Genomic DNA, 144,179 nt, shown 5'->3' with positions numbered 1-144,179 from the left:
GACATCCAGCAAGGAGATAGGCTTTGGGAGAGGAGCAGCTTTATGTAACCCCAATCAGGATTGGAGAAAGCAGTTCCTGTGTGTGCCCCACTGAGGGATAACTGATGCCACAGAGGGATCAGGCATTAAAATCTCCCAGTTATCGAGTGCCAGCTCCCCTCCTTGAGCAGCATGCTCTCATTAGACCCAGCTGTTGTCTACAGCAGAAGAGTCTGCTGATCTATAGCTTTTGCAGGGCAGTTGTTTTGGAAGTGGCCATCATTGGTGGTGTGGTTTATGCCAGATTTACTGGAACCATAATTACACCTTCCCCTGACCAGAGGTACTGAAACAAATCTGTTGGCTTGTTGAGCTCCACAGGAGTGGTTTTGCTGGCAGAGAGCATGAGTTTTGGTTTGTACACATCCTGCCAATACAGTTACAGCAGCAGCGAGCCTGGCAGAGTTTACTGAAGCAGATACGCTGTGTTTCCAAGCTTTGCATGGGACTGGGACCTGTGACATGCTGAAATGAGATGATGGGCTTTGTGCCCTTGTGGTGTACTGTGCCTCTGAGCTATTTAAGATATGATAGATGAGCTAGAGCAGCTGATCTGAAGGTGTAATGTGATGGGGGTCTGTTTTGAGGCAAACATCTCACTTGCTAGGGGTGAATTTATTCATTGTTGCGACCAGATATTTCTTCTCTCTGGGTCTTGTGGGTACAAACAGCTTTCAGGAAGGGAAGAAGCTGACTGGGGGACCTCTCCTGAAGAATACCATGATCCAGGGAGAGCATACTCAGTTCTGCATGCTACTGAAATTCAGTGCCTGTCCATGTGCCTCCACAGGGAGAGGTCTTCTATAATCTGAAAGAAATTCCTGGCATGCAGACTGACAGATCCTGGAAAGCACAATGTGATCCCAATAGCTGTATTGAGCTGATGCTATTGTACCATTGTATAGTGAAAGAAGCTGAGCAGCAGCCTCTTGCAGAGTGCATAAGAAGGCAGCACAAGAATGGCTTCCGCTGCAGATCTCCCTTCACCATCAGTTAGACTGAAAGAATGAGGAAAAGGCAGCAGTGTCCACAAAGCAGCCTGCAGAGTCGTTATCTGACTGTGCTGAGGGCTGCTGCAGCTCCATTGTGTGCGGAGCACTTGATTTCCAGCCAGACTTATGGACTTGGGCATACCTTTTGGATAAAATATGTCTATTGTGCTCCATCCCCTTCTTGCTTGCAGCATGAGGAGGGCAGTGGTGGAGCAAAGACATTCTGGTGCTGTAGGATCCAGGAGGCTGAGCTTCTTGTCAAGACCAGCACTGCCAGCACACGTTACTGCATGGGGACATGTGGTCACCTCCAGTTCTGTCTCCTCTGGATATGCAGGACCTTCGGGATTCATCTGAAATCCTGGTGCAACATCTATACAAACGTTTCTCTCAGATGTTCAACCTCTCCTTTCTGATATGTTTTTCATGTCTTTCATTTTAGATAAAAGATAAATCCATCCCTTTCCATTCCAAGTGTTGCATTAGCTGTTGTTCTCCCCTATAGCCCCATCTGTAACCAGCTGGCTTTGGTTGCCTGGCAGGATTCAGCAGTAACCCTCCTTGAACTTATATTCGTCCTGCACTCTAGCTGCTCCTCCCACGTGCCTCAAGCTCCCAAGTGACTGTGGAGAAGGTTAGTGCCATTTAGATGGCTTTCTGCATGCAGCCTCAGTGACAGGCAGTGAGTGTTGCTGGTGGTGGGCAGCCTGGGTGCCAGGCAGTCTTGGGAAGAGCCCGCAGCCCCTGAGTGCAATGTGGTCTTCATGAACCTGCCAGGTCCATTACCCATGGGGCCTGTGGCCCAGATGACTCATTCACAAGTGCTACAAGATTCTTCTTTTTTTCTTGAGAGGAGTGGAAGAAAACAATTTATTCCACAATTAGTTTTTATAAGAAATTCCTTGGGAAAAAATGGGCAATTTTACATGCAGCTCTTTCTCCCCCAAAGCATTTTGCAGAAGGCACTTTCATAATGGAGTCTTACATCAACCCAGCAGGATCACATCACCAAGGAACTGTGGCTTTAACTAATTAAAACTGTGAAGCTACATTTGGAGGGGTCTAGTGCTTGAAGGAGTGTTCCCCACTAAGGTGGCAAAATGCTGTTTACCGAATCACTAAAAAGCACTTAAAAGCTATTCCCGTGACTGCTAAAAACATTTGAAGGGCCAGTGTTGCAAAGGGTAAGATAATGAATGGTGTATTAGCTGAAATGGGTGGGACAGGGTTTGAAAAGTTCATGTATGCCTGCTCAGAGCTAAAGGAAATGAGCAGAACTGAAAGAAATCTCAAGTGTCAACTCACTGATGTCCCAAGGCACACCCATATGTGAAAATATCTTCCCCCCCTTGAACCCACAATGACTGGTGAGTGGTAGGATAATGGATATAAAACTATTGCAAGAGTACTTCACACAAAAGGGGAACAGAAATTACTGAGACTGTCATTAGGAAAATTGGGACAAAAATAAGTGATGGAAAATTTAGCCTGATGCTTAAGAAACTCTGAGCCTCTGACATTAATCCATGGCCAGTCTGACTGTCAGTGATGGGAAGCAGAAAGAGGTGTCTGATTGTCAGCCTCCTACAGACTCCTGCCCTTCGGTTTACAAAGTGCTGTGGATGGCTGAGGGCAGAAAATACTGTAAGCAGTGCACTCTGGGGATTAATGCTTCTTAATGACCCCAGAGCTGTTCCAAATACACTTTTGACCTCAATGCTATGAATAATATTTGGCCAATACTCCAGCCTGCAAAGGATGACTGCTTGTCTGGATTCTGTTTAACTGAACACGTATATGACATTGGAAATGAGATCAATAGATGGTTTTTGTAGTACTTCACATACTGGGAATCAGGAGGGACTATGCTACTCACAGAGCCCATCTCAGAAGTGTGCTGGTAGATATTTACAGCTAAAAGCTTGTTCCTGTATATGAGGTTTTAGATTCCTCTCTTTTAAACTGCTTATATACATACGGGGCCACATTAATAATAATAAGGAATAAACCTATTTTTAAAGGTAGATTTGTCATGTTAAATCCGAGGGGGTTTTTGCCAGTTTGAACGGTGTAAAATTGCTCTGTTAGAATGAGTCATGATGCTTAGCTTTTCTGCAGCATATAATCTCACATGCTCTAATGTTAATTAAATTCCAAAGAAACAGTTTTCTGATCTCTCTACAGGGAGCTTGTTTGCCTTAAAATGAAACTACTGGGCTGAGATAGTCTCCACTATACTAGCATTACGTTCACTACATTAACTCAGTAAAGACTTTGGCATAAGACATGTAGCTGAACCTCAGTAATCCCCTTTGCTTATCTGGAAACCCGGGGCTCCTGCTCGGTGTCTCATTTGCAGCGGGGTCTCATTGCGATATTAACCTTTCCATTTGTTATAACACCCTGAAGCGTTATCACATCATTCAAATGAGCCACGCAAGCAAATGAGCAACGTACACAGAGCTGGGAGGTGACGGTGGCCAGGCTTTGTTTGCAAAGCCTTCCCCAGGCTGAATGAGAACTGTTGCACTGCATCTGTCAGCGCTTGATTTTACTTCTCCATGGCCCTTTTGAAAGGGGCTGGAGGAGTGTTGTCCATCCAGAAGCAGCTTCCCCTCCCAGTCCCAAATGTATTCCGACTTAGCACATGGTTCAGATAGCAGAATGAGCAGAAGCTTTTGCCGCAGAGCTGCAGAGCTTTGCAGCAGCCAAGCCCTCCACATTTGCTTGCATCCCTGGCTTCTGGGTGCAAATGCACATCAAGTTTTGGGAGAGAAAAGGCATTGAGATTACAAGTTCCCTAAGGAGGAAGGGGTAACATTTCCCCCATTTGCAGTGCATGCCTGCTCCTTCTAAGCTATTGCTGGTTGCTCAGGTTTGGGGAAGAAGTGGAAGAAGAGGGGCAAGTGAAGTCTTTCTACCCAGAGAATGATTTGGGGTAGGGGAGAAGGGTGGAGAAATATCTGGTTAGCTCACGAGTGAACGAAGGCTGGTCCTGCTCTTTGGTGAAAAATTTGCCCATCAAACGTGTTTTCTGGCTGTTTGACTTCATCCATGCTAAAAAAAGAGGATAAACAGAGATTAATACCTAAGCCTTGGTTGATCCTGGGGCATACGAAGAGTGTTTGCCTTTCGTAACTGAAATGATGGGACCACTTGCTTGGCTTTGGTGTGAACAAAGAATGAAATAGGAAATGCTCCTATTCAGGGTGAGAGGCTTGGACATCTTTGAATCCACTTGGCATTATACGCAGTGTCAGGATGCTAGTCCTGAGTGCTCTCAAATATTCCCAGAGGTTACAAGCTCAAGCACTTGACTCAAGCGAAAGCTGATGGATACAAAGGAAGCTAAACCTTCTCCTGTGGTATGCAATGGGCCCTACACAGCCAATTAGTGCATTTCTCTCTCCATCCCAGCAGTGTGATGTGTAAGTGGACAGTGGGGAGAACAGGAGGTACCAGGGGAACTCATAATCCAGAGGAATATGGTTGGGGTAAGGAGGAGAAAAATAATTGCAAGGTGCCTTAAAAGCACATGTCACTCATCTAGTGAGACAGATATGCTCTGCACAAATATCATATGTCTGCGTTAGGGCTGGGCTTGGGCCAGAACTGCTCCTGGGCCCCACTGCGGGCTGAAATCCCACAGGGACAGGTTTCAAGAGCCTGAGGGATGGGGTAAGCACAGTGGGTGGGAGGTGGAAAGAGACCTCTGAAAGTGTTCACAGACACTACTACTGAAACCTCGCTGACAACCACCATGCCTTCGTCACCATGTGGGGTGTCTTTATGTCTGGGGATCAAATTTGATGTTTACACAGCCTTGAAACTGCTTTCTTAGTACAACTCCTGCTGCTCCGTGTTTCCTGTTGATTTGGGGTGGGTTTGTCTGCTTGGGGTTGATACCTCATTCATACAGAAACACTCATTTTCTTGGGGAGCTCAGGTATATTAGTGCATTGTGGAAATACTTTCTGCAGTCATATGCTAGAGCAATAGATTAAATCCTTCATGATCCTTGTTAACATTAAATCTTGAACGGAATGTTTCTAATTCTCATTGTCATGAAGAACAACCAGGCGGAGGTCTTAGACCTTTATCAAATAATATTTCCATCACAGTCAATGACAGATGCAACAAAAGCAAACTATTTAGTCTCTTGCCATTGTTTTTAATAAGGCACTTGTCATCCTTCAACTCACTTTGGTTGAAGCAGGTATTTGCCAGTGCAGTATGTTGAATCCAATGTGTTTCATAGAAGAGAGGCAAACACAGCAGGTCTTTGACATGGTAGATGACTTGATGCAGGAAGAGTTTCATGATTCTTGGAAAATCATCTCACTGCCCAAACAGTGAACTTCTTGGTTTAACCATTGTAATCCAGGAACATCAGGTACTATAGGAATTCTAACATCGAATCTCAGACCTGTTTGGGTTGGAAAGGACCTTAAGGTCATCTGGTTCCAACCCCCCTGCCACGGGCAGGAATGCCTTACATTAGAACATGTCAGCCAAGGCTCTGTCCAACCCTTGTAGCTATGGTCACAAACCTTCCTTTCAAGCAGCACCTCCAGAGCACTCACATTTGCCCCTGTCAAAGAAATGGAAATTAGGAAAAGTGCAGGCTTGCTGTCCATTAACATGACCAGAAAATGCATATTGCAAAAATCTTGCTCAATACAAGTACCAGTAACACAATTTGGAATAACTTGTGGTTAGTGGGATTTGCTTTTAAGCAACTGAATTCAAATATGTAATACAGCAATAGTGGGAAAGGGTTTAGATTAAGCAAATAATGTAAAAATCATTTCTGAGTACAGGGTTATCAAATTGTCTCACTGTCACAAACTCAGAGCCTGATGTTGCAAATGACTGAGAAGCTCCTGGGACCTGCTAAATACTTTGCAGTCCAAACATGTATAGGAGGAGGCTGAGAAGATTTTAAAGCACTTTGGAGGAAAGAGGTTTGTACCTGAGATGTAGATGAAAAAAATCCACAGGACAAATTGTGTCAGAATTACCCTAGTGGGCAATGAGAGCCTTTTGCAGAAGAACATAAATGTGAATATTAAGCCTCAGACCTAGGGCCCATTTGGCCCAGTACCCTGTTTCACTTTTCCAGCTGCAAACTATCTTCAGTTCAGCTGAACCCCTTGTGGTTTGTAGTCAGTATTAACGATTGTTCTTCTAAACATCTCTGCATCCTCTTCCTTAATGTACGTAAACCCAACATTCTTTGGCAGAGAATTGTCCAGCTATGTGAGAAAACAGCCCATTTTATTTGTTTTAAAGCAGGTTTCTACTTGCTTTATATGGTGGTCCCGAATTCTGGTCCCAGAAGAGTCTACAAACCTGCTCTCTCTAGGTCACCCATATATTTAAAGGCTGCTGTTATATATTGCATCACTTACTGCTTTATTTCCCCTAGCGAAAGGCACTACTCAGTCATTCCTTGTCTGAAAGCTGTCCATACTTTCAGTCATCCTTGTTGCTGTTTGAAACTTCCCCAGTTTTAATATGTGTTATCTGAGAGCAGGGTACAGGAACCACATTGGAGTGTCTACAACCTCCAGGTATGTGGACACTTTGAAGATTCAGCAGGACAGGGAGCTGGGAAATCTAGTCTAGGTTGTGCTTTGCTTAGAAAGGCTGGACCAGATGATCCTTGAGGTCCCTTCCAACCTGGGATTCCATGATTCTATGAAAACTCTCCAAATGAAGCTAGTGTCTGTGCTTCTAGCATGGAGCACTCCACTGCCTACTGCTCTTCCAGCTGCCCCTTTGACTTCTCTGTGTCCCCTGATCCTCTGTTAAGGACACCAAACCTAAGTACAACCTTTTAGGATGTTCTATTGCTTTTGATTAATTATGAGAACTGGCAATTTTTCAGGTCAATAGGAAAAATAAAAAAGAGCTTGGCTGCAATAAGAGGATTTATAAATCTGTTGTCAAAAAACAAGACTGAGTCAATGAGGCAGATAACCAGAACAGTACAAGCACACAGGCTTATTTTTGTCTTAGCCCTGATGAAAGCCTCTTTTCTATAGTGGAGGTTTCCATACTGATGAGCATATTATATCTTGTGATCCAATTTGCTGAGAGTTTGACCTAGAAGAAATCACTGTAAGCGTGTAGGATTTCTTTGCAGTATGGACATGTTGCTTGTATACAGCTCAGTAGGTCTTGGCTGCACAAGGCTGCTTCAATTTTTAATGAAAGACTCCTAGAGATGAAATATTTAACACCTCTTTCTGTAAAGTCCAACTCCCCTTACTACTACTACTACCATTATAAAGGGCAGTGATACTGCTTATTGCTCTAAGTGTTTTAGAGTGATGGATGGAAAGAACTGAACTGAATCCTGCAGTTCTTTCTTACTGAGGTCAGTGAGAGTTTCAATTAATAGGAAGATTTTAATCAAGTGAGAACTGGGAAAGACCTTATTGATCCTTTTTTTTTCTGGAGAAAAATCCTTCAAAAATCAAGAAAACCCTCCCACAAAGATGATGTATGGAGAGAGATTCTTTAAGCCATCTGAAAGAGAAATGAATTATTCTACGGTTTGCCCAGATGATGATAGCTAAATTTAAGCGACAACCACTAGTGCCAACCCCTTCTTTTGATTAATTTTAGCTTCTCTGTTTATTTGTGGGATAAATCTTTAAAGAAATCCATCCATTACAACGCACATTTTCCCTCCTGGCAGTTGGGAATGTTTCTGCTGTATCAATGGGAAACTATAGTTCAGAACAAGAAGCTTTAACCATGAGTTGGCTCCAATGGAAACCCACAGAAGCTGGTAATCTGTGTGCATTATAACACTGGCTGATCAATAGTAATTCAGGGATAGAGTGGAGTGAGAAATATTTCAAAGCTTGATTAGTTGTGCTCCTTTTCCATTGGGAATGTAGTGTAATCTTCACTTATAAAGACATGTGATCTGAAAGCCCGAGGCAGAGCAATCCTTGTTTCCACAGGAGAAGCTTTTCAAGGATGCAAAAGCTTTCACATCCTTATCTTTGCTTCTAAAAGCTGTGACTTCTCCACAGAATTAAAAGAGAGGAAAAAGCAAAAGCAATGGCATCAACATCTCAGCCTCTACGAGGTAAAAGGGCATGTAAAAAAATCTTCTGGGCAGTGTTTCCTCATGCCTGCTTCATTCTGTCTCTTGTGATCTATGCTTTCCTGGGGGCTGTCATGTTTTCCCACATTGAAGGTAACCGGAAGGTCAATTTAAGTGAAGAATATAGAAAATTCATGCAGAATTTGTGGTACATCTCCAGAAATTTATCAGGTATGTACTGGGATTTCAAATTGACTTGGCTGTACAGGGAGATACTCAATCTCTTGCCTTTTCAATGGGATTTTTGGCTTTTGAAAACATTCTTCAAAATACTATCAGCTGAACCTGCAAACAGGATTTTCCCTCTGCCTAGCTAATGACTGCTGCTGTTTGCTTGTCTTCTTTAGCTGTGATTTTTGTCTGCAAGCTTCCCTGGTCCCTGCATTCCTACCTGAAAGCGCTTTTCCTGGGGTGCCTGTGTTCTCCCTTTTGCTCAAGTTCCTGAAAGAGCAGCTGAGATTCCCAAAGCATTTCCCTCTGATTGCTGGGACTGAATCCTCTGTCTCAGAAAGTCTCTTCCAGCTCCCTCTTCACAGCTCTGGGCTTCCCTACCAACCCTATAGTGATGGGATGGAGAGGGTAGATGAGATGAGAAGGGATAGAAATCCTCCTGTATCTGTGTTGGGACTCATACACAGACTCGGACTTTCAGTCAGGTAGCTGTGTCTTTAAGTAAAAAGAATACAGATCCTTTGGGGAGACCAAAATGAAACAGGACATTCGGAGTTGAATATTCAATCTTCCTGCCCTGCTTCTTTATGCTTATTTTTGTGTCATATTTTGAATTTGTTGGGGCATAGTCTATTTTATTTGCTTATTTTTTTCTTGTTGCTTTATTCACTGAAGCCACCTGATTTTTTTCTGGAGGTAAAGGGGAGGGTGAATGTCTTTATCTCCTAAAAGAGTACAAGCAAGTCTCAGATGGAGAAAACATTACTGGAATAACAGGCTGGCTGCTTCCTCAGTGGTGGTGTGCAAACACTCATTGTCTCTCCTGTTGTTACTGTAACAGATAATATGACAGAAAATGAGGAGATATTTAAGGAAGAAATCCATGCACTGCTCAATACAGCTGAACGAGACTGGTTTGTCAACCCAAAAGACAAATGGACTTTCTTTGGGTCTCTCTTTTTCTGCTGCACAGTATTCACAACTGTGGGTAAGTTCAGAGTTAAAGCAACCCCCAGCGAATCAGTTGGTATTGCTGCTTTGTCTAATGTATTTCTTCCATGGAATTAGAACAAACAACCAAACCTAAAACCCAAATCCCCTTCTATGTTCTTCCTGAGTAGTGATGATGAGTCTGCTAGGGGCTCTGCAAACGCCGACTGCAGAGATGTAGTTGAGTCACAGAAGCAAGTTGGAATTTAGTAAGTAGTGATGATACACACTAATTAGCTGCATCACTACATGCATACTATAACATGTACTTATATATGACAGGTACCCAAAACTAGTATATTAAAGTAAAAAGAAAGCTCAATTTTACTGTCAAACCTTATCCTTCCCATTATTGTGCGTTATGGTGGGTAATGTTCTCCTCACTGGAAGAGGTAATTCATTATGCATATATTGTCTTTCAATTTCTTCCCTATTATTTATGTCTAACCCAGCTTTGTAAATCTATGGCTCTATAATTAACCATGCTATAGTTGTTCACACTTCTCTGTGTTAACAGCATGTGGTGATGTTTAGGTCACACCTCTGAAACCTTTCATTCTGACTTCATGCTTCAAAGGAGGACTTAGATCAAGTATTTGTTGCTAATAGGTGTCTATTTCCATTGCAGTATTAGGAACTGATATGCAGTATTAGGAACTGATATACAGTATATGCAGTATTAGGAACTAATAAATAACTTCAGGTTGGAGTCAATTTAGCTATCTTTAATTACCTAGGAGGACAGAGGCATCTAGTCTGAAGATCAGTGGTTTGAGCTGCCTCTCCCCACTGCCCTAGGAGCTTGTTTACTGGCTCAGCTAAGCAAGATTTCTGGATAGCTGAATATAAGCTCAAGATAAGTTTTAACCCCTGTAATTGCACCTCAGTCTTTTAATGCATAAAAATTGAGAAAAGGCAAAAAGAAAATCACTCTGTACAATAACTACAATAATGAATCTCACAACAATAAATCTCACAATTGCTTCATCAGTAAGGATTAGCAGTCCTGGTTAGCCAATGCGAAAGAGAATGACAGAGATTAAATAGTTTTTCAGTGCCTTACAGCAAAGGAGGGACCAGGTTTGGATTCAGACCAAAGGCTATGGCAGCCTTTAGTGAAAAGAAACATGAATGGATGAAGAAAATGAAGGAAAACTTGCCTCAGCATATGAGCTAATAAACTTAGAGGCTAAGCAACTGGCCTGGAAAACCATCTAGAAAAGAGCAATGTTTTTGAAGTGAGAGAAGAAATTATTGATGTCATTTTGGGGGATGAGAAGAAAAATGTTTTTTAAAATTAAATACAATTGATATAATGCTGATGTTTTCTCCCACGGTAATGGAAAAGCACTAATTTACAATTGAAGTTTCATATCCAATATGTTAGAGGAAGGAAATACAAATACCCAGATTGAATTTAGGGAAAGGGCATATCTTCTGCTACCATGTTAAGTATCATAAAGGCCATGCGTCTGGTAGTACTTCACTGTTTGTAATCTTTAGTGCTTGAGAATAAATCTGCATTTCCTCATGTGAGAAACATGTGCTTCCTCACTTGATGTTTTGTTTTTTTAGTGTTTAAGAGACTCTGAAAACATGAAATACATACAAACACCATGTTAGTACAATATATGCCATTAGAGCTAGGTCTGATGAATAAGGGACAATTTCAAATGCTGTTATTAGCTTACCGTTGATCACAAGTATTTTTGGTGGAGAAATGATGTGTAAAGTATACATCTCATTGTCCCAGTTTGATCTAAACTACTGTCCCAGTTTCAGAATTCAATCATCTAGACCTGAATCTCCTCAAAGCTCAGGGAGTTTCATCCCTAGGGATCATTCAGTCATACTGTGAGGCCCTGGAGGCTGGCCAGGAAATGATCCCCCAGCTCCTCATGCACAGTCCATTAGCTTTCCCAACATAAGCCCTCAGCTCGACTTCCCTGCAGAGGGATCCATGGGCTCAAGACCTCTCCCTTTTGGATCCTTCTTGACTCAGCTTCCCAGGTCAGGAAATCTGCCCAGTAACAGTCTCTAGCAGGACAGAGGCTGCACGCTAGCCTTGGGCTGGACCAAACCTTTTGTTTCCCCTCCCTAAATGGCCTCTTGTTGTCAACAGGTTAAGTCAAAGAGCTGATGAGGTGCACATAATATAGGAAGAGTTAATTCATCAAAACTGACAAACTCCAAACCTCCAAGTGCTTGAAGAAGAAGGATGCTCAGATTAGTGGTTTCTGAGACTCAGATATTTTAATAGCTTCAAAGCAAAGCAAAAGAACAGTATTCTCTGTGCTAAAAGTTGATTTTTAAAGTGAACAGCAATAAAAAACTCAGAGGATGTGAATAGCTAATACATCATAATGTTATGTCTCCCTTCTCTTCCTCTTTTTGTTCAAGGTTATGGCAATACCTATCCTGTGACACGGGCTGGAAAGTATCTCTGTATGTTGTATGCTTTATGTGGCATCCCTCTGATGTTCTTGGTCCTGACAGACATGGGAGACATCCTTGCGACTGTCTTATCCAAGTGTTACAATGAATTCAGAAAGCTCCAGTCAAAACTTCTAGCCTCTAAACTCTGTTCTGGACGCACATGCAACAAAGGGGACAAACTGAAATCCAGAGCGCAGTCCAACATAGTCATCAATGAGCCCTTGAGTATTATGGAAGTGCTGAAAAGTCAACCGGGCGTTAAAAGGAAGCTGGTCAAATGCCGCAACGCTGAGATATTTGAGATGTTAATTGCCAGAGAGAATGAATGTACAGGCCCAGTGAGAAACAAGAGCATTGAGAGGTGGAGCTCATGTCCTGAACTAGCCAGGGGAAAGACAATGTCAAGAGTCATGGAGAATTTTGACAAAATTGGGAAGCAGTTAGAAAAGTTAGATGTGCCCATCGTGTTAATGGTGTTAGTTATCTTTGTGTACATCTCCTGTGCGGCTGCTATTCTTCCAAACTGGGAAACAAGGTTGGATTTTCAGGAAGCCTTTTATTTCTGCTTTATCACCTTGACAACTATTGGATTTGGAGATACACAACTGGAACACCCCAAGTTTTTCTTGTTTTTTTCCCTCTATATTATTATTGGCATGGAAATAGTTTTCATTGCTTTTAAGCTGGGCCAAGACCGCTTAATTGGTTTGTATAAAAAGGTGATCTCATTTTGTGGGGAGAAAAAGATGCCGTCAATGAAGATATATCCAAAATAAGTAATTCCTCCTTCACTTGTAAGCATTGGCCACTACAATGAGATGAAACTTTCTTTGCATTTCTGCCTAGGGGTGGCAGGAGGTATACCTTATTCTGATTTCTTCTGAGAATCTAATTGAAAATGGATGAATACCTCAGGACACACTTGGAGAAGGCATCTCCAGGAAGTACTTTCCAGCAGGATCCCACCTCCTGAATAATGATGATGCATGATGAAAAAGGAGAGGGCTCTCCCTGCCAGTGCTCCCTAGCACCTTTAGCAAAGCCTTTCGCTCCTCTCTCCCATCACAAGCCAGTATAGGGTATCTTTTTCAGCACTTGTCCAAGCAAGTCCTAGATCACAATGTCATCATGCCACCTTGTCTGCAGCTAGGGACAGCTTAGTTGTGGCTGTCAATACTGAACTGTGTCAGAATGCCATTGCAATATGATTTATCATCAGAGAGAACTGGGGAGAAGGACTGTGAACCCAGCTGCTATTCTGTCATGACTGCATGTATTGCAAATATTGCACCTTTATGTAGGCCAGAGGAATTCTAAAATTAAAAGGAGGACACCAAATTTCCACCTCTTTCTCTGTCCCCTGTCCAGAAATCGATCAGAAAACTGTTCATCAATTCATGGTTGAAACCACTTCTTTTCCATCATGGTTTATCATATCTTTGCTCATCCCAGAGTCAGTATGTCTTGTGGTATCCAGCTATAGAAGTGCTTGTGACAAGGTCTGCCCTTGTGATGGTAAGGGGAAAACACGGAACAAACTTCAAGGTGAGTACAGCTGTGGAATGAACCTCCAACTCTTTGCTGACGGTCTGGGAACACCGACCCCAGAAGTCCTCACTCCTCATCCAGGTTTTACTCTGCACAGACTGCTTGACTTCTGGGAGTTCCTTGACCCATAGACAGAAAAGTGTGCCTATTTCAATGTGATGTGGTGAGGATCCTGTAGTTATATATCTGTAGAGTGCATTAATACATGAATAATGCTGTATCTTCAAGATTTTGCTTATATTATTCATAATCTGGATCAAGCTGTCAATGATAGATTTTTTTTCTCCCTGACAAACCAAAAACCACCAAAACACTCTATGAAAGAAATCACTGACTTTAATTAACCTGTTAACCTGTAAATTGTATACATGCTCACTGACTGTGAATGACATCTCTAGGTATTAAAGCATGTTTGATTATGCTTTATGTACATTATTCTCCATAGCAAATATGCCATTTGAAGCTGAGACCTTTAGGGTATTTACATGGCATCTTACCTCTGTTATACTCCATCTACATGGTAATGTGTATTCAGTCTTTATCAATAATTATTTATGATTAATCACTGATGATATGCAAAATATATAATGAATGATATTATACAGAAAAGTTCTTTATAAAAATACCAATAAAGAATACAGCAGCTGGAAGGAACTCCTGTTAACTTTTTCATTTTTGCCATGACTTTGGCTTCACGTACAAAGTCCCTCTGTTCAGCCTGCTCTCATACTACTCTATTTTATGTCTTTGGATTAAAATCAGTGTAGGACCTTGGACCCATGCCAGTGTTTTCAGAAATCAATGAAGAGACTGGTATGATTTAACGGGCTTTGAAACAGAGAACTGTACTTCCTGCTCCTCAGGGCTTTTTCTTGTGATATACCTAACATAGCCAGCATTAGTTGGAATTGGCCTTTATAACATGATTAGTTTCTCTCATATCAATGAGATCTCATTTATGGAGAGGGATTACCTCTGAATTCATGCCCTATAGATTTTTCACTGGTGTGATATCTTGATACCTTCACATTTACTTTACAGACTTAGGGAATTTTGGCTGGACTTGCAATAAGGATTATACACCAAATCGTTCTAGTTATGGCAAAGGGATGGTGGTAAACAGCTTTCCTTCCTATAGAACCCACCAGTTATGGCAGATTAAAATGTATTCTACAGAAGAAGAGAGAATAAATCATATTGCCATGACCCTCTATAAAATGACAGTGAACCTGCCTCTTGAATATAATGTGCAGCTCTGATCCTTCACTTCCCAAAGGATATGCAAAATTGGAAAAAGCTGATAGGACAGGTAAAGGATGACCAAAGACAGAGAATGGCTTACATATGAGAGACATGGAGTAGCTCTCCAGTCTGGAAAGAGGTGAGAGACTGAAGGAGAGATGTGTAACATCACGAGGGCACAGAGGATGGAATGACGGAATGATTGCTAAACATCCTTCATTATGAGAGCTAAGGCTTTCATGTGGCAGGTTAGAGAAAAGAAACAGAAAGAAGAGAAAATGGTACTTCACACAGCATGTAATTAAGCTGTAGATACTCCTTGGCATGGGAGGATGTGGCAATTAAAAGTTCACATTAGATCAGTGGGAGATGGAGCAAAATCATGAAAGAAAAACTTGAAAACCAGTTAAACACAAGCATAAGACTTCTGGCTCAATAATCACTGAGTCCCAAACTGGCAGATGAGGAGGAAGCAACTCTACAGACTTCTCTGTCCTTGTGTTCTTTCTTTGTAACCTGCTGTCTCTCAGAGACAGAATACTGGTCTGCATAGTATTCTGACGCGATTTAAGGGCTTGTAATGCATTGAAACAGATTATTATATAGCTAACAAAATATTCAGTAAACCTAATTTCTGCAGAGATACTCGGTTTCACATTGCATGCAAGGCAGACAAACCAGCACATTCTGATTCTGCAAAACAGATCACGAAAGAATGTGATTTGGGCTACACAACACAACCAGCCTGCAGCAAATAGAACACGGTCGTTCATGTTGTGTTGTGAACCTGAAGGATAGTGGAGAGCTGGGCACACACCAGTGTCAGGGATAGAAAGGTATTTATGTCCTCTGCTCAGGTGCACTGATACAATTAACCCCACATAGACAGGGATATCTGGCCCTGATTTTCTTACTGTGAAAGTTGGAAGCCAGTTTGCCAGATGACAGCACAATATGCGGCAGCCTTGCACTGACAGCGACAGCAGTGGTGTGGTCAGTATAATAGGATCTGAATGCAGCTCAGTAGATACAGCAACAGACTTAATGAACATGAAACAAAGTAGTGAGTAGTGACTCATTTAGTGAGGCTTAGGCATAAATATTTATGAGTTGACTGCTCTTATCATGATCTAAATCCTAGCAGAATTCGCAGTGACTGCCCTCGGAAGTTTTTATTCAACAAAACTGACATGGAAATCAGCTTTGTTTGCATCAAAGCCATATAAAATACTGCTTTTCATAACTTTTTTTCCATCATGTGCTGCACGAGATGGTGGCTTAGCCATGAAGGGTGTCATGGAAGAGCTTTTCTATCAGGAAAGACGTGACTGATGGGGAAAGAGTTGCTTGATGTGTAACCCACAAAGGATATGAGTTATTACAGACCCAGCTGGAGAGCTTTACAGATCAAATGCATTTGGCGCTGAAGGATGCTGGATCAATCACTCCTGATTGGGCCAAGATGGCAGCTGTCACGAGCACTTAGGAGCAGTGAGGAGGGCATTCCTGGTGTGGGAATTGCAGAGGGAGGGATGGAGGAATGAGCAGAAGGGTGGAAAATAATCTTTGGGCAGAAAGGTTAGAGGGGGAAAATGACAGCAACAGCGGAGGAAGGAGCTGCTTTCTGTATAGACAAAAGTATGTTGAAGAGATGCTTGAGAGACTGAAAATATGGTGAGGGCTGGTGCCTGTGGCCTGGGGAAGGCTAGTGCAGCCAGCCCATGGTTGGACAGCCCTTCTTCAATCAGCACAGTGGTCATGGTTGTTGGGCTCCAGCACAGGTGTCACCATCAGCAGCCACAGGGAGAGCAGAAGAATCTGCAAGGAAGCCTCCTGAGGGATAAAACAGTGGCAGAAAGAACATACGGACACTGGACTGAAAAGCCATTAATGAAACCACCAGAAATATCCTTCTTATTCTCTGCTTTGTCATTCAATGAGCAGCAACCCGTTCAGCAGCATCTTTTACATGAGCAGGACATCTGAGGACTCAGGAAATTCCTAATGGGATGTAGGACTTGTCATCTGTATGCCAGTAGTTCAGATGCAGTCCAGATTTTAGTGGGCTCAATGTTAATAACATCTGATAGCACTTTGATGGCCTTTATGCTTTTTCAACTTGTTCCAGGTGCAGATGCACCCACATCACAAAAAGGCTCTCACATAATGAATGCTAATAGCAAGCATGGTGGCAGGCTCAGCAGGGGCAAAGTGTAAGACTCCAGCTGAAAGGAGTCCCTGCAGTCCCTTTTGCTTCCAGGTTCCCAGTACACCTTGTGATCCTCATTTTCAGACCACAGGATGCATCAAATGTAGCATGTGTGGCTGTTGCATGCAATATGAGTGGTTTGCGATCCCAGAATGATGGCTCTTATTATTTTCCTTGGATTTCACAAATGGAATATTTTTTTAATGTATTAGTCTTATTTATAATTATAAATATATAATTATTATTATTATCCAAAAGCTGTACTCAGCTGTTCTGCCAGGACATGCTATATTCTAATAACAATTTGAAGCATTTAGTTAGGCTACCTTTCCCTTTCTTCCTTACCTTATGTACCACATACACGGTAGAAAACACATTTCTCAAGCCATTCAAAATGATAGCCTGGCTTACACAGAGCAAGGGAGATCAAGTTGCTCAGGATAAATTTCAACTCTCTTTGTTAAAGTACATAGCACAGACGGTGACAGAAATACTAGGAATTTGCTCCATCACTCACAGCAAGTAATAGTTCTGTGAAGACAACACATGCATATATAAGATCTCATATATGAGGCCAATATTTTTAGGATGGCGGCCTGAGGTCTAAGTGCAAACTGTCAATGGACAAGGAAGTCCATAAATGCATTACTTGTGCGTGCCAATAGCTAGTTGTCTGCACGTGGTACTCATTAGAGTGTTATAGGAAGTGCTTGAACAAATGCTGGCGTGTGTGCTCATGGGTTTGCATGTGAATGTGAGCTTTTTCTCCTTCCTTTTTCTTTGAATTAAAAATTTGGTCTCTTGGTAGATAAAATCTAGTTCGTTTTGAGGTCATTTCAGACTTTTTCAAGCTTATGAAGTTCTCAGTGTTTGGGCACAGCCAGAATCCTCCTGACACTGAACTTGTACGTAAAACCGTATTTCTGTGCATTTTCAGGATTTACTGAAGTCTAAAGGAAATGGAAAGAAATAGGCAAGAAGGGAAAGGAAAGCAAAGCAGGCAAAGAGTGACAGTGGAAAATGAATTGCTGTGTTAAACATCTACTGATGAGAAATCGGGGTAATGATGCTGTCTAACAGCACTGACGCATTACATTATCTGCTTCCACAAAATCCTGTGTGAACAGGAAATCTGAGAGAGAAGACACCACAAAATCAGCATATAAAATTGCCAGTGTACTTGATGCACTGCTGGAAGACAGTTATTGAATCTGCCATGCGATGCCGACTGTCATCATACTCTCTGATCAGTGCCCCATAGGGGAAAGCCACCCGCTTGCTGTCTTTTGTCACAGATGACAGAAAGATTTGAGAAGCAGTCACAAGAGGTGAAGGCTGGGGATTTGTGGGTATAACACTCACATTCTACAGTTTCCCCACTTTATACTTCTCTTGTGACAAGTAATAGAAGTTGTTGTTCATGAAGGAATTTGGGAGTTCAGTTGGGAATTTGGGAATTTGAAGAATTCAGTGTATGTACGCAGCCTTCTGCCAGCCAGATTGGTATTACAGTTGGTTTTAGGCTGTTTTTCACTCACACAGCCATCCAAAGTCTCAGGAGAGCATTGACTGCTTAGATTTCACTGATGCATAATGGATAGTTTTCCAAATACACTTGCAAGCCAGAAGCACAGGGTTGCTGTGCTTCGTGCACAATAGAACTGGCTGATGCCTGGAAGAAAACAGAAGTTTTGAATATAGCATAGCAGCATTTTCATTCAATGTTTTCAAAGCAAATTTGAATTTGTAGGAGGTTCTTGGCTGAACTGCAAAATGCTGATGGTCAAAAGAGGGCTTTTGAAAAGGTTTTAGCAATTTCATGTTCGAATGACTTCCTGACATGAGCCATTCGTGTAAGAAGGAAGGGACCTGAAAGGTAAAGCTCTTTGTGATCCCCCCATGTTGTTCATTGTATCTCCAGCTTCTCACACAGAGACAGCGATGTGTCACATCCCTCTGCTGATGAAAGAGGACTGGCTTTCTCCAGGGTCGATTCCAAGTCTTTCCATATTTCCCATGCAGAAGACCAGACTCTGCTATGATCTACTTCAGGCAAAGCAATACGTGGCATTCTTGCTAAAAGATGTTTCTTAAACAGTATTAATAGTTTCATCTTAAGACAGCTTCATAGTTACTGGGAAGAGAATACGAGCAAATGAGGGATCATGAACTTTCCTTGGGATTTAAAAGCAGGACGTGATTTGCAGTACTAGGAAGTTTGATGTACTGTCTGGGTCTATAAAAAGTGCATGCTTTGGCTGACATTTGACAGCCAACAGCACTTCTTTTCTATCTGCTCTTCAAGAAACACTGCCAAACGGTTTTAGAGCAATTTGCTATGCTGATGAAACCAATATATTTTATACTCAGAGAGATTAAGGACTGACATGTGTACTTATTTTTACTTTATATAAAATTCACTTATAAATGCTAGCTAGCAGAAGCAGAGGGCTGAGTTCTGATCTTGAAATTCATGGCAAAGCTCATCATGCCTTTAGCAAAATCAGGTTTGGAAACAAGTGACAGACAGAATATGTTTTGCCATCAATTCTTTCTATCCTGGTTTTAGAAGAGCTGTTTCATGCCTGAACTGCCATCTCATGGAAAGGTTTTTCTGCATACAAACTGGCTAAATTCCTGATGGCTGTTGCTTGTCTTGTCCTCCTGAAAGGGCTGGCTCTTTTCCTTCGCTGTCAGCAGTGACCTGCAATCAGGAGGTGATCAAAGACTGGAGATGGAAAATTCTCCATAAAAAAAAAACAGTTCTTTTTGGTTAAAAATAGGCAAATACTAAGATGTGTTTTATACCTACATTAAGCACTCTTGTGGTTGTTAATTCTTTTTTCTGTGGCGATGTTTATTCATTGTTTTTGGGCACAGCTTCCCATCTCAGTTGCTGTTGCTGACCCACTGATGTGTTCCATGAGACATCAAGGCTCCCCCCATGATGAGCCAGAGGTTCATTTCTTCCTTGGCGAAGCGTGGAGATTCCTTCTGTTGGCTTTGTTTTCCATTAAAAGAGAATAGGGAAACAGAAGCATTGGTATTAACAATGCCATAAACACAGCAACTAAGGAAGTAATTTAACTCAGTCTCCAGGACATTCTAAAATAGGTTTTAGGGGTGCTGCTCAAATAAACACTTTGACCAACTTTTTGAGCTTAATTGAAGTCCAGTGATTCTAAAATGAGGCATTTTTATTTTTTTCATTTATAAGCTTTTACTGGTTGGAACAGGAAACCGTGTTAGAAACTGTTCTCAGTACTTCTACTGTTTGGGAGAAGATGTCATAAAACACTTTAGGGAATCTGTTCCTGTAAAATTCTCCAGCCTTCCGCTTCAGACAGGATTTGAAGTGGTTGACTTTGGCAATGCTTTTTTGATCTAAACCCCTCACCTGCTTTTTAATCTGAATAGCATCACCAAGGAGCTTTAGAGCTTTTCAGAACAGCCCAATTATAAATAAGGGGGGCAAAAGATTTGGGCCCTGATTTTACTTTCAGCAGTTCCGGAGGGAAGCAGCCTTGTCAAAGTCAGCACAATCATTAAATTATAAACCCAGCATGGGAGTAGGGTCAGACTCCTTGAATTCTGTTCATAATTATTATTGCTGGTGTTTCTTATTTTCATTACGGCAGTCCCTTGAAGCATCTTAGATAAGGACCTTAAGCAACCATCCTTTATCTAAGTGTTTCTAGCTACATGCCTGCCGCAGCATGCATCTCTGTAACTAAAGCAGACCTTATCACTTCCTGCCTGCGCTGGCTAAGCAAGAAAGCAAAAATCTTTATGGCAAGTGTACAAATATGTGTCATTGGGTGACTGAGTAGATCTGTGAAGCAGCTGCTGTGTATTTCAAAAAGGAAGAAACCTAAGTGAAATAGGAGCTGCGAACGCAGAAGCCTCATGCAACACAATGGCATTTCATAGCAAGGGAAGCTTGTGCATTGCCTGGTTGTCCTGTTCCAGCTGTGTCACTTCATTCTACCAGCTGTGGTCCAGCTCATGGGCACTTGATCTGACCCATCAGTCAGTCAATGCCTCACCGATGCGTTTGGGTGTTTGCATTTATACGTGATTTCTACATATACCTCCTGGATGATTCCTCTGAATACTGGGAAAAGCATGAGTTTGTCAGTCTCTAGTCTTAATTTGTCATTCAGTGTGGTCTGGATGCTCTCATCCAAGGTGCTGGCATCTACCTGTGAATCTGGAAGAGCAAGGTAATTCAACCAGCAAGAATTTGACAAGCACAGAGCATATAAAACACTTTTCCGCCTTCCGGAATGGAGGAACAGAAACGTGATAAAGTTGCAAAATTGCAAATCACTGAACACATTTAATGAAACTGACTAGGAGGCATGTATGTATTATACAGAAATGTTTATGGTCATATTATTATGGTCATAGATATTATTTATGGTCATATTATTGTTATGGTCAAGAGTATATGATTTACAGTAAGAGAACCTGTTATTCTGAGTCCATGACCATCATTTGTTCACATATGAGAATTGCCTTCAAACCAAGCTGGAACAGGCACAGAAGAAAGATCAGGCTGGAGAGCAACCACACTTGTATTCCTATTTGGTGAGAAGAGACCGAGGGAGACTGACAGATCCTCAAAGAAGCAGCAATGTTTCAATTCGGAGCCTGCCCAGCTTACTCTCTGGAACTTCAGTTGAAATTGAGCAGTAATATGCTAAGCTGAGAAACATCTTTATAGCAAGAAGGGTTTGAAGCATCAGGATTTCAAGAAAAGAAAAGGAAAGCAAAGCAGATTATGGTGTCTGAAAGAATCTGGCAACACACAAATGGTTTGATAAGTTGTAACTCAAATCTGGCAGGGAGTCAAACTCCTGGACCTAGGATGGCCCTTTCTTCACTGCTGGAATCCTATATGGATGTCTGTAATTAGCAAAGCAAGAAGTATCCTTGGAGTCTGTTAGCACTATAGAGGCCTCTAGGTTCTTGCAGTCAGGAGAATATACCCCCTACCCCTTCCTGCAAGGTGAACATAGAGATAACTTCTCTGGACTATTTTAATTTACTTTTTAGCCCCAAAAAGCAGTGAGTGAAAGGAAGTTAAATTTGTATTGCAACTGGAAAGTGATATACACAAAATACTGTCCATGTGAGCTGAAGTTCTCTTAAAGTCCCAGAGTCTTTTAAACTAAACAGGTTCCTTGCTGCCTCCTACTTATGTAAGGTAAAGAGAAGCCAAAATAGCAACAGAAAAGCAAAGCAGGGAAAGCACGCTACCGGGGACCAGCCCATGGCCATCAGTCCTTGCCCCAGTGACAGTATAGAGTGATGATCTCCAGCTCCCCATAGCCCTGCTCTGCCCAACCATGGATCACTGGAGCCACCACAGACTGATGTCCTAGCTTGGCCTCTAGTGCTCACAATCTCATCAATGTCTGTATCTTCATATTAAACGTAAGTTCTACACTCTTGTGGAGTTGTGGTCACTATTATATTGGGGTGTCTTCTAATTATTTATCAGCACACTGCTCTCATGGGTGCAGGAACTCCTGTCTCTGTTCCACAGAGAGGAAACTGGGGAGTGGAGAGATGAAATTATCTTGTTTAGGGTTTGAACCTAAGTGGTGAGTGTCTATGCAGGCTTTTTCATTGTGATGTCCTCATCCTGAGAGGAGGAGCCTACATATATGAGTAAGCCATAAAAGTGTCTGCTTCTGGAGCTGGGGTCTTTGACTCTCATCTTTATATACTCTGTGATTCCACTTGCTTCTGGACATGCAGAGTTTAACTGCTCTTCCCATGGCAATAAAAGCTGAGGTGTCATAATGTACTATTGAGCTATCAAAACATTTTAGCACTCTCAGATTCATTATTCTTCCAGCTGAGAGTTCATTAGAGTACATGCAGTCTGTTGTCTCTGCTAGGTGTAGGGCAATCTTCAGGGCAGTCAAAGTAAACACGTTATTGCAACTAGTAAGCACTTAAATTCCTAGAAAGGCTTTCCAAGTCATTGTGTACTTGATGCTCTGACATGACTCAAAGGCTATTCTGAGTGAAGGATATAATTTACAAGGAATTCAGTCCAGGTGGTTTAGCAGGTCATGTGCTTATCTTGTAAAATAAATGGAGTCAGAAATATGAATAAGTATCCTTAGTCTTTACCTAAAACCACTGTGCTAGGAATGATTTTTCTGACTTCAGCTTTCCTTTTTGTTCTGGAGCCAGAAGCCTTTGGTGGAGGCAATCAGCTAGGTAGGCTTGTTGGGGTACCAGGGACCCCGACACAGTGGTAGTATGCTTGTGTTCACTGGTAGTACTTCCAGTTTGATGGCTGGCTCTTTGAAACTCATCTACTTGTAGTCATCATCAAGATGAAAATCTCAGTTAATATATCTCCTCCTCTTCTCACCCCTCAAGTTTTACATTTCTAATTGTCCTGAGGGACATATGCTGTTTCCTAGCATGTGAAGCTCTACTTTCTACAGGTAACATACTATATTGACAAATGAGTTATTTGTATTTGAGAAAGTCTATAGGCATCTATTAAATATAACCTAGAACTTCACAGCCAAGTGCCTCTCTTAATGCTTCCTTGACGCTTTCCATCCTCTGCCATGATTCAGATGGATCTCCATGGTGAAAGGACAAGGTGCTACTTGCACAGCTGAGGTAAACTCCCAAACTTGGAGTAACTGACACCAACTGGAAAACTCTTGTTTTCTTTAAAGGAAAAACAAAGACTTTAAATGTGACCCTATCCTTGAATGATGCATCTCCTGCCATTTCAGTTGTATGCTAAAATCCTGGGAGATGCCTCAGTGCACTTCAAAGACAATACAGTCATTCAAGCCAAGGGAACTATTGACTCAGTAGGGTCTGTGGAGCCAAGGTCTTTAATTGCCCTCTTCTCTGTAATTGTGCATGCAGAAGATTCTTAGTGATTCCCAGCTGTGGGTACTCCCCTTATCTGCCACATTAATAAGGAAAGTAATTCACTGGAAAATATATTTCATACAGAGTATAGAAATAATGCTTTATATTTCACATTTCTAAACCTTTCTCAAAGCTAAATGGTTATAGCTATTTTATAAAGTGGGGTGACAAGGGATGTAGAAAAGGGAAGAAGTATGCCTGAGGTCACCCACTGTATTGTCCCATAAGCTGCCAGCTCTGGCCTTCCAGTCCTTGACCAGAGATACTTAATCTTTGGAAATGTATGGTTTAGTCCTGCCTAGTGCTGGAATCAAGGGCTCTCAGTTAACATTTACATTCCCTACCTTCAGCAAGGCTGGAGGAAAGAAAGGAAGGGAAAGAGAAGTCACCTTTCATTGAGCTGATTTAAGAGAAATGCAGAGGATGCTGTGAATTAAGCTGTTGTCCTGAGACCACTTGTGCATGAGTCTGGGTGTCATGGAGCTACCCACCATGAGTACAGAATCTCTGCTCCTGGACAGGCATCTTGCTGTCTGCCTTGTCTTTCCTGGGCAACAGGGATGAATCCAAGGGAAGGTGAGAAGAGAAACAGGGCATAATTCTTCGCGCTAAAGCTTGCTCTATCACTTTGGTTCAGAGATCAAGTTGTTTCCTGGTGCTGAAGACCATCTTTAATATTTTTGTTTTGGCCATCTGAACCTCTCAGGGCTTGTGCCACTATCAAACCTATATCTTTGCTGTTCCTTTTTGATGCACTGGCATGAGCAAGGTGTGAAGCAAGCACTGATGGCAGTAAACACAGAAATTTTCGTACTGTAATAGCACACTTAGGATGGGCAAATGCCCCAGATTTGTGCCAGACACTTGGCTTTTACATGGCCTTACAAGGCAAGCTGTGCTTGTGGGATGGTATCTCCCATCACAGAAGCAGACTTTGAAGGAGCAGAGGTGGGAATATCCAAAATGGCTCAAGGAGTCCAATGGAACGAGCTCAGCCAGCCAGAGCACCTCTCCTAATGCTCAGATTTTCAGACAACTTCATGGTGGGAGTTAACCACTAAAGTGATGCATGGGTTGTTGCTTCCTACCACTCAAAACCCCATCTCCTTGGCGTAGCACTGGTCCATACAGCACCAGTGGTCATACTGATGCCAGGACCTGCTGAGTATTGCTGTACTGCTATGGTTTGCCAGGGCATACTCTCCCTGTCTGAATACAGCTGAAGATTTAGACCTTGGCCTATGAAGCTGCAGAATTAAGAGTGAAAGGCTCAGAGGTATTTACTTCTGGGAATACTTAGGGAAAAAACCCCACAAGTTATTTGATCTAAACACAAGACATCCTGGGTTTGGGTTACAGTTTTCATTATTAAGGTTGCCACTAAAAAAACAGTAAAAATATATTTATAGAAAATTATCTTTTCTGTTATATTTCTTCCTAGAAATGTCCCTTTCTTCCCATTTTTTACTCAGACAGAGCAATGAGATATGCTCTGTGTAGCATCACTTTCACAGTTCTACTTCTCTCTGGGGGAAAGTAAAGCTGTTCTTAAGCAACTGCAAAATGAAGGATGTGCGATAACAGTTGTGGACTGACCTCCTTAATCTCAGCCCTTGGAAGTGACGTTGGACTGATGCCTTTTTTTGGTTTTACTGTGGGAGAACCTTCCTTCTCATTTTCATTCTTATGAGTTCTGATGGTAGTGTTTTTAACTGTGATAATATGAAATTAAAATGAATATATGATCATATTGTGGGCTGTGAGCAGAAAATCCCTTTAGCTCGGTTATTTTAAGCCACTAGATGGTGCAACTAGACCTCGTTCCTTCGAGAAGCCAACTACCACCAGATGGCACGGCGGAGAGCTCAAGAGGCGCGGGGAGATGGCTTGAGTCAATCTTTCCATTTCATCTAACACTGACAGCCATTTGACACCGCCTCGGGATCTGGTCCTGCACCGCTGACGGTCGCCTGCTTTGGTAACCAGAGAAATTTTATGCAACATTAAGGGCAAGTTTCTTTGCATAGGAATAGTGGCATTTGTAAGGGGGGACTTCAGGAGATGCAGATGAATAGAGTTTAGGAAGGAAAGAATAACAAAGTACTTAAACTTTACATAGAAAAATCCATCTGTTATTAGTTTTGAAGCAAGAAAGGGCCACAGAGATTTAGTGCGATGCCTTACATTTATAGACATAGAGCATAGATTTTAGGATTCTTTTACCCTTTCTCTTAGACAAAAATACATAGGATGCATTGAAATATCTCAGCCTTCCTAACTATGGCAATAGAGAGTTTTCTCTAGTGAAACATGAAGATTACTGCCCAAAGCAGGGACAGAGGAGGTGACAAAATGCCAATTCCTAATCCAGACCTACGCAAACCCGTATGGGAGACAGCCACTGAAAATGGAGGCCTTTGCAAGCATTGTTCATGTAGGAGGAAGGCCAAGAGGGGTACAATCACTGCCCACGTAGCGTTGCACCTCACTACTGAGAAGCTAATGGCAAGTGAAGATGTCAAATTGGGCATGTTCTGCTCTGGTTTTGGCTTTGGGTGAATGACCTAAAGCAATTACAGTCTTCCCTGGCTTCATTTCCCCTCATCCATTGAAGTCTGGTAATAGTGCCTTTGAGGACTGTGGCAAAGCCTAATATGCTCTCTGTTCAGCATAGGATAAAAGATTTAATTAATACCAGAGGAGGGACTAGATTCTAATTCTTTGTTTTCAGAGTTGATCTCTTCAGGCCTTTCTAGCATAAGAAACTCAACATATATGCCCGCATGCTCGCCAGGAACGTGACTGAATCACTTCCATTGCTGGTGGCTGCTGGGTTGACAGCAACAAACCAGACCTAATCCAAAGTAAACCCCCTGAAACACAGGCAGTGTGGGCAGGAGTCCCCACTGCCAGCTTTGCACCCTGCAGGTCTGCTCCTATTATGCTGGTTTAGTTGCTAGCATAGATATGCAGTAGCCAATGCTGAATCCTGTTGGAGGTGAGGTCCAGGAAACTATCCCCGAAGGTGATCACTGCCTAACTGGAGTGACTGGAAACAGACAGAGGATACAGTCTGAGTGATGTCACATCCTGCTCTGTGGTCAGAGGAGAGAAAATGGCATTTCCAACACACCTCTCAGTACGGATGAGGGTGAGAATCCAGGCATCTTCCTTCTTGATGACGAAACCACATGAGACACTTCCGTGCACACATTTTAGCAACCAGCTATGCTAAGGCTGTGATTTGATGTTGTGAAGTGGTGAGCATTAGTACCATGGCACGCACAGTCTTGCCCTCGTCTTCCGTGCTTTTTCCCTCCTTCCTTCTATCCCAGGGTCCTCCCAGCCCATCAATCTATGCTACCCCACACTGCTTATGGCACTTCTGCTTGTGTGGCCAAGCCAGAATGGGATGAGAGAATGGATCCATTTGAGCAATAACCTGAATGCACAAGTCTTCTTTTCAGGCAGATCAGTTTCCCCATCCATTTCACACCAAGCCCATGAAAACAGACCGGGGGAATGATGTTCTCACAACCACTCTTTAAAGCTGGTGTCACAACTGAGCACTTCCAAATGTCACATAGTAGCCTGGGGTGAAATATATATCTCCACTCAGATTTCACACTGAAATAAGACCCTTGAGATAGCCCCTCAATGCACACAGTACCTTTCTCCTGCTTTGGAGTCCTGGCCTTTGTTAGAATCCTCCAAACATCATTTTCCCTTCATGGGCTATCTCTGAAGCAAACTCAGCCATCTCCATCCTCCTGCAAGCAGTGATTTTCCTGTTCTGTAGCCAGTCAATATTTGGATTGGCAAGAAGGTGGGTGTTTGAAAGGACAGATAATCTTTTGCTTGTTCTCTTCCAACCTTGCTCATACTCAGCGCAGACTTCTGCTTAAATGTCGCCAGTTTCTCTTCTTATTGCTATTTTTAGAGGAATTTAAGTTGCAATGGTAGAGGCCATGGGGCTTGAATATTTCCAGCCTATAGTCTTGGCAGCACGGCTGATTATAACTGCATGAGGCAGATCTGATGTAAATACACAAAATGTCAGCTCCTGCACCACAGCCCCATCCTGGAATAACACTGACCTCATCACCCCTTTAAATGCTGCTCCAGCCACTGAACTCTCCCTACCCTGAATCCGGGAGGAAATAAGATTAATGAGGAAATATAATGGCTGCCAGCAATGGCAATAAATATGTTGTGGATGACTCTGTTGAAATTGAGAAGGAAAAGGAGATATTAACCAGAGGTAACATGCTCCTAAGCATCATTCCCGGGCCATGGAGTACAGTGTGCAACCTTGGGGTACCTTTCTGTGAGGAGGGGGAGAAAAGGGCACAGATCTTTGCTGATGGCCTCGTGCTGCCTCTTTCATCTTCCCCGCAGCCTGCCAGTGCTGCATGGAACAGGGGTTTCTCAGTGTTTGCTTTGGAAGGAGGGGACAGGGCAGATGCTGAGCGTGCACAGCAAACACCATGGTCACCATCCATCTATCTTCTTCCCTCTCCCCCCGCCTCCCCCAGGGCAAGTCTCACATCGGTTCAGACAGAAACCTGGGCAGGAATTAATGTTGCTTAGAGCAGCATGAGCTTGCCAGTGAAGGCTTCAGAGAGAGGGAAAGGGCAGCAGAGACCAGGGCACTGTGAGCACTCTGCTGATCGGACTGCTGTGCAGATCCAGAGCTACACAGAAGGGTGAAAACTGACCCAAATTCACCTCCCTGACACATATTTATCACTCTGGGCTTTGTCAATGTCCTCACCGATGCTTGCGCATCTGTGACTCCGTGACTTGGAACAGCAACAGGCCATATTTTCCCAGGCAGTGGTTATTGTCAGATAAGAGTAAGAGAACACAGAAGTGAGCTCATCCACTGAGGGAGATGGTGGCTGTACGCGTACAGAAAATGAGTATTAATTTTGCCATCTGCCCCATGACTGTTGCTTCTTTTATTAGAAAGGAATTACTGGAAATCAAGAACAAAACGCTCAAGAGTTTTACTGGAGCAAGGAAATGATTTTGGGTGAGTATTTGTCAACTTTTGTTAATGACGTTCTTCTGGACAAACACAGATTTTATGAAGAGCAGGATCTCTTCCCCAAAGGTACCATTTGAGCACCTATCATCAAAGCATCGTGCTTTAAATAGCATCATATATCCATAGTCAATTCCTGGCAGGGCTTATATGACCCAGAAAGGAAATGCTTAATATTGAAAAGATTTCTTTGTTTCCATTTATTAATCTCCTCTCTATCTTTCAGCCCCCGTCCTACAAGTTCTGTACATAGAACTGACAAATAGAAACAGAAGCACGTTATCTGTGTAATCAAATAGAACTAAATCACATAGGAAAGCGTTTCTAATATTATCAGCCATTTGCGCTGAATGGCTTGTTGTCTCATAAAGAAATTCAAATTAATTGCAATATTTAATAAATGCCAAGGTGTGCTCTGCTTGGGCAATACCCACATGGAGAAGTTCCAGATACAGAATGATTGCTTCTGCTTTGTAACCATTTTAAATACAGCACTGCTAAATGGTTAACAGAAATGCTGTTTGGTAGTTGTGTTCAGTCTGCAGTGGAACAAACTGCTCAGCTCAGTTTTAATAGAGGGTGTTAATAAATCCCTATTGATGTATTAGTATCTGTATGGAGGTAGCTTGTAGTTCCAGTCCAGCATGACAAGCCCTTTATTCTATGCCTGCATAATTAAATAACATAAAGGTAATGCTTGCAAGTAGCATATAACCTATATCAAACAGAAGAGGGGCAGGGAGAGCTGCTTTAAGCAGCACAAGCAGGAAAATGGCATCATTTTATGATCAAGCAGGCAGCAATTTCTACCTGCTTGCCAAGATTTTGGTTCTCATCATGGCCTGAAGGAGGACAACAAAGTTTATTTAATTCTCCTTTGGGGGATGCTTTTGGTGTCAAGAATAACAGCAGGAAAGAGCAAGGTATTTCTTACAAACATAAAGTAAGCAACATCAGCAGAGTGGAAGCATCCTGGTAGCACAAAAGCACCCAAAGACACACCTTCAGACACACTCTGTGTTTGTCTGTAGCAGTGTTTGGTATTCATGACCACTGCACTTTCCATCAGGTGCAGTAAATGCAATTAGTTGCTATGGACATTGATTCTGCCTTTAGAGCCAAACTTTGAAGTTGGTTTGGGTCATCTGAAAAACAAAGCTGTAGTATGATGCTTTGCCTTAACTAGGATTGCAAATTACTTCTTTTATCCTTGATTTCCCCCTTTATTACTCCGCTTTCTTTCTTTTATTTATTGTTGTGAAGAGAGAGCCCATGCAAATACCGTGATTTGAAAACACAGGAGATGGAAGCAGCCCATTGAAAGTGCCTTTCATGTAGATGCAGGCTTCAGCAGAACTAAATTAGAGGTCGTCTTTTGCAGAAAGTGAACATTGGAGTACCTGATTATTTTGGCAAAGAGAAAGCAGAAGGGAAGCAAAACAGGGTGTTTAACTACAAGTGATGTTAGAGAGATGTTCGATCTAGTCTGTATTCAGAGACTGGGAACAGTCCAGAATTCACCAAAGGCTATTTACAAATAACTAGATATGAGTTTTGAATTTCCAGAACTCCTGAAGTTTGTAGGAGCTTGATTCTCACAATCTTGGCTTCGGTCTCCTCTCTCTGGAAGTATTTGGGATCTACCACAGCACACTTACATGACAATCGAAGAAAATACCAACAGAACGTAAAGTTTCTAGAGTAACAGAGGTGTATGCATGAGGTTAATGAAAGAGAAGATGCACTGCTCCAAGAGATAACTTTTCATCCGAAAGACTGCATTGAACTACCAGGCTTGCAACCGAATAAGGGCAATCCAAACAAATATAATCTCACTGTAGCCAGATGGTTGACAGTGTGTTGTTTAATATTTAACACAAAATATAGCAGAAGGATGCGAGGCCTCTTGCAGCTACAAGGAGGGAAGGAAATTCTGGTGTTCACCCAGGCCTGATTTATGGTCCTTTAGAAAAAGAGGAAAGACTCTTCAGAAATCAGGCTACTTCAGGTTTCGTCTGCTCTAGATCTGTAGTAGACAATCAGAGGTGTCCAGCAGATAGAAAAGTGAATAGGGGAATTTATATATAGAGAGATATATATAAATAGATATAGATAGATAGATATAGATATAGATATCAGATAGAAAAGTGGATAGGGGAATTTATATATAGAGAGATATATATAAATAGATATAGATATAGATAGATAGATACAGATATAGATATAAACACAGATGTGGGCAAAATTCAAGCTCCATTTTACAAATCAATATTTAACTTTAGAAATCTACCAGTTATAAACACACAATGTTGAACAACTGTGTTCCATTTGTGTTTTTCATCAGAAGCTTTTTCTGACAGTGTTTATTCACAATGTACTATTTTGAGCATCCTTCATTTCCCCAAAAAGGATTTTTAATGAGACTAGCAGGAAAAGTTATTGGCAAACACATCATTACACAGAAGTCAATTAACACCTTCATCAGTTCTTCACCTCCTTTACTGTGAGCAATCTGGATAGTTCATTATAATTATAATTACAATTGCAGATACAGTTTGCAGCTTTCAGTGGATGTATTTAACCTGGATTCTTCATGAAAAAGAGAAGAAAAAGAAGGAAAAACATGACTGAAGATATGGCACCCTGTTAAAATCCAGAACCTTTCTTCCCCTCATGTTAGGGACTTAAATAATGAACTAGACCAGTCTGGCAAAGATAAACAGTCATCTTTAGTACAAATCAGTGTGCTGCTCTGTGCACTTCTGTTTAAATCCAGAGTATACCTTCAAAATGGACAAAAATCACCAAATCATAGAATAGTTAGGGTTGGAAAGGACCTTAAGATCATCCAGTTCCAGCGCCTCATGAGATTTATGTTTTAAATCTGCATATAAATGCTTGTGTGAAGCACCTGAAGTACCTGGATTTCATCCCACTAACTGTAGTCATGTCTGAAATTAATAGCCTGCTTTCTTTATGTAACAATTTCCTTTGATAAAAACCAAGTAAATGTAGCCTGTAAACCTGAAAGTGCTTATCCATAAAGCTATTCCTGTTCATAACTTCACATATATGGTGGGACCCCCTAGAAGCTAAAAATCAAGTAAGTGGGTGCAAATATTGACCAGCATAGAGCCATTAAGCTCAGTAAAGGAGCTTAAAGTTGAAGGGGAGAGGTTATGAAAATGCCTCTCCCTTAATTTAACTGAATGAAGCAAACAAACCTTTGGAAAATGAAAATTGGGAAATCAGATAATGAATAACTATAAAGGCTCATTAGAACTTAGACGTGCTCCCCTCAAATGTAATTATGCTTAATATGATTTCATCAAATGTCACTGAAGAGCTGGACACTTGCAATGACGAAACACTTCGTTCCTTCTGCCCTTCAGTGAGAAGGTCTCATCAGGCTTTATAAATATTGACAATGACTGACTCTTCCTGCAGGGAAAATCTGGTGACTGGAAAACGTGGATGCTTAATCTAATACACAACCTGGCCAGCGTCACATGCCGTGTGTGAGATCAAGCCTCTTGACCCCACGCCACACTGCTTTGATGTGATACCCACGTCCCACACATCTGCTGCTGCCTGGCTCTTGCTCCAGCACCATGTCAGCTACAGATGGCTTGCAGGTTGACCCTGGCACATCAGATCCTAGGGTAGAAGAGGGAGAGGGATGCTGCCCCATGCCTCTAGTAACCTGCTGCTGGCAGGCTTTTAAGCAGGTGGGACATCCAGTGATGCTGAGGTGGAAACGTATGTGATATCCACTCACATCTCATGTATCAGGATGCTAAACTTTCATTACATATGAATATCTAACTGTGGAACTTCCCTCCTCTAAAACATTTAAACTTTTCAGTGATTACCTAACCTTCATTGGATCCAAAGTTCAATTGCAATGAGCTGCCATGGAAAGTAGAGGAATAAGATTGATCTATGACCATGGAAGAGCTGGGCCCAGGTATTTCATATGTGATTAGTTTTGTTCACACAGACTGTAAGATAGTGCAGTGCAATCCAGCACAGTCTAAGTTTGCTGGTGATGGTTCTCATAGAGCATGGAGCTAATTAGCCTCTCTGAAATTCCAGCTCTATCCCTTGTGGATTTCCTTCTTTAAAAACTCAGAAAATCAATATACAAATTACAATTAATGCTTCACGTCTCTAGTTCACTCTTCATTTTTTTGGTGTGAGCCAGTCTTGTAGATTATTGGCAGCTCATTACACTTGTATACATATATGGTATTCTGATCTTTAGTATTGCTGCCATTAATAAGAAAAGAGTTTGTCCTGCTTTGTTATTCTGTTGCTAAAGTCAATGCTGAAGAAAAGAGGATGTGTAAGAACCCCAGTATTTGTACCAGGTCCTGACTGTAAGCACCACCAAGAACATTAACCTGGTGATGTGGATTTCAGTGGATCTTCAGGGAGCCCAACAGTTCTACTTACAAAAGAGCTAATGGTTGTAAACCAGAGTCTTGTTTTCTGTTGTTTCCTTCTCTTACTGCTTCTTCCTTTCTCCCTATTCACCTCCTATCCCACACAGCTTGCAGTGCCTATTCTTTACTTCTGCTAACCATAAAGGCTTTCTATGAATAACCATGACAAAGTTGCCCTCTGCCAATTGCAGCCCAGACTTCGGATCACACCTTATACCCATGTTATATACTCAGACTCTCAGGATGATTTCCTTAGCTGACTCACACGTTTTCTCTTGGGCTGAGCAGCACCATCAAGCAGCTGCTACAAATTACAGGCTGTGAAAACTCTGTATTGTTCCCTCTAAGGGTAAGGATCTGTTGGAGCTGAGCTCCCTTCCAAATGTGTAAACTGTGCTCCCCAGGAATACGCCAGCTAACTCTGCTCTAACCAGCCACCACTGGATTATTTCTAGGCATTAAAAAGATTTTCTGCAAACAAACACATTTAGGATTTTCTAATAGCAATTCAAACCTAATCTGAGAATGTCTGGAAGTGGAAAATGACTTCTACATGCTGAGAACAGTGTTCCATTACCAGTAATTTATTGTCTTTAAGAGCATCACTGGAACATTTATTGACACAACAAAACACAGACATTTCTGGTTTATTGTAAAATCTCATTGCACTCAGCCATTTGTGACTAAGCACAGCGGTGCAATTTATATTCCCAGGCAGTGCTTCCTATTTTTCCAAGTACATTTAGACTCATGTGAAGATTGTATGATCCAAGGGACAAAAAATATCCTGTTGAAAACAAACGCAAACACAAAAACACTCTTGGTGGAACAAGATCAAATAAGATTTTAATAAGAAATTTGGCTGAAGTAATTCACATCAGCATTTCCAGTAGTATATGCAGGTATCTAAGAGAGTATGACAGATTTAATGAAGCAAAGGATTTCAATCATTCTAGATCATAAATGAAGTTTCTCTGTGTTAAGAAATATAATTCAAGAAGCTCGTATAAGATATAAGCTTAGTTTGTTACTATTTACTTGATTATAGAACAGATGTTCCAGAGAAATATAATTTCTCTTAAAAGGTTCCAAAAAAACCCCACTGCTTAGAATTCAGGGATTATACATGTGAGTAACTGCTAGGGATGTCACAGTATTAGAGTAGAAATCTTCTTTGAATCTCATCCATTAGCAATGGGTGAGGGAATAAGCCCATGGATGTGCTTAAGATACTTTAGGTGCTCTACAACAGCCAAGTTTTTGTTCCAGGTGTTTAAGGAGATACTGAGTTACACGTGTAGCTGAAAGGCAATGCTTATGCACCCCACATTTCACTGGTATTTTACTGCATTATCCAGAACAAACTCAGAACCAAACCTTGCATGAACTTGGAGCTGTTAAATGCCGATTTTTAACCTTCAGAGCTTTCAGAGACAGCTGTGTGTATTTAATTTGAATGTATTTGTTTCTTCATACCTTTGCTCAATGTATCCTTCAACCTGACCTCTGTGAGCTCTCAAAAGGGAAACCCATCAACTCTGTAGGTTTGTCTGGGAGAGCCATGTTGCTCCTACTTGCAAAGTTGCATCTCCCTTGTTTTTTAATTATTTATTAGAAACCTTTTGTTGTGTTTGTGGCCAGATAGTTTCAAATAAAAGGAAATTTCCTTTTTTATTCAGTGATATAGAATCCCAGACTGGTTTGGGTTGGAAGGGAGGTTGGAAGGGACCTTAAAGCTCATCCAGTTCCAACCCCTGCCACGGGCAGGGACACCTTCCACTAGAGCAGGTTGCTCCAAGCACCTGTGTCCAACCTGGCCTTGAACACTGCCAGGGATGGGGCAGCCACAGCTTCTCTGGGCACCCTGTGCCAGCACCTCAGCACCCTCACAGGGAAGAGCTTGTTCCTTCATGGAAGATTTTCAGACATATATGTTAACTAAAAATGCTGTGTGAGCTTCTGGAGGATAGGTAAAGAGCATTTACACACATTATACTGTTTATGTTGTGGTTTTATGACTTGTTCCAAGTTATATGAGTTAGTGTGGAGACAGGCAGTCACAGGGGGCAGTTCAGACTGCAGCAAGGGCATACCCCCTATGAAAGTGCCCTTTGCACTTCCTCGAGCTCTCAGAGAGCTCAGAAAGGAAGGTGCCACAAACCTCTCTGCCATATTGCCTTTATCATATGACCAGGATATTTTACTGTGATTCTCCTTCTACAAAGCTATAACAGCTCCCTCCAGATGAGGCACTTCACGTTTCTCATTGACTGCATTTCTATGTAACAGATTACATACAGGTCTGAAGAGATTTTGTTTATGCCAGCAACATAAATAAGGCCACACAAAAGCTTTTCATCTCCCAGCTAATCTGGTATCTTTGTTCCTGCATTACAGTTGTTTGTTTTCTTGCAAACTCTGCATGTTTCTTTGTGTTCTTATTCCGTATTATTTCACCAGGATCCATAAGGCTGTTGCATCAGCACAGCACATTCAGCCCAGGTGTTGCTAAAACCGTAATCTATGGGAAGCAATCACAGTATTCAGCAGCCTGCATGTCACATCTGCTCTCTGTGGCTGGCTTGTTTCTCATTATAAATTTTCCACGGGGTTTAATTTGGGGTAATATATTTAGAGGTAGGTCTTGCAGGCAACACAAGGGTTTTAGAGTGGATTCACTTTCCACAATCATAGAATCATAGAATCATAGAATCATAGAATAGTTAGAGTTGGAAAGGACCTTAAGATCATCAAGTTCTAACCCCCCTGCCATGGACAGGGGCACCTCGCTCTAAACCGTATCACCCAAGGCCTTGTCCAACCTGGCCTTGCCGCCAGGGATGGAGCATTCACAACCTCCCTGGGCAACCTATTCCAGTGCCTCACTACCCTCACAGGAAAGAATTTCCTCCTTATATCCAATCTAAGCTTCCCCTGTTTAAGTTTGAACCCATTACCCCTTGTCCTATCACTACAGTCCCTAATGAAGAGTCCCTCCCCAGCATCCCTATAGGCCCCCTTCAGATACTGGAAGGCTGCTATGAGGTCTCCACGCAGCCTTCTCTTCAGGCTGAACAGCCCCAACTTTCTCAGCCTATCTTCATATGGGAGGTGCTCCAGTCCCCTGATCATTCTCGTGGCCTCCTCTGGACTTGTTCCAACAGTTCCATGCCCTTTTTATGTTGAGGACACCAGAACTGCACACAATACTCCAGGTGAGGTCTCACAAGAGCAGAGTAGAGGGGCAGGATCACCTCCTTTGACCTGCTGGTCACGCTCCTTTTGATGCAGCCCAGGATACGGTTGCTTTCTGGGCTGCAAGCGCACACTGAAGCTGGCTCATGTTCATTTTCTCATCGACCAACACCTCCAAGTCCTTCTCCACAGGGCTGCTCTGAATCTCTTCTCTGCCCAGCCTGTAGCTGTGCCTGGGATTGCTCCGACCCAGGTGTAGGACCTTGCACTTGTCATGGTTAAACTTCATGAGGTTGGCATCAACCCACCTCACAAGCGTGTCCAGGTCCCTCTGGATGGAATTCCTTCCCTCCAGCGTATCAAGCGAACCACACAGCTTGGTGTCATCGGCAAACTTGTTGAGGGCGCACTCAATCCCACTGTTCAGATCAGCGACGAAGATGTTAAACAAGACCAGTCCCAACACCGATCCCTGAGGGACACCACTCGTTACTGGTCTCCATCTGGACATTGAGCCATTGACTACAACTCTGTGTGTGTGGCCATCCAGCCAGTTCTTTATCCACCGAGTGGTCCATTCATCAAATTGATGTCTCTTCAATTTAGAGACGAGGATGTCGTGTGGGACAGTGTCAAAATGAATAAGGCCAACTTTTTGGAGCCACTTCCACTAATGATGTCTGTTTTTTTGTGGGGTTCTACTATAATATTGTCATTCTTAAACATGGCAAGGGGAAACTTGTTTTATTCTATTGCTATTCAACTTGTCTTTTAGAAAGACAGGATTACAGCTTGGTTTAACCTTTTTACACAAGCAGAAGCCAGCTGCATGGAACTGTGTAAAGAACGAGGAATGACTCCACAAGAAGTCCCAAGCATCCAACCATTAGGTGTGGCAGCCCTGACCTGGCTGTTGTGTCCTTGTGGTGTGATGTGCCAGCAGGTGCCAACAACACCCACTCAGCCCATGGGAACTGGAGGTCCCTTCACAGTGGTGCACAGATATGGGTGAGCCAGCCAGTAGGTCCTGAAACAGTTCATTTTGGTTATAATGCAATTGAGCTGAAATGCAATCAAGAGGTAGAAGTGCTTCTTTATATGTTTTACCCATCTTTCTCTCCTTGTTTGCACATCTTTCTTTGTGCTAAATGAAGTACTACAGATCTATGGGAGGTATGGAGCCATCTCTTTACTCCTGGCATTTTCTAAGGTATGCAGAAAGAAGAGAGCCTGCCCTGGCCATCAGCTATTTCCTCCTGTTGGAGGCAAACATTTCACACAACCGCCTTCACTAACTCTTGAGTTCTGTCCTGAACGTACAGAGCTACTTGGTTTGAATTCAAACAGGATATTCCCTACACCTGATTCAAGACCTGGCAAAACTATTTCCCTGATCAGCAGTCCTGAGTTCTATGTTTTCACCTCTGCTGTTCTGCTTAGTGATCTTTTCTAGCTTCGTGACTTTTGCTGCCTCTGAGCATTTCCTTTCTTCTACCAACACCACAGCTGATGGTGAATGCATGTCATACTTCAAGCTTGCCTCTCCTCGCTTTTGGGATGTCTTTTGCTCAGGAGACCTGTGCACTCATGCACTCAGCCTCGGCCAGTTCTGTAAAGCTGATCAGTGCTAATGCAGGCAATGTGTTACATACCAGCACAAAGAAGAGGTTGAAACCACTTTCTGATGTAGAGCTATGTTGTGGCAAAGGGCTTAAGATGTGCGTGAAAGCTGGCTAATCTTTCAACAAGTTGATAAATGTTAAAGGTGAGAAACTACTTAAACCAAATTGACCTTAAATCTTCCTGTATGCTCCAAGTTACTGCACAAGCTGATGCCTGGGCTAAAAGAGCAGGAAGGTATTTGCTTCTGAAGGCCAGCCACTGAAGGAAAAGCTATTGCTTCCTTTCCCCACAACCTGCTCACCCCCTGCTTTTCATTCAGACTTCCCAGCGTCTGTGGCTTGTGCACCATTACCTGAATAACCGATGCACTGTGGTACTTGGCAGACATGCACATATGGAAGCAGGCATACATACATACATGAACCATCTATATGCATATGTCTACATGTATAAATACAAAGAAAAGCTACGTTCTTATTACTAACCATATTTCTTAATATATGGAGCTCACACTTTGTGCCTGGAGGGGACTGTGTTTTCTTGCAAAGCCACCTAAAAGGTACCAGTTTCAAAAGACATGTAAGGGGTCAATATAAACACAATTTACATGCAATGACTGAATTCCTCTAAGCTTCAGGGGTAGGAAAGATTTCTTGTCAGATGCCTTTTAGCTGCAGACAGACTTCTGATGAAAATAATTAGGTTTGTAAAACTGAGGCCAGCACGTCTTCCCATTGATCACGGAGCTAACAGTGGGTTGCCCTCAGGGCTGTGTTCACTGCAAACAGAATACCAGCTTGGAAAGAACATATAAAACAGAGTGTTATTTAGCCTCATTATTTTCCAGCTTTTAATGTTCTTGGCAGACACTCTTTTCTTGTCAGAGCAATGAAACATGTATGAGCTAGACCTCACCATCACTAACCTGTGGTCAGTAATACCAGAGTAGTTAGACAAAGCCTGCCACAGACAGCACTAAAAATAGCTTCCCTGGCCATCTTGGAGCACAATGGCTCTCCTGATGGATGGCAGATCCAAGGACAGTCACATTAAATCCTCAGCATCACGCAGCTCTTGCTAGTGTTCACTCTCAAGGAAACATATTCTGGGTGCAAAAAGGCAGCAGAGGAACGATAATGTGTGTGTGGAACTGAAGGAGACTGCCCTTCTGTTGCAGACAGGCAATAATAGTATAGCACTGGAAGACAAGAGGAGAAATCAGGACTAGCGCTGGTATCTGAACCCTCCTTCATCAGTTTAAGGTTTCTTTAGGTCAAATTTCAAGCAAGTCTAACAGGCAGTGATATGCATCTGCAGTGCATACATTGCACTGATTAAGCATTACTGGCATTTATTCTGCCATTACTTTAGCCACTGTACCCATATGTAGGTGAATATTTTCCCATATACAGCTAAATATTGTTTCCATGCTATAATGTGCTAGCTTAAGAATTACAGGCTGTGTGTTTTCTTCAGGGCTTGCACAGAGAGCAGGGTAAGCTGTGATTTTCTACTTGACCGCTTCCCCAACTCCAGAATAGCTGAATGTTTTTTCTGATGCGAATAGCAAAATAGTTTAAAAAGTGACTTTTAGAGGAGGAATGTTGTGCTGTAGGATGAAATTTCCTAGTTCTGAAACACGTGGAAAGTTTCAAACCCTCCTTGAACCTTTTACAGTACTGTTTCCCAACCATATCAGCTTTGGATTGGTTTTGTTTTTCCGTGTGAATGGTGCAGAGAAAACCTGAAGGGACTGCACTTCAGGCCACTGCTGCTCCTTCTGTCAAGACTATGTGTGAACATCCTTTTATAGGTGACCTAACTTGAAACAGTACTTTTTAACAGGTTAAGTTATTTACTGCATGGAGATAGCCTATGCTGTCATGTACTGTAGTGCAGGTTTTTCTCCATGACACATCTATATGTCTTGAGATGTCTGTCACTTCCCATGAACATTCACAACAAAGCATCACCTATTTCTCTTCATCTCCCCTACTCCCCTCCCACTACAGCCTTTGCACACATTAAGATTGTTGTTTCTGTGTAAAGAGGAGCCAGTGATGTTTTACTTCTTTTTATTACCTTGTAATACCTCTTCATCTCCCCCACATCCTTTCTCCACTCTGAGCCTGCCTAACTTTAAAAATGAACCCCTTGTAGTCTCAGACCTGGTCATCACACACACAGACATTCAGCTGATGAATGTTTAGCATTAGAGATTGACAAGTGACCCTCTTAAAAGGAAAGCTTCTGCTTTTTTTTTCTCTCTCCTCTGAACACTGCAGACCACAATGACCAGAGATAGACATAGACACAGACAGAGACACAGACACAGACAGACAGACATGGAAATAGACACAGACACATAGACATAGACACAGATACAGACATAGACATATAGACATAGACACAGACACAGACATAGGCATAGACACATAGACACAGACACAGACATAGACACAGAGATAGAAATAGACACAGACAGACACAGACACAGACACAGACACAGACACAGACATAGATATAGACACATAAGACACAGACACAGACACAGACACAGACATAGGCATGGACACACACACGTTCACATCCACATTTACTCTAGGTTATATAGCAGAAGATTCAAATGCAATGCATATCCTCAATGCCCGGAGAAGAGGAGATGCATTATTCAGTGGAACTAACTACCACACAGTCTTACTACAGAGTAATTAGTAGCATAACTGTGGGGCACGAAGGAAAAATGTCTTGAAAGAGCTACAAAGGTTCAAAAAGCTGACTAAGTATATTCCTTGTTATGAGTAAAACATAAGCTGCCAGGTATGGCTTCTAACTTAAATCATAATTATTTATAGCTGGATTTTTCCCCAACAGCAATAACTGCAAGTGATTAATTCATACAGAAAGCTAAGATAATTATGAATTACTGCAAATTAAACTCCAAGCACTAGAAATGAATGTAAATCTTAAAGAGAGACAGCTCTAAAAGGGATTATTTTCCCCAAAGAAGCCAGCAAGGTAGTGCATTTTTCAGCCTGGATGGTGAGAACCAGAAGTGATTTTTTTTCTGAATATCAGCATTTAAGGAACCTGTAGGCAAACCACCAAATGTCACTTCTCCCTGGTGCTTGTAATGACATTGTGCCACTTCCCAGGACAGATCCAGGACATCCTGCCACAGAGGAATTTCAGCTGAGGTCAGAATTTGGACTGCTATTAAGTACTACTCTCCAACATCATTTCCAGACCAGCCATCATCTGCAGTATCACTGCCTGTGGGTTTATGGCTATTTTACTTATCTGCATAACTCACTTGGCTACACAGGCTCTGTGGCACCACAGAGGCGATTCAGGGGATGCTTCCATTCAGTCTGCCAAAGCCTAAGAGTCAGATACCCCATTAAAACATCTTTATTCATCACTAACTTTACAATGATCTGTGCCTTTAAGCCCATGCCCTAATGGTGTTAGGGGCACTTCACTCGGAAGGATTTATAAGTCCTCAGAATTTTGATTCCTAAATTAATATATGTTTCTGGAACTCATTTCAGAGCTTATAATTACTTCTTATTAAGAATTTATAAAGCGATAATGTTATTAACTCTGGGTATTATAAGCATTTTGAAGGATGCTTTAAGGGCCTACTTTAAAGTGCATACTTTAAAGGATAGTTAAAGCAAAAGGCAGAGACTTAACAAAAGAGGTGGAGCTGACCAACATTTTCCAAAGCATGAAATTTTGCTCAACTGTTCTGCTGAAAGCTCAAATAACAACTGGAAAATACCTCCCGTGGCTTTTCTTCCCTCCTTTTTGACCAGTCTTATTTAAAAATCATATCATAGTAAAAAGTTCCATAGGAAAATCAAATCCTTGACAGATTCCCTGTCATAGTTGCTGATTTGGATGGGATCCTATTCCTTTTCTGCTTGTTCTGCAGTGACATAAACATTACTAATTAAATAAATGTAAGTGAATGAATCAGTATCTGCCTGAATACAGTTTACATCCACAGAGCAGCAAACCTCACAGGTTCCTGACCTGCTCACTTCCTAGAGGTAACCACAACTTCATCAGCTGGACTGGTAAAGCAACGGTATCTGTGCACAAGTAAGCATCTTTACATGTAAATACAGGTATTCAAATACTCTCGTGCTTATCTGTCCTAAGAGTGCAGGCATGGTTTGCATATATATTTCAGAATTATCTATCAAACAATCAATTGGCTGAAGGCAAGAGAAACCAGGACAGCAGAAAAGAGTGATGTGAAGTCCAGCAAAGCAAAGTGGCCTGATGCTGTCAGTGAGTATCGGTTGTGTGGTGATAGATGGATGAAGAGAAACATTCTATAAGAAAATGATGAAAGAGGAGGTAAGGGGAAGGTCCCCTTGTCACATACATGATCCATAGACAGAAGAAAGTTGCTTCTGCAGTCATGTCCCTCATCAGAAATGTCTGGAAAAGCACCCTATTTCTCTCCACATCTGCTTTCTGACTGGTGACAGGAACAGCAGCACTGCTGTCAGTTAACTCTCATGTGAGCTTTCCTGCTGGGAATACAAAATACCCAACCCATGTTTTCCCGGTAGAATATCATTAATGACATTTCACTGACAAGTACCCCATGTTAACACAGCTTCTGCTGCTAACCAGAGCTCATGTTCCCCTTCTACTGCACTCCACACAAGTGGCCAACTAAACGCTGTCACTTGCTGTCTAAGGGCCTTCAGGGTCTGATACTAAGAAGGTGAAACATTTCTCCTCAATTGAGTCCAGTCCAGTAGATCCTACTTCCTTGTTTCCTCTGAGTACAGCAACAGAAGCTCTGTTTTGGAAACTGAGCTTCAAAACACGGATGCGCCCAACTCCTGAAGTTGCTGGTTAAAAGCTTTGGGAAAGACAAACCATTTATAAGTCTTCATTCAAGAATCAAGGGGCTTGGAGCAAGCTGCTCTAGTGGAAGGTGTCCCTGCCTGTGGCAGGGGCTTGGAACTGGATGAGCTTTAAAGCCCCTTCCAACCCAAACCACTCCACGATTCTGTGATGCTGTGTTATAAACTGGTTAACATACACAGCAGGGAATGTAGGTAAAGAAACACAAGATGTGCATCAGCTTCGCTCTGAGTTTGGTTCTGAGACGATTAAAGTCATTAAGAGACTTCCCTCCATCTAGTGGACTTTAGCAAAAGTGAAGCCCAGTGGAGACAGTGAAGCAAAGGACAGTTCACAAAGTTCAGTCCCGGGTGACTAAAAGCAAGTGGTGTTTTATGTGATATGAAAGAAAACGTTTTAGTAAAATGCGAACATCAGTTAAAAGGTGCTTTTTGAGCAGTTCAACACAGTTAATCTCTTTTCTAACCTAGACTGAGAAGAAAAGAAACTCATGATGATGACAGGGTGTCACAGGCTGGCTACAACACTAGGACTTCGGTGCAGACAAGAAAGATGAGCGATTTAAATGCCAAACGGTGCAAATCCCTTATTCTCGGGAAAGAATCACTCAGTGGCACTATTTCACTTCGGCTCGCCAGCAGGGCACACCGCTCGCGTGTTTAAGCGTCTGAGGAAGGACTTTCCCCCTCTGTCCGTGGCCCCCAGCCACAGCCCGCTGCTTGCCCCGGAGCATCGCTGTCGAGGAGGGGAGAGCAGAGCAGGAGAGACCCCCCCGCCCTGCGCCGCTTCCAGCGCTCCCCGGGCTCACACAGGGATCAGAGGTGCCGCCTCCTCCTCTTCCTCCTCCTCCTCCTCTTCCTCCCCGCTCCTGCCCTGCTCGCAGCGTGCGGCTGGACGGGGACCTGCGCCGGGCGCGGTGCGGAGCGGGGCTCCTGCTCCCCCGAGCCACCCGCACCGCGGAGCTGCCGGCGGGGTCCCCCTTCGACGGTTCCCCCTCGGACCCTGACGGGCTTTGTCTGCAGGCAGCCGGAGCTGCTGGACCATGGCTTGGGGCGAGCTCAGCCTCCTCCGGTGGCTCCGGGAGAGCCGGCAGTCCAGGAAACTCATCCTGCTCATCGTGTTCATCGCCCTGCTGCTGGACAACATGCTGCTTACGGTAGTCGGTAGGTAAAAAGGGCTTGGGTTGTTTGCTTTTATTTTTCTCCCCTCCGGATTATGCCAGAAATAATCTCCGGTGGCAGATGTATACCCCGCATGCATGATTAATGCTCCCAAACCAAACAATTCCAAGCACTGATTGGTTTTTCTTTAAAGCACGAATTGCATTCTAGGTATTGCAAACACTGTCACACACCAAAGTCTGGCTTTATTTCCCTATTAATTGCAGAATAATGAATGTTGTACAAAAGGTCTTCATAATTCTTTTTCTTCCTACTAAATGCCACTAATACTTCAAGGAACAACAGATGACAGTATTTTTAGCCCATCATCGTTTTTTCTCCTGTGGTCATGCAACTGAAACAACAGGCTAGATAACACTGGAGATGCCTGCTTCCTTGAGATAGTTTCTCTTCCCCCCCCAACTTTGGTCTTTAAATGTGAGGTTAATAAACTGGGGTTTAAGCAAAGCACTTCTGTGAGTTGGTTTAATGGAATGCTCCCAGTTTTGATCAAAGTTGAAAATGCAACTTTTACTGGTTTCGGTGTCATGGCATCAAGAATCTAGCCAAATAAAGTGCTTGAATATTCTTCACTGCTGTTTTAGAAGTCCTCATATTCCAATGTTTATGTGAATTTAAAGAAAAGGGCTTAGAGAAACTAGAGGTTCATGGATGCACACATAGGTGCACATGTGTCTCTCAGAAGTGGATGGGGCTGTGCAGAGACAGCTCTCAGATGATGCTGCACTGTCAGCTTCTGAACCAGACTCTTGGATTTCTTGAGGGACTTCAGCTGAAAAGCTGATGCCACGAACAGACCTTGGCTAAAAACACACGTATTTGTAGAAAGTCGATTTTGGATTTCTATTTTTATATGAATATAGTTTCTTCTAAAGTTATTAACATTGGTGCAAGGTGTCCCTGGCTATGGCAGGGGGGTTGGAACTGGATGATCTTAAGGTCCTTTCCAACCCTAACTGTTCTATGATGCTATGGTTCTGTGGTTTACTCACTCAGTAATATGCATGCTGCAAGCCCTACTAGAAATTACAGTTTGCAGACTTACTGAAAGAGACTTTTTCAGGAAGGTATAAGACAAGGAGGGGAGATTCTGTCATTAATGTTAAACCAAATGAACCTGACATCTGTTTTTACAAATTCTAAAATGCTAATTCCTGAGATATGTATGAATGTAATTAAATTGCAGCTAAGTTCCTAAAGCATGTAGAGAAGATCCCTTCTGGATGATCTTTTCAATTCAGATTTTTATATATAATGAGATATGCAAATATCAACACACTAAATGTGATTTATTAATGTAAGAGTGTTGCATTTTTTCCTTCTTACGGCTATTACTTATCAATATGTTTGTGGTTTATTTTAGAAATGTGGTTTCTTACACTTTTTTCTATTTCAGTTTAATAACAGTTTCAATGCTTTTCTCATCTTTCCTGCTTTTACAAGCTATTAAATGGATTTGTGCAGTCATGTGCAGCAAAGAGACTCTTCAAGCAGGTTTTGATACTTGTTACATTTTGCTTCTTGAATGATGCCTGTACAGAAAATCTTATGTTTATGAAAACTGACAAAAAATAAAGATTCCTATCAAAGAACTTATTTTAAACTGCACTTCAGAGTTACAGATGTGCTTTTTCCCATGAGCAAACTTTTGTTTCAGTTCTGTGTTTCCACCATTCATAAAGCCTTGTGTTTCCTAATAAATGGCAAAGCAAACAAGAAAAGCTGGTGATTCCCTTTACAAATAACCTGATAATAAGATGCCAATGTATTCTATTTGTTTTTCCAGTGCCAATAATTCCCAGTTACCTTTACAGCATCAAACATGAGAAAAATGCCTCAGAAATCCAGACTACTAAACCTAGTGTAGTCTCAACGACGGACAATTTTCAGAGCATCTTCTCCTACTATGACAACTCAACGATGGTCATTGGAAATGAATCTGATAAGACACAACCCAGAGAGCTGCATCCTACTCAGACAGAACAAATGATAGTAAATGTGACTCCTTCCCCATCTGACTGCCCGAAGGAAGATAAGGACCTGCTGAATGAAAATGTGCAAGTCGGTCTCTTGTTTGCTTCAAAAGCAACAGTGCAGCTAATCACTAACCCCTTTATAGGGCCGCTGACAAACAGGTATGTCATTTCTGCTGTGTTGCTCAGTTAGGACTTCATATTGATGTTTTAGCCTGGACTAATACTTCAAACAAAGCGTTTTTAATTCTATTGTAGCCTTGGCTTAGCAGCCTTCACACTTACCTGGAGGAATATTTTAGTGAAATAGGTTTGAGGAACACTCCCTAACATCTATGTCCTTTCCCAAATCAATTGGTAAACCACACATGAGCCATCTGGTACATTCAGTGTCACTTTGAATTGATGATATATCTGTTACACCTATATTAGTCAAAGATGATATTGAAACTATAGGCAGGATTCACGTCCCACATTCCAGTTAGAACTGAATGAGCTTTAGGGTCCCTTCCAACCCAGACCATTCTGTGATTCTATGAGACAGTCTCATTTCTCTCTCATTTCACCTTCTCTTCTACTGCGTACGACCTATACAGATACAAGTATACTACTGCAAAACTACTTTTTCACAAACATTGCTGCAAGTTGAGGAGGAAAACAGATTTTTGTCACCTGGAATTTCTGTATGGTTTTGTGAGGATATGATGGCTCATCTATAGGCAAAGTAACATGAGTTATTGAGGTGTATTTTCATAATAGTTCTTTAAGTGTTCTTCTAGTTTTTTTCTAAATGTCTAAATTACTGCCCTGTTGATACTTACTTTTCAGTATCATCGTTTCCACAACCTGCCAAATCAGGAGAAAAGCAATAATATTCTCCATGCTGTTGATGACTTTCAACAGTGCAGTTACTTCATACTGTAGATATGATCACGCTTTCTTTGGTAGACATCTGCCTAAGTAAGACGGTGCATGTCCCTGTGGATGTCTCTCTGTGCACCTGAGCATCTTAGGACTGGAGCTTGGTGTGGCCTGTGCCAAGGCTACCAGGATGCATGTGATACTTCATTAGGAATGCCCCAAATGTTCTTGTAGCATCTCCCTTTGCCGTTTAGGAACAGGGTTGGCAACACACCAGCGTGAACATCAGTGCTGTGAGCTGAGATTTCCTCCCGGAAACACCCTACAGGCTGCTGCATGGGGCTGAATGTGTGACTGCAATCACAGGGGCAGGTTGGCAAGCTAAGAGCCTAACAATTGTGAGAAGAAAGATCAAGGAGTGCATCTTCGCAGTGTCCTGTGCGATGAACTCTTCTTTCATACAGCAGAAATAAGTGCCTTAGCGGCAAATTGGCCCTAAATTAGATTTAAGGTTTACTGCTTTTCTTTCATGCATTATTTGTATCTTGGGTCCACTCTCTGGTTTTCTTCTGAGAAATGCTCAGTGGGAAATATCAGTTAGCACATTTATCAACCAACTGTAAAAGTCATTGGCAAAAAAATACCCTGAAGTTGACATTTCCTAATAACAATGTATATGATCAGTTAAAAAGCAGTGTGAAAACTGTGATTATGATAAATGAAACAGAAAATATGAGAGTTATCATTATAAAAGTCTTCCTTACCACTGATAAGCTGTTTAGTGAGAATTGTCATTGCCATTATCACTTTAGCTAAATTTCAGCAAAGTAGCACAGCTCAAGGAGAATCTGTTGCTTAGTTCAAGATTAGTGTAGACAGTTTGTTAAGGTGCCCAGTCTAAATTTCTTCTTCAAACAGGTAGCACACTGTGCTCATGGTCTTATTTCAATCAAAATATTTGTTTTTTTCAATCAAAATATCTTTCAATCAAAATTTGATTTTTTGAATCAAAACATCAAGAGTAGTTTAGATTTTTAATCAAGTGTGGTGTTACCAGCTTTCAGTAGGTGCTGGCTTTGAGTGCTTGAGTTTGCACAGGATGCAACAGTATGTTCTATTCATATGAGTCTGTGCCAATAATTGCTTTATTTTAGGTTTTCTGGAAGCTTTGTAGGTTGTTTTTTTCCCCTTTTCTGTAACTGCAGGGGGTGTAGGTTTTTAAAAGGAAATTTTCAAATTGATTTCAGTCAAGAAGTATGTTCTACTAAAATTATTTCTTATTTAAAGCCCAGCTCTTTCCATGGAGCATCTGACAAAACACACACCTGGCTTAGGGACCTGGATTACAAGTCATAAAACAAACACAGTTTACCCTTGGTCTAACAAAATCCCACCGTGGCATGGCTTCAGGGCAGAGCTGATATGATTTTGTGACTCAGATGCACTTCTATGTTTTCCCTTGTAGTGAAATTGGTAAGAAACTACACAAACAGTACAGCACTTGATACAGGGCACTTCGTCAGGAGGATGGAATGGCAAGGGGAGATTGAAGATTCTGCTTATTCCTTTCCAGTGAAAAGAGTAGGCAAAAGGCTGCTGTGCCCTTTATAAATAACTGATTTGTTCCATTATCTCTTCCCAGCTCTTCCGAAGCTCTATGAATGAGGCTGTGAGCCCAGCTGTGTGAGCCCCACAACGCACTGGAGCCAATGAATGTCTCCCCTGCCATGTCTCACTCCCTTTTTTTATCAGCCTGAAAAAAATGCATTGTTTTAACCTTGTGCTTCCCTGTAATGGCCTCAATACTCATTAAAAAATGAGCAGATATTTTCATTATCATTTTTGCACCAGCCTGACTACAGCTTTGATCTTCTTTGCATGAGAGAGTGGCTAAGACCATGGTTCCCAACCAAGACACAGCACTGTAATAAGTGGATGATTAGGCTCTAATAATTCGCAGCCACTAAGTCAATGTAACCTTTATTTTACTGCTGCACAGCACCCATTGATCAGTTTTCTTATTGTAGGGTAACCTTGTTATTAGGTGTAATCCACTTCCCAACAGTCCTTCAACGTGGGGCCACCATGGGACTGAAACAGAGGAATTTAGGTGTTCTCCATCAGCGGTAGCCTTTCCTCTCCCTCCTTCAACTGACTCCATCTGCTTCAGAGGTCTGAAATACCTGTAGCTGCAGCTAACCTTGGTGAAACATGCTGGACTCTGCTTCTGAGAGGGTTTTGGGAGGATTACCCAAGAAAATTACATTCTTGATCACGGTAATAAGAAAAAAGAAGAGAGAAGGCAGGCTGTAATATTCTTTTGTACATAATACATGCAGAGAAACAAAATGTAGAGACAACTGTGATGAAATATGCCATGCCGTGGCTGAGAAGTAAGAACTGCATATTCACAGGTTTCAATGACCCAGGACCAAGGGACAGAGGCAATGAATAAGTTGGCTGTTACAGGTAGTGCTTCTCCTTTTTGTGATGATTTGTGTTATGTAGTGTAATAGTTCAGCAAAACCTCCCAGTCTGTGCTCTCTAGTATCTGTTGGACAGACTAGAGAATGCAGCTGCAGCTTAGACATTTGTGGTAGCACAGCTACCAGCTAATTAGTGCTGCTATTTCAGGAGGAGGCAGGCTTTGCTAAGAGGCAGGGTTTGCTAAGGAAAGAACAATCTGCATATCTAACTAAATGTTAACTGAATGTGGGTAAGACTATCTCCTGAGCAAGAGCAACCACAGCTTCTAGAGGTTCAGAAGCCTCAGGCAGGAGCAGCACGTGAGAATCACACATCTCCAAATTGTGGGTGAAGCTCCAGGCAGCTTTTAGAAGCATTGTAATGACCTCTTTAGTACAACTGTATGCCCTCTGCTGATCTGTATGCCTTTGCATCATCTTGTATGATGGATCACTGGCAATGCAGGCTTTGGTTGAAATGACAGAGTCTAGTTCTGAAATGGTTAATTTCTGAGTGGAGGAAAAGATATATGTGAGAGAGCATCACGATTTGCTGGGTAGTAAGAGAAAGACTGAGTTCTGCTCCAGTTCTGTCCTCATCACCCTCTACTAGGTATTGCTTCACACTTTGCTGTGGACCTGTTTGTCCAAGATAATGGAGGAATAGTGTCTGCGACTGCAAAACTTGAGAACAATGCTTGAACAGTATTTCATTGAGCATTAGAAGTGACTTACCAAAATACTTGTTGTCCTACAGCCTTCAACCACCAGAAACTTTCCAAGTGTAGGAAGCCTACTGCAAGAGTTGAAATCTGCTTTAGCTTGATAGAGCATCATTTAGAACTAGTGTGATAGGCCTTCACCTTAACTCCTTCATGTTTGTAGAGGATCTCACAGCTCATGTCTCTGTTCTAATGATGGAAATGTGAATGTGGGAGCCAATTTGGATGGTGTTTGTCTTCAAGTAAATAACTGAATTTTAATCCAGTGTACTTGTAGCAGAAGGAAATGGCTGTTTTATGGCCCCTGTGTCAAGCCAAAGAATTGCTTGATTTCTGTACTGAAATCAGACTTCCTCCCCACAGTGTCCATTCCAAATATCTCTGAGATGGCCTGGACAGGTACAACCCTACTTTGCAAAGGAAGAAGGCATAAGGACATTCAACTTCTGCTTTCATAGCCATACCTGCAGGATTTTTAGATTATTCTTTTTAATCTGCACTTCTGACAGTGTTTTCTTTAATTGAAGAGCTCAAATTCAAAGCTGTTATGGTCAAACTCTCTGTGGCCTGCTCCACCTTGATCCCACTGGGAAGGGAAGTGCCCACTTCAGCTCTGGGGTAGGCAAGACATTGATAATGGGTAATTTTTTATTTCCCCATGTACATAGAAACATAGAACGATAGAATCATAGAATGGTTTGGGTTGGAAAGGACCTTAAGATCATCAAGTTCCAACCTCCTGCCATGGGCAGGGATGCCTCACACTAGACCATGTCACCCAAGGCTCTGTCCAACCTGGCTTGAACACTGCCAGGGATGGAGCTTTTACCACGTCTTTGTGCAGCCTATTCCAGTGCCTCACAGTAAAGAACTTCTTCCTTATATCTAACCTGTACTTCCCCTGTTTTAGTTTTAATCCGTTACCCTTTGTCCTAACGGTACAGTCCCTGATGAAGAGGAGATTGGCATCCCATTGTACAACACCTATTCTACACACAGCAAGAGAAGAGGCAGGCTTAGAAAAATCGTCCACTTTAAACAAAGCAGACAAGAAAAGGTAGCATTATTCTCTCACGGGCCAGGTATCAAGGTGCTGAGAGATTAAAATGGTTATCATAAGGCCACAGAGAAAGTGGCCAGGGATTTAATTTGCTTTGGAAATAGCAGTCCAGTTAAGTAGCACACGAGCAGCCAGTATCTGCTGGTGTAACACCCACTTAAAAAGTTCAACCAGAAGAATCTGCACACTGTGTTTTTGACGTATTTTAATGTAGTGATGATGCTTCAGGTAAAATTGTTCTTTGTTAGATATTTCTGTGGCATGTAGAAATGTATTCATTCACAAAACTCAAACAAATGTTTCAGGGAGACATGTACTGAACGTCAAACCGTAGACTTCAGAGAGATTTGCTTTATTGATGGTCCTTAATTGTATAAAATCTATATTAACAAGAAAAAAGCTCAGAATAATTGTTTTGGTTTTCCTATGTCGTGAATGCTATTACTAAAAATTAAAAGGACCATTATTTGACTGACCTACTTTAGCCAATAATGCCAATATTAATGCCCAATACTGTCACACCATTGGAAGCTGAAGTCAGTCAGAACTCCTTTGGAAAGCATCATCCATTGCTGAGGAACTTGGCCATGAAATAATGTCTTTGAAAATACATTTGCGATGCAGAGTCCTACAAAAAAGAAGCCACGAATAAAGTGTGCTTAACAGAATACAACAGAATGCACAGTATTCAGAGTTACCCAGGTAGTGGTTTTGATCCTAAGGTAGATTTTTAATGGCATGGAAAACAGTATATTGTAATTCTTGTTGAAATTTCAGTTTCAGGTGTTTAAAAATGCATTTGCTTTCCAGACAGAAAATTCTTTATTTCCTGGAAACTTGAAAATGCTGGTAGCAACCAGGCATTTCCACGGGCTCTTTAGAGCCCTAAAAAAGAAGTGAGCTGATGAGGAAAGCTTTTATAAACTCCATTTTTACTCCTAACCCATGGAAAGCAAAAATGTTATTCTCAAGATCTCTGGGACTATTCCAGCACTCCTGGATGCAGAGGCAGAGCTCCCACCAAAGCTGATGAAAAACTTTTCCAGTAAAAAAGCCATTGGAACGACTGTATCTCATTATAGTCATTGTCTCATGAGGATGGAAACTGATGAGCACTGAAACACAACTGGGCTATTTCTAAGTTCAGCATGCTCAGACAGATCTTGCCTACTTATATCCTTGGCAACTCCCATGGAGGCCCAGAGGAGCTTTATTGGGAATAATGATGACAGAGTGAGAACAGGGCATTCAGATTCTAATGAGAGAAGGATTTCTTCCAAGGATTTCAGATATAAAATCTGCTGTGCCAAATGAAAAGGCATTTCTAACATGGACAAATTCGATCCTGTGGTCCGCAGTAAATAGTTCAAAGCCTACCAAGGAGCTATAGGTTGGGGTGTGTGTGTGCTCATGTGAGTAAGTCTAACCCAAAATGTCAGTGAGACAATCCCAGAAATGTGAATGTTCGTTTTGTTTTCCAGAATAGGTTACCAGATCCCCCTGTTTGCTGGCTTCTGCATCATGTTTGTGTCAACAATCAGTAAGTGTCCACAACTTATTTGGTCTTGTCCAGATGCAGCTTTTAAATACATGATACATATGATTATCACTTCTTGTTGATGTAGAGGGACTGATTTCCATGTGGATGGTGGTGGTGATGAGACTTGACAAGTGTGCTCTCATGAATGTGCTCTAAGGAATTCACAGCCTTCTGTCCCACCTTGATGCGTCTTTTCCTTAGCTGAATTTTCAGGTTCTTAGAACCTGACGCAGTGCTCAGACAGTTTTAAACAGAGAGCCATGGGAGGGCTATCAGCCATGAGAGGGCTATTTTGAAGGGTCCTTAACAACTGGTTATAGTAGGGGCTTATCAGAAAGATCATGAGGCTGCAGTGGCTCATGAGTACAGTATGAGTCAACAGTATCATAGCGCTGCTGAACATCACTGTGGGATGTGCAAACAGGAGCACAGCCTGCAAGCCAGCTGAGATAATTCGTCTGCTCTAATAGCATCGATAAGGCTTCAGCTGCTGTTTTATGTTTGGTTTTGGCATGGCACTTAAAGCTGTGGCCCAGATAGAGTACAGAGGAGAGCAAGGATCCTTAGAAGCCTGTGAGAGTGGTGAAAGAACCAGGTTTGTTTCAGAACGTAGATATGAGACGTATCAGAGTCCATGACAAAAAGGAAGGGAACAAACAGTTTTCTATATCCACTGTATATAAGAGAAGGAATAACAAGCTTAAAACTGTATTATCAGGGACTGAAGTGCTGGTCTTAGAGTCACTGACAACTCTGCATTTTAGAAACACATTAGACAAATTCTGGTTGGGATGGAGATAAGAGCAGTGAGCCTGGTTCATGGCAAAGGGGAGTACTGTTGATCTGCTGACATCCTTCCTTCTTTCCTTTGTTTTTCTTTGTCCACATGGGTAGAGATTTTTGTAAGACCTGCTGGAAAGCCCCAGGGGCACAGTTCTGCAGGGCAGGTGGGTGAAGTGCATGTGGATCTACTGTTAATTTGTGTTTGATGCATAACAGCTTCCCACAGCTCCAACTTATCCAGCAAAATTCCTTAGGTGGCCAACGGATAAGAGCTGCAAAACGTTTAAGACCTCACTGTAGGTTGAATGACACTGAGCATCACACAAGCTCTAACAGGCAGAGATGTGCTTGGGTTTCTGGAACCCCCCTGATTTCCAGAGTTGTGGATGGGGAATTTAGTGAGGCTGATGAGCGCAGCATCCAGGTGATGTGTCCCAGAAGGCAGATATTGGCTGAGAGTAGAACCTGGGGTTAAATCAGAGAGACAGAGAGGCCCTTCCTCTGGTGCAGTTACACTGATGTTGTGCTGTTGGCAGAATCAGGACCTTGCTGCAGCCCTTGAATGGGTGGAACTGACTTCCTCGCCCCTGCAGCCAGCTGTGCTGCATGACATCTCATGTGGAACTGGCAACAGCAGGACAAAACCTCTCTCCACCCATTTACTTACTGAAGGAAATGTTGGTGCATGGATGCAGGTGTGTTAAATCCTGCTTTCCCTAAATGCCTGGAGCTTCAGACTGGGAAGCCTTAAATGCAGCAGCATGGGGAGGCAAGGCTGGAAAGAAAGGTCTTGTTACTCCTCTTGTGTATAGCTGAATCAGAGCTGGATGTAATCAAACCCCAAGTAATTAGTTAAAACTGCTTGGGTGCTTGCATTCTGTGTTACCAGGAGGCTTAAACACCTGAGAGCCATTCAACACTGACACTTCTAAATGCAATAAGGGAAAATAATGCAGTTAGCATTGAAAGCAGCACTGTAAACACTTGACTAAATTGCATGAAATTTTTTGCAGTTGTTTCAAGAAATCTAACTTTTTAACCCTGTTACAGTTAACCTAATTTGAAGAATTTACCCCTGTTTTTTCCTGTAGTGTTTGCCTTCTCTGGAAGCTACACATTACTGTTCATTGCCAGGTCCCTTCAAGGAGTGGGTTCCTCTTGTTCTTCAGTGGCAGGTAAGAGAAGAGATGATAGAATAAAATGCAAATCACTGATTCTGTCATTTTCGGTCACTTTGTGAACTGTATTTTGTCTGCATTTTCAATAATTAATACAAAAATATTCAATTAAATCAATTCCATGGTTTTTCTGTCCCTTTTATCTAAAGTAGCTCTAAAGTAAATGTCTTTTCAGACTTCCTTGGTATTTGGGTTGCAGTAAGGTAGAACACTAAATGAACTGCACTCTCCCTGGGATTTCTGCATCTGTGTCTTCCACATTTTAAATTCATTTTTGGCCATTTTAAAGGTCATTGGGAACTTATGTTGGTATTTGTTATAGGAGGGATAGCAGCTCTGTCTGTTACTGAGATTTCTCTTATGAAAGGTTGTTTACAAGGGCTTACCATGCTGTCTGCTGGTTTGGACTCAGTTTACCTGTACTGGATTTCCAATGCAAGGTTACACATTTTAACTGAGCAGGTGAAATGGAGTGCGGGTTCTCAGCCCAAATTATTTAACCCTTTCTGGGATTGAGACTGCAGAAAGTACGTTTTGGTCGTGTGAGAATATTTTGCAGGATTTTTTCTGGAAAAATCTCCTGTAATGTCAGGAGAAATATGGATTTGGTTTGGGAAAGGATGTGAATGCAGTGTTCTGTCAGGAACATGTCAGGAATTTCCCCCTTTCCAGGTTGGATTAACCTATAAGCAGGGCTCGCATACACTCCATGGAAACCCAGCAGGAGTTTGGCAGCTGGATTCCTGCTAGGTTCTTTTAGAAGGGACTTTGCTCCAGCCCACATTTGGGCAGTGCTGCAGGGGGGATGCAACACTCCAGGCTGAGCATTCGAACTGGGAGCAAGAAGCACCTGATGTTTAACATGGGCTTGAAGCCACGCAGCAAGCACTAGTTAAGCAAAGGGATTTAAGCCTGGGTAAGTAGTGGCAAGAGTAGGGATGTGGCTAAGGGAGCAGGCAGGCACTGGTATAAGGAGCCAGGGATGGAGAAGGCAGAGAAGCATGAGAGGTAGAGACAAGAAAATCCATCTTTTCTCCTGTACCAGTTAAGGTTACAAGGCAGACTTTCCAAAGGGAAGACATACCAGAATCAAACATATTGTTCAGCTTTAACCCAGTCACCGTGCAAGTGCACATCTTGAGATACAGCTCATAGATGAGTATATGGGTTTTTTTTTCATGGATAACATAGAAAATAGAGCAGAAAAGGCCAAGAGATCTTCTAGTCCACCCGCTTCCTGAAGGCAGGATCAGCTCTGTATCTGTGGTTCCTCATGCATACTTGACAGACGTATTCTCAGAAGCCTCCAGAAATGCCCTCAGCATCTACCTTTGTGCTGGAGTACCTTTCCTGTCAGGAAGTTTTTTTGTCTGATGTCTCATCTAAAGCCTCCTTACTGTCATGTAAATCTATTTCTGCTTCCTATACTTGAGAGAACATGAAGAACCCTTTCTGTATCTTTATGGCTCTTTCTCATATTGCAAGATTATTATCGCATCAGTTTTCCTCCTCTCCCGTTTTCCATTGAAAGTCCTGCAGTTCCCCTCACAGATCTTTCCCTAAGCCTTTGCTCACCCTTCCCTGGATAGTCTCCAGTGACTCCCACATTTCTTCTTATGCTGCACCAGACCCAACACTTGGAAGAAGCTCTGACTCCTTGCAAACACCAACAGCAGTGATCATTGCTGCATGTATTTCACAGGCAAAGGAGGCTTTCTGTAGTATCACTGCCAATCACCTGTTTATCACCTACATTTGTGCAGGCAATCATTCCTACCTACATATAAACCATTGCATTATCTTCTTTGTATTGCCTACTGGTTTCTTTCAGAGTATGTCCCAAAAAACCCCACAAATTCATTGTGAATTCTGAGGCCGTTCCCTAACTTGCTCTTCAGCTGCTTATGCGACCAGTTTGACACCATCCACAACTTTGAATAAGCGTGTTAATTCACACAGGAGCTCTGCTCTTTTGATGCACTTGATGAATGGTATTCATTTAATGATCAATCATGCAATAGTTTGTTATCATTTTCTCTAGTCATGGACCTTATTTACTGAGTCCTACTTAAACCTTGATTTGAAAGCAGAATTGTTAATTTCTATGAGGACTCTTCTGCAGCGTTTATGCTTACAGAGTCCGAGTGTTTTACAAAACCTCAAATGAAATAAGCTTCATGTTTCCTTTGTGAAATGAAGGCTCATCATCAAACACAGAAGGGAGGCACTTGAAAATAAAGGTCAAAAGAATCTTTTAACTTTGGATGTTGAACTTGAAATACTCATTTTCAGAGCAGTCAGCTCTGCATAATGCCCCAGCCCCAGAGCACAGCTACCACTGACCACAGTTACAGCTGTGAATGGTCACCAGACCTTTGTGTGAAGCACCCAGGGAATGAAGAACAGTGAATACTCGTCACAAGCTTTGTTTCTGCTACTGAAAAGCCTCATCTGAAAGCTCTGCAACAAAGGACAAAGAATCTAGAAAATCAGAGCATCATTGAGCTACCTAATACTGTACAGCAGAATATGTTCTTGGAGACCGCTTGCATTGCCAAACCCCTTTTTACTTTAAGTGATTTCTATGGGGAGGGAATAATTATGTTTTTCTATATATATACAAATACCTGCTGTTGCCTCTGTACAATATTTAGTAGGGCTGGCAAAATGATAACCATAAATTGTGGTACGCAGATGCCTAATTTTGTGTTGTTATTTTTCCTTTTTAGGGATGGGAATGCTTGCTAGTGTATATACAGACGATGAAGAGAGAGGCAACGCGATGGGAATTGCACTAGGAGGCCTTGCTATGGGAGTCTTAGGTCAGTGAGTCCAAGGCTCTGCTGGGAAGAGAAACCACCTCCCAGCCTTCCCAAAGCATGTGCTTGTGATGTATGAAAGCAGCAGAGGGATCTCATTGAGTGTAATGTTATGGTGCTGTCTCCACATTAGATTCATGGTGCATGTTACAAATAGTTTTTCCCACAGCAGCATATTTCTTATGTAGATACATATGACAGGCAATAATGTCTGAGATGTATGGGGTCTGTTTATATGGAAGAGTGCTTTGGGAGTAAAGAATATGGTTATTGTCATGATCAGTGAGATTTGTGGGCATTTTTACACTGAGCGCTTTGGTCACTGAACCCCAATAGCAGGATGCCCAACCGCTTGTAGAGGATGTTTGTTCAGAGTTGTGGCTTCAGAGCTGTGTCCTTTCTTTCTCCCTGGCAGTGGGTCCACCTTTTGGGAGCGTCATGTACGAGTTTGTGGGGAAGAGTTCTCCTTTCCTGGTGCTGGCAGCGCTAGCTCTGTTAGATGGAGGTCAGTAAACACGCAGAGTCAATATCACCATGCAGCACATCCCTTTCATATTACTATCTAAACCCCTACTGTCTAAACCTCAAGAAATGTTACAGTATTGATTTCTTTTCACAGCTGTTCAATTATTTGTTCTGCAGCCATCCAGAGCACAAGCAGAAGTAAGTATTAAGGTAAAACACTCTAGGCAATGGATGACACTTTGCCTTTGCTAATCCCAAGCTTTTGTTTCATAGAGTCAGAAGGGGACGCCGTTACTGACACTTTTGAAGGACCCGTATATCATTATTGCAGCAGGTACCAGATCCTTTTTGTTTAAACCATTGGTGTTATACCTGGAATGCCTCAGGTTAAGCTGGTTTAACAATATTGTCATTGCTGGCCTCATTTGCATCAAGCTCACAGAACCTGTTGGTAATATAGGATGAATATACTAGTATATGTATACATGTAATAGGCAGAAAGCTTAAAATGTAAATGTATTTCCAGCTGAGAGGGCACAAATCACTTGAAGCTGTTTGCCAAGGCAATGAGATGTGGCCATGAAACTTCCTATGAGGCAAGTGGATAGGATGAAGGCTTTAGAGGGAGGGTTTTCCAGCATATCGCAGGCAGGCATAGGGAATAACACTGAACTTTTGTTTCCATTTGAAGAGAGGGAGTGAGTTTGGTCTCTAGAGCATGGATTCTATTTCAGAAAAGGTCTGGATTGAATGGGGAATGGCGTTTGGTATTACATGAATTGTTTGTCTAATAAGCTGTTCTGTCTCAAGGGAAGTTTGCCTTTTTGTGTTGCATTTTGTTGCATGTTTATTCTGAAGTCTGTAATGAAGTCTGGTCCTTTTTAATGTTGATAAAACACTTGGAAACAGCTAGTTATTTTCACTGTTACGTTTCTTAGTCTTACCCTGCTAGCCAACAGTTCTTCCAAGCATTTCTTGGGTTCTCTCTTCCTTGGTGATCTTAGGGAATCGATCTTAATTTTAGGGAAATAACCCTAACCCTGTGACTAGACACTTGGCCAAGCTGTGACTGAAGTTACACACTTCTGTTTGAGGACTTCTTGGAGCATTAGAAGAACTTTTCCATAGAACAGAAGTATTTGAGGGAAAAGAGTAGCAAAGAACAGTACCTGTCGTGAGAGATTGGATCTATCCCTCATCTAATCCAGTACCTTGGCTCTTGCAGTGGTTAAAGCAGGTGCTGCAAGGTGAGGTTCATCTAACGTTATTTTCTAGATATCTAATCCCTGCCAATGTGTGATCTGTGACAGAACTTGGTTTACACCATGAAATATGACAAGGGGACTGATTTTAAGGGGTACTTTGCTTGACTAAGACTTAGCTACTCCTGTCAAGCTTAGCCTTGGCCACGCAAAATGTACCAAGGAACATGAATCCCACTATTTTAACCGTGTCCTGTATGTGCCAAAAGCAGGGACAGACTTTGTTCCAATTTTCTAACACATTTACATGGCATTCAATTTCTGCAGCTCTTCTCTTCTCTGAAGTTGTTTCAGCTGTGGCTTTGGGGCTCTCTAAAGCAAGGCTGAGCAGTCTCAGAGCCCCAGAGTGATAAAGAAGAATCAGGGTTGGGTACCCTGGAATCAGGGCAGTGTGTGCCAGAGACTTTACCTTTACTTCCCTGTCTCTTTTTGCCTCTTGCTTCCCTACCCATTCTTGCAGGCATTCCCAGTGCTTCCTGTCTTCCTTTCCCATCTTCGATCCAGTGCAGCAGGACTCAACAGGAGGCAGGGAAAGAAAGGATGTACAGAGGATAGAAACATAATGACTGTTTTGATCCTTGACGCTCTGGGTGACCTGTCCTGCTACTACCAGGCTTCAGCTCCTAGGATAGGGGAAGGACCCTCCCATGGGTTATCAGTGGGGCAGCATCCAGGGTCTCTGCCTTGCAGGATGAAAACTGCCCAGTGCTTTCGCAGTATGGATGATGCTGATGTTCTCTAACCTCAGCCTCTTCTCCTCCTGTTTTATTTCCCTTACAAACCAAATATGATTTTGTCAGACATGAACACCAAATACTAGCTATAAATTCAGCCTTTTATCTGGCTTATGAGAGTGCATTAATCCAGATGCAGCTTTCTTGATGCTCCAGGAATATACTGCTTAAATGTTAATTGCTTTAGTTCTGAAGCTGCTGCTTTTTAACAGTGAAAAGAGTATGAAAGTTTCATTTGTGCTGTCTTACCCTGAGGAGTTTGGTATTTTCCTTGCTTTATTTTCCAAGATGGGAACTCGATCCTGGTCCTAACAGGGAAGGGTGGGTGAGCAGTTGTTCGGGATGGCAGAACACCTCCATGCTCTGACACCTTGGGGCAATCAGTTGAGGCGCCATTTCTTCATACTAAGCCAGGATAATATGTCTTCTGCTTCACAAGGATGCTATGAATGTGGATGCCCCACATTGTGTATGGTGTTCAGATACAGTGATTAGAGAGGAGAAGGCTGTAAGTCCCACTGGGTTTGTACTGCTCCGGAAGATTAGAGGTTTTGAATGGCTTTTAAGGCAGTTAACTTCCTCATTAAAAATTGACTGCATCTCTAGTGGGCTGACTTGTTAACCACTGTTAAATCCAGGGACACTTTAGGCACACTGCAAATGGGCAATGGCAGCTTCAGTGTTTCTTGCACTCTCGATTTAGGTGCACTAATTTCATGGTACAAATTCAGATTCAATCTCCTGAGCGTGCGTCATGCACTTGAGTCATAATTGTTTGTATTCTCAAAGTACAAGCACTTTCTGGCCAATTGGGCTTATCTGTAGCATGATATTACTCTCGAACACAAGGTGTCTTGAACTGAAGCATGGAGTTCCTCTCTCTTCTTTCTGAAAGTGGAACCTTTTCCCTTGATAAAACCATTTTTTCTATGAGTTAATAATGTTGACTGTCACAACAGACAGGAGGCCAGTGCTCTCATTCACTCCCTGTATATTGCAGTCCCTATGGTTAGTCCTAATGGCTGGGTACCTTTTATATATAGCTATTGCAAGGCAAAAAACACGTTAGTCGAAACTATCAGATCCAAACCCCAAAGTTGAGACAGACATCATAGTGAGCACATGGGATCTTGAGAAGGTGTGTGACAGCTTTGCACTGAGTAATGCTTTCTCACAGGGAAATGCCAGTGATGCCTATGTCACTCTGTCAAAAGCTAAGTGGATTCTCTGCTACAGAGATAGGATCCAGCTGAAAGGTTGCAACTTCGCACCTTCTGGCCAACACAGGACATTTAATCTAATCTAAAGAAGAAATGATGTAGGGTTTATGCCCTTGAGAGATCACCCTTTAAAGAGAGGTCAGCTCCATGCAAGACAGAGGGAAAGAAAACCCAATATATTCTTCTTCTGGGGAAGCTTTGCTAAGGTAACTTGGTGTTCACTGGACTTTGCTCTGAGTTTTCAGAGTACCAGTTCAGACTCTCACTTTTCTCTTGGGGTACATCCTATAAAGATCTGAAGTACCTTTGCCACCATATACCTGAGTACTTTGCTAAGCTCTGGTGGTGCTGCCTGAACTAATGAGATGTCGATGCCACCCATGTGTGCATGCGCACCTGTATCTCATTTCTTTGTTAAGAGTAGAACAAGACCTTTGCTATTTAATCCATCTCTGTTGGAATGGCCTTGCTTTTTCTAGCTGTGCTTTGTGGGGCCTGAGATGTGGTTTTCCAGCATCAAGAAAGCTGCTTGAGGATGGCTGATATTGGCTTGGAAGAGGGCAACCCTGAGGTGTTTGACCGTGGCTCCTCACAGACACTGCATTAGTGGGAGCTTGCACTGGAGTGGAAAGGTTGGCTTTCCTCTTTAGGGTAAAGCAGTGCTGAACTGTTGCTCTTTGCCCTAGGAATGGAGTGAGCCAAGTTCATTCTGGGAGTTGTGAATACACAGTCTAATGTATTCTGACAGGTCTGAGCAAAGAATGACATCGGTGCTCATTTTGGTTTGAGCTGCATGATGAGAAACTTGTTCCAGGAGAAATAATGTTCCTCTGCCCTCAGAAGAACTTCTCTAAGAAAAGTAAAATCTGGATGGTAAATGACTGTGGGGGTTCAGAAAGTTTTCCTACATTTCAGAGGTTGTAGATATTAAGAAGAAAAGTGGGAACACTGGTTTGATGTCATTTGTAGCAGTGACTTCCAAAGCCATCTTGTAAGGGATTAGCAAAGGGACATGTCCCGTTGCCCTCCATTAGCCTTTGACTGCCTGGGGTTATTTTGAGTAAGTGGGAAAGACATCTTGAATCCAAAGAAATACCATGGGATTTAATAATCCCTGTGCTAAAGCTGAAGTGCACAACTGAGGATAGATGAACTTGACACAAGCCCACTGGAGTCTGGATCTGCAGGCAGTGATGAAGGGCAGAGCTGAGCTGGGGGCAAGACTGAATCAGCACTTCCACCTCTTGTTATCCCTTGTATCTGGTGACTAAAGGTCCAGCGATTCAAAAGAGATTTGGAAGCATTTGAAATTCATAGGTTTGGGCAAGCTCAGCCAAACCCATGTTTTGCTGCATGGATTTACTGGCTGTAGGCAAAAAGGATCTCAACACAGAATTCCTTTTTGTAGGGGATAGACATCTCTGCGGTTGTCTCTTGGTATTTTTAGGATCAAGAACTCCACATCTCATGATGGTTATTTTCAGATGAGGGAGGCACGGGGTCAGAGCCGGTGCCTTTTACACAACAGGGCTCCGGTTTTGCCCTAGGAGACTAGATAAAGACCAAAGGACTGTAGTTTTAGCTAATCATTTGTACAACAGCCAGACCTCATGAACTTTCTAAATATCATCAAGCTCACTGCAAACTTTCACATTATGAAAGTAGCTTAACCTTTATTGTAGAATTTCTAGGAGAATAGAAATATACGTAAAAGTCTTCAGCAATGTTACATTCTGTTCTATTTAACACTAACCAATGCACAACAAATAGAACTGTAAAAAGTGCAATGTTTTATGTAAAAGCATCCATTCTTTGCATGGCTTTTTGTTCATAGTCAAATGAAATAACTACTACTATTTTATTTCCCCCTCCTTCTTTCCCTAAGGATCAATCTGCTTTGCAAACATGGCTATTGCTATGCTTGAACCAGCTTTACCCATCTGGATGATGGAGACCATGTGTTCAAAGAAATGGCAGCTTGGTAAAGTACAGTATATTATTTGCATCTCTATTTTATCTAATGACTGTCTCACTTCTGGTCCTGTTAATGATGGTTATAAGCTTATATATTATTATATATATTATATATTATTCTATAAGCTTATATATATTAGCTGTAATTATAAGCTGCAGAGTAGTAATTTTGGTTTTACCAGCTTTTATTTTTCAGTATTACCAGTGTTACAATTGCAAACTGTGGTCTGTAAGGAAAATAGGTAGTGGATCTATGTTACTGCAATAGAGGCTTCTTTGGGAGCCCCAGCAGCACATCTGGCAGTGAACGTTGGCTGGGGTAGCCACAAGATACCTGTTGAGCCACAGAGGCAGCCCAGCAGGGCAAAACACCGTGTATGGGTTGTTTTGTTGGGGGGTTTCCCAGAAGGAATCCATCCTCAGCTCCTGTTTTGAATCGCCAGGCGCAGGCAGTCACAGGAATGGCACGCGCATGGCAGCACATACCCCTTCCAGGGATGCTTCTGGTAACACGTGGTAGAAGGATAGCCTTTACTTAAAAGGTGGCCACCATAGACATGAGAAGCACTTTCTCTCTAATTTGATGGATTTGATACCCTTTCAGTAGTTACTGAGTCATCCCATTCAATAAAGAGCAATGGGAGAAACCCAACTTGGACCACCTTATAACCTGTAACAGGGAAACAGTCTCGGGAAACCAGGTTGATGTGAACTGGCTTGTTTGGGGGGTGCTTGGCATAGTGTTGGTCCTCTGCATAGATCTGAATAATGCTTACCTTTTTAACAGTTTGAAGGAAAGAGTTCCCATTACAAACACAACATATATCTATGTGATAAAGTTAATGAGGTGTTCTGTGCTGTGGCATTTCAGGAGGGTATTTTTTAATATCAATATATGGCATTTGCAAGGAGAATAAGAATCCTTCCTGAAAATGATGTTCTACTAGCCTTTGACTAATACCCCTACTCTGTGTGCATGTGGGTGTCCTACACCATATAGAAGGCACAAACATTAGTTCTAATTAATGCAATTCAGATGTAGGGTGGCTATAGGTAGCACTTGATGTGCTGCTGTGCTATTGAACATGGTAATGACTCCATGGTAATACAGCAAAATTAACACACACTTAGGTATTTTAAACCTCACAAAGAGAAAGATTCTTATCTACCTCCCTCACACAAGTTTCATATTACTGGTGCAATGGAAATGAGATTTACAGATCTCTTGGTGGAATAGAGGTTCTTAGAAGGAAAAGATCCATTTTAGATAAAGACTAATTTTACCCCTTAATGATATGGAATTGACTCCATCACACTTTGATTTGACAGCATTAATTAAAGTTCTTAAACCTCTTAAACTATATCTCTTAACTGCAGGGTTCTAAGCAGATTGTTGTCTTATGCAATTTGGAGACCCAGCTGCTTAAGCACGATCTGAAGAAGGTGTAAAGAACCTTGACTTGGTCAATTAATGTTGCTGTGCATAAAGCTCACTTAGAAAATGACAGGCCTGCTTCAGTATCCCACAGCTTACCCACCAAGCTGCAAGGCTTTGTAGTGTATTTCTTTATGTTCTTCCAGCTGTCGAGGTCTACTCTATGTGACTGTTTGCTACAAACAGGTAGCTCCAAGCAGGACTGAAGCAGCTGCGGTTACACAGGTGAAAATGCTTCCCCAGCATCACTTTTGTAACCCACAAGGATTTCAGTCACAGGATATTGCTCTGCTAAAAATGACCTCTTGATTTTTTACTTATGAATATCAGAGAGATAAGAAGGAAGATGGATAGGCAGGAAATGAGAAAATCTATGTTGCCTTGGTGAAAGATGAGGAGCATATACGCTTTAAGGAAAGGGCTGGATTGTGTACTGTAATGTCACGGCTGCTTTCTAAATCTAAATTATCTGAGTGAATGGTGACCAAATAGAAGTTGTTATGGCACGCACTAATTTGACAGACCGCCCCAGTTCTATTTTTCTTAGGATGACGTGGAATTTAACAGGAAAACCAGAATAAAAAGAAAATATTGTGTTATTTCTTCTAAGACACATGAACCATCCAACACTGTTGCATAAGGATCCAGCATTAGGCACAAGCACCCTGTTGCTCTGCCCCTTTGAATAGTTGTCATACAGTATCTTTTCCTCAAGGGCATGCCCTGCTCTCACACACACCTCCATCATCCTCCCTAGTGCTCTCCATGCAGCCAAGGCAATGCCACACTGTGCTTTCCACTAGCACATCTTCCTTTGACACCTCCCTGTGGCTGGGCTCCTGCCCTGTGACTTAGGTGTAGGGAGAGGATGAATCCTCAGGTACAGTAACTGGCTTTTAAAGCAGAGTTATTCCTGTCCATCATGCAGCCAGCATCTAATCCAGGTACAGTTGCTGCTGTGGAAACCTGAAGGCTAGAAAAAATGGCTGGCTCCAACAGTATTTTCCACGTGGATGGGGGGAGATGGGAGGGTGCCCTCCCATCAGGGCCAGAATGGATTTATTTGGGTGCCAGTATCTGTAGGTCATTGCAGATAACAAGATTCTTTAATTTATGCCAATAACTATTTCTAATTAACTTTCAGTGTAAATGCATTGGCTAAATAATGTTAAAACCATGGTTTTATGGTTTTTTTCACCTTTACATTATTGATGTGTGTTTGACTTCAATCCCTACTCATACTATGGCATTACAAGCTCACTTGTAATACAGGGCCTCATGGCATTCACAGCCATAGAGGGGGACATTACTTGCCAAGCCACAGCAGCAGCAGCCCTGCTGCCTCCCACTCCAGGGAGGGATTCACCCACCCCTGACACTTGTGGGCTTGCTGCATGTGCAGAGCATATGCTCCATAAGCCACACAGCCATGAAATAGTCGCTTTCCTTGACCTACCCCAAACCTTATTGCAGTTAGATATAAACTTTCTGCTCTCTGTTATTCCATCCCCTCTCCTATACCAGTTCTTGCAGCTGATGCTGAAAAACTCTTTTCAAAGGTGTCACGTCGCTCCCACATTTCATAGATGATGCCTTTCGATTTCACGAGAGGGCTGCAACGAACCGGATATTTGATTCTTCGTGCTCTGTACAAGGGCTCTATTAGATGTGATCGGATCAAAATTGCAGTGTCTGGGATTTATTAGTTTCTTCTAACGCTTCACTAAAATCCTTGCTGATAAAACTTCTCATTCATATTTTTCAGGTGTTGCTTTTCTTCCAGCTAGTATCTCTTATCTGATTGGGACTAATCTGTTTGGGATACTCGCGCACAAAATGGGAAGGTAGGCTTAATTTAAAAACACTAATAATCTTCCAGTCTGTTCCATTTCCAGTGTTTTCCAGGGCAGTTTAGTGATAGGAAATTATTACACTTTGTTCTGTAGTAACAAAATCGATTTTTGGAACATTTTGCTGTTTTGGTTGTGTAACTTGGTGCTTCAAACATGGCTTTGAAGCATTCAAGATCGGCTCTAACATCTCGGTATCATCGATCTCTAAGTGATGTTTCTTCTTTGATAGGTGGCTTTGTGCTTTACTTGGGATGCTAATCGTGGGAATAAGTATTTTATGTGTAAGTAGATGATCCTGTATCATTCAAACCATCTAAGTATTCATGTGTTCATCTTCAAATGTGTGCCTTCCCTGTGAGATTTTGCTTTATGATATGTTATTAAACAATGTGTAGCTAATAGGTTCCAGATCAGAGTGCTTTCAAACTTCAATGCTTCAATTCTTTTAAGGAAGAATGGCTCTGAAAGAAGGTGATCTTTTTGCTTTTGAGCTCTCACTTAACAGTGTGTGAGTAGTGAGCAGTATTAGTGTTGCTCCTAATAGTAAGTGTGTCAGTGGTTTAATGGCACAGTTGTCTGAAATGGTAGCCCAGAGCAAGGACCAGACTCTGACTCTCACGTCCATGCTAAGTGTGCCATAACTACTTGGAGAATGTATCTTAGAAGAAGAAAACTATCCCATTAGCATGTGCAGTGTGACATAATTAACCGCCTACATTTCCTTTATAGGTACCATTTGCTAAAAACATTTATGGGCTCATAGCACCAAACTTTGGAGTTGGATTTGCCATTGGTAAGAAAAATTACAATGGCTTCTTACAGCCTGGGTTTTGCATAAACTTGATTTTATATGATACTACATGGGAAATCGGTTTTGTTGCCATTGTGATCAGACAACAGTGACGCCTGAGCTGTAGCCCAAACTGGTAGGTAGAGCAAGAAGGATTAAAGGGCAGCTTAAACAAGGCTACTGTTAAGCTGGATTCTGAAGTGTGCCCAGAATTGCTCCATCAACCTACACAAACATTTCAAATGAATGTCCATGAACGTATATATGGTTTTCAATAATGGAGCCATGCACTGCCCGAAACCCACAGACTTCCCTGTTGTGGAAGAGAATTTATAGAGATATTTTCATATTAAAAAAAAAGGAAAAAACAGGCTTCAATTTGTGCTCATCAGATAAGAATTCCCCAGCCTTCAAGTGTTATGTGTGAGCTCTACTTATGCTGGAGCACACAGGCTGGAGAGGACCTGGCTTGTGTTTTAGCGCTTGGGTCGTCAGCAGATTTGTACATGTGCCATATGTATATGTCTATGCAGGTCCATACATGTTTATGCATGTCCATACATGACCTCAGACACAGTAAAGACCATAAAAACCATGGATAATACAGTTTACTTTTACACACACCTTTCTGCTTATTTAAGAATAAGCATCTTTTAGTTGCTTTTGCATCCCTTTATAGCACATAGTTGGCCAAAACATTTAAAAGGGAAAAAAAAAAAAAGGCTGTATTTTTCTGAAGTGTTTTTCCTTCCCTCCTGACCAGGAATGGTGGATTCTTCCATGATGCCAATTATGGGTTACCTTGTAGATCTGCGTCACGTATCAGTCTATGGCAGCGTGTATGCAATAGCTGATGTTGCCTTCTGCATGGGCTTTGCCATAGGTAAGTCCAACCTTTTCCTGCCTATAATGCACATTTAAGAAGAGGGAATATGCTGTGATTCCAGGTATGAATCCGAGTGGCATTCACAGGCTTTATGAGCAGGGGTTCTTATATTCTATAAGAAATCAAAGCAGAAGGAATCGTGTTTGGCATCTGTTCTTCTCCTTTGCTACGATGTCGTGCTCAGCTTCATTAGCTGTAAGAGGCTTGAAGGTCTCAGGCACTAAATACAAATAGGATGTCCTTTGGAACAGTTAAAACTAACACCACAGATGCGCTCTTAGTAGTCTGAGAGGTGAATAACTCCCCACTGCCTCCTTGAGCACATGGTACGAATACCACAAGAGCATCTCTTCCTCAATGAAGTATGAAGCCAGGAAAGGTTTATGTTATAATTACAAGCATGTCTCTACATTCCTCAAACCAATTTGTAAAGCAGGAGTTTTGTGTATAAAATCACTGTTGCTTAAAGTGACTGCTGCAAATGCTGTGTGTGAGGGGTCCTCAGAAAAGGGGTTTTATTTATACAAGGTCCCTCTGCTGGCGGTGCCATTGCAAAGGCCATCGGATTTCCATGGCTCATGACGATTATAGGGATTGTGGATATCCTCTTCGCTCCCCTGTGTTTTTTCCTTCGAAGCCCACCTGCCAAAGAGGAGAAAATGGTAAGTGTAACATGGTTGGTTTTGGTTTTGGTTTATTTTAATGAAACAAAATAACTTGTGTCTGCTTCTTTGCCTCCAACTTCCCCAAAATGGGATCAGCACACTTTATTGCACCCTCATGCATTGTCCTTAGAATGAACTCCCCCTTCTTTTTATGTGTTTTATTAGTTACATGGTACAAAGTCCCAAATTAGATTATTACAAACCAGGCACCAGCAGACACTGATCTGCAGCAGCACACACTGTGATGGAGTCAGTATCAAATGCACTTTTGGCTTCCTTGAAGTGCCAGAATTGTATTGACCAGTTTTCTTTTATTCCTTTGTGTATCTTAACCTCTTTCTTTCCATGGTCCTCTACAGTGTATTTTGGATCATATGCTTTCCTTCTCCTTCTTCCTCCATACAGACCACCTGCTCTTACAAATTAATGGCTACTTTTACGTAGGAACCTTTCACTCCTTCCTTTCTCACTGCTTGCTCAGCCTGTCACTCCCCCAAAAAGATTCCTGCTTTGGTTTTGGCAGCTCTTTTCCTTCGTTTCTTTTCCTATACTGTTCTAATCTCTCCTTTCCTTTCCCATTTCTGTAGCTCAATTTGCCCTTTCTTATAATGTCTTTGTCTGCTCTCCTACCCACTGGTGCACGACTTGCTGTTCTATAGATTTATACCAGATCAGGTTCAAAAGCCCTTTTACTGCAGGAGGGGATCCATTGCTTTGCTCACTGTGTTTCCTATGCTCATCAAGATGAGAAGCTCCCAAAGAAATTACAAGGCAGTGCAGTCAGGAGGCCGAACAATCCCAGTTCTGATTCCAAGGCTGGAAAAATCCTGGAAAACAAGTGCCAATCTTTCCTGCAACATCTGTCTCCATCTGTAGGTCTAGCCCACGCAGTGCTCCATCCTTGCACTTGCTGAAAAAGGTTGTTTCGGGCCCAAAATGTAGTTGCTGGTTGTAGATGTATAGAAAATGTAATGTTGTACGGCTGTAGCTTTACTATGCAGCACCACATCTTTGCAAGGTGAGAACAGAACCTGCTGCGGATTCTGCTTTTGCTTTGTGCCAGCATGAACAGAACAGAAGGTGGAAAAATGCATTTTCCTGAAGTAGTGGTGCACGTGAGGCCAGAGACCTTTTGTTTTGCACATATTTGGACTGCAGAATCCCAGAGATTCCAGTTAATCCCTTGTCGTGACCTTTGCAGACTGCACTGATTTTTTTCTTTATTATTTTTACATTGACTCGGGCTGAGGAACAGGAATAAAACAGCTGCTGTCGTTTGCTAGAGATAGGAAGTTTATCGTGTGCTTCCCTTGTCACAGACAGAGCTTCTCTTGTAACATGGTAATCACACAAGGGACAGGATTTCTCTCCCCCCCTGGCTCAAACACCTTCCAGGGCCTGCCTCTCCACCATAGCTGTAAGTGCATCTCATGATGTGCCATTTCTTCAGGGTTTGAAGAGTCAAAAGGAAGGTTCCCTACTTTGTGCTCTTTCTGTCATTAATTAAACAGCTTGAGGCAGTAGGACTCCTCTTGCTCATTCATCCAGCCTTTAACAAATGGAGATTAAGCATATTTAGATTAGTTCTTCCCTGTGAGGGTGCTGAGGCGCTGGCACAGGGTGCCCAGAGAAGCTGTGGCTGCCCCATCCCTGGCAGTGCTCAAGGCCAGGTTGGACACAGGGGCTTGGAGCAAGCTGTTCTAGTGGAAGGTGTCCCTGCCTGTGGTAGGGGGTTGGAAGTGGATGAGCTTTAAGGTTCCTTCCAACCCAAACTGTGAGTCTATGATAGAAGAGGTAAATTACTGTAAGTGGAGAGCAGGTAGATGTATTTCTATTTCATACACGGGCAGAAACAGAAATTTGCTCATGATGTCTTTAGGACCAAGATCCCACCTCACACCAACCTAAGGACTTGATTTATTCAAAACAAAATCAGTTTGGCCTCTACTTTCAGTGAATCCCAGTGAAGTCAAGTGCAGCCCTCAGCTGGGTGCTACACAGAAATGCTAATATTCCCACTCTTGTTTTCTTTTAGGCCATACTAATGGATCACAACTGTCCTGTGAAAACAAAAATGTACACACAGAACAACATCCAGTCCTACCCCATAGGTGATGAAGAAGAAGAATATGAAAGTGATGAATAACATGAAAAGCCATATAACATATTTTAGCGTACAAAATGCAGTGTTTCATGTGAAACATCTCATCCAGAAATAGGTTTTAGTTGTACTGTCCATTTAATAATGAAATGGTCAAAAAAACCAAAGGTGTATTATTCATTGCCCATGGTTGTAAAGCAGACTGCTAACCGCCTTATGGGGGGAGGGGACGCTTTTTATAGAGGATTTGTATAGTGTTAATCTTTATTTTATTTAATTTTATTGAATAGTATATTTTTATTAATTGTGTAGTATAGATCTGTATAAATGTGAATTTTAGCTGGTTTTTAAAGTCAACTCATTTCAACATTTCATGTTTTATTTGGAGTCATAAGCTACTGTCAGGAGCTCCGGTCTTTCTTATTGACTGCAAAGGCAGAAAAAAAGGCAAAGCTCAAAGAAAACCCATCCTTTGTACCCTTTTAAATCATACCCTTGTAATTACAGTGAGAGGTGAAGGCTGGAATCCAGAGTGTGGACATCGCGATTGCTTTTTGCATCAATTTTAGGTCGTAACTTTATATATATATATATTATATGTGTATATATATATATAAAACCAAAAAGGCACTTCTTTGCCAATTTAAATGAGCTCTCCCCTAACCATTCATGGAATGTTAAGGAAACTAGTATTTTAAACAGGTGAGTGTATTGCTATTAGTCAGTACTATTGAATTAAGAACTAGTTAAGCAGTCATGCAGTACAATGCCCTCAAACCACACAACACCGGGTGAACAAGGAAGTATGAATGTGCACTGTTCCTTTCCTTTAAAGGGAATAAGAACAGCATGAAGACACTTTCTGTATTTCTATCTTTTGAAAGCTTTACTTTTAACATATCACTTTAGGTGCATCTTAAGCGACTGGTCAAGAAAAGCTGCAGCATCACACTATTTAGTCTTAGTATTTACTAACTTAGGAAGTTCAAAAAAAGAACTATTTTACATGCATTTGCACATACATCTGGAAATTCAATATATATTTATGTTCTAAAATGAATTTAAATATCGACTTTGCTAAAAAGAAATGACCAGTTTGTTGCCAGTATCTCTTACCATTTGGGGACAGTCTAATACAGGCGAAGAACTGTGTCAGGCAGTTCTGAGAAGAACCAGACTTCGAAAGAAAGCATCTTAAACCAGTCCCAATGTCCTTATCAGCTGTGGTGTATCTTTTCATTTGCAAAACTAAAATCTTTATGTGCCTTCTTTCATGTAATTGCAGATGGTTTATGTACTACGGCATAGATACTATGTTTACATATAGTTTTGTAAAGCACATATATTATCCATGGTCAGAAAATACAAAACACATAGTGGATCAAACTTCAAGTATTGCTTTGTCAATAATTACACATTCAGACTGCATTAAAATAAAGTTATCTGAAAGAAGCTCATGATCTATTGTAATAAAGTAGAAACAATTAAACAAAGGAAGAATTCCCCTCATGATTTGCCTTATGCATTGTGTTTGACTGTATATTGGGATGGGGGAAAGCTGACAGATATTTCAGATCTAGTCCATTTGTAACTCAGGAGACGTGTTTTCACTCCAGGTCATAAATAGATGCAACTTGTTTAAGTAACCACAACAGCTTCCAAAATCAATCTGTTATGTGGCTGCTGGGCTGAGATGTGACTTTTGGGAAACAGGTAAGCCCAAAATGTGTAGTGGAGGGAATACCCATCTGTGTTCTTTAAATAAGGGTGAAGATTCTGAGAAAATAACATTAACAGGCTTAAACAGCATGAAAGGCTGAGCATTACATTCTATGCTGATGTGATAAACCCACTTAGTGGGTTTAGTTGTAGCGGTGTATTTTCAACTGCATTCCTTTGAATATATAACAGATGGAAATCCTTTCTTCAAGGCTTGAGAGGCGTTTAGAGACAGACAATAATTAATACAGCACAAACTAAGACTGTCATATACTGAATGCTTCACCTCCACTGAGCAAGTAACAATTGTGCAGATAGAGGAGTATTTAGGTTCAGATTTTAATGTAGAACATTTTGATACAGGATCATCTTCAAGGTCCCTTCCAGCCCAAACCATTCCGTGATTCCATGATACCTTGACCCAAGAGAAGTTATTTTATTTAGATTTACTAAACTTCTTTGGTCAACATAAAGTTGTTAATCCGTTAAATCTGAAACTAATATAGCAATGTTAGAATTCTAAATTATCATATAACATCATAATTTCTTTCCCAGATGATTAACCAATTTACTACTAAAACTCACAAGTTATTATCTACTAATATTTCTGAAGGACAGGGCAAGTTAAAAGAAATTTTCTTGGACAGTTTCCCTCCATGCAATGCAACTCTAGTTGTAGTCACTATCACCAGTACTGCGTTATCTGTGCAGTACTTGGAGGTCTTAGAAATCCCCCAGCAATAAGCCTAGCATTTTGTAAGATCCTCTAGCTCTACAATGAATCAACTGGAATCACTATTCTGAAAGAAATCTATTATTAAACTGTGTAAAACAAAAATAAATGTGTATTCATATAGAAAGAATGCATAAAAGCCCAATTAGTCAGCATATCAGCAGTTCTATTTACTGCAAAATGTGTGGTTTACTCCCAAACAGCCTTCAAGTAGTGGCTTTAGGTGATAAACTACTGCAGTACCAGTATTTAACCAAAAATATTAACACAATGCAAAGTAGTTGATAATTTAGCAAAACTATTTTATTAAAGCTTATTCTCATGATAAAATAATAGCCAACAAAATCATATTAGGCAGATCTTCTGCAAATGTGTGTAGCTGCCACCTATTCAGATATCATTAAGTCAAGATATTCTTGTTTTCCGTGGTATTCTTTATTTTCAGCTATTTACAGTCAAGCATGAAGCAAGGATTACATCAGGAATGTAGTATTACAATTTTCCCCTTGAGATTCACCGTATATTGTAATTAATGCCAGATAGGAATTGTATGTTTTCCTTCTTATCCCTAAAATACAACTAATTTTGCCCTTTTCCCATTCAGCATATTTAAAAATATTGCACTACATTTCTCTCGTACAATCATCATTAGCAGTACTATAGGAGGGAAACTATATCCAGCTTTTCTTACCCACTGCATTACACAAGTCAATCTAAACCCACAAATGTGTTTTTGATATCAGCATTTGCATTGTTTTCACAGCTCCTTCGTGTGTACCAGGGTTTAAATGAAGTATTTGGATATATATTTGAAAAGCTCTATAGTAGTCCATAAGAGCAAACACTGATGGAGATTAAATGCAGATCACCACCAATCGTAAGCCGCTGAGAAAACTGAGTGGGGAAGTCTTAATATGCATCTCAAGCAAGTATAGGTTAAATCACTTTTAGTCAATAAGGGAAGCTAATTTTGTGCGATTATTTGCTGAAGCTTAATTTCAGAAGTGTGTCACATGCCTGTTCTAGCATGGATAGTGTTTTCCATACATCAGTTAAGTAAGCATCAACTGCCCAGAACTCACAAAGAAGTGCAAGTAGTTGCATGAGTGGAAGTAACCATTCTGTTTAGAAGTCCAAGTATGCTTTGCCATCAGTAAAAACCACTGCTTCCTAGTTTTGCCCAGCAGAAAATAAACTGAGAAGCAAATTTAATAGAGAGAAACATTACAGACTGCCTGAAAATTTAAATGAGTTATTTTACCATCTTAGATTTAACACCATTTCCACAAAGGCATTTTTCTTTCCTACGACCATGGTACCAGTGATAACGATACCAGTTCCTAACACAGTACCTAAAATAAAGATGATATTTCACACTGCATTTCTATACACAGAAGATGAAACAAAGACAGGAAATAAATAAGAACAATAGCCTTAGCCAGGTGATGCTAAGATCCACAGTTGACACATAGCACAAGACCAGAGATCTTTTCAAAAGCAGCTGACTGACAATTGTTGTCATCTCTACTGGACGCACGTATTTGGACTCAAATAAAACATTATATACACTATAGGACATTTTTCTGACAAAGGTCATCCTTCTGCTCAGACTGTCTCTTCTGTCTGAGAAGCTGAATGCCAGTGACCACTATGATGATAGTCAAAGGTGTTGAGAGAACATCTTTAGCTATTTTGTGAAGTATTTTGTACCTTAAGCTTCCCAAAAATGATAGTCTGCAGCAAAATATTTTGGTTTTAAATCACTTAAACTGTCATCACATTCTTTTTCATGAATGCAATGAAACCTCCAACTCTTGTCAAGAACAGTCTTCCTTTAGCAGCTTATCTGATAGTACAACACTACTTACACACGTAATTTTGTTCTGCAAGGCAACCAGCCTCTTATCTCAAAGATATTCCCAATTAAATTATTGCGAGATACTGGTATGTACTTTGATATCTAGCAGTACTCAATCAGGATACAACAGCCCAAAGTCCTAAGGAGGATTAGCATTACTATATTTCATATTAATTAAAAACTGTAAAAAGTTCTTGTGTTTACGAAAAATATGGAAAACAAATGATATGCAACAGTAACATCAGTAAATACTAATAACAGATAAAATGAAAGACCCTTTGTTTGCTTTCATGACATGTTTGGCAAAAAAAAATACATAACTATTTAGTAGACAGACATACAATAAAAATGTGATCAACATTTTAAAGCCTGGTCCCTCAGTGACTTCTGTGTTAGTCATCAGCTTAGGCATGCAACAAGCTTGTATTTTTGAATCATACAAGGGAAACTCAACGTATTGAAAATCCTGCCAGTTTCCTGCTGAAAACATTGGCTTAAAACAAAAAGGTGGGGAGGGTGGGAGGGTAGAGAGGGCAAGTAATCCATTAAGGACACCATACACCTTCATGTGAAATGGTAAGGTTACGTAATTAGAAAAAATAAAAATAAGTCATTAAAAATAAATTTCCAATATAAACCCCAAAATGTAATTGTACCCAGCCAGTGTAATAAAAATGATGGTGCTGCAGCTGGAGAAGACCCATTATTATCAGTACTCTTACACAGGCAAGTAACTGTGGAGAAGCGGGACACATACATCACACCAGTGTTTTAATTTCCTTTGTGTGTGTTTGTAAATGAAGTGCAAAGTATTCTTTTAGTCCATTCCTTCTCAGGATAAATATGTAAATATCAGTCTACTGATTCAGGCGGGTCAACTGATTCTTCTGATATGATGTTGATTGTTGGGGCCTCCATCAGACTGACATCTTCATTATCCATTTCTTCTGCTACACTGGGCTCCTCTGAATCTTTAGTCACGGCTTTGGACTGCCGGTCTAAGGACATACTCTCCAAAAACTCTATATCCTCAATGCCTGCTCTGTAGTGGATCATCAGCAGTGTCAGGGCCTGCAGTCTTTCACCTGACTTAGCCAGTGCAGCAGAAATCAGGGCTTTTTTCCTTGCATCCGTTGTCTCTTTTTCTTCTTTAACAAGGGAGTTGTTATTTTCCAGCTCCTGGTCTATTTCATTCTGCAGCTTATCCAACATAAATTCTAGTTTCTGGGAACGCTCCTCTGTGGGTAAACTTCTATACAGATCACGTCCAATTTCTTTAACAGCAATGAAGACGCTGTCATCTAGACCACCCTCCTTTCGGACCAACTTTATCCCAGTACTTGATGCACGTTTTGAAGGACTGCTTGGTCCACTGATTTCAGTATCACTACTTTCATTATCAGAAGTGGTTGGTGTGTGCTTTGGCGAAGGTTCCACCACCTCTGCTCCTTGCTCAGAAAGGCGAGCCTTGGGGACTTGCCGAAGGTTTAAGAAGCGGGTGCTTGTATTGATGATATGCCTGGTCAAACCTGTAGTTCTGTTAACAGATTTAGATTCTGCATCAACACGAGAGGATGCAGCTTGGGAAGTTTCCTGTCCTTCTGCTCTACAAACTCCTGCAGTTTGATCAAGTCGCTTGTCAGCTGCTACACAGAAGGGTGTCTCAGTTAGACATTTTTCTAGACATTTTTTATGGCAAACGTAAGCACAGAGCATGCACTGCGAAGCTGCTTTAGTCCATACTTTCTTTTTGCAGTAATCACACCAAGTTGGATTCTGAAACTGAGTATCCTGAAAGTTATGTTTGCTCTCCGTAAAAACAATTTGCCCCAAGTAAGGATCCTCCTTCTGACATGCACGAGCTTCTTCTTCCATTTGACACTCATTTTCTTTCTCCAGGAGAATGTTTGAATCATCTATTTCACCTTCTATTAAATATTTGAATTGTAATGTTATATCACCGTAACAAAATTTTTCATTGAATCCCTTATGGTTTGTCAAATTCCGCAGCGCTGTTCTAGTGACTGTAGCTTTAGGTGCAGGAGCATTTAGTTTAAATGTTCTAATATATTCCATTGAGGATGTAGCTAGACAATCTAAAGCAATTTCTTCGAGTCTTATGCTTGCATATCCTAAGCAGATAAAACCACCTGCTTTGAAAGGGTCTCTGCACCACAATGCAATATTAAGGTACCTATGGTATCCTTCTACTTCAAACAGACAGGTGGATGCTCTCGTCTTCGGCCATCGGCCTTGTCGGATTTTATAAGGAATTTCTGGTGATTCCCATGTTTGATGATCATCTCCACTATCTTTGCAGCTACGTGAATTTTCTGAAAGTCCATCTTTTAATGCATCTTGTTTTGGTGTCGTTATTACTTTTGGTATTGCTGGGTCTTCTATTTGATCATTATTCTTTACTACCTTCTCTGCACATTTATCTCCATTATTTGTAGGGGGAGGTGGCTTCTCTGTTTTTTCAGAAGATACACCTCCAGGTTCTAACAAATTTGGACTTTCACTAGTAGACACAACAGACTTACTTTGTGGCCTTGGTGGCACAGGAGGCTTAGTACCAGATCCTTGCAACTGTTTTCCTGATTGCTGTGATGTATCTGAGCCCTCAATAATTTTGGGTACTGCCAATTTATTTCCATCTTTTTGTTGTGTTTTTGATGTTGTCTGACTTCCTAAATACAGCTTTCGATTCAGAATCGGAGATATAGTTCCATGGGTTTTAGTAGCAAGTACTACTACTGAACGTTTGGGACTCAGAGTTGTTGGCAGATCTTCTTTTTGCTCAGGTGATTCACAAGCTAAGTCCTCAAATTCTGAATCAAAATCTCTGTTATCAACATCAACTGATATACTAGCTTGGTCATCTTCCGTCTGTGTCAAGAAAGCAGTGTCTTCCAGTTGACCAAATCCATCCTGCAGTGCTGAACCGTGCTGATTACACCCAACAGGCCTTTCATAAAATATTAGAACTCTATCCCCCGCCTGTCTAATGAGCTTCAACACTTGGACAGTTGATGTGATTTTAACACCTATTAAAAAAAAAGACAAAAATTGTTACATTTTAATTATGATAACAGCCAAAATGGCCAAAACCAGCTGATAAACATTTAGATCTTTAACAAATGTAATAATTCTGTTGCTCAACAACAGAAGTCAATTAGAACAGAAGAGCTCAACTGAAATGTAATAGGTTGATCCTTTCCATTTTATTCATACAAATATATTACTTCAGGAACAGGAAAGCTATAAATACTCCAGTTTGCTGTTTGTCATTAATGTTGTGATCTTAGAGTAATTTTGCTTTACGTGCTAACATTAACCTTGATCTTACTGTAAGTTTGCACTTCTCAGCAGCAGGCACTTCATGAAGGATTCAAAAGAGATGAGTATCTTTAAATACAGTTTCAATTATAACAGAAGCAGGCTAACAAAGAAAATCATTCCAATATGTTAACACAGTATAGGCATGATGTTACATTCGCAGTAATGCAGAACAGTGAACTGAATCATCTTCCTTACGAGAACTCCCAGAGCCATTTGACAGTATCTTCAGCCTATGGTAAGATTCAGGAAATTACATGCAAGCTAAGATTTCTTACCGAGCAGACAGTGCAAATAAAGTCATGCAGGGGGTCATGTAAAAATTACTTTTCCCTTGTTCTAGAACAATCATCAGCTGCCTGTTTGAAGCAACTCAAAGCCATTTTAAATCACTGGAGCAATGCAGTGGGGATTTAGACAGTATCTAATCACAGTAACTCATCAGAGTGCTTAAGCTCTGGTCTATAAAACCTCTCACATAAAAAATAATATGAAAAAATAATGCAACTGTGCTAGCAGGGAGTTTAAATAGTCCATATCATGAGTGTATGAAGTTCTGTCTTCATTCATCTTCACACTAACTCTTCTATAGCATCTTAATTACTTAGCAGAACTAAATATAAAATTACTTCACCTCTGATTTATACAGGTGATGTCTGGAGAATAAATTTGTCTGCTGTCACATGCAGAGATATCTGGGATACTATATATAACTCACCATTACAGTTAGTTTTGCATTTCTTTCTCTACCAATGACCATAACCTTTTATTTAGTCCCACAACATCCAGTAGAAAACACTGCATTATTCTTAATGATCACAAACACGGTTTCTATCTGCTCCTTCCACTAACTGGATTAGCCACTGTTCTTGTTAATGGTTTATTTGTCCTGCAGCCCACTGCCATGTTCTGTAGGTCCCCTTCAATTATCAAGTTTAAAGCAGTAACATTGCCAGTATCTGGTTTTGATTATGGTTTATGACTACGATCTAGTTCTCTGTTGGTGACAGGGTCCATATAAACCAGAAGCATTCAAGTAATACCTGGAAATGATCTAATTTAAAATTGTAAAATATAAAATAGTATTAATCTACTTCACAATGCCCAGGGATATCAACAGAATCTTTTTTAAAAAAATAATATCCCCCAAAACCAACAAAACCCCAACAACCCACAGTGCACTCCCCTGCTAAAGTAACTTTCTGCCTCAACGCAGCACTTATCTGCAATTTACAATTCGGCCAAAGTCTTCAGAGTAGATGTCTAAATAATACTTAGGCTCCTGCATGTCCAAAAAATTGATACTAAAAGTATAAAAATGCTATCAAATACTCAGCAGATCTGCTTGGGTAATTTTGATCATTTAAGACAATTACTCTGCTAGTCAAAAATGTGTTTGCACTATTTGTTCCATACTCTACTACCTTTAGGTTCAAAGCTGAGCATGAAGGTCTTAGGATGTAAAACGTCATGGTTTCATTTTTAGCTAAGCACGTTTTATAACATCTCTGGAAGAAAGGAAGTAGAGAACCTCACAGCATCTCTATTAGAGCAGTTAAGGTACGTTTGTTCAGCTTTATTCTGACTTCCACGTAGTAAAGAGTAAGTATGGAAGAAAATGAATCAAATGAACGATAACCTTAAGTGGCCATAACTGTCATGAGTGCCAGGCATAACCGTAACTGTTGAAGAAGGCAGTCTCACTGAACTGTATGCAGACACGTCCTCCCAGTTTACAAGACAACCCTTATTTTGAAGGCTGACATTACTCACTGCCAATGGCTAGAAGTCTGTCTCCCCTCTGTAGATCAGCAGCTGCAGCTGGTGAGTTTGGAGTCACGGTTTCAACGACGACGTGCCCTGTATCATCATCCTTGGACTGCACAAAGCGGAGCGTAAGTCCAATACTTTGCAGAGTCCCTTTCACTAGTTCTGCCTAGAGAGAAAGAAGTTATGTTGACTAAGTTGTCTGCAAGGATTCATGGCTACTAACAATTGTCTAAATAAAATTACACAACTGATACTATTAAAAAAATTACATTAGGACATGCACTGACTTCATTAAACAGATTCTCATATAATGATCAACCATTCTCCAATTTACATTTTTTGAGAAATAGTTTATATACAATTAAAAACACTACAGAACTAACCCATGCAAATACAAATCAGCAGGAAAGGCAATACACAGAATCATAGAATGATCTGGGTCGGAAAGAACCTTAAAGCTCACCCAGTTTCAGCCCCCTGCCACAGACAGGGACACCTTCCACTAGAGCAGCTTGCTCCAAGCCCCTGGGTCCAACCTGGCCTTGAACACTGCCAGGGATGGGGCAGCCACAGCTTCTCTGGGCACCCTGTGCCAGCACTTCACCATCCTCTTAGGGAAGGATTTCCTCTTAATATCTAATCTAAATCTCCCCTCTTGTCAGTTTAAAGCCATTTCCCCCTGCCCCATCCCTATATGCCCTTGTAAAAACAGTCTTGTAAATATCTCTCATCTTCACAAAAAGCCACAGCTTTAACAAAGCTACACAACCTAATCATCCATCTTATTGGGAATTAGTATTACTAAAAGGAGCACTGTACAATCCATCTCTTTGAACATACCACATTGGTGTTATAAAGCCAGTTACTATGAGTAGCTCTTTAGTAGTCAATCCAAAAAGGTGCTTGGAATGAGAAAATTATTATGTACTTACACATTGTTAAAGCATATTTAGACCAAATTTAACAATAAACTTGAAGTTTCTTTAAAGGCTCAGAACCCTTTCCTCATTTATCTTGCAAGATAAATACAAGATAAATTTCAACTCTATAATCTCAAATATCTCATTCTTCTAAAAAGAAAAATTAACCCATACAAATGACTGGGGTGCAATCTCCATAGCAGAGTTTCGTCACACACTCATGCACCGATCTCTTACAATTTGGAAGTCCCTACTGAAGAATCTACATCTAGGTAGTGGTCAATTGTTTACACGCCTCAATGTGTGACTCTTTGGCAACTTTTTTCTTACTAAAAACTGTCCTTAATGAATCTTAAAATATATTTTACCCCTACTCCCCAAAGCACCTTCTTTCTGGTCTCTTCAAATGACCATCTGCTACCATTCCACCAATGTATATTCTGTCTATTTGAAAGGGGAACTCATGGTCTTTTTCAGCTCCAAGGACAGAAGTTTAATTTGCTTTTCTGATCCCCAAGAACAGAGACACAGATACTGTTTGTAGAAAACCTCCACTGGAAATGTTCTATTGGTTTCAATTTACTGAGTTTAGGTAGACAGTCTCCCCTCCACCCTTCTGCATTTACTTTGTTGGTATTTAACTGTCGATATTTCAATTGTCTGGAGTTGATCCTCTGTTTTTGAGGATGTGATCATTTTCTTAGTTTTGTACAATGGTTTTCCACAGATGAAGTGGATTACTTCAGGACATAACTTTCTCCTTGGCTGTATGGCAGTTCCCATAATAAAATAAATAAAAACCTCTTCAGTATTAAGAAACAAAAAAAAAAAAAAAAGAAATACCTCTGCAAGAAAAGCAAAACTTCAGTAAAAAAATATAAATCTCTTCTGCTGTCAACCTTCCTACATAATACAGCTTTAAGTTAGCATTTCACAACTGCTGCATGTGCTGTACCGAAACAATATGAACAATTACTGCAATTTCAAAACAACACTAGTTTAATATTTTAACTGTCAAAACCACAGATGACATGAATTTGCTGTGGCGGCACACAAACATGCAACAAAAAAGCCTCCTAAAAATCATTCCCCTATGCCATAAAGCACTGTATATTGTTATCAAACAATGAGGAGACCATTATTTCTCAGATTTGTCTCAGAGTCCAAGTACTCAAATCTCAATTCTCCTATGATGGTTCCTTTGAAAATCTTGCTCTAAATGATTAAGGGTAGAAAACTATTTCCAAACCCTTGTGTTTGAATAGGTGACAAAAGTATCACAATGAAGATCAGACAGTAAACTCCCACTTAAGGAATGCTGATAAACATGAATATTACACAGGACTGAAAAAACAAACTATAACAACTTCTTTTCCCTTAATTTTTGTTATTTCACTAACAAAAGTATGAAGCTCTTTGCTGAGAGAATTTCAGGAAATAAATGTATGCTTAGATGGAGGGAAAAAAAAACACCAAAACACCTAAACAGGGTAGTTTTCCTCTTAACACGAAGCTGTTCTGGCCATTTAATTACACTCCTTTAGGGACATATCTATTTTGATCATAGTTCCTTCTGAAATCTTGCATTTGTTCTGGATCTTAATGCCCAGAACTGGAGTTAATTAATAAGACAGGATGTTTTAAAGTCCTGGCTCATCCAAGATGGATAGTCTGCTAGGTCTGCATCACTGCAAAAGAAACATTGCTGTAAGACTGTCTCTAACATGAGGTAACTCTTGTGCAATCAATCACTGAGTAGATCAGAAAAACATACAAGTCCTGAGGGAAGCTGGCCTTTATAACACTTATACAGGAGTTACCTCGTGCAAATCTACTTTCTTTTACAGTCTATTTTCTCAGCCATTCAAAGAGTGGCACAAAGAAGTGACAGAATTCTAAAGGCCCTTCCTTCAGCCAGCAGCAAGCCTTTATTTGCAAGCACATGTCATCAGGAAAACAAGAGCTGGTACTGGGGGGTACCTTGCATTTTGAAGAAAGGCAGCAATGACCTTTAGCGACTGCTAGTACTTGCAGTCATAGCAAACTGTGTGATGAGCAGACACAGGGAAAGGGCATAATTAGAAGCAAAAAGGACAAAGAAATGTTACTAAAAGCTCTTTCTTACAGAGTTTGTCAGTAGGGACTCTCATCCTCTGGAGCTTCCTTTGAACCCAAGGACTTCTTTGAGCAGACTCAATAAGGCATGACTTACCAGTGAAAATATTCTCTATTGTGAAAGACCAGAAACCTCTGAGGTGATTCCCAGTATTTCACCCTTCCCTCCTCCCGCAGGGCGAGACCACATAAAAGCACAAAGGGACAGCTGGGACCAAAGACCCTAAGGTACCTCTGAACATTTGGCTCCCATGCAGGGACACCAACCGCAGATTACAACGCGTATGACTCACTGATGGCAAGGAGACTTCCAATATTCCAGCAGTATCTGATGGAAAGCTGTTTTTGGAAGGAGAGCGCCTTTGAACATAGCAAGCAAAGTTCATCTCAACTTTTTATTAACTCTGGCACAGTCACAAGCTTTCTCATGAAGTAAATGGGCTTTATTTATCAACCCAAACCAGATGATTTTATTTTCTGGCAACTCAAAAGATTCACCGAGTAATACCACAATATCTCAGATGCTAGCTACAGTGCAGGTAAACACAGTTTCAAGCTCTCCAACACCACCCACCCCAACGAGCATCTCTGCATACCCAGCACAGCTCCTTTGTATGCCTTTTTGCCTCTACCTCAAATCAAAACTTGATAATACATGTGGAGAACCAAAGATCTACTGATGTTTCTGGATGGAAACAACAGAAGGCAAAAAAAATCACATAAAAGACACAGGTTAGAAGAAAATCACTAATAATGAAAGGACATTTATTATCAGAGAAGCTTGCTGCAAGGGTAAAAAATTAAAAGCCGTGCCTAGGAGAAAGGGAAATTTTAACCATATTAAAGCAAGACTGTTTTACTTTGATCTAATTAATAGCTCTGTTCCTGCAGATCTTAGCAGTTACTTAAATAAGGAGCAAGACATAGCAGATAATACTACTTGCTTGTCAATGAGAGGCACACATTCAGAATAATTTACATTGAAAGAGTTAAACTGTGTCACAGAACTTGGAAAACATAGCATTTTTATAAAGGTAACCAACCCCAGACAATATATGAAATCCCTGTGCAACAGAACAGGAATGACTGTCTTAGGGAAAAATGAAAAGAAGTAATTTCCTTAGTGTTTTATTATTGAAGAAAAAACCCAAGAAGAGGACACAAGATGTCCACTCACTTTAAAATTAATAAAACCTTTTGATGTGGGGCAACGAATGCCTGACTCTACAGGACAAAGTCTATAAGCATCGATTTCACAGTACAGGCTTTAGTTCATTTATATGCACCAGCGCATGAGCCACTGCAGAACATAACCCCACAACTGCTTTCAGTTCAATACTGGAAGTATGCTCTGGAAACACAATGCAGCAGAAAATTACATTGTGGTTCACGGCCCTTCCTTACCTCGGCCTTGTTTTGAAAGCTTAGCAGATGTCAGGGAGAAAAATCAGGTTTCCCAACCTTTTTTAACATACTGTTCCTGAATCCCACAGCTACAGTGATCATTTAGAAGTTTATAACTTGCTAATACCATTTAAATGGCCAAAGAGTTGCGTGACCATCAACAGAGGAGGCAGCTTTAATCTTTAAATGCTTCGTTAAATTGTCAGTCTGAAAGAATTTGTTTAAACCAAAGGGATGACAAACACTGCTGTTATAGCCAACAGACAAATGTAATGCCATTTACTACTTGCTTAACAACTACCTATGAAGTTAGGTTATTTTTGAATACAGATGCATGAATGTCACCAGTAATACATAACTACAATGTAAGTTAACTACCTAACTACAGTCATCAGTAATACATAACTACAATGTAAGTTAATATGTGATATAGCACTTTCTAAGACAAGATGTAATAAGTAATGTCCATTAATAAATATGGGGATTTTAGCATCTGGAAAAGTATGTACAACCTCTTAACAGTAGGGCAACATCATCCAGCTAAACTTTAAGAACTACTGGGTGCATACAAAAATAAAAAGTCACAAAATTGAGCCAGAGCATAATAATCAGAACATAAGATTTCATTTTTTAAACCAAATTGCTTATTTTCAGGAACTAAAAAGGAAATTGTTTTTTTTAAAGCTCAATTTAACTAATATTCCATGTTTGCTACTTTTAAGTATTAACATAATAAAGCTTTATTAGAATTTAGTAAGCATGTTGCATTCTTTTGAACAAAAGTTAAGAAAAGCTTACTTATTTTATTGATTTTACAACAACTAAAGAATAATATTTTTACAAATATTTCTTATTCACCATCAGTGGTATGCAGCATGCTCCATGTATCACAAACTGACACCATGTCAGTACAGATAAAAGCTCTATTTTTTCCAACCTGTCAGTGTTCTTTGAGTGGATCTTGGGAATTCTTGTAAGGTATGGTCTAGTGTGCTTTGGGGAAAAAGAAGAGATAATGCCTATGAATATGCCTGCAAAGTATTACATTCTCCTAGAGAACCCTGCCTGCTGAGAGGAAAGGAAGGAATATTTCATGTAAGAAAAAAGGAAAACCAAAACATTAAAGTACAAAAGGTAGGAAGCAGTTCCTTTAGTCTGAAGACTCAAGATACTTGTATGCTAAAAAAGGGGGTTTGGCATGTATCTTTAAAATATGGACTTCAACATTATTGCTTTTTTCAACCCTATTATTGGATGCAGTCATTATATATGACCTGCACAGTGAAGCGACTGCTAGATTATTTATACAGGTTAGAGACAGTGAAAGGAGCAAGGTATCACCAACCTCATGACAACTCCTTAGTAATTCTAGACTTAAAGGGAAAAAAAGAATTTATAATGTTCCGAGAGGACTTCCATCTATGTTTTAAGGAAGAAGTAGATGTTTTTATTCTTTTGTGACACAGGCTCAAAACCCAAAACTAAGAGGCTAGAGTAACGCAAGCTTTTCCCAACCTTTGCTCCGGCTCTCCCGTTCCTGCAGCAGGACTACCCCTGAAGTGTTCTGCGGAAATCATCAGGAAAACAAGCTCGAATAGTGAGTGTCTGACATGGGCCTTGACGAAAAAATCCGTGATGACAGAAACACTTCAATTTCCCAGGCTGAAAACTCCCAACAACAGAAAGAGCAGAAAGTTATTTGAGCATCTGAAAGTAGCCTTCTTCTGGGGATATTTAAATAGTTCAGTAACCAATAAAGCATGTACTATTACCAATTATAAACTGTGTTCACTGCTATGTCTTACACATATGTACATGTACTGATACTCACATGCACTCACACAGCTTCACAGAAATCCATTAAAGATTTGCTTCATAAACTTGTTATATAGGCTTGGCTTTCCAAGCAACCCTGTGGTAAGGATGCATTCAAATACACAGCAAAACCAGATACAGACTCAAGAAGAACAAACCCAGGAACTGGGTACCTAAAATTGAACAGAGGCATATGTCTTTTCTGTATTTACTTTCTATTTCCTTTAACAGGTTCAGACACGTGAAAAGATGCTGACAGAAGATTATAAAAAAATATAGTAAAATAAAAACCTGTGTTAGTAGAATAACCAGATTATACAACATGACAAAATGAAGAGAAAGGAAATACTTTCTGTATAAAATTAACTCTTCATAGAAAACTGACTTTTTAATATTTATTTTCCTCCCCAATAGGGACACACATTAATTACAATTGATTAATCAATTACATATGATCCTATTCTACAAACCTCCATTAAGAAAATGCTAAAGGTAGTTAATGCAAAAGATTATACACCGGCTACTTGAAACACCCGTACGCATTGCCGCTAAAGGCAGTGCTGTATTCTAACAAACCAATATATACAAGGAAACACATTTACAAACTTGGGAATTAGTTTACTCATTTGTGGATTATTTTTTCAAACCATTCATACAATGTTTCCCAAGACTGCCTGAATAAACACCTGACTTTTATTGTTTCTGTAATTGAAGATAAAGTTCCAAAATCTAGTTGTTACCATTCCAAAGACTGTGACAAGATTTATGTAACGATAATAGACACACTCTTTCTTGCTGTGCGATGCCTCCTCCATACCAAAGAAAGACAGACCTTTAGTATTATGCTTGGTTGAGAATGTTCATGTGTTTTTCCCCTCATTCCCAGGTTTACATTGTCTGAAATACTTTCAAACAAGTTGATTTGTGTCCATTCCCACCCCCTCTATTTCTTAATATTTTGCCAAAAGGTATTAAACACATATATTGAACGAACATGTATTTGTCTAGATACACTAGAATGAGGAGTGTGTGTGTGGGGGGGGGAGGTTGTTTGTTATTTCAAAGTAATTTATAAATATATTTAACTATTTTTAAACATGTATTAAGAAAAATTTCAATAAGAAATTAAAAGGAAAAATTCTGCTGCTTATGAAATAAAAAAAAATATTTTGACAAACAGGAATCCTGAAGATCCGAATGACCAAATTACTGTTCTTGCAGGATTAATTTTACTGTACACAACTGAGCAACGGCCAGAAAGAGATTCTTCTGCCCATTCGGCTTAGAAAAAGAGGAATAACTTTGATACAACTATAAAAAACTTAACATGTGAAACCAGGATAAATTTGGAAAAGCCAATAGCTGCAGAATGAGTTTTTATTGTAAGTAGATACCACAAAACTTAATGGCAAACATGAGAGAATTAGAGTGAATAGGAAAATATGAATGTTCGGTCAAATCTGTTTCCAGAAAGATATTACAGATTTTATTTAGATGCATAACTGCATTCTCTTAATTCATCCTACACCACTTATTTTGAGGGTTAAAACATCCCTGTCTCTAGCCAATGTTCACTACAGTATTTGCAGTGTGCTTCTGGACCAGGTTGATCCTTCTAATTTTAGACAGTTTTAATTACTTGCTTTTTGCTTTCCCTCCTGTTCAGCTTTCCTCCACTGCTGCTCTTACCCTGCTCTGACTGGAGTCACAGGGGTTTTCCATAGGTGTCCTCAGCAGCCATCCACTTGCCCTATCTATTACCTACTCGAAGTCACCCTTTCTACAGTGATCTTTAACACCAGAAACCTCTGAACAACACATTCTGTCTGGAAACATCTTCATCAGTAAAGCAACTGGCCAACACTCAAGCTCATCTTAAGAATTAATATTTTTCTAGTACAAATATTCGCAATATCAGAAATAATGTACTTCAGCTTGTGTAGTTGCATTCAGTACTGTCTCTTTCACAATTGCTGCTTTTATTTTTACATAGATACGTGTGTGTGTGTGTGTGCACGTTTTGTATCGTATCAGCTGAAAATGCTTGCAGATTATACTATACATAACCAAAACACTGATTACTAACTGGAAAATGAGGTGTCAATGGCACTACTGATCTTTGTACTGTACATTGCTTTATGGGACTGGCTACACCTTTGTGCCTTTCTGGGTATCACTGAACGGATACTAAAGTAATTTGCTTGTGGACTCTGCATGTTTCAGAAAATTACCCCTTTCCAATAGAATGGATTGACTCAGGCATTCACCCACCACCACGAGTGTCTCCGCAACTTCCCAAAGGGAGCTCTGACCACTGATTAAAGCAGATGAATGGACATAACCATTCCAAAAGGTACAGTTTAAATTCAAATGCTAGAAAATAAAGCACTCAGACAGACGCTAAGAAACTGGAGGCCTAAAGCTCTTTAAAAGGTCCAGTGCTATTAAGTTGTGAAAAAACTCTGCTCCAGAAAAACACTGTCCTGCTACTCAGCACATGACTCACATACCACTTTCCTACTTCTTCTCACCTTCACTAAGAACAGTAAAAACCAAAACCAAACAACCCCAAACCCCCCCAAAGGCACACATGAAACACTTTTGCCTTCAAAAGACTTGTTACATTTACTGCCATCTGGAAGTGGCCAGCAAGTAATCGGCTCTTACCCTCTCCTGTGACTAAAACATTGGTATGTGATGACTTTAAAGCTGGTAGTTTGTATTCCAATGTCACAAAGTAGTCATCACAAGATGGATTAGCCCTTTCTGAGTCTGATGTTAAGACAGCACTAAATCTTAGTACAGGTAAGTTATTACTGCCAAGTTATTTCAAGTATATCAAATGCTGTACTGCAGTATGCACCTACTTTCAGTTGCTTTGAGTGTCTAAGATTTTTTAACTATTTGCCATTGTTTTTAATCACTCCTTATGCATTCCAAGTATCTTTAAGCAGAACAATTTTCTCCAAGCTACACTGGATGCAGTTTTTAAGGGCCAGAATTTCCCATTAATGGGTAGGTCACATTTCAGCCACTCAAATTAAGAATAATAAGAATAAAAAATAGTTAAAAAATAACTTCAGTGTGACACACTTTTTCCATTTATGCAATCAAATAGAATTATAAAAGCAAAAGTCTGTACAGCAAATGTGTCACAGAGAGGAACAAGGCTCAGAAGCTCCTTCTTAGCAATGTCTGGAAAAGTCCAGCTTTGCCTTTTGTGAAATACTAGGAACAACAGCTTTTTAATGACAATAAAACAGTGAAAAAATAGAAGTAGGATGCTAAGACTTTTTGATGTTAATTTTTCCAGCTGTGTGAACTGTGGTCAGTGCACCAGGAGACAATGGCTATCTCCAATGAAGGCTGCGGTTTTCTTTTATGAGGAAGCATATTTATTTTTTGTCATCTCATATAGCTAGATTTATTCTCTGTTCTATATATATTATAAAACAAAAAAAAAGTTACAAAATATAATGGTAATTTGGACCAAGATCATACTTAAGTAGTCATTCATTAAGGCCATAATACTGCAAATGTTACACACATGTCTAACTTCAGCATCATGAGCTATTTCCCTGAAATAAATGTGACAATTCATGGTGAAGTTAAACATCTGCATGTCTGCCTGATGAGCACCAAAAACATTTGACAGCAGCAAAATCCAGAACAGGCTAGTTACTGAACAAAACACTGGGCTTACATCTTATTTTCCTCTGTACTTCTGACATGCTGCCGGTACTCTAAGCTACTAGTAAAACAAGTGTACCTTCCAACTGTATGGTGAAACAGGTTGTGTGACATGCAAAAAGTAAACTGTTCAGCAATTATCACGAATTGCTGCGGCATTCTTACTAAACAGCAATTACTGGAGTTGAATGGAGGAGTTAAAGACAAAGCAGCAGAAAACCTGCACTTGCAAGTGTCAGAAGCAGGTAAAATGCTTTATGTGGAGCCCTTCTACAGGGAGCAATTTAGTACAAACAGTGATGTAGCTCTTCTCTAAGTGCTCTTAGTCACTGACATCCTTTTACTCTTTATTAAACCCAACTGCGATGATTTCCTTTGTCCCTGAAAAAAATTGAAAAAATTGATTTTTTTTCCCTCTCAAAAAAATCTTACATCACTATTTATGTCTGATAGAAAAAAAAAGACTTCCTTTAATATTGCTTAAGCATGACTCGGTCATCTTGTATTTCCTAAAACACTCGGGTAGTTTAATAGCAAATACTGAACTAAGGTTACTGAAACTGGAGATTAAATAAAAACAGATTAAGTTCATTAATAATACTATGTTTGACACCAAACCAATAAAGAGTTTACCTAGTTAATGGTTTTCTTTGTATAAATCTGTTATGAATTGCTGCAATGCAAATTACAGACAAAAGATTAATGACAACATAGGAATTCGTGCACGCACGAAAGAGGTCAACCCAGGGGTTTGTTCATCTCTGTGATGGAAGCAAATAAATTGGAAGACACTCAAGTGCACACATTAAAAGGTATACAGTGTATACTCTAAACCAGTTAGTAATGGCTCACATTTCTCTTGGAAGTACCTAATAAATACTGATAAACCTGCTGCTATTAGTCTTCATGTAATAAACTAAAAATAAAAAAACTAAAACTAAAATCAGATAAAAGTTCTTTATAACAGAAATAATATTCATGGTGAAGGTTTCTTCTCCCCACAGAGAAATTGCTTGGCCATTTTGACTATCACACCCAGCAGCATTACCCACCTGATTACCGACATGGATGTTGCCAAGAAAAGTTATTATCCACTGTAGTTACAGTAACATGCACCACAGATGCTAGTTTCTATGGAAATAAAATACATAATAATACTTTCTAATGACTATAAATCATAACTCTTAGATCTTACTAATGGACTTAGAAGTCACATTTGAAAGGGTTTAAAAGTTTCATTTCTGATGGAAAAATGCTGATTGAAAGAATAAGTCCATTAGTTAGGGGTTGATTTTATTTTGGAGCAGAAGTGTTTCCTTTAGAGCAACAGCAACACTAATGGCAGAGTCACATCTGGAGTACAGTGCATATTCTGAAATAAGCAGCAACTTCATAATTACTCCTTGCCTGGGAAACTTCAGACAAAGCCCTGGATCTGGGATGGGAGCAGAAACGCTGCTGCTGCTCTCCTCTAAGAGCTTGGTGCTCACAGAGGCAGTGGGAGTCCCAAGGGAGACCAAAGCCACAGGCACAGCACTGGCCTTCTCATCTGCTCCCAGCCCTGCAGCTTGGCTGAACCTTTACGCTAGCCTCAGTTCTAACAGGATCATCAGCTTAAGCTTTGTACCAAAGTTGAGGAAATCAAGCAATGTTATCTGACTTATTAAAGATGCAGCATATTTAAGCAGTTATTTATACAAACATCTGCTAGAAATATGTAAAACGCCCATACTCTTACAAGCAAACCATTACAATTCTGGGTAATATAAATTACACTCTTACTGATAAGACAGTCAAAGCAAAAGGGACCTCACACGTACCTAGAACCAATGTAATTATACAATTTGAAATATCATACGAGTTAAGTGAATGCAATTTGTTATTTCTGCACTGCACAAACTTCTTGACAACTGTTACATTTCTCATTAATATTAATGGCTAGATGGCTATTCAAGTAAAGCACAAGTCTCAATAATACTCTGCGTGACCCAATCAGTTCTCAGACTCCTGCATTCCCACAGAACTAGCTAAATCCAAAGGAACGAAAGCAGACGGATTAAAAAGATTCATCATCATAACCGCTCTTCAGAGATGAAACAGAAGATCCAAACGTATCAAAACAAGGTTCCTGTTGCATACAACCCCCCAACCCCACCCTTTGCCTTGTAAAACCAGAAGATCCCTTTTCTTCTCAAATTCTACATTACCAAGGCCAGAAGAGATGAGGATTTATATCTTGCTTATTCCAAATAGTTGCTGTAAGGCGGCCAAGGTTTTGTGTATAATAATCCTCTTCTACATAGAAAGGCAGCCAAACCACACTGAACTGCTTTCAATTAACTTCTGGACAAAACACTGCAGTATACACACAGAGCTATATAACCAGTGAAGATTTCCACAACCATACATCTATTTCTGGTTATTTTGATGAACGCATCACATCACATCAATTTGTTTATGGTTATAGGGCACAAGTTGCTGCCAGGCAGTGAAACAGCAGCTCAATGTCACATCTAATTAGTAGCACCAAGACAACAGCACACCTAGGAGCCAGATTTTTGTGCTGGTATTGTTCATCACTTACAAAAATTGCCACAACTATTAAACTGAAAAAGATCTTTACACCAATTAAGTCAATGCTGACAGTTCACTTTGCAAAAGAAATCAATGACCAGCTCTATTTGATCTGCACTTAAAAAATAATTTAGATTATTTCCACCCACACCCTCAACACACATAAAGATCACTTCCCAATATATGTGAAGAATGATTTAGACACTCAGGTTTAGCTGTAAATTGGAATCACCATGCTATCCAGCTTTACAACTTAGCCTCTATAAATACTTCATGAAAAGCCAAAGGTCTTAAGTTTCCATAGAATTATAGAAAGGTTCGGCTTGGAAGGGATTTCTTGTTACAGCTTTCTGTCCATGTAATTGATGTGATCAGAACAGGCTAGCAAAAAGTAGGATTTCCCCCTCCCCATACAGCTAGATACCTGAATGACGAGAAAAAGAATTGCTATAACTATTTAGAGAAAGAGCTGGACATCCTCCATTTCTAGAGTATGAAAAAACTTTACTGTAATAGATGTCCAAAACCGCAACAGAACAAAACCCACTTAGCCATGCCACAAAGATTCCTGTTAAACGCTCTGAGACTGGGATTGTGCATTACTACGAGGCTTAGTCACAACTCTGGCACAAATCTCCCCCAAAATTTACCTCCCCCCATCAGTTGTGGAGGTAGCAGAACATACGAATTCTCCAGAAACCAACCCCATCCAGAAACCAACCCCAAAACACTAACATTAAAGCATGCACAAGTGCCAAAAGAAAAATACTCTTTTAGAAAGAGCTCAGGAGGCGTCAAAAATATAAATAAAAGTAAAATTTACAAGAGGAATGGGACACTGCCCATAATGACCGTTTAAGTTCAATCATTTTGACAGGTTTGGGGTCTTTTTTGCAAGTATTTTCTGCTCAGGGAAGTAATATATACCAATTCCTCATCTCCTTATCATAAGGTAAACGGAAGAATGAACAGGAAATTATGTCAAGCTTGAAAACTTCTTCTTTAACTTCAGCACTCCCTATAAAACTTCCTATACCCTGGGTTTATGCTCTATTATTTTTAAATTAGCAACAGATCTTATTGATAGCTGGTGAAATATAAGAAAAACACCCCCCAGATTTCATAACATAACATAGATTTCCCTTTCCCAGCAGAAACAGGGCTTGCTTGGGCCTGTGACCAATTTCCTTCCCCAAAGAACTTGGAACCCCTTTAATTTAAAAAGGAACCAAGAATTCGTCAATACCATAGAACGCCTGAGAAATAAATATATTTTAGGATGGTAAGTCATACAGAACAAGGTGTGGGATGTAGAACACTCTCAAAGCACATGTATGTCCTTAAGTAGATCTTGTTTACTTAAAAGTGGAAAATATTAGTAAGGTGAAAAATACCTTCCTATGTAGTACAGGGATGGAATCCACACCAGTTCTGAAACCAGGAGATGTTTGTTTCTTTGATTTGTTCATAAATGGCACATTCAATACTAATTATTTTAAGCCTGAGGTTTCTCTTTTAAATTGCTGTTTTTACGTATTTTATTTGAAATGTGCAGTGTGACGAATGCCAAAATACCTTACAGTAAAACAAAATGTACAAAATATGAAATCTCTTAAATCTCTTATAGCAACACTTAAGGTTATAACATCACAAATTTAATGGTTAACTTGCTCCCAGTTTGTTATACAGTCACTTAACTCCCACCATAGTTCATGAGAACAAAAGATGTGTTAAAGAAAACACAGTTTGCTTTTAGAAACTCTGGAACTGAGTAAAGCTAAGAAAAAAAGTAAATTATGATATTATTAGACATTATATTATGTCAGAATTGGGCAGAGGGGAGAGGGAGAGAGAGGTAAAAACGCAGAGTATGTAGAGATGAGGATGGAAAGGAGGATGGAGATCGAAAACATTAGATGTGGATTGCAGATCTGGTATCTGCAAGTCCACAGGTGCAGAACCGTGTCAAAACACTCATTTTCCCATTCTTCTGATTATTAAAACATTATTAATCTACAGCAACTACCAAGAAACCCATAGCTTAAGCTACCTATTTGTGTACAATGTTATACTTAAGTAGAGACTGACATGTGCATATTACAATATATCCAGAGAAATGTATGAAGAATTGTCTTCCTTTGCAAGAGAAAAGCCAATTTGGGGAGCTAAAAAAGCAAAACTCTGGGCAGTCTGTTAGCCTGCAATGCCAGAATAAAATCATAATGAATAAACATATGCTCAGCATGCAGTTTGCCCTTCTTGATAAACTCTTTAAAATTCATTAAAAATACCTTTGACTTACATTCTTTAATACCATTTGAACATGAACATTGCAAGCTAATTAAATGTGAGGCAATTCTATACTGCTAAATCATACAAATACCAAAATCAACTGCAATTTAGGTACCTTTAGCAGAAGCATCGCTATTTTTTTGCCATTTTCATACAAAGACACATTTCATATTTGAAGTGGAAACAGTATTTGCATACTAAGCAGTTCAAGGTTAAAAACAGCATGCAAGGGTGGTAAAATATGAAGATGAAATCAAGTAATATGTTGCTTATCATTATTGAAAGAGTTATGGTTTTATTACATGGAGAGTGAACATGCTTGCTTCCATATATATAAAATATATGGGGTTTGAATCAGATATTAAACTTACACCTCCAAATTTAAATGATGCTCATTGACATAATTACATCAGTATATGAGGCTAAATATGATTTTATGAACTGTTAAATAAGAAATTGCAATACTAACAGTAACTGATCAAAAATTAATCTTTACACTAGATATGACCCCTAAGCCAACAGTCACATTATACCAAGTATTTAAGATATATGGCAATAATACTCGGAGAATGGAACTAAAGATCTTTTGGGGGAAGGGGTAAAGTGACAGACTCTCAAAAAAGCCTATCTGCATGTACAGTGCATTCATTCACATTCTGCGTATCAGCAATACTCGCTCTCACTGAAAGCATTGCTTTAAAGTGTTTCTGGCCAACTGATAGCTACTAGCTGCCTGCTCATTCAGCATTCTCAACTGCTATCCTGTCCTTAATAAATGATATGTAGACGATACCTATAGATAGATAAAAGGATGACTATACACTCCAAGTTCCTAATCTAAGTGCAAAATCTCCCTTCAGCAATGGTGAGTTAACCATTGCTTTCCTATTCTGGGTTTATGCTGTTGCCTCAACAGAAATCCCACCTTAAAAAAAATTAAATCAATCTATTCTATTGACAACAGAACTTATACTCCTGCACTTTGCATTGAACAATATATAACACTTGATGCTTACCTAGTCATCTGTAGGACTGCTAGATGCCAGCCACCAGGAAGTATATAGCAAGAAAAGGAAAATGAAATCTAGCTTTCAAAAGGATGCAGAGGAAGAACTCCTTTCAGAAGCTGGTAAAATTACTCCCCAGTAAAACATAAAAGTACAAAATAACAAAGAGTGCAAAGTTTCAACAGCAAAGATTTATTTTCTGATCTAGACAGAAGAGCAGTAAGAGGAAGGAATTCGCCTGCACCTCTCCTGTTCTACTACTGCTTTGCTGAGGAGGCGGCCCAGGATGCAATCAGTCAAGACCCATATAGCATCCTTTCCTGAACTGTTCTTCCCATAGCCACAGCAACATTCCCTGCTTCCCTTTGACTGTAACCTGAAAATATTTATTTCAGCATTTGAAGAGTTTTACAGTGGGCTGGGGGGTTGGCAATATCCAAAAAGATCTCTTTGCTCCACTAAATTAGTTTTTGAACGTGCAGAACAGAATTTATTCTGTCCAAGACATATTTCCAGTGCCTTTATAGGTTACTACTTCCAGCTGTCAAAACAAATCCAGAAATAAAACTAATCTCTGTGAAAGTAAATTGTGAGTCCTTAGCTAGAATCAGATTGTTTTCTGGTAAAATCTCATTTACTTTTGTTCCAATTATTAGATATTAGAGAATACTGCTTTAATGACCTTTCATAAAATTACTTCCTCCTAGTAGCTATTTTTAAAGCTCAGGAATTCACTACAATTCTTGGTTACCTCAATCATATGTAACCATGACTGTGGTTCCTAACGCACTTCTACACATCAGCTGGCAAGAATTTGAATGCCTTTGCTCATAAGGGCAGCCAAAAGTTTGTTCCTAGTTATTACAACCATATTTTTAGAATATATATTATTTCAGATTGTCTTCCAATAGCTGAAGCATCAAGAAATGTAGAGGAAATAGAAACATTAATCAAACCTGGCAAAAAAAAAACTGAACAAAAACGTAATTCTTTGTTCAAATACTACCTGCAAGGAATAATAATCCATCATAGCTCTTCCCATGCTTTGGCTAAACACCCATCACAGCCAGACTGCAGGAGCTTAATAAATGAAACAAAAATATTACATATATAACACTTTCTCTCTCCAGCAGGTCTGTAAGCTCAGGCACAGCCTCAATGCAATTCCATTACAGAGTTTTTAGGCTAAAACTGCCTACAACACAAGGAAATTTTACTTCATCTGAAGCCATCCCTATAGCAATAGTCCTAGACTGGTCTCATACTTAATCACTCTTTTATGAATTATTTTTATTGAACTAGTAAAAAATAGTCCAGACAGTTCTGATGCCCTCCCTCCTTGGAACCCAATTACCCCCCCGGTCCTTTTTATTCTGAATTACTCTGACTCTAGTCCAATAACCAAACAGATATCTTGTGCAGATATCATTTAAGTCTTATTTGGAATTACATACATATCTATATAAAATATATCTTTCTTAATATATACATTTTATATATTATTTTACATATTTATTTTATATATACATGTAAAAAGAAATGCTTGAAATCTAGCCAAATTTCCTCCTGCAGCCAGCTGTTTAACATGTCTGATAGTACCACCACACATTTCCTGGCAGTTTCTATAACCTATAGATAACATACATTAATCAGACACTTTAAAGCCACATATTTACAGCTGCTCTACTCCCATGACCTTACTACTCCTATGACTTTGTTGGTAGTATTACTCTTGTCATACATCCTCTGCTCTCTGTTTATGCAGCTGAATTGATGCAGTTATTCATCACCACACCTGGTTTCCTGCACCAAGCTAAGTCATTATTTATTCTCCCTCACCACTGTGCCTGCTCTCTCCTTTAATAATTAACAGCTATTACATCTCTAAGAGCTTCTTACAGAACTGGTTTGGTTAAATAAACTAATTCTTAGCATCTAGGGTATTTTCTTTACTGGAAGCTTTCAAAGAAATTCCAACTAACTGAACCCTTTTTCCTGAACTCCTTATTTATCCTTGCTGACACGGATGCTTAATTACCAGGGCGCTTGCTCTTGCTTTCCTAAGCTCCCATGGTGAACAGTGAGTGCAGTACTCCATTCCCAATACATCTTACCCCACCCTAAGTGGAAAGACTTCAGGTCCAAGCTACGTGCCTGCCATTCACATTCCTATCAGCCTTGAAACAACAAAACCAGCCCTGCCAACGAACACTCATTCCACCCTATTCCTTAACTTTGCTGTACTTTAACAGACATGACAGCTAAGAAAACTCAGGAGCACCCTCAAAATTCTCATTGCATCAATACTCAGCACTAGACTTCGCTCCTCCAAAGTAAAGCTACGGTTCAAAGATGTAACAAACAACTACCAAAGCAAGTGTAAGTGCTTAATTTTAGGTACCACAAGAAATCAAGTTAGCTAGACAGAAGAATACATTTACCTGTACAACATCGCTATTGTTTCTTTTCCATATTGAGCTACTTTATGGAATTCGAGTTGTATGTATTGGATCTATCCTGTCTTGCCCACAGTTCCCCCTCCCAAATACTTAATATACAGGCAGCTAGAGTCCTCCAAGCTTTTTTTCTCCTATGCTGACATGTGAAATGCCTTTTTTGCCCTTTATACAAAACTTCTGCATCAAGCTCACTGCATAACCTAAACAACTGCCCCCTAAATGCAAACCCAAGCAACCCACCTCCCTCCCACTCCACAGAATTTTAAATCAAGCTTCAACAATCCTTCAGTTACTTCTTCACCATGTACCCCATGAACAGAAAAAGAGAAAGGCCTGATGACCTTTTGCAGACAGACCTGTGTGCCACATGCAGGACAGTGACAAGGTTAATTTTATAGGGGTATTTTTAGCTTATTTAGCAGACAGAAGAGAAGCAGCAAGCCAGCCAACACTGAAGATGGAACTGACAATTTAAGAGTTGATCAAAACATACACTGCTTTTTAGCTCATACCAGGTACATGCTTTTCAGGTAGAACCTCCCATGGTCTCCAGCTACTGTGCTTTGATTTGCATTACAAAGTGCTCCGGGAACACACAAAGGGAGGACAGACCAGAAGCAGACCCCAGTAAAACCTCCACGACATATACAGTGGGGAGGTCATGGTCTCAGCCATGTGGCTGTACCACTCAATGCAGTGGCAGCCTAAGCATCATATTGTCAACACACTATGCTATGCACTTCCATTTACCATTTATTTACATATACACATCTATAGAGGGGACAACTTTATCCACAGTCTACGCATAGGCCTCAGATGCAGAAATTATCACTAAATGCATGTCATACATGAGTATGTACAACATCTATCAACGCCTTTATCACATGATGTTTATCATATTGCCCAAGAACAGCTGTATAACTCAAAGACTTCGACTTCACAGAAACACCATTTGACTTACCAGCAATATATGAATTTCAGCAAGTTACCTGCTACACACTTAAGTTTAATGCAATCATATACCCTCCGTGTTTCTGCCCCTGCTCATCACAAATGTACATTCGATTTGAGACCAGTGAAAATCACTGGTCTGAAAGCGGGAGGGATTATAGTGGAGATGGACCGTGTTTGTTTGCATTACGAAGTTATGAAAACTTTAATCCTACGCTCACTTCATATGCAGTTCACATTGTTATGAAAAGTGATTGTATTTTCAGTTTACAAGCTGCTGTACAGCCTATTCTTAATATACTCCCACAGATGTGTTATTTAACTACCAAGGAACCTAGAAACAGATTCTGCAATTGTTCTCCTAAATATTACCTCTGTATTTCTTGACTCTTTTGTCTATCCTCAGAACTCACAGACTTCAGATGAGACCAGCCCAATTTCTTGGGGTTATTTACTGTATTTACAAGTATCTACACTTTTTAATGCATGGTCAACTTGTTATCCACGAGACTTCCATTTAAATTTAACTGAAAAAGACCAACTGATATTTTTTAGATATATATACACAAATCTATATATAAAGTGCATGTACTTAGAAATATATATAAATTGTGCATATAAAATGAAAATATTTCTATATTTGTTCGGATATGAAAAACTATGTTTCTATAATTAAAAAAACTCTGCAAATCTGACTTCAGATTTCTAAGGGCTTTTTTTGGTTTTGTTTTCTTCCTTCAGAGAGGGAAAAATCTATAGCTTCAATTAATATCAAATGGATCCGAGGCTGCACAGACACGATACTTGTTCCAAACTACACAGCTTAAAAATGGAAACAGATGACATAAGCAGAGATCTGAAGATGCAGACTTTTGGTTAAAAGATTTGTCGAGACATTCATAGTTCAAAGATTCTATTTATCTTACCAAACCTTGAATGGAGGGAGCTTTTTAAAAGACTGCATTAAGGGAAATGCTCCATTTTCTAACACTGATTCACTACCGATGACTTCCGATACGGAGGTGTCCTTTGCAGAGCATCACTTTGCTACATCTAACCTTAACATACCAGAATGACCTTTTAGTCATTTCATTTGTATGACAGGAATTGGCAGTTCCAGTTTTGATCCCCAAAGCTTTGCCAGGGCAACTGCTATGCTGCCCACTCATATTACTTTCTCTTTTCTATCTGCTGTCATTATAGCGCATTTGGAGAACATGCACTGCACTTGCATTACAAAATGCTTGCTTATACCTTTTTCTGTTTTAAATTATGGAAAGTATTTTTTAAATGCCTGGTCAGCCTTCAGAAAAAGCAAGAAGAATCACATGCGCTTTCACCCACAAAGCAAGATTTCACTCCTGCTGTTCTACAGACATGGAATAGCCACAGTATTGTAGCTAGTGAAAACTGTAATGGCAATATATAAATGCTCCAAACACCATTCTCTTCACTCTGTGTTGCCTCCAGGTGTTGACCTCCACCTCACTAGGCCTAGAAGAGACTTGTAACAGTGAGGCAAACATTTAATTTCTGCTTTGACTTATGACTGAAGAGGGAGAAAGCTAAAAGAAACAGCCAACTGGAAATAACATTCAGCTAAATATTACATTATTAGGAAGATAACACATGACAATGCAACAGTACTGCATTACCTTAATTCCTAGGATCTGAATTACTTAGCTCATTTGACTTCATAAAAATAGCTACATTAGAATGTACTCAGATTAAGGAATTCCTCCTCCAAAATTAAAGGCTTTCTTTGCAGTCACTCAGTAGTTTTTATGCCTAAACTTTGACACTTGAACCACAAAACTTAAGACCACTAGATAGCAACTATTTATGGTGTAGCAAAATTCATTTCTGTCCCTTTAGATGGGCAAAGATCTACATTAAAGAACAGTGGTTTATTAGTTAAATCACTAATGCTAATAATTTATTATCATGCTATATATATATTAAGGATATTTTAAGAACTGTCCATTCCAGATTTCTTCCTGGTATTTAACCTCATTATGCTTTTGTTTAAGCTAATGTAATGTAGCTAGTGTAAATGAGAATCAGAACCAAGCAGTTGAGTTTTCTACTAATGATAATGTTTCTATACAAAGACATTTTATGAGAAGCTAAACTAAGGCATCCAAGGCAACTTGGCCTACAAAGCTTTCCTCTTCCCTTCACACACCATGAGAGAAGACATTCTATAGCTCACACCAAGCTACATTTGTGATGCCTGGAGTTACCATCTTCCCACATACCTCAGCATTAGGCATTCTGCTACTGTTTGCCTTGGAGATGCCATTTTCATCTCTTTCCACCTCTAGCTCCTTATTTTCAGGAAAATCTTTTTGTTTGAGACTTAAACCAAGTTCAACCACACTAGAAAGAGGGGTAAGCTATCCAAAATATTACCAGGTGCAAAGTCACTTTCAAACAGAGCAACTGCATAAATCACACGGAACCAAGAGAATACTTATTACTTTCATCAACTTCTCACTAAACAGGTAAATTATCTATACTAAGAACCAAAGGCAATACCAGATTGCTGAAGGCATCAGTGGTCAGAAGTATTAGTGGTTCTGCAATAAATACATGCACGTGCCTATCCTTTAACAGTCTGCAGAAGCTACAATGTCATTTTCTCTTCCTTAATTGCAAGAACTTCCAGATGAACTACTTGTGGAAGCAGACAAGTTACCACTGAGCAACTTGCAGTCAGAAGTCAATACCCCTAAAACTCTGTCATATGTCTAACCCTATATGCCTCACACAGGTTTTAGGCGAGCATATCAGCACCAATTGCCAGTACCTCACTATTTCTTAACAAGTATTTTACTCATAGGCATGGGCCCCTTTTCCAAGGCTTTCTACACAACCCTTCTTTGTGTTGTTACAACCTGGAAAACATGCTTTTGTTCTGTAATTAAACATTCAAACACAAGCTCCCTTCTTTATTATTTTGGGAGACTTAACTGTTCATCAGTGGGAGGAAACCGTTTCCAACATACCCAACAGTTTACTTGGCAAGGTCCTGATTTGGTAGGGAAACGTTATAGCATCACTAAAATCCATACAAATGGCTAAATTACTTTCAATCCAATTACTACATCTTTCATAGGAACAGATCCCAATCTCTCAAGCTGAAAAGAAAAAAAATCTAGTATGTTAAGAAGAGGTTACCTTTCATAAAAGTGCTCTGAGAAAATAGATTTTTAAAGTAAATAGGCCGACTGAAAACAAAAACAAAAGACAAACCAATATGAAAATAGCTTAAAGTCCCTCTCATCCACTGCAGCCATATGCAGCAGCCTTCAAACTGAGCTCCTGGGTTATCTGGCTGTATAACTTTGCAATAGGATATAACACAATGGTTTGGGAAAGTCATTCCGGGAATCTACTGAATTACCCAGAAACCACTTTGTTTACTCTGGTCAATAGAACACTGTTATCTCACTTACAATAGGCCATGCTGTTTATGCAAACAATGTTAGCTCTCATTTATCAGCCATCTATTTATTTAGCAAGATCAGCTATCACTGTAAATCAATTTCTTTGCAAATGAGAAACACAGATGCTGTAAAAACTACTTAAACTCTTTCCTGCGTCCAGTATTTGGACATGCAGCAGAGGAGATGACAAGAATACAAAAAACAAGTCCTCAGCACCACATCTAGTGACATAAAGACAGGGTTTCTTAGCTTTTACAAGCATTTTAAAGGAAAAGACATAATTTAGTGTTTACTTCATAGTTTTATATTTTAAATATGAAGTTGTAAGTTTAAAAGGATGACAAGAAAAGCTTACAATTGCTATTCAAACTGGATACTATTAGGAGGATATGGAGAGGATATGGAATACAGGCAACTAAAATATAACTCAGAGATTCTGTATTACAGGTTGGTTATTACATGAGTAACCTTCAAAGAAAAAAAACCACAAACAACAAACCAAAACACATTGAAAATTAATGTTATCAGCTTTGCAAAAAGCAAAATTAAGGAACAGAACTAGTCCCTGACGAAGCTTGAAGTTTCATGTAATTTTTGTCCTAGAACAGTAATACAGAGAGGTCTTACAAAGGTGAATCCACCCAACTCAGCCATCTAAAAGGCTTGTGCCTCTTTTGTGGGAGTAGGCCATTACTGCACTGCAACAGAACAACTTGGAAGACTCCAAATGATCAGACAGTATCACAAAACACTACAACTTGCTTACAAAAACCTCATGGAGATTTAGACCTCAGCTAAGTCTCTCCAAAACAGACATTTCACTATAGAAAACAAGTATCTGGCTGCAGAAGAACTTCTTAAGTCTGCACACCATGGATGAGTTCTGACGTGAGTTCTTAGAGCAACAGTTGGGGATGGGGAAGCACATGCACACACAGAGCATTAACACCCTGCTCATTACAGATTCTTCTCACTCAAGTTTTTTTTGCGCATTATCCTTTAATCTGGTATTCTAAATTTGAAACTCAGCAAGTCAGACTCACTGCAAGCAGGCAACCTCTGCAGCACTGCAGGGGAGGCTGGGGAGGAGCACAGCTTCAGGCCTGGACATAAGGAAAAAGAATGTGCATGCAAGAAAGCTACAGTCTTGGTTGTGCATGATGTACAAACAAAGCTGTAGTAAGCTCTGCTTTCTACCTGTCCCATGCAAGGGTATGCACGCCCAAGATACAGTAAATTATAGCTTTGGGATGATTTACAATCACATTACTGTGACTCGAGTGATGACATCTGGTTCTAAACAATTATCTGAATATACACACACTAAAAAATAAAAGCCGTCAGTGGAGGTTTTAATGTTCATATTCAGTAGTTCCTGAGCACTGCAGAACTACAGTGCATTTGCACCGAAGGCCTCTCATTAAATCACAGACAAGCCTTCTGAAGCCCCAAGTCAAAAAGCTTAAGCATTCAGGAGGAGACCAAAAAAATCCTCATGGCCTTCAAGTTTATTTGAAAGACGGATTACAGAATATTATGTAAGGCACAAATCTCAGAACTATTCCCCATTGTATTTACAAATATTATCAAATTTTACAAGATCATGAATTTTCATAAAAAGTGACATTTTCAAAAAGCTTCTCTTGCTTTAATCCTCCTCCTTTCTTTTGACAGGATTAGATGCTGAAATGGCAGCCTGTTCCAAAAGCACACTGAAATGCCAACTGTAAGGCAGTTAACTCCATGTATTTAGAAATTAACGCTTCACAGTTGCTTTAAATTTTGACATTATAGTTTAGTAGCTTCAGGCAGCTCATTTCAGAAGGTGCTTTATTTGATTTACATTATTTCTCATTTTACATTCATATGTTAAAGTGCTGTTTCCCTTAATCCATGATAAAGGAAATTTAGTTTTATGAAAGGCTGAGAAATATCACTTTGTTTTTTATAAAGAAGTTCTAACCAACCTGTCTACAGCCTTTTCAAAGTTACCATTACATTTGCCTGGAAAAGGCAGTACCTATCAAGATAACCTCACTGAAAGAAGTGGAGATGATGGCCTATGTATGTGTATATATGCACAAATTTAGAGTGCAATACTTTCCTCCCCTTCAGTTACTCCAGTGCTGACCGCTATGTTCATTCTACAGAATGAACTATAGAAAATACCATGTAGAATTCCTAAAAACCTGGTGGGATACTTAATTCTTTAACTTTCTATTAGAGGGTTACTTCAGAAGATATTGGTGTGCTCCTGAGACAACTGCTGCAAAAATACATCCTATAGGCTAATAGATATGACGTTCTAGATTACAATTTTTACTTGCAGGATATGAAATGCAGTTTCTGTATTGCTGAAGTTAATATTTACAGAAGGGGTTTCCAAAAAATAGATAAAAACACCAACAACAGAAAAGCCTTGACACTTCCTGCCTTTATGAACGTGAAACTGCAGCTATTCCTACCTTGGACAATGTGTTAGTTGAATACTAGAATTTAAGTGTTTCCTCATGTTTTCCTTAGATTAACTTGATTATTTCAAAATCGATAATGATTTTCTTAAGCTCCTGAATTTATATAAAAAGACTTGAGAGAAAACTTTGAATTCTGTTCTGCAGTTGAGCATCTCTGGCCCACTACTTTACATTTGTGCAACCAATGAAAAGCACAAACTGTTTAGAGTCTGTACGTGATAAATATCAGTCCATTATTGCAATAGTTTCTACAATTTGTAGAAAATGACTTCATCTGTCACAAAAATCAGTACCTAAAAGCTACCTCAGGTCTCCGATACTCATATTTCAAGATTGTTTTTATGTCCATTCTTTTGACACTTTTAAGACATACAGACTCCATTATCCTTTTATTCACAGAGCAAAAAACTATGTTTTTCTTTCACAACATCATACATGAAGTGCTGGCACAGGTAAAGGCAGCAGCAAGGTTCTCAACCAAGTGTAACAAGGCCATGGGTCTGCACTGAACAGATGTGCCCAAAGGAAAAATAGAACAGTTATTTTTGTTTGTAGAAATCAATCTGATATTGAGAACCATTCACATTAATGACACAGCCTCCATTTAATATCTACAAACATATACCTAATTATTAAGACATATCTAATTATTTAGCCATAGAACACGTCCAGTAATCCAATGCTGCATTAATACATCCTATCCATACACAGTCAAGTTCTACATAGCAATGCAGTGATCAGTGTGAATTCCAGCTGAATGTATTACTAACTGAGATATTTAAGAATGTTCACGTCACACAGGAATGTGCTAAATTTGAAGTCTTACCAGTGTTTCAGGTTAATTTGATAAACAGAAGCCTGAGACACCTTTGTATCATAACAGACACTTCAATAATGCTCTAGATATGTTCAATAACATGGCATCTTTAATCAAAACCCATTCTGACACCTCCTAATATTGCATAAATGATGGGATCAAATTAAAGTCTCGGCAAAATTCATTATGAAGTATTAAACCTGTCTAATCTGTTATCACTATTACTAACATAACAAAAAGAATGAAAATGCCAGGAAATATAGAAAGTTATGAGAATTTTTCTCAGGAGCATTGTAGAACACAGTCTGAACCAGAGGCTGCATTGTCATGCCTATGAAAGAGTCTTATTAGTTGCTTCTGGACCAGAACACATCTTTCAACTTTTCACTTCAATTTAGTCTATCATTTCTCCTCTGTAGTTTGGAAGTTCTTATTTGTTCTATCAGCTTTGCCTCAAATGATTATTGCACATGAGCATTGAAAGGAGGACTTTATATTAGGACAGATATCAAATACTGCCATCAGCTGCCTTGCGGCTAAATTGCATTAGAGCTAAAAATAAATCACAATTAAAGGTAGAATTAAACTTTTTATTTGGAAAAATATCACAGTGTTTTTCTTTCTAACTTCCTATTTAACTATTTCACACAGTTAACTAAAACCCTGTGTTTAGTGTGTTAGCAAAGCTCATTTTGTTGAGGATCTTTGTCAATCCTCTTTACCACTCGGTAAGATGTTCTAACACTTTTGTAACTTAACTTGCATATTTAATCTGACTTCCTAGGAACAAGAGACTGCCATAATTTCACTACATGTGTTGAGTATGCAAAAATACAGTTACGAAAGTTCTTAATTTTCAGTTTCCATATTCTACCATATCAAGATTGTCAAAAGCAGGATCTTAGTATTAGTTTGCCTATTTAGTGGTCTAAAGTTCAAGGTGATTCAGCATAGCGAATTTTTCATACCAACAGCAGAGCAAGAAATGCAGCAACTCGGATCAAGTTGTGTCTCCTTGCTGACAGGCAGCGTTTGAACAATGCTTAATGAAGGGCTGCAACAAATGCACAGAAAACCCTTCTGTACATTGCAGGACAGATTTTAAAAGATATTTTTAAGCACTAAGGTACCTTTAAAACCTGCCATTTCATTTTAGATACTGAAATAGAAGATGCTCTTGAGAGCCTCACCCTGGGTAATTTTCTGTAGTTTTAAAAAGGACCCATTCACCTTCCATCGGTTTAGTCCTACTGCCATCTGCTGTCACAAACACACCAGTGCCACGCTGTCTGCAGAGTGGTTTTTCTTTCCTCTTATTCCAATATTGCTATTCAAAATTATCTAAAGACAAGCACAAACTGATTTGTTCACAGAAGCTTAATGGTAACTCAGTGTACTGACACTTTTATACCTTCATTGCTAGAGCATAAGGCCTGCAGACCCTGGCTTCATACACAGCTCTATCCCAAATAAAGGGTCATTCACATGAGTAAGTCCTAGCAGGCTCAGGTCCAGACCCCAGAGTTGCATGGATTTTTTGTTGTTGCTGGGTTTGGGGGTTTCGTGTTGTTTGGGGAGATGTTGGGGGTGTTGTTTGATTGTTGGTTTTGTTTTTAACATTGGCAGTATTGCTTCTTTCCTATATATTACTAGGAAAGGGTTAAGACTATGAACAGGCCAGGCCACTAAGGCTGAATTACTCCCACCTCATCCTTATGTGATCAGGCAAAGAGGGAAACCTTTAGATTAAAACAAAATAGAAAAGATTTAAAGCTGCTCCATAAACCAGTTTAAACAAAAAGGTATGAAAAAAATCAATTACTCAAATCTAGCTCCCGCCTACTGTTTCAACGAAGTCTAGCACCTCTTGAGCTAAGCTAACCCAGGAATTCCTCTTGGGACCACTGGAATGCTTTCTGCCATCACCTCTGCTGGTGCCATACTTCAGAAAGCTAATTGCCATTCAGTGTTACAGGTTTCTATCAGAGCACAGGCAAACCACTACCCCCTCTTCAAGTATTTCAACTAAGAACACAGCAGCTACAATAACAAAAAGGCTTTCTGCCTGTTGCTCAGCCATACACTCTTTTTGGCAAAACATAATAAGCAGTAAGCTGAAAACAATATAATTTGTCACAAGGAGTTTTAAAAACAATGCAAAGCAGAATGTAATTGCAGAAACTGAACAAGATGGTGAAATTCTAGATTCCTGCTGCTCCAGTGGAAAGACAGTGCTGGTGTCAAAACACAAGTCCAGTCATATATAACAAAGGCACAGGGCTTAAGCCAGTCACACTTAAGAGAACAGAGGGTAAAAATGCAGGACACTGATTTTGTTACAGTGATTTCTTTGCATAAAACTAACTGTTAAAGCTTTTTTCCTAGCTTCTTGGGTTTTTTCCAATAAGCACATTATTTACTGCTCAGCATACGCCCAATTCGATTTGATGACTACCACAATATCATACTAATGTGAAACCAATAGGCTCTTTCATACACTGCACCTCTTGTTTGCAGATAAACAACGCAACAAAAAACCTGAGATATCTCTCATCTTCAAACACACGCATAGGGCAATTTACAGGCTGTACGTTGCTAAACTCATGTTATCAAGTATGATAATTAGTAAAAGATTAACAGGCTGAAAGAGCTGGGCTTGTTCAGCCTGGAGAAGGGTTAGGGGAGACCTTTGAGCAACTTCCAGTGCCTAAAGGGGCCAGCAACAAACCTGGAGAGAGGCTTGGGACAAGGGCCTGTAGGGACAGGACAAGGGGAATGGCTTGAACCTGACAGAGGGGAGACCAAGATCAGCTCTTAGGCAGAAGCTCTTCCCTGTGAGGGTGCTGAGGCGCTGGCACAGGGTGCCCAGAGAAGCTGTGGCTGCCTCATCCCTGGCAGTGTTTAAGGCCAGGTTGGACAAGGCTTGAAGCCACCTGCTGTAGTGGAAGGTGTCCCTGTCCATGGCAGGGAGTTGGAACTGAATGACCTTTACAATCCTAAACCATTCTAGGATTTCATGAGCTTAGAGTAACACCACTACTTTCTATATTTGCAGACACTTGCAAAAGTATTTTTCTTCAGCAGACAAGAAAGGATTCATACACTCTACAAGAAGTTAGATATCTATGTCAATTGCCTACATTTTCACAAAAAGCAGGGGAAAAGGAGGAAGTCACATCACATTAGCTACCTTCTGATCATGCTTGCCTTCAATACTCCCATCAGAAGGGATGAAACAGAAGGGGTTCACTACTGGCCAAGGAAAGACAGTTGCATCTTACTGTTTGCTAAACATCACCCCACCCAAATATAACAGGACTATAAAACCACTTGTTTTACACTATTTGTTTTAATGCAGATGGACAGCTGACAACATACACAAATGACATACATTTTCAAGCACAGCTGTGATAACTCAAATGATGTTATCCATGTCAATTGGACAGTGAAACACTTTGAATTAAACAGCAAATAACTGGTCTGTTATGTTTTCAGGGTGTTCTACTCTAACCACCCATTGGATTGTGCAAAGATATACGCTTTCTTTACAATGTATTAAGAGCATAATACTGCAATATGCAAAGATTATACCATTTATTACCGTTTTAATAGAACTTCTTGATCTTTCTTCCCAAACATTAGTGCTCAGCTCCATTGTGCAATGAACATTCGCTTCTCTTTCATAGGATCCAAACATAAATAACCTGAAATAGAAAAGCCTATAGTAAGAACTGTAATACTGTTAATGCTCTAGATACATTAACTCACCATTCTTCATTTATACACTCTATTATTATCAACATGTACACACAGAGCAGTCCACACGGAAAAGATACAGCAGGCAGAGTCTTGTGCCAAAGGAAAGAGACTGCCACCCTCTAGTGGAAGAACTTTATAAATAGCAAAGATAACTAACATTTTTTAGCTATTTTTTTTTGTTTGTTGGGTTTGGTTTTTTTTTTTTTTTGCTATTGTGTTTCCATTTTTCTTTTCTTAAATAAAGTTTTTTTAATTAAGTCTTAATGAAAGACTTAAATAAAGTCCAACCCGCACACTGGTATTTTTCCATAAAAGTGTAAATTCTGAGGGTCTGGGGAGGTTAAGCGAAAATAGCCACAAGTTTTCCATTCTTATTCTAAAATTCACAGTATACTGCAGGTCTTCTTTGTTCAAGAGTGCTACTGTAAAGTCACCATTTATCACCGCTTATGTTCCTGTTTCACTAAACTGGGATCCTCTCACACTTGTAATATTTTGTGACATAACAAATGAGTGGTTGGTTCTTTGTGCACAATAGCCTATTTAAGAAGCCTATAATGGTTTTCAAGTAGACCCCAGCACTATAAAAGAAAACAACCAACCTTTAGCCTACAGAACAGCAATAAATTTGTACATATTAGCTGGAAGCAGATATTTTGGAATAGAAACTTCAATCTTACTACTTCAAAAGACCTGTAAGATTTTAACTCCCCTCCAAGCTTTCTATACACTTTTGATAAGAGCAGTTTCTAAGCTTCTATCCAAAGCATCTTACCTGCGATTGTGATGTGTTATACAACTCTTCAGATAATAGAAAAAAGCTGTCAGAAAAACAGGTCAGTTTTATGTTTATTCTGATGCTGTTAAACAGTGTTTCTAGGTTAAATATCCACCATCAAAAAGTGCATCATCTTCCAGATGTGGAGATATACAGCAAATATGCTACGAAAATGTAGTAAAACTATTGAAACCAACTTTCACCAACAATGAGAACTGGTAAAACTAAGCCAGCCCTAAAGGCAAACACCTCTCTGGCTATGACAGCTCTTCAGCCTGCACTGCAGCAAGGGCAGCTGAATAAATATTTCTTTTCTATGTCTCTCTATGAAGAATGTGTTTAACTCATTTTTAGCTGATTACAGGAATTCATGTAGGAGATGATAGCACCCAGCATACCTGCTTTACCAAGTGTCAACTGGTTTTGGCTCAGAGATAGTGGCAGTACCCTGTAACCCCATTCTCAGAGGGACAGTTCCCATGATCTGGGAAAACACCATAAAAATTCAATTTTCAGCTTGACTTTCAGCATTCATTTCTCTGTTTCTCTACTGACATGGATATGATTACTGTAAGCAGAAACCCAGCCCCAAAACCAACTGATCAGGTACTTTTGTCTGGACAATACTAAGTTTGTTGAAGGTTACTGGAACTGATGAACTCAAACTTCCTTTACTTATTTTTAAGCCACCAGGAACCATGTGTGGCATTTCTGTTCTGCTTTCAGTAGCTACTTTTGGGTATCACAAGTTTTCCTCAGTGTCTCACTGGTTCAGTTCATTAAAGCTTTTCCACAGCTCATCACTGCTTGCGTATGTTTCTTCTTCACCTAGGCACACGCGCATGGAATTTTCCAGGGGTGCTTACTGCCCCCTCTAAAATACCAGCACAGTGGCTATTTGGCTGTACTGTACCGGTGGCAACTAAGAAAACAAGCCAGGAGGTAGCTCAGGACAGGCATCATAGAACAGTTTGGGTTGGAAAGGACCTTAAGATCATCTAGCCCCAACCCTCCTGCCCATAAGTTTCAGCTAGAACTGTAAGATAGTAGTCACAAGGAAAAAAAAATGAACTGAGATTTCACCTTACTTTAGGTTACTGATACCCAAGTTGAAGAAACGTATCATAAGACAGCACAATTACATACTTAAAGAGCTCTTCATGCTGGAGTTTGGAATTCAGTTTCCAGTTCCAGAAAGACAAAGGGGAATTTTTAACTGCTCCTAGCTAAAGGAAATCTTTGTCTGAATCATACCCGTTCTGTATTCTGTAACACAGCTGCAGATAAAGACTGACACTGTATCACAACACACCCAAAACACCCATCTGTTACGATATATATATATATATATCCTACAGATTGAAAGTTTGTAACTCAGTATGAAATGGCATATGAAAGACATCTTGAAACAAAGTTTATAACCCCAGCTATAATTAATTGATAAAGAAATTGATTAAATTACCACCCCAGTGATTGAAATATGCATACAGAAAGTGAATTTCTATTCCTTCCTCAATTGTAAATCGGACGGTTCCCTGCAGCAAGCAAGCAAGCAAGCAAGCATGAGGTAGTGGTTCAATAGAGTAGCTATGGACATGAACACAGTTAACACAGTTGTTCATAGCTGTCGTGGTTTCCAGTGTGAAGCTACAGAAATTCCAAGCTGTGAAGTGTGTGTCCTCTGATACAGAACAGAAGTGAATGGAGGCTGTGGTGGCTGTGGTCACCTCACCTCGAGAGCTGAGGCAAGCCAAGAACTTCAAGTCCTTATAGCCATGTTATGCATTCTTCTTTCTGGAAGGCTACCAACTTTCCTGCTTTTTCTAAAATGATGCTAAAGTACAGAACTGTACTTTACACAAACCTTTAGTAACATGTTATTACCAGGTATGTAGAAGGAAGCCTTTCCTAATTTTTTAATTTCAACTGTGGCCTTTCAATTTGTAAGTATTTTAACATAATATTTCCCAAATTTTAAGAAACTCAAAACCAAATTCAATATCCACGTACTTACAGGTGCCACTGCTGCACGCTGACATGACATTGAAGACAAAAGGAAACAAACCCATAAAACTCCAAATTTGACAAGTCAGCCCCAGGCATGCTCTGTGGTATTTTAGTAAGTAACTATCTAGGGAAAATCTCGTTGTCTGCAACCGTTCTCTATTAAAACAAATGCTGAGTTACAAAGCCTACTTGACGGCACAGTTTTGGAAGAGTGTTCTTGAATAATATAATTGGAGCTTATAGGCTTTAAGACTTTCTTCACAGTGTACCCTTAAATTTTAACAGTATGTAGCTTTGTTTTTCCCTTGGCCTTAAAACCTTAGGGTAACAACAGATAACAGCGTTTTTGCAATGACTCGGTTCTGTGAGGGCACTGCATTTGTACAAGAAAACTTACATTTTCAGTAAGTTAGACAGAAATTTTCAAAACATTCCTTACTATTTACACCAAAGTTTCCATCCTTTGATTCATTTAATTTTAAAGATGTGCAAAACTCAATTTTTCTGTCAAAAGCATGACAGCAAGGAAATTACTATGATCAAGCCTGCAACTGAAAAACAAACAAGCGCAAGAAGTGCAGACCTAAGCAAGAGGAGTAGCAGAACTCTGTTACCGGAGTAGATGGAATACAAACGCTGTTATCCAGAAATTAAGAAGTTAAGATTTTGTAAAGGACTGTTGTGAGAAAGCTTGGAAATATTAAGTTTAGAATTGCACATAGCAAGGAAAAAATGTGTTTCCTTAGAAGCTCACAGACCTCAGGAGAGGCAGAAGATGGATAAAAGAGACCTAGATCAGAAGAGTAATACTCAATTTCAGAAAGATTAGGAAGACAGAAGTAATTTTTAAAAGCTCAACAAAATGCAAGATTACTGTGTTCCTAAAGGAAGTTGGTTCATTGTAATACCAAGAATCACATTCCCCTGATAAGAGACCCTTGCCTACATAGACCCTTACTCACAGAACATGTGTATATATTTATATACTGTCATTAAACAGAGACAAGAGAATGTAAAAGAACACACTGAATCTTCACTGTGTGAAATGTATAGAAGTGGGCAGCTGACAGACTGAGGGTGTGCTAGCTTTGCGGAACTATCCTCTTGCACTCATCTTTGTGCAAATATGAATTTAACAGTATCTCAAAACTCTGTGAGGCTGGCTTATTGCACACCAGATAAATAAGCCCAAATTTGGGACAACATCAATGGTCAAGAATCCCGCTCCGAATTCTGTACAGAAGTCAGGGAACAGCTACTGTACTGACAGTATGAAAACCTCTGGGGCACTGAGCAAAACTGAAACACACAGAAATTCAAGTGATCTTTCATTCTGGAATGAAAATAATTGCCAAGAAAAATGTTCAGGTCTCGCTGGCAGACATGAGTGAAAAAGCTTTGTGTTTCGGCATGCACGGCTGTACTGTAAAAGAGCCATTGAGAGCAGCCTTCACACCAGCTCGCATACAGTGGTGATAAAAAGGGGAAATTTTGTCACTGTTGCTATCCTATATATTATATATTGTCATTGCTGCTTTCATATGTATTGTTACATTTCTTCTTCTGCTAACAAAATTCTATGTGTTTTTCAGCTTCTGTCTCATCAGTATCTTCAGGTGCAAAGTAAGCAAGAGTACTTATTCATAGGGGGAGTCTTTGGACATTTGTACTTGTTTAGCTCAAAAAAGGATGGGACACCTGCAAGGTCTGGGGGATTGCTACGGTGTCAAGAGTCAGACATCAAGATTGAGATGTGTCTGTTAAGACATCGTTTTCAAGTGTCTGTCGAGAAATTCCAAGGCACATAAACCAGTCAGATTAAGTCAGACCTGAAGCTGAAAAGACCTGACAAGCCAGCAACTGCCTCCTCTCTCCAGCCATCTGATAAGCATCTGTGACAGCTGAAAATAGTGAGATGATGATGTCAAACTGAGCAATCTGGCTTCTAAACACAATGGAAAGAAACACAACACTAGTGATATGTCTGTGATGTTACACAGTGTTTCCGATTCAGGAAAGACATACTATTTAAAAGATTACTTTCCAAACTAGTAACAACTGCACACAACTTGAGTTATTTTGGGCCCTCTTGTAATAAAAAATAATGCAGTACTGGACTGAAATGGGAGGCTCCCTGTAAAGAGACATCATAAGTTCCCTGACTGAGTATGGTAAAGAGAAAGCACTTCTAGAAGCCAAGGAGCGCACAGAGTCATTTAGTATTCCCGTATCACCAACAGAAAACACCACAAAGCTAGGAAGACAGGTAAGCAGCGATTTTATTGCCAAAAATAATCACTGCTGTGGCCCATACCATCGCTAGAAGCAGAAGATTATCTTCTGGCAATCTACAGCACTAATAAACCACATTAATACACAAATACAGTTCAAAGAGCTGTACAAGACTACAGGGGGGAAAAAAAGTGCAAAGAGGAGCTTGCATGGTAACACAGGCAATTAAAAGAACAGGTTAAAAGCCTTTCTGCAAACCAGAGTTTAGTTCATAAAGAGCAGGACAGCACATTACTAGATCAAAGCCTAAGCACTACTTGGATAAGATCTAACATAAACCAAGAACTAAGAGGTTTGACAAAAAAACCCCAAACAAACCAAGAGCCCACACACCTTTTCTCCAGCTTTAAAGAGAATTTTCTCTTCAGTGAACGAAGTAGATTTCTTCCCATTATTTTGCTCAAGACAAGGGCAAACAATGCCTTATAAAAGTTACTTGGATTAATCTAAGTAAGACCGACTGAAACAATTATTTCCCTTTGCTTACAACACAATAGGATAATTACAATATTTATACTGTCCTGGAAAGAGATTCATAATTTGGTGCGCCAAAGTAACACACAAAAACAAACGTCAGGAGGCAGAGATTAGCTTGCAACCAGGCAAAAGTCAGAAGAAAGGCAAATTCATGCTCCCAGAACACATAAGTGCCTCAGAAACTTACTGCAACTTCCATTTGTTCATTTTTACTTAAAAAATACATTTCTGGATTACAGTACAATCATGACACCAAAGCTGCTACTCTATGAATCAGAACAGGCCTAAGCTACAATTACTACAACCTTAAGAAACATGGGTACTTGCTGAGTCAAGAATGAGCAAAAGACCACAAAACATACCTCGTACATTCAATTAAGGTGACTCTCAGGCGACCTTCTGTCAACAGAAGCTCCTGTATACAGAGGTCACGATCTTCACATTCATCAGGTGGCAACAGATGAACTGGAAAAAATGGCTTGAACCTGAAAAATAAAGAAGATTCTTTTCTTAACACAAATGCTATAGGTAACACTAACACACAGGAATCAGGTTAACAGGTTTACTTTTAATCTCTAACACCCCTGAAGAGAAATGCTACCACTCCTACATATTCACTGGTCCAAAGGAACAAGTAGAAGCTACTAAAGCTTTCTGAATGCAGGTGACTGCAGTATACAAAAACAAAGATTGCCTCACAGGAATAGATTATTTGAGTTATGTTTACTGGTGTAGATACTTTTACAAAAGTGGGAAGCTGATCAAATCAGAATACATTCACGATTACAAATGTGATTTAACACAAGAGCATTTTTGCAGTAAATATCTTACCAGATCTTATAGTTTTAAGTTTATCTGCATAAAACATAATGGTATCAAAAGGCAGAAATACACTATGACCCTAAAGCATAAATTTTTATGCTAGTGATGTACTTACAGGGCTGGTGCATCCTAATAAACACCACACTTCAGCTATAGCGAATGAAATTGCTCTCATATTGTGAAAAACATTTGGTTGCTCTTTTCAGCTAATCTTCTTGAATTAAAATAAAGATGCAGGTATTCTAACTATTTGTCCTCTAGCTTTATTTCCCCCCGTCACAGCATGCAATTCACACAAAAAGCAGTTCAAGATACCAAATGTTTTACACACTTTTAACTCGCCACATAATTTTCTTTGGTTAGAATATACTAAGTTATAAATACCGGTTTCATTTTTAAGTGATAGTGTCGGACACAGCCAAGATCTGAGGGAAGGAAGAAGGGGGAGATGCTGCATGGCTGCTGGCCCATCACACGGCTGACACACACATGCAATCCTAACAGCAAGGGCCACAACCCTGCATACAGGAAGATACCACAGAATCTGCACTAGCATTATATAAACTACTTGAATTTGGTATCCTTCTTTCTGTTCTTATTTATTGCTCTAATTTCCTAGCACTGCCCCATGTCTCGGTTTCCCTCCTGTCACTGGCACTGCCTCCCAGTGATGATTTCTGTTGAGAAGACAGAAATAGCAGAACATGAGCACCACTGCCTGCAGGATGTATCTGCCATTTCATGAGAAAGAAGCCTTTCATAAGTACTCTTTGCTCAACCATCAGAGGCATCTGCTTGTCACATTCAGAGATCACAATATGTTCAGGAAACAGTCACATGGATTTGAACTGAGGAGTTTCAGAAATTCAAACAAATAATTAAGCACCCTTTAACTGTCGGCACACTCTTTGGGAGAGAGCTTGATGCTGATTCGGGACACTTCATTTCTGTATGAGCATCAGCCTCATACAGAGCCATGAGAAAGACATTTCTTTTGTTCTTCTTGTGAATAAATACAACTCAACACTCCAGCTATTTCCCTGAAATCCAATTAAACTTTTAACTTTAATTTGGTTCCAAGTTTCTCCCTCATTAACTCTTTCAGGAGGGAAACCATTTTGAAATCTGTCAAGCAAAAATAATTCCATTTTAAATAGTTTATTCTATTATTTTTAAGTCTGCGTAAGAAAAACAGGAAGCTATTGGTTTAGGCTTATGAGTATACTATAAGAACCAACTCAAAATATGCCTTGTGCATGTACTATCATCTGCTCTGGAATTTTACTCTATCTTCCTTATTATTAAATAAACAGTAAGCATCGCAAAGGTAGGGAAAATACCACCGAGATAAGCACGCCCTTTTCTCTCTGCAAGACTTGCTGCCACTTCAAGGCCTGACCACCTCCTTGCTCACACCACAGCATACACCGCCTCACACTTTTCACTTTAAGCATGGGCAAGGAAAGCTTGTTCTTTTAGGAATGCTTTTTGTCCCCCCAAAATACAGATTTAGCTCAGATTTTGTAAGGCAAAAAAAAAAAATGGGAAGATTTAGGCAAGCACATTGGAAAATAATGCCAAGTCTTGAGTAAATAAATTACTTGTAGGTTTGTGTTTTTTTCCAGCACCAATAAACTGCTTTTCAATTAGCAGCAACTGCCTGTATACCTTCTCCCAAAATCTAGTAACAAATGGCAACCTCAAACTTACAAGCACCATCAGAAGCCTCAGGGAGCTACTGAGGCAAGAGGATCCAACAGGTTTCCAGCACCTTATTGAATTTCTGCAAATGCCTAGCTTAAAGTGTCAGCACTGATAAAGTCTTTCCCTTATATATACACCACAGAAAAGCCTGCAGGCCACTTAACACCCACAAACACAGCCAAATCTATTTTCAGTATTAAAAATAAGGACAAAAGAAAAAGAGCAAAATAACAGACTAAAATACATTCCATTCCAGTAAGGACGTAGACATTTCTACCTATATATTCAAACAAAAAACATCACCTAAGTAACCTAAAAGCCAAGTGTTCAGTGCAGCACACACTGCAATCTTTTGCTGCAGCATGGAAAGATGAAATAATCTTTCAAGAAAAATGACTTGTTCTGCAGATTAAGATATAAAATTTACTGTAATTTTGATTTGTTTTCGAAATGAGGTGAATTAAAGAGGAAAAAATTCTAGCGCAGTAGTGCAGTTATATACAGTAATATGCAAAATACTTAATAGTGTCTGCTGGACTTGGTGCAGCACTAGTTGCTTTTTCTGCAAATATGGGATTAAAAAGCAGCCACATCATTTTTAATTTACAAGTGCTTATTTTCACATTCTTTTACCACTGCAACTAATTTGCAAAATCCTTCGCAAAAATACCCTACATGTTACCTATTGGCACTAGCATTAGCAACGTACAAAGTGTTAATATCCCACATTAAATGCATTTTACTGTTTAAATGCTGTGGTGTAAAGTTCGAAGGCTTCAAAGCAGCACTTATCTATTTAAGGCAATTTACTGAGAGCTTCTACACTTCTAAAATTAACTATCAGACAAATTACTATTTCAAGTAGATTTCAATTACACAAAGGTAAGTGAACTGCTGACAGAAGATATATAAGTACAAGATAACTTAAATTTATTTGGAAAGAGTTTCCTACTGGGAATTGGTGAATTAATACAGACCCAGACAGCGACGGTTGGTAAGAGGCCAGATTCCATTCCTTTGACTTCTCAAACCACAACGTGCAATTCACGCACACACCCACGTCAGGTTCTCCCATCGGAGAACTCTCCCCACGTAGGGAAAGCATCTGAGCTCCCCTACCTTTTGAAAACACATCCCCAGTAACAAAAGGCACTCCAGCAAGTGTGTTCTTACAGGGCCATCCATGCTGCAGTTTTGTTCAGTCTAGCAGGAACGCAGCAGAACAGCAATGGATGTTTTCTCTGTGGAGAAACCAGACTCTCCACCTCTGTAATGTCTAATTTTCCTGCTTGAAAACAATCATGTTGCCAGACAAGTGCAATTGTGAATTTATTTCAGAAAGCATTTGCAGTAGGGACAACAAAACACACTTAATATGAAAGCTAACCTGTATTTCATCTAATTAAAGTAGACTTTTAGCTGATAGTGCCAATAACACAATTCAGTGAACGAGACAAGAGATACAAACTCCATTCCCAAGCCCTGCAGGCTACAGTACCTTTGGTGATTCAGTATCTTTCTATCACAGACTTTCCTGTGTAAGGAGAAGTAAGTTTCCTATCATCCTGGGATCCTTATTATAACATAGGACTTGCTGTATTAAATACCTTGTGTAAATAACCTTGCTGTAACTTCCATAATAGCTTTAACAGTGTAGTTTGCTACCCTCTAATGTTTAATCTATCTCTGAGGAGCAAAAATCCACCAGTAAATGCTTTAGAGAAATTCATCACGCTGAGGAAGACTGCATACCCTACTAGCAAGTCTCTATATAAAAGTCTATAGAGAAACTTTGACAGCAAACTAAACTCTTCAGTTAATCTGAGCTGCTCTCTGCCCTCCCCATGCAGTCATCCTAGAATCTGGCCAGGTCTGGTATGTTGCTCCCATAAATTCAAGGCTTTCACTTCGCAAACTCTTAACAAGAAGAAAAACGTTTCCTATTTGGCTGTCTAGATCTTTAATCACTCATCCAGTATTCTCAGCTCCTTTTCCTGACTTCAACCAGTAACCAAAAAAGTTAGTGGACCTCCATCAGCGGGGAATAAGCCCTTAACAAATGGTTTGCAATTGGTCCACTTGCTGCTGCAGCCAGAGAAAAAAAGTTTGAAGCCACGGCAATGGAGCAGAGTTGCTCCTGACAGTACAACAAACAGTAAAATGTTACTAAAGGTACTTTTCAGAAATACAGTACCTTTCTATACACTGCTGAGCTGCTACAAGTTTCTTCAAGGCAGATTTTCATTGCATTTATATTTGACCCCTTTCAAGTGGGGTCTAATGCTGCCACCTCCTTATTCAGCAAGGTCAAAAGGCAAAATTCACGCTCATGTCACAAATCCTTGGCCTACAAACAGGATTACACCAACTCTATCTGTATATCCAAAAAGCCTATTTTTCACTTCCAAATCTGTGATACTGAACTATCAGAAGTAAGGTAGATTTTATGGGGGAAGAGATTTTACTGCCTTTAAACCATATTCGTTAAGCCTTTGTAAGCTTTTCATCATCTTCAAAGGAACAGAATAGGCACATCATTGCTATTTGAGCAAACAGACCCCTTATACCCCTGCCCCAAAACTGTGCTTGCATAGGACAGGCTATTAAAATAAAAAAGTCCTTAAAAGTGCCTTCTCTGAGATGCTTATAGTGTGTTTTCAATTTGCTTTTAAATTAGCACTCTCCCTCCACAAATTTATCATATTATTTGTCCAGAAGTCTGAAATTCAAATAGCACACTATTAAGAAAATGTTATTTAAAAGCCAGCATTTTAACTTAGAGGAATATCCATCAATCAAACTTCAAGTGAAATTTTAGTCAGTGCAAAAAAACCACCCCTATAGAAATAGTATTTAAAAGAAACTGTTGGGTAGTGAGTGTTTCTCAAAGAAAACCACAAGACACAAACAGCAAAAAGAAAAGTAATTCCACATAAGGAATTAGGTTAGATGACTATACCGAAAGATAATTAAGATAAAGTCACTCAATTAATGTACAGGATTAAAGTTATACTCTAAAATAGCGTAATACTGAGCTCTTCCCACATACCAAGCACAGCAAAAAGTGTTTCCAGACACACAGCACGCAGTCAGAATGTCTCCTTCACACGAAAGACTTCTACGCTCCGTTTGTTCCATATTTCACAGAGTCACTTTAGTGGCTCATTTGCTCTCATCTCATCACCACCTCACTCTGGATGTCTAGATCAAAACTGCATCTGAAAAAACAACCCCCAAACAAATCCAGTTTGTTCCTTTCATTTGGGGTGCTTTCAGCCCCTGAATAACGCTATTGTTCCTTCCAGTTGCCAGGTCTGTGGGAGAGGAACTCACCTACTTGGAACAAGACTGTAATTCAATGGTTTAGTTTTAGAAATGTCTGACCTCTATTCCCATTAATCTGTACTCACTATTCTGTGATAATTCTGTTGCAGTCCTTTACCCAACTTCTAACAGAAGACGACAGAAGTCTTTTATACCTTAGTTTAATTACCCCACAACCTAAATGAACTGCTCCCACTAGTACCTACTAAACGACAGTATTTTTAGTTGCATGAGGAAATCTATTAAGAACTGAGACAAAAATGTCAATGTATCTGGCCAAAGATAACCATGCACTTACATGTTTCTGTTCATTGTGTCAGTTAGGAATATCCAGAAGCACAAATTGTTAAGAACAGAAACAAACTTCAAAAACTCTCCGTACTCTACCTTCTGCTTGCAGAAGGAGAAGGTTACAGCTTTATTTGTAAATGCAGTAGGAGGCTCGGATTTTGCAGAGCTTTTGTTAAGAAGCAAGAACATTTTTCAATAATAAATTATGGGAAAAGTTTTAAACTATTACCTAGATTTATCAAGGAGGTTTGATATCTAAACCAGTGGTTTAAAATTACTGGATATCTGTTTAAGGCCATCAATCACTTAAATCCAGCACTACTCTGCTGTCATAAAGATTAAACATAGTCAGGTTTATGAAAGTTTTAATTGATTTACATTAACTAAACATTTAAATCTTAATAAAAAAAGCAGAGACCTTAAATCTCAGCAGAGCCCACCGGCTAAAAATGCAAGTATATTTAGCATAAAGTTACTTTGAATACATTGCAAGTCTTATGCTTCTATTTACCACTCGAAGTTTAAATTAAATCAAAATCTAAAGTCAGACTGCTTAGTAAAGCATCAATTTACTTTTGTCAATACTACTGTATTTGAAGAGTCTAATATCTAAAATCCTTTTGAAAGAGCAACTGCTGAATTTACTTTCAGTTCAAGGAGTTCTCAAAAGCTTCAATTAATTACAGAACAGAACTCACTATTTTTTACATTGCCTTTATTATCTGATTTACAGAAAAATAAGTCATATGATTGTAAAGTCTATAAACTTGAAAAAGTGTGACTGACACCGGGTATTTTAAGTCATTTAAAAACCCGCCATTTCTAGTCTGTGTGTAATTTAAGATGAAGTTTACTCCCACAAAAATGGTAAAATATTACAACCCACTCCTAAAATGGCATGATCACATTAGTAAGATTTTAAAATCATCAGCCAACGTTTAAACTTGTTTGAGCTGGGTATTATAATGCAAATAAGCTGATATTGTTCTTCACACTGAAGATATAAAAATGGAGCTCATCCTTACTTTGGACAGAATTGGTAAGTTGGTCTGGGTTTTGTTTTAAAGTAGTTTAAAAAATACCACTACTGTAGGTTTTGTAAAAGCAATTCTCCAGCTTCTACCAATTTCACAAGGAACAGAGCTGCAGAATTGCGTCAGTATTCATATTCAGGGGACTTTAGTAGTTCAAATTATACTCTTCCTCAGTACAGAAATCTACTAATTTCAGTTTTACCCACAGCCATGAAAATCTGCCTTACAAACAGCCTCAAAAACTTTCAGAGAGCGAGGTCATTTTCTAGGAAACTTTATGGAAAACTGCAAATCAGTTTTAGTACTCCACCCACTGTCTTACAGGATATTCTGCCACAGGCATGTGGGAGGCTCATATACACATAAGTTCTCAACATATGAGCAGTCACTTTTTAAATCAAGACCTCCACAAAAATAAAGGATTTTATTATTTAGGGGTGGAGGTTTTTTTTCCCCCTTCAAATATGTTTCATACACCTCCAGACTATTAAAACTACAGTCATCTTTCTTATGGTGGTATCAGTACCTGTGACATATATCTTGAATCAGACACTCAAGATACTTTTAAAACCTTAAGACCTCTTTACCAAAACAAAAGAACAGATTTAAAGAGTCAAGTAGCTCCTTCAATACAGACCTTTATTTTTCCTGCTTATATGACACAAGTCATTGTAAATACAACTCTTAAAGATTTCCCACTGCTGTCTGTATTGAAATAGCCACAGGTAAAAAAAAAAGAGATCTCGAATCAGGCTTATCAAAACTCCTATCTTATCAGTACAAACAACATCAACTCGACTGTACACAGACTTTTTTTTGGCATTTAAAGAATACTAGTTTCCCAACTTTAAATTCCATAAATACTGGAAAAGCTGATTTAATGCAGTCAATGCCTGTTTGATCTCCAAGTTTTCCTGTGCCTTTTTTTAAATTGAATATGATCTAACTGAAGCCAAACACTGGTTCAAATTAAGAGAAGGAGATAAAAATCCTGCTATAGTTCAGTCTCAGGATGAGGACAAAATTTCCTTGTCTAACCATGAAGCCTGCATAGGTGTGGCACTGCTCCAAATGGGACACAAGACGCAGAATATGCTCTTGCTCACACAGAGCTGGAAAAGAGGCAGGTGAGGTTCTGCAACCATCTTCTAGGCTTTCAAGGAGAATAGCAACAGGAGAAAAAAAAAAACCCACCACAAACCCTCAAATAAATAAACCCAAGCCATCTCAAAAATCTACCTTTAGCCAGTTGGATTAGAAACTGGTTCCAGGAACTGATGCAAAGGGCTAGCTTTTCCTCAGTTCAGCAACGTATTCTCCCATAAGGAGGTCTCAAATCTCTCTACAAACATCACCTCTCTTCAATCCTAGTAAATGTAAAATGATGTTGATGCTCCAACAGAAGTCTAAATTCTGAACACAACTCATTCATTGGGCTCAGGAGTTTGAATCCTCTGCTCTGAACACCAGCCTATGTCCATATGAAAACTAATACCATCCTCTTAGACAGAAAATGACTGTCTCACTGCTGAAAACATGACAGCTGTAAACCAGTTCTAGACATGAGAGCTTTCCAAGGTTTATCCTCACTCCTCCAGTTAGTTTTAAAAATGCTCAAACAGAAGCTTCTCCTCAATCTACTTTTATCTAGTCACTTCTGACAAGACAGAAGACGGTCCAGTTCATGCCCTTAAAGTCTTACAGTGGTGAAGACAGTCTAGCTCAGGATTAGTACCATTTTGAAAGCTGAGATGACTGACAGTTCACTTTAAAGCTGTAAACAGCAATAATAAAGGATTTGTTTCTTAGACAGCTCAGCAATTCAGACTGCAGTGGTGGGGAGGGTACTGATGGGGACCAAGGGACATGCCACATACTTGCCCCTCAAGCAATGGTGTCACCATTTGTGAGTCACAGCATCACTAATTGAGCTCGTATTATAAAGGAACAGGATCAAGCAACACAGAAGCAGAGTCTGGATGTGACCTGTGGCACCACTGTTGGCAATCAAATACAGAAGGGGCTTCTGAGATTAATTCTTCTACTTTGCAAATCCTGCACCACTGATGGCAAGTTACACTTACGACTTGTGATTACACTGGAAATTAGCAGCTGTTCAAAATTACAATCATCTTCTCCCACCATCCCAACAATGAATTTGAATATTTCTCTTATTTACCCTTCTTTAAGTGGAACAGGAAAAGAACAAAAATCTGCGTTTCTGTGGTATTGTTTTAAAACAATACCAATGACTAACATAGCTGTTGCCACCCCACCTCCCCCTGTAGCACACTGGGCTCTTTGCTTGGCAACAATTACATTTGTTTTGTTTATTCTACCATGTTGCATTAAGTTTTGTTAGTAAATATGAAGAGTTATTCTTAAATAAATAAATAAATAAATAAATATACTGTTGAAGTTACACTGCATCATTTCCACTGTTTAATCACTTAGGAATTATTCACTAAGCCAGATCACCCACAGCAGTGGTTCAAACACCACCATGGAATCTGTCACACCACTGCAACACTATGATCTTCAATTTCTGCTCTTCCTATTTCAGCTCAGGCAAACAGGTGCCATTAAAACTGATAGAGTAAGATATATTGAAAACTTAGCATTAAGACTAAGTTAAGAAAGGCAGGAACAAAGTATGTGAATGTTCTGATTCCCATTAGATACCCACAGATCATTTTAAAACACTGGACAGAAATAATTTTGTAAATTTACATGTCAAATTGTCTCAAAGTTTTACAGTTAAAGCAATACAAAATTGCTAGAAGTATTGCCAAATGATGATCCTAATTTAATTTTACGCTAGTCATATCTGGTAGTTCATCACTGCCTTTTGAGTATGTGGAACAGTCTGATTAACTCTATCATCAGCTCATTTCTGTAATACAGTCTTCACTGCAGACAGATTTTTTTATGACATCTGGTAAGACTTCAGAAATGTGAAACTATACTGCTTTAATAGAATCCCTGCATTTTCCATTACATGAAACAGCTTAAATGGAGAGGACTCACAGGCTGCTCTGCTGAACTACAGCGTGGCTACAGACTGAACAGGGGAATTAAGAAATTATAAAGGCGAGTTGTTCCCATGTAGTTTTAAAGCTAAAAATCTAAAAATAAATTACAAAATAAATTACAATCCTAAACAAAATAAATTCTAAACTAAAATAAATTACAATAGCTGGAGGGAGGTAATTAAAGCAGTTCTTCAGAGTTTAAAACATTTTCTGCCTTTCTCTTCTCTCACAAAAAAAATAAGGGTTTTCCCCCTTTTCCTTTCTGCTGCACCCAACATCTCCTTGGCAGTTTTCATACCTATATATGGCCACAGAAACGTCTAAAATGCTGCTGGGCTGCAGCTGGGTCCTGCAGTAAACAAATGCGCTCCCAAGTCCTAAGAGGATTTATGAACCCAGGCAGGGCTCCATGAAGCAAGAGTCCTTCCAGAAGGAAGGGTGCTTAGGAAAGCAGATACACCCAAATGACTTTGTGCAGGTGTGAAGAGGAAGTCCAAGCTATCAAACCCAACACAGCACATACCCAGTTTGCTGGGTATAGCAATTTAGGAACACACATAACACCTCGTACACAAACATTCCCGTTGTTGGGCACTTTAACTGTACTGTAGAACCTTTCGTTGCAACACAAATGTATCTGTCAACTGAAGATTTAATTGCAGATTTTTTCCACTAATTTACTAGATACATTGTGTGGGATCACTGACCACTTTGGAGGTCTGAATTCTGGCTTAGATTTGATTGGCTTATGAAACAGCTGCCATTTATTAAGCAGTGAAGGTAAATAACAACAGGAAAAGCGTCCAAAACTTGTGTGGATCTGACTTGCATCTCTCAACCGAGATGAATGCCAGAGCAGCAATAAATTCTTCAGTTTAACCAAAAACTCAGTGACTGAAACAGGAACTACTCAAATCATTTAGAAATTCTGTGTTCCGCTCAGTATGTCACAATTAAGCTGACAAATGTTTATAAAATGATGACTTCCAAACCCCTTCACACAAACTGGCATTCACATTTGTTTCCAAAATAAGAATTTATTCACTGTTATAAAAAAACCCTCTTGAACCCTTGAACATCAAAACAAACACTTTCAGCAGAGCATTTTTTCTTCATTATAAAAGACATTGATATTCATGTAAGCCACAGAATGGAACCTGCTCAAAGCAAATTGTTCCCAGCTAACACTTGTAATATTGGATATTGCTTTCTTTTGGACGAAAGCACAGTTTTGAGATCATCCTGCAAAGATTTTTGTAGTTTCACAATTAATGGACTTTAGCAGATTGCAGTGGCATTATCTATTAAATCAGCAAACTGCATAGGCAAGTCTAAAATAAGTATGGAGAGAAGGGTACAATACAGCTTATTAATCCTAGAAGGTTTAAAGTCTTCTACTGTTCTCTAAATAACAGTAATATCAAGAATAACCAAATGCTGAAGTAGTTTTAAATCAAAACAAGTGTGAACATGAACTGTAAACACAGAACCATATCGGGTGACTTCAGGAAATCTGTGCAGGAATGCAGAATAAGCAGTTTCCCATAGAAACCCAGCAACGTGAAAGCACTTTCTCCAATAGTGAAATCGGCAGCCTGAGACTAAGCCTCACTGGAGCACCACTTCAATATACCACACTGATTACTGAAAACTACTGTCCTTACCCAGGCTGCTTATTCAAGGGCTTTCTTATCAGCTATCATTTGCTAATAAAAAGATTAACTATTTTGCATGATTCATATATATAAAATAAGTTCTACAAGAGACTCATATGTTTTAACATCATATGAGCTGTTCTGAGATCTGTATTAGCTACCCATTTTTAGACATACATTCTATACCCCCATTCCTTGAAGTATTCTCCTTCAAGGAGAGTTCAGTGTTCAGCTTTGTGTGACAGGCAGGGAATATTAACAGACACCAAAAATTATAATACAGCCTGTAGAAGGCGATTCAGAATATCCCAGCTCTAGTGCCTGAACACAGCTACCTGCTGTTAGATGCCAACAGTCTGGCAATGCGATTAACTCCTAATATGTCCTATACTGATTTGGAAATAAGCTGCCTTTCAAAAAAATAGAAAGTGCTACTGCTTAATTCGTACTTTAAGAAGTTATACACATTATGCCAGCTGAATAAAAAGTATTTGTTCTCACTGAGCAGCAAGATCAGCTTAGATGTTTAAAACCAGAGTTCAGACAAACAGCAGCGTGAAGTCTCAATGTTAGTATATACAAAACGTCATGAAGTACTAAATAAATCTTGATTTTTCATAGCCTTCATTCACTATCCAAATGAAAAACATTCACTGAAGGATTAAGACCAAGGAACTGTTAAGTAAAAAATAGCAAAGCTGTTAAATGAGGTAATTTTCATTATTATTGGACAAAGAATCTTTTATATATTGTTTCAAGCAAGAGAAGTTGAAGAAGGTTTTATTTTCCTGTCAGACCAATTAACCTTAAACCTTACTGTATTGCTATCTGCAGCAAATGCAAATAGTACGCACCAAAACTTACTCATCTTCTTCCATTTCTCTCTCCAACTGAGTTTATCTTTTTGTTCCCAGCTATGCTTTCCCAGTTTCTTCATGAGTCCAGCTCAGGTGAGTGCTCTATTAGTTCCTCACTCTTGCAGGTACAAAAAAGTAACATTTGCTGACTAACCATAGGAAAAGGCTCACTCTTAACCTGAAAAGAGTGCCGTCTGCATACTGGGAAACGTCCAACATGTCATTCATTAAATCTGACTTTATCATGAACAAGTTTCAAACTGCCATTCTTCCAGAATTAGAGCTTTCCAATGTGAAAGCCTGTGAAGTGCTGGAGCTGGGGAAGATGACTAAAAGGTTTCAACACCCCTAGAACCAACAGATTTTAAACTTGATATCTACACAAGGAGATTTAGATGCATACTTTGTACCACAGACTTTAATTTGAAGAAACATGTAGTTAGTGACCATCCAGACACAACGTATGTCTGAGATAGACTATTCCCAAAATAAAGACAATAAAAAAACCCTGCACTACAAAAAGCTTCTTTCTACCCACGTGGCACTCAAAGAAATGAGAATATTTAATGTTCCAGAGTTTAATTTTGTTTACTGTGCGTCAAGTTCCCTACAGATCCATTTATCGAAGTCCTGCACAAATAACTACTTGTCCCTGCACTATAAAGATAATCTTCCAAGCATGAAGCTACTGTCTGCAGACAGATCTACTGATTCCAATTACTGCTGCCTTGCCATTAGCAGAACAAATATCTATGCTGGCATCATTCAGAGCTTTACCTCTCTGCAGACGAAAGGACTCAGACCCTGGGGGGGTGGTTTTAATGCTTCTGTACACTGGAAGATGTTTGCACCTAGAATAGGCATGGCATTAAAAAAAAAACAACAAACCAAAACCAAAACGTGCCTTACAGATTTAACTAGTAAGAGAAACTCCTATCAACTACAGTAGAAATCCACTCAGGAAAAGAATATCCATATCCTCTCCCTTTGCAAAAGCTCCAGAGAAAGTAGGTATTTCTACCGGCTGCTGCTTTCTGAAGTTAAGACATGCTCAAAATCCCAATCTCTACAATTATTTCTGGTATTTCCGAGTATAACCTCATCATATGAATAATACATACTTTATTTTATACTTTTTCCAATACCTCTATTGCCATACTATGAAGTCATTTCTATTACAAAGCACACTTCAAATCAATAGGTACTTACATCTCAGCTTCAGTTTTGCCAAAAATAAGAAACTGCTGTGTAATTCTCAAATTGCATTCTATAATGGTAAATTAAAATAGGTTTGTTTAATGTTTTTTTCCCAGTGAAATCCAATATATAGCCCCAGCTTCCAAATACAGCATAAAACTATTTAACATGACTAACTATATTGCAAATGATCAGTTCCAAGGATAATTCATGTTAGAAGGGACCTAAGGAGGTCATCTAAATACCTGATATAGAAATACTGAAAGTAACACTTTGTGAGAACACTTCTAAAGAAAGTAGTTATTCCGCTCTGTGGTAGCATGCATTAAAATAAAGTACAGTGTAGTTTCTCAGGCCACTATCAAAAAATATTAGCTCTTTTTAATGTAGCAAACTGAGAACTAAGTGTTCTTAAAATACACAGAACTGAGTCACTGCTTAGGCAATACTTAATCTGCTTAGAACCTAAAGGGATGAACTTGCAAGACCTTGAATTCAGAAAAAAACTGTAGCTGTCAGATTTTTGACATCATTATTAAATACCAGGAAGTTAAATTCTGGACGGATATTACACTGCAAGTACTTCCTCCTCATCCTTTACATACAAAGGCAAAAGATTAATAATCAAGGTACAGCTTATTACAGAACTAAGAGATGAATCTGTGACCACTGCAATGGCACAAGCAAGGAGACAGACACCTGAAATAGTCCTTACTACATGTCTTTAAATACTAAACACACTTTGGCAACATTAGTAACTACAGCTTAACATTAACCACTTTATCCTACTATTAAAAGGACGTGATATAGAAAGTTAAAACAAGCATGAACAATGCCTACAGTAGTACTACTAAAGAGCTGTTTGAGTTTACACAATGAAAAACCAAAGGTCAGATTCAGGCAACTAAATAAATTCCACTTTGTGCTGATACTTAATGTCTACCACCTGCTCCAGTAAAAGAGACCTATGTAACAGTGTGAAGTCAAGATACAGCAAGGAGAAAGACTGACTGCATGTGGTCCTGAGAGTGCCAGCATTAGGATTTTGGGACACAGCTGGTGCATCAGCAGCTGCCCTGCAGAACATCAACAGCTGACATCTCCACCAAACAACGGGAAAGCCAAGGCTTTCCATGCTCCTTCTCAAGCTTCAGTCACTGGTCAGCTTGACTTAGAACTAAAAAAGGTGCAATTTAAATAGTCAAATCAAGTCAAAATAGACTTATGGAGTATGCATATACCTAAATGATACCAACAGTTCTTTATCACCTTAGTGAGAATAGGGCTAGTTATTAAAAAAAAAATCTTGTCTTGCAGTTATCTGGTTTCTCAAGAGTGCACCAGAACTCCTGTATATTGGAGCAGTGAAAAAAAAAAAAAAGAAAAAAGGATTATTTTAGATCTTCAACATATCTAAACAAGAAACTGACAGACAACGTTTTCAGAAAAGCTGCTTGCATTTCTATTACAAAGCACTAATACATTAAGATGCAAGTCAACTATAAACCAGTAGTAACTCTTGCTACTATCAACCGAATTGCACAGATCCTTTATCAATGATGACTAAAAGAAAAACCAACCTGCCATTCACTTAATTTTACCAGCAGCCTTGATTACAAAGATGTAAGCAAATTCTACTGTATGAGATAGTAATTACCATTCAATGGCAGAGCAGCTTCAAAATAGGGTGTTTTACCACCAGGCGCAAACACATTTCTTAAAGAGCCAAAAGTGACTACATGCTATTAGGATAACACACAAACTGCTACTTACTCATTTAGACATAAAGTGCAGCCCTCCTTTTTCAATTAGTACACAATTGCTTTTATGGAGAAAACTGTACATAACTCGCAAGACAAACTAAGATGCATTTACTAGTCTACATGACCTCCCCACAAAGGCAGTTGAGTGGATCAGGAATGCAAGATGACTTCTTCCACTTTGAAGCTATAGTCACACACACAGCACAAAGTCACTCCTAGCAATGGATGATACAAGAGATGCTGATGTTACTAATCACTGCATAAAGCTTTATACATAACTGGAAAGCATGTGTGTAGCAATTTGGCTGTAACAGGCAGTGCATGAACGAAGACACAAGGTTTTTTAATGTAGTATTTAATTAAATTAGAGAGGAAAGGGGGATCTGCTTTACACAGCTTACTTGTAGGACGTTCAAAAGCAACTATTAGCAAAAATTCTCATCTCATGTCATTTACTACCAAGTAATAACCTCTAGAAGTTGCCTAATACAAGAAGACAAAGAAAACAGTGTATTATTTTTTTTTAATGCTATTTAACATCCTGTTTCAATATAAAACTCCTTTGTGGACTTCAGTCTGGAAACCACCAGGGTAACAAAGTGCACCTGTTAGCCAACCAAAAAGAGAACTCCTCACACTCCAAGTGCTTTTGTGTACAGGATTGTAAATAAAACTTTCAATAGCAGTAATTACAAAGTTACTTGAGCAAGACTAAAGAGACATCAAAAAGGTTTTGAACTACACACAGAAGCAAATACTATGTATTTAAACAAAAGGTAACATAGGCCACAGGGAAAAAATGGGAGTGGATAAGCACATTCCCTGCAGATGAGGAACTGTTCAGCTTTAAGTAAGGTAGCAGGTTATTATGCAATTGTGACAACTCTCCTGACTTCTTCCTATACATTCATTGCTAAGGAATATATTAACATATCATAACTCCAAGCCAATGTATTCTTACAAATTCAATTAAAAATATTGTTTTGCATCTTATCAGCAGGGGGCTTGATTTGCGAAGTCAGTTCTCCATACCATCTAAACCATAATGTCTCAATTCTCAACTAAGCCACCATATAAAAGTGTATTGTTACTACTCAGCTCTTATCAAGTTTTGCTGTCTAGGCATCTACCTGCATAAATTCATCTGAGACACTGGTGGAGAATTTTCAGTCTGTGCTCCACAAAATCTCGGGCAACTGTGGATAGCTAGAAGTTCAAAGACAGCTAAAGGTTCCCAAGCATGGGTCTGTGCTCCCACTTAAAGCTTTAAAGGCAAAGGTCTATGCTGTTAGGACACCAGTGACCCAAACTTCCTTCCTTCAGATAATTTCATTACTGAGCATCAAGCTTAATGTCCTGCCACTCCCTTCACAACCCAGTGGCTCAGAATGACATATTCAGAACACAGCATGAAATTTAAAGGTCAAAAGCACCATATGCAGGGTTGGACACTGTTTCACATCTGCCACCCTGTGCTACCAACCATGATATCCTATTTGCCTCTCAAGCGTTCACAAATTCTTAACTCCTTAGAACTTAAAGGAAACATTTTAAAATAAGTCCGTTCTTGTTTCTATAATAATTTATGCTTCCTATACTGTGCTCAGTGTCAATTACTTTCTATCCTCACACTTCTACTCATTTCTGTCCCAAACACTGCACTCTGCTTCTTTCCTTATTTTCCCCTTCCAGTCCCTTCAGCATAACAGTGGCTCACACGTTTCATCCATTCCTTCTGGCAGAGAAGGTTTGAGAAATAAGAGAAAATTCATTACCTCTAACTAAATGATGAGAGCACCCAGGTGCATCTCTCAGGGGAAGAACAATGAAGGGGAGGAGTGCATCATCACTGGTTCAACAGGCACCTTAAAAACTTCTCTGTAGAGTGTAAAGATCATATGCGTTACTTGCTCTTTCTAGGCATGCTGAGAATGCTCACTTTACACCATCATGGTGCCTCCCCTTTGGGCTGTTCTCCACTGTTAACAGTTTAAGACTCTGTCCAATACAGTAAGAGAATGGAAGCAAATTTGCCCTTGACAGCTTCCCTGCTGCCCAGGGATTGCTCTCTTCTGGACAGCAATTCAGTACATCAAAATTTAAAAGGACTAACACATTACTTAAAGAACCTACTTATTGCCCTGTCAGGGCTTTCCAAATCTCAGGTATTTGACATACCCACTTTCATGAAAACTCATAAATTCAATTGCAGAAGAAAAGGCTTTAAAAATTACATCACTGCAAAACTAATTACACTTCAAAGTTCAAAAGGCCATTTTCAGTTACTCATCTCTGATGAATTTCAGGGGAAAAGCTTATTGCAGAAGAACGTGGTAAACAAAACACAAATCCTTACTTGACACACAATACAACCTATGAAGAACAAGCAAAAGAGAATGGAAACATGTTAGCCTAAGAGTGGTAAGCCACATAACAGAAAAGGAATATGGTACCTGAACAGTGGTAAGAGACACTCAGTATCTTTTAATCAAAAATGAAGGTGGAATCAAAGTAAAGATGCCACCTGTCACTTCCATTACATAAGTATCACTGAACATTTCATCATATTAACTATTAAATGCAGTCTGTATTTATAAAAGAAAACATGCTATATTACAAAAAATAAAAAGCACAGAAGTGTCCCTAGTTTTACTTACAATAGTGGCAATACTTTTATCAATTTTTAGATTTCCTTAAAGTTACTGAAGAAATTCAGGAAGCCAAAAAGGAAGAGGACAGCACCTGTCTTGGAACCTCAAACATACCTAGACAGTGAACTTTATCCTATCATTAAGTAACAACCACTTTGCCTCTATAGATAAGCAAACCCACAGGGCTTGCCCAGGTGGCTCACCAGTGACAGATGCCTGGGAGAGCACTCCAAACCCACATGCTATAAACAGACCCATCCTTCTACCTCTTCCAAAGAGAGATACCATGGTCCCATGATTGGACACCTGCCAGGATTCCAAAATTTCTGATACCTACTAATTCTGCCATTTACTTAAACATAGTTTAGGGCACATCGGTCTCACTATGCACTGGCTTTTTCACCTATCATAAATGGAAAACAATGCTTACCTTCACTGAAAGATTTTTATATCAGACAAGCAATATACAAATATCCCTACTGTGGAAGTGCCAACAGAAACCTATTTTACCTGTTATGAGCAAAGCAGCAATTCTAATGCTCACCACCCAACATAACACTGAAGACTCAGGATGTCTTACCTGATTTTATAATTGGGCAGGGTGTGCTTGCGCTTAATAACCTTCTTGAACTGGTTCACTATGATGGAAGTGAGCTGTGGCATGGGCCTCCCTTCAAACTGAGACTTCACTTCAAAGAGTATAACAGGGTCATCCATAAAAGAGAAAGACCAGTGAGTGAAGGGCAGACGTGTGAAGACCAGCTTCAGCTTCCCCAGCACCCGGGAGATCTTGACAAAGAGGTAGGCCGACTTGCCAAAGACCAGGTCGGCATCGATGGCCAAGTGGAAGCCACCATTGTACTCCAGGTCTACCTCAAAGCCCAGCTCCTCGGGGCAGCCCTCCTCGTTGCAGACCACTGGCCGAATGAGTTTGACAGCTTTGAACACAGGCAGGACGTTGCCAAGATAGACGTCCCTGAGGCTGAGCCCCTCCAGCACCTTCCCCGTCATCTTGGCCTGGAGCAGCTCTTCAAACTCCACCTTGATCTTCTTGGTGACCCAGTTCCTGACCAGGGCTGTGTCCCTGAGCTCCCTGAAGAGGAAGAGGAAGATAGCATTGAGGAACTGGCACGTCTCTTCGCGGCTGGGGTCCGGAGAGGGCTCTGGCTGCTGCTGCTGTTTGGCGCTGGGCTCCGAGCCCGGGGCGGCGGCAGGAGCCGCAGCGGTGGCCGGCGCTGAGGCCGGGGCCGGGTTAGGGGCCGAATCTGAAGGCGCCTGGCTGCCGGTCGGCTCCGAGCCCTGGAGGTAGTCCCTGAGGCTGTGGTCAGCCGCCACACGAGCGTAGACAACACCGTCGGCGTCTCCAGCCGTCCCGACAGGCTCCGGCTTCCCCCAGTACAAGAGCAGCAGCTGGAAAAGGAGCGTGAGGACGCAGCCGGCCAGCGCCGAGAGCAGGATCACGTAGATCAGCTGCATCCTCTCCGCACCCCGGGCGCGCTGCCCTCACCGAGCCGCCGCCATGCCGGGGGTCGCTCCCGCAGGACGCTGTTTAACGGCCGCGGCCACCGGAGGCCGCCTCATCCGGGTCCCCACACCGCCTTCTCCGTGAGGGCGGGGCGCCTGCGGAGCCAGCCAATGGCGACTCCGCTCTCCGCTCCGCGAGTCTTCATTGGCGGAGCAGCGAAGGCTTCGCCGGGTACGTCACTGCGTTGAGTGACGTAATGTCACAGCGCGGCCGGCGCATGCGTGGGAGGGGGCTGCTCTGCCCGGGTTTGGGGTGGCTGGAGGGGGTCGGGAACCTTCGGGCCGTATCCGAGGGGCGTGTGGGTCTCCGGAGCTCGGGAGCGGGGATCTGGAGAGGCAGGCACTCCCGAAGGAGTGGCTTCGGTTCCGTTAGGGTCTGTTCGTTATTCCGGCAGCAGAAGGCCGGGGTGAGGGTTTACCTGAGGGTAAGCGATGCCTTAGCCGCCGTTGCCTGCTGTGGTGGTGAAGGCTTCACCCGCGGGGTGGTGACTGGTTTCATTGGGTACTGTCTTGCTCGAGGGGTGATGAGGGAGGGAGGACACTTAGTCCCTTCGAAAACACACTGTCAAATAATTAAAACTTGTAAAATTGCTCTGGAGAGCGGCAGAGAAATTTATGGGAGTCCTGTGATATATTAGAACCTCTTCTCTGTTTGTTGGTGAGAGATGCTTTTAGCAACTTACATATATACCACATAGATAACAACAGGCTCTGCTATTGTTGATAAGACAGAAATCAAGTGTCCACTCTTTTCCAACTCTATGCTAACACTTTGAAAGTTGTCAGTGAATAAATAAAAGAACCCAACCAAGTGTCTAGAGGAAAGAAAGATGAAAATAAAGCTGAGGGCTATGCACATTGTGGTATTTCAGCTTGTGCTGTGTGCAAGATCACTGCTGTCTTACATGTAGGACTGCGCTACTTGACAGTCACTGTCAGCAGTTACATAGGACAGATAGTGGCTTCTTTGAAGTCAGAAAGGTGAGGGGAGGAGGGCATCAGACTACCCAGAACCCTTGCAGGAGAGGCAACATAATCCATGCAGGAAGCAGGGGGAGCAGCAGCCGATCAAACTGATGACAGGAAGAATGGATATAATAAACAAGCTTAGAAAGAAGAAACATGACATGACGCAGGGCCACAGTGGAGGCACATCAGAAGGTCATGTCCCTGCCCATGGCAGGGGGGTTGGAATTAGGTGATCTTAAGGTCCTTTCCAACCCTAACAATTCTGTGGTTCCATGTTCAACATTTTGAGATGCTAACCCGCAAGATCTAACTTATTAAAATCTGATTTACAGAAGTGTCAAATAAAAACCTCGTTTTTTTACTGCAAAATATAAGCATATTTCAAAAAAAAAGGCATGTTATTCTAATCCAGCAAGCTCCTTTAAAGGCCAGATCAAAGCTGTATGTGCTGTGGGAGAATCTACTATGACAGCTGCACAGTGTTTTTCCAGGTGCTTCCCTGTGTCAGGGTAGTCTTGTCTTTCAGTTTGGAAGTTTTATAATTTCTGAAAGGCAGCCACAATTAAGACAAAAGTTACTGAAATGATGGAGCTTGGGGTTTACATCTCTTTTAAGTTAAATATCTAGCTAAAAGGCACATAGATAATGTTATATTTTAATAAAATAAAACCTCAGGCTCACACTTGGTTGTTTGGGGTTTTGTTTTGCCAACCTCCAGAACTAAGAAATGCAAACAAGGAGAATAAAATGTGAAATCTAAATAGTAAGAAGATAAAGGCTCTCTTCTCCCTTCTCCTTCACAATGCGTGTGGGGTGGGAGGATTGAAAAGCTCTTAATGATGCAGTGCTGTGGTTTGAAACTAGAGATGCAGAGTATGAATTTTTTATAGGTCCTGTGACTGAAGGTTGAAATGCCTGAGTGTTTAACAGAGCATTTCTGTAGAAATACCAGAGAGGTCATTAACCCAACATTTGAACTGCTCTGTTATGGGCTTTTACCACGGCTAATACAAGCATATGCAGCAAGAACGGAAAGGGTTTGGATCTGCAGCTAAATGGCTCTTCAGATAAGGAGTAATATATTCAGAAAGGCAATATCAGCCTTGGGTTTGGGTCAGGAAGAACAGCAGGAGAGAAAAGGTGGGGGGGGAAGTCATGGTCTGGATGTCTTGAGTGTTTTCTTCTGTTAAACAAGCAGAAGAGGAAAGTTGGCACATTTTGTGCATGTGATGGCAGCTTAAGGGCCTCTGAAATGTTCAGCTCTGTAATCGCTTTTCTTCTTTCCCAGGAACGTTGTCAGCAGGAGCTGTATTATCTTAAAGACATGTTAGGAAGCAAGGGTTGGGCGTGTTTTAACATTTTCAACAGAATGAAAGAACAAAAGGAATAAGCAAAGGCATTAACGTGAATACACAAAGGATGTGGAGGAAATGTTATATAACAACAGGATTGAAATAAGAGAGAAAAGAAAATTACTTGCATTTTCCAGGTAGAGGAGAAAAAAAGATTCCTTTTAATACCACCTAGAAAAGGCCTTTAAGAGCATATTTTACTTTGGCTTCAATTTGAAGTTGCTATTTTCATTTTCTGGAAGTCTGGATAAGTAGAAAGGTGTATGCACTTACGTGTACCTATATTTGATTTATATTTTTTTTAAGTACTAGGGGAGAGTTTATTAAAAATGATATTTCACCTATATTTAAACAAGGAAAACACTCCTTATTTTTGCAAATCAATTTAGGACGTGATGGCAACAAACCTGTAAGTGTTGAGCTTCAGTTCTCAATGTTTCGCAGGAGATTGCAACAGGGGTAATGTATAAAGATTGCAAAACACACTGAGTTTGGTAATTCAACAGAGAGCATGTAGCAAAAATTCATAGAAGGAACATGTTTGAGCCTATTCTCCTGTTCTAAAGAGTAGTGAAACCCTGGAAACATTTGTCTGGATTCACCTCATTCACAGAATCACAGAACAATTTGGGTTGGAAAGGAATTACAGCTCATCTAATTCCAGCCCCCTGCCATGGGCAGGACTGCCTCACCCTAGACCATGTCACCCAAGACTCCGTCCAACCTGGCCTTGAACACTGCCAGGAATGGAGCATTTACCACTTTTTTGGGCAACCCATTCCAGTGCCTCACCACCCTCACAGTAAAGAACTTCTTCCTTATATCTAACCTTAACTTCCCTTGTTTAAGTTTGAACCCGTTACCCCTTGACTGGTCCAAGGATCTTTCGGGTTTAGGAGCATTTTTTAGTTAACCCCAGGCAGTAGGACCAGTCGAAGAGGCACAGTTTAAAGCAACAAGGAAAGAAACATCCATATCACAAGCTTAGAATGGCCATTTCAGGTGTTTTTTTCCAAACTGCAAAGTAGTCTATGTAGATCGTTTCTCAAGGCAGGAAGTGCTGGGTTGTTTTGTAACGAGTGGCTGTAGTAATTTTCTTTGTCACTGGACTGGAGTTGTTGCCTGCTTTTGTAGTATCTGTTGTCAAAATGATTTTGTTCTTTCCTGGGCCTCCTGTTGTTTTTGCATTACATCTCTTGGAGACCAAAATCAGGTTATCATTCCTATGGTGCTGCATGAAATGGCATTTAGAAGGTGATTAGGTAAATTCATGAGGAAGAAAAAAAGTCCATCGAAGGCTATTAAATATAAAGATTAGTGGAACTTACACTGGTGACAGTCTGCTGGCGGTGGCCTTTTGACTGTCCTCAGGCATCTACAATTTCAGACAGGATACACTGCATGGAGAGCAGCTTGGCTGGTCCAGTTCTGCAGATACTTTAGGAAATAAAGACATGCAGCAACCTGGACTCAGTTCTAGTTCTGAACTCTGTCAAGCACCGCATCATTATCAGGTGATCTTGCATTTTACTGGAGTGAAGCTCTTTAAAAACACTGAGGTTTTAGATCATGTGTGATTTCCCTTCATGCTATCTAAACTCTTTTTTGTTTAATCCTGCCTTTGGAGGGACAGGTTGCACTGTGAGTGTGCTCCCAGCGCTGGCAAAGGGCTCACCCCACCTCCAGTTGGTCCTTGGGAAGATTCCTCTAATTCGTCTGGAGGAGCTCATCTGTCAGGACTCCTCTGAGGCTATTTCTCACACAAAAGCCCATCTCTTGTGGCTCAGTATTGCCAAATCCCTGCAGTAAATTTTACTGTTGTAAGCTAAGTTCCTTCACTCAGAATTGGGGGGAAAGCTATACAGTTTGGGTGGCTCAGTCTTACTCTAGGCTGTATTAGTGCCATAGCGAACCACCAGCAGATTGTCAGCTGGAACAAATAGTTGGATCCATTGATTTGAATGCATCCATTCATCCCACTGAGGAATCTGACCCCCCCCCCCCCCATGAAAAAAAAAAAAAGTTATTTGTTTTTAAGGACGGTGACTGAGAATTTTAGGAAGTTTTATTCCTACCCTAGAAATTAATCACTGCATGAATCAAGTAAAGGAATCTAGACCCGTGTTTTCAAGATTGGAATGCATATTAAATACTGCTCTTTGGCTGAATCCTGCCTGAGACACCTAAGCCTCAGTTTTCAGGGCTAGTGAGAAACTAGAGTTTATCTTGTAATTGTGAATACTGTGTGCAGCAGGGTTAAAGCCCCCCCACTCCATTGGCTGCCCAGAGATGTGGATACTCCAAATTGACATTCACTTCTGAAAAAGGTTTTTAACTTCAACCCTCAATTAGGTGATCTAACATGTCTCACAACGGGAATACTCATTGTTTATGAACAGCTTTGCAATCTTACATGAACAAGTAAAGCACTTGAGTTGATTGGTGTTTATGGCTTAAGGCCTGAATAGTTTGGATCAGAACATGTTAAAAAGAGAGTGAGAGTTTGCATCCAAGGTTTAGTTTGGCCCAAATACAAATCCCTTATTTTGACTGAAGCTCATCTTTAATTAGCATCAAAAGTGTGTTCTGCTTGTTTAATCAAGAGCTTAACATTCTAGGTGTAAAGGTGCTTTGGGTGCTTACTTCAAGAGGCTCATATTCAAGCTTAGAGTATCCTGCCTCTAAATTAGGGATTCTGTTACTATCTCTCCCAGACCTTGGCTTTTATCATATCGTGAAATAAGATCCTCCACTAAGGAACTGTAGCTCTCAGAAAGCTTTTCCAAGATTTAAATTAAAATTTAAAAAGACATTTTAACTGTAAATATAACAAATTCATGTTTTTTATATCACCAATATCCAAGGCAAACTGAAGATTTCCTTTATTCCCTGCTGCTGTTGCATCTTAAATGCAGAAACTGTTCTTTAATTCGCAGACGCAAGTGAGGGTTGTCACACGTATTTTGCTTCTTCCCACATTTGCTTCGCTGATTTCTGGTATTAATGTAAATGTGGGCTTGCTTAAGCTTAGAAGGGGATATGTTTAGAATAGTTATCATCACAGTTGTCATTTAGCGTTCACCCAAGTACCTTTTCCTTACATACTCAGAAGCAGATTCACCATCCTTCATAAGAATTGCAGGTGGCCTGCCTGAGGCCCTTTTGCACGCTCCCAAATCATCTTTTTCAGAGTGGAGTTTGTTTTGGCTACTTTCCCTAATACATTTCAGTTATAATTACACTATGATCAATATGTTTTAGATGTTTCCCAACCCCATAGTATTTTTTTTTAATACTTGGCTCATTTCCTGTGTTAGTCTGAAGCAGCTTTTGGCTGATGGAGAGGCTTCAAGAACCTGCATTAAAAAGCGATTTTGAGTTTGTAGAAGGATTCAATGGCTAAAGAGTTAACACATATTTCAGGTTTGAACGTAATTTTTCAGATGAGGGTCCCTGTGAGGCTTTGTGCTTCACTTGCCCTTCATTAAAAGTGTAACTCCCTGCACCACTCCACAGGTAGCTGGTTACTGGGCTGGGGTTTCTGTCTTGGGTTCTGGCAGCAGTTGGCTGAGGATTGTCTGCTCTGTCTCTTTAGCCTCCTGATAAGCTCAGCCAAATCAGGCCATGGAGAGAGGCTTCTTTCCTTCTGCTGCAGGTTAGCACCCCTGCAGTAAGGTCAGGGCTGAACACATGTCCATGCTGCAGCCATTTCAGTGCAGAGCTCTTTATTAGTTTCTGTGGCCATGAAAGGGAGGCCAAAAGGGCTGCATGGGGGGAGTGGGGAAAAAAATGCCTAGCGCATCAACAGTTTGAGCCTGAGATCCGTGTCATGGTCTCAGGAGAGTGCTTACTTGTGCAAATACTCAGTAATCCTATTTCACCAGCTACAGTCCTGGGATCAGTGACATGCTGTGGCAGTCTTGGGTTTCTATAGCTGCTTGCAGCTCCTGTGTATTCTGATGCTCCGCTGGAAAGAATAAATAAGGGGGCAGTAGGGGATTTGAGGGAAGCTGCCCCAATTCTCCAAGCCAAAGCGAGTATCTCAGGAAGTGTATCCCAGATCCATGAGAGTTTTCTGGAAAATGAGGATTCTGGGGTTTCATTATTCACCTTTGCCTCTCTGATTGCCTCAGAGTTTCATACACAGTATAAAGCCACTGAAAAGAGAGAAAGGGAGTTACTGGTTAGCTCATCTACTTGCTTTAAGGAGAAGGTGTGGTCTGCCTGTGTACTTGGGCTTCTCAGTGCTTATGGCATCTGTGTGGGGCTGTACATAAAAGCTGTCCTTCGAAGCATATGTAAACGTGTTTGCAGAGCAGAACACAAATGCCTGAAGAGACCTTTTTATTTTCCCTCCTGTTTATTCAGCCATTCTTCCTTCCAGCCTAACAGTTCGAACATGCTCCAGGCAGCCAAAGCTAGACCAGGCATCTTGATGTAAATAAACTTCAGGGGAGTGAAATATCTATTCTAGAGATGAGTCTGACAAGCACCAAGTAAAGAAATAGTTTCCTCAGTTCCTACTGCAAAGCTGGAAGCTGGCCATTTCAGCTCCATTCCTTGTACAAAGTCCGTTTGAGCATGGAAAAGTAGATTGGCTTTTCATTGTGTGATCTTTTATAATGGCAGGAAGCTTAGGAAAGGTAGATGGAAACACTTACTAGTATATTCTCATTTCTGTACTTTCTAGCAGGTTTTCACAACAGTTTTCCCGTTCTTGATGCTTCTATATTCAGAGAATAAAAAATGCATGCAGACTCCCATGGCTAGTCTTTACACATCTACTTTTAGTCCCTTTACAACGTATTTTTGCACAGTCAAGCAGCTTTTCTTTAGGAGATGGCCCAAAGACCATGTTCAATGACAAATAATAATCATTTGTGCACATATCTAGGCTATATATTGTAGTACATATACATGTGTATGTGTATGTAATACACATCAATCTGGGCCACATATTTATAACATAAGTTACTCTGTTCAGCTGTGTAAGACAAATAGCTATATTACTGAAATCTCTGTAAATACCATTAGTAACACGTTTCAGCTGAGAAAGCATAACATTACAATTCCTGTCTTTCTCCTGTTAGAGTTTATTTAATAGTCTGGTTTCATGCTATGCTGTCTGTGCTGCTTCTGTGCTGCTTCTGTTCAGAGCAAGGCAAACACCAGCCAGATTTAAGTTCACCCAGAAACACGACCTCATGTTTCACACTCAGAAAGTGACATTTGAAAGGACAGAAGCAGCTTACAGTTTCACAAACGTTTTGCAAGTTGGAAAACTGTTATTACCTCTGTAGTAACAGAGAGATGTGACCTTATCCTTTGACAGTGAGTCTGGGCCATAAGTTTTTCACACTTTTTGCCTTGTTTGTCCATAAAACACTGCAGGGAAATGGGTAAAGTGAACTGCCTGTATAAGGAAAGTATAAAAAATAGTTAAAGAAAAATAATTAGGAAAAATATTCTAGTTTAAAAAGATAAAAATGTTAGTTCTAATGTTTGGATTATCAGCAAAAATCAATACAAACCTCTGGCAGAAAGCAGTGATTTAAAGCCATGTTCTCCATGTCTGCTTCCAAACTACTGACAGGGAGGAAAATTGAAGTCCCCCTTAACTGGACAATTAATTTCCCCATTTTTGAACAAACTACTCCTGTAGCTTCATTAAGCCAGACTCAGGGATGTTTATACAGATCTGTTTCTGTTCAATTTCCATCTTTTTTTCCCAGGTCCTCAGTGATGCTGAGGATACAGAACTGACCGAGAAGGTGAAATTCTAGTCTGCAGACTAGAAGGAAGCAAGGAATTTGTCTGTTGTCCTCAGTATCACAGCAGATCAGGAATTCCTCCCACTGCCAGCCTACAACTCTTCACTTAATTTCAATCATTTTCAGAGTGTGTCTCTAAAACCGCAGCCTCCTGAACTGCAGCCTGTGCACTTCTATTTGAATTTACTTATTGAACTCTCCATCTAACAAATGGAAAAACTGAAGTAAATATTTTCAATATGAAATGTAAAACTTCTCTGCAATAAGCCCTAAAGAAGCTTGGCTTCCTGAATAATTTCTGCTAAATAACTATGCAAGGTTATTTAATCCGAATCAATATTAAATCAAATAAAGCCAGGAAGATGAAAACTGTCATATAAAAAGCAAAACTGAAGTTCTATGAAGGCTGTGTTTCCCAATACTGTTATTTTCATTGGAATGGGTAAGGTTTGGAATATGGTAATGAAAACTTGGAGGGGATTTTTTGCCAAGATTTTGACTTGACCACTTTTGATCAGAATTTTCTCAAAAGCATTTTAAGAAAGCAGCCCATGTAACTACATGAGCACCAGCAATACATATTCTGCCCTCAGTACTGTGACCTAATCAGCTAGGCTTAAAGACAAATAAAACCTTTAATGCAGTTAATACATGTCTTGTTTGAATGCTGTGTGTTGAAACCACTTGGATTTAACTGAA

At 40.1% G+C, this 144,179-nt stretch overlaps 3 protein-coding genes across 3 annotated transcripts; 2 read left to right on the top strand and 1 right to left on the bottom strand.

Moving 5' to 3' along the window:
- The first annotated feature begins 8,019 nt into the window (after positions 1 to 8,019).
- KCNK18 (potassium two pore domain channel subfamily K member 18) lies at positions 8,020 to 13,664 on the top strand. Its single transcript, XM_061364262.1, has 3 exons — positions 8,020 to 8,325; positions 9,167 to 9,313; positions 11,716 to 13,664. The coding sequence occupies exons 1-3, from the start codon at positions 8,109 to 8,111 to the stop codon at positions 12,525 to 12,527; spliced, it is 1,176 nt and encodes a 391-aa protein (XP_061220246.1). The 5' UTR covers positions 8,020 to 8,108; the 3' UTR covers positions 12,528 to 13,664.
- Positions 13,665 to 43,547: 29,883 nt separating this feature from the next.
- SLC18A2 (solute carrier family 18 member A2) lies at positions 43,548 to 71,422 on the top strand. Its single transcript, XM_061364231.1, has 16 exons — positions 43,548 to 43,689; positions 43,891 to 44,031; positions 45,836 to 46,184; positions 52,612 to 52,670; positions 54,545 to 54,628; positions 57,361 to 57,453; positions 57,866 to 57,955; positions 58,070 to 58,113; positions 58,189 to 58,249; positions 63,017 to 63,112; positions 66,306 to 66,384; positions 66,623 to 66,674; positions 67,123 to 67,186; positions 67,947 to 68,066; positions 68,598 to 68,731; positions 70,770 to 71,422. Exons 2-16 carry the CDS (start codon positions 43,911 to 43,913, stop codon positions 70,878 to 70,880), a joined length of 1,557 nt encoding a protein of 518 aa, XP_061220215.1. The 5' UTR covers positions 43,548 to 43,689; positions 43,891 to 43,910; the 3' UTR covers positions 70,881 to 71,422.
- Positions 71,423 to 73,568: 2,146 nt separating this feature from the next.
- PDZD8 (PDZ domain containing 8) lies at positions 73,569 to 135,483 on the bottom strand. Its single transcript, XM_061364235.1, has 5 exons — positions 134,445 to 135,483; positions 115,897 to 116,019; positions 109,823 to 109,925; positions 80,258 to 80,420; positions 73,569 to 78,192 (listed from the first exon to the last, which is right to left on the bottom strand). Exons 1-5 carry the CDS (start codon positions 135,338 to 135,340, stop codon positions 75,998 to 76,000), a joined length of 3,480 nt encoding a protein of 1,159 aa, XP_061220219.1. The 5' UTR covers positions 135,341 to 135,483; the 3' UTR covers positions 73,569 to 75,997.
- Positions 135,484 to 144,179: the final 8,696 nt, after the last annotated feature.

Source organism: Neopsephotus bourkii, unplaced genomic scaffold (assembly GCF_033783945.1).
Source record: "Neopsephotus bourkii isolate Nb327-2 ecotype Australia unplaced genomic scaffold, CSIRO-AGI_Nbou_v1 NB_1189, whole genome shotgun sequence".
NCBI lineage: Eukaryota > Metazoa > Chordata > Aves > Psittaciformes > Psittacidae > Neopsephotus > Neopsephotus bourkii.
Note: the sequence above shows the minus strand (reverse complement) of the source record. Positions and strands in the feature narration are given on the sequence as shown.

Bases quoted from the DNA above. Each gene is read 5' to 3' on its own strand.
- KCNK18 (XM_061364262.1), top strand. From the start codon at position 8,109: ATGGCATCAACATCTCAGCCTCTACGAGGTAAAAGGGCATGTAAAAAA. The intron at 8,326-9,166 runs GTATGTACTGGG...TTACTGTAACAG, and splicing joins CATCTCCAGAAATTTATCAG to ATAATATGACAGAAAATGAG. The intron at 9,314-11,715 runs GTAAGTTCAGAG...TTTTTGTTCAAG, and splicing joins CACAGTATTCACAACTGTGG to GTTATGGCAATACCTATCCT.
- PDZD8 (XM_061364235.1), bottom strand. From the start codon at position 135,340: ATGCAGCTGATCTACGTGATCCTGCTCTCGGCGCTGGCCGGCTGCGTC. The intron at 116,020-134,444 runs GTAAGACATCCT...TTTATTTTTCAG, and splicing joins CTGCCCAATTATAAAATCAG to GTTCAAGCCATTTTTTCCAG. The intron at 78,193-80,257 runs GTGAGTAATGTC...TTTTTTTAATAG, and splicing joins CAGACTTCTAGCCATTGGCA to GTGTTAAAATCACATCAACT.
- SLC18A2 (XM_061364231.1), top strand. From the start codon at position 43,911: ATGGCTTGGGGCGAGCTCAGCCTCCTCCGGTGGCTCCGGGAGAGCCGG. The intron at 46,185-52,611 runs GTATGTCATTTC...TTTGTTTTCCAG, and splicing joins ATAGGGCCGCTGACAAACAG to AATAGGTTACCAGATCCCCC. The intron at 54,629-57,360 runs GTAAGAGAAGAG...TTTCCTTTTTAG, and splicing joins CTCTTGTTCTTCAGTGGCAG to GGATGGGAATGCTTGCTAGT.